Raw genomic sequence first — 130,662 nt, forward strand, 5'->3', positions numbered from 1 at the left:
ACGGGGACGGTCTTGCTTCTTGAATACATTTTGCCCCTGCCTGGGAGAGAACTCCTTTCGCTCCTTCTAGGATGGAGGCGTAGGGTCTCATGCAATGTGTGGGTGGAGATTACAGTTGGAAGCGTCTCCCTTCCCTGTGGCCATGATGAAGCAAGCACCTGCTGTGTGCCGTGCTGGGGGCCACCTGCTCAGCCCAGAGCCCCAGGACATCACTGCTCCTGACTTCAGGGGCTGTACAGTGTCCCCAGTACAGTGCATTCTGCCCGTAAATATTTATTGAGCACCTACTGTGTACCTTGTATCACTCACTCAGCAAACACCTGCTGTCTGTCTACTGTATCCTGGGAACCCCCCAGGCTCTGGGAACATGTCCGTGCTTTACTCCACTTGCCTGTTCTAACAGAGGGACCATAAGCCAACAAGAGTACAAGACAATTTCAGACAAGGACTCATGTGCCGAAGAGACCAAAGCCCAAGGGTCCCCAGGTGGGAGAGACAGCAGCGGGTCAGGTGGGGTTGAATCAGCTGGGGTGCAGAAGGCTAATCTGGAGACACTCCCCCCCCACCGAGGGCCCTATGCAGGCAACAGGAAGGGGGTGGATCTGATTCTAGGAGCAACAGGGAGTCCCCGGAGGTCATGATAGAGCTGAATGAATTTTTTTTTTTTAAAGATTTTATTTATTTATTTGACAGAGAGAAATCACAAGTAGGCAGAGAAGCAGGCAGAGAGAGAGGAGGAAGCAGGCTCCCTGCTGAGCAGAAAGCCCGATGTGGGGCTCGAACCCAGGACCTGGGATCATGACCTGAGCCGAAGGCAGCGGCTTAACCCACTGAGCCACCCAGGTGCCCCTGAATTTTTTTTTTTTAAGATTTTAAGTGATCTCTATGCCCAAAGTGGGCTCGAACTCACAACCCCGAGATCAAGAGTCTCATGCTCTACCAACTGAGCTGGCCAGACACCCCCCAGAACCAATGGTTTTAAAAAGGGCCTCCAAGGGGCACCTGGGTGGCTCAGTCAGTTAAAGCGTCTGCCTTTGGCTCAGGTCATGATCTCCAGGTCCTGGGAGCAAGCCCCGTGTCGGGCTCCCCACTCTGCAGGGAGTCTGCTTCTCCCTCTCCCTCTGACGCCCCAACCATACTCTCTCTTTCAAATAAATAAAACCTTAAAAATTAAAAAATAATTAAAAAGGGGCTCTGATAGCTGGCAGGGTTGGTAGAGGTGTCACCCAGGGCGGAGGTCACAGGCTCCTTGTAACCTAATCTCAGAAGTGACATCGCAGCACTTTTCCTGCATTCTTTTCTAGAAGTGAGTCACCAGGAGCAGCCCACACTCTAGGAGAGGGGATTCCGCAAGGCAGGAGGTGGCCATCACGGGGGCCCATGTGAGAGGCTGCCCAGCACACCTGAAGAGGAATTTGCTTTTTTCCCTAGGACCTAGAATTGCTCATTAGGATTTTTGCAAGTTTCCTTGGGGCTCAGCGTCCCTCCACCTTCCCTTCCCCGAATTGCTCTATAGTCAGCATGGGTCCCGAAGGCACAAGCACGAACAGGCTGGGGCCACGAGGCGGGACAGGAGGACACCTGCAGCCTGGCGTGTGGGGGGCGGGGTTATGACGGTGTATGTGTCCCTCTTCAGCCAGACCCTTCGCCGGTCTCTCTTCCAGGTATTTGCCTTCCTTCTGGCCATTCCAGGCTGTGGGGATGGCCTTTCCTCCTTTTTTTCTTTCTTTCTTTCTTTTTTTTTTCTTTTCAGATTTTATTTATTATTTTTTTTGAGACAGGCACAGAGAGCACGAGCAAGGGGGAGGAGCAGAGGGAGAGGAAGAAGCAGACTCCACGCTGACCCAGGAGCCCGATGTGGGACTCGATCCCAGCACCCTGGGATCATGCCCTGAGCGGAAGGCAGACGTCTAACTGACTGAGCCGCCCAAGCGCACCAGCCTTTGCTCCCTCTGATCGGAGAGGTGGAAAGCGCTGTCCAGCCACGCCACCTGAGAGGTCGCTAGAGGCCCAGGCCACACTCTCTTTTGAGGCTCCTTGTAAATTCAAACCCAGCAACCGGGGCGCCTGGGTGGCTCAGTGGGTTAAAGCCTCTGCCTTTGCCTCAGGGTCCGGGGATCAAGCCCCGCATCAGGCTCTCTGCTCAGCAGGGAGCCTGGGATCAAGCCTGCTTCCCCTTCTCTCTCTCTCTGCCTGCCTCTCTGCCTACTTGTGATCTCTGTCAAATAAATAAATAAATAAATAATCTTTAAAACCCAGCAACCTCTAGAACAGGCTTTGGAAGTTGTGGCCTATTGCAAAATCCCAATTTAACAAACCAGGAGCTTTGATATTCGGGAAGCAGGAGGGAGTGTGACTGGGCTTTTCACCAGGCCTGATGGAGTTTGCAAAGAACATTTGTGTGCAGGGGCCAGCAGGGGAGGCATGTGGTTCCAAGATTGCTTACTTATTTTCTCATGACTTACCTAGCCCTTACTATGTGTCAAGCACTGTCGTAAATGCTTTAAAAGAGGAACTTAATGGCTTTGCCCTTTCTCTGGCTTCGGTAAAGTGGAAGGACTGTCCAGCTGGGGCTTGTTGGAGGGTGAGAGAGATGGAGGTCACTTCCAGCTAATTTCAAAACAGAAGATGCCCCAACAGGCATCAACACGTCATCTGTGAAACAAGCCCAGAGGGAGGGAGGTGTTCTAAAGATTACTGGTTCACAGAGGTGGAAACTGAGGCACAGACAGGTGGGCATCCGTCCCAGGTCACACGGTGGGTACGTGCACTGGCTTCTGGGAGCCCATCCAGACAGGCCGTGGACCCCGTGTGTTCTGCAACGCTCTGGGGGGGGGTGGGGTCCTGGGGGGGTGGACAGGCTGGGCTGTGCCACCAACATTCTGTTCCCCTGTGGGTGGACACAGTTGCCAACCCCCGATGTGTGTCAGACAAACGTGCAGGACAAGCACGGTGCGCTCGCCCGGAATTGGGTCTGGGGGCTCCCAGAAGGGCATGGCCCGTACCTGTGGATGGGGAGAGGACCCCCTGGTCGCTGCTCACCTTGTCTGTCATCGTTTCTATGCCATCAGCGCGGGGCACCCCACACGCAGTGAGACCGTCTGTGATTCAGAGCGTGACATGAGAAGAACCTCGCAGCGGACATCCAGCTGCGAGAGATAGCAGAGACCCTGTATGTAGGGCCCTTGCCGCCTGTCTCCCTTGCCCAGGAGTTTTCTAGCACAAGCCCAGTCTCCAGACCCTCCTCAGCCCCAAGGCTCCACTCTGGGGACTCCCCAGCCTTTCAGAGACTGATCTGAGCTGCAGGCAGGCAGGTGTCCCCTGCTCCTGAAATTCAGTATTTGTCAAAATGTGGCCCTGTGGCCCTCTGCTCCTCAGCTGCGGGCGCGTGTAAATGCAGAGTCCTGGGCTGGCGCCCTCGCCCTGAAGAGCCTGGGCACTCAGGTAAGAGCCACTTGCCTCCCTTTGCAGGAAGGTCTCACCTGGGAGCCGCCAGGGATGGGGCCCTCGGCCTGCTTATGAATTTGCTGGATCTGCTGCTTCTGTCCCATCTCCTCCGCTCCAGCCCTCTCAGGGCCAAGCAAGTACCATGTACCCCAGCACCCCTCCGTCATCCCCATGCACTGCTCCCCAGGAATGAAGCTGCTTTTGGGACCCTGGAGCCTCCACACCAGGGCACAGACAGATCAGGTCAGCCAAGGGGATTTTGACATGGACCAGCCCAGGAGGAGGAGCATTTTATTTTATTTTATTTTTATTTTTTTAAAAGATGATTTTATTTATTTATTTGACCGACAGAGATCACAAGTAGGCAGAGAGGCAGGCAGAGAGAGAGGAGGAAGCACGTTCCCCGCTGAGTAGAGAGCCCGACGCGGCACTCGATCCCAGGACCCTGGGACCACGACCCGAGCCGAAGGCAGAGGCTTCAACCCACTGAGCTACCCAGGTGCCCCAGGAGGAGCATTTCAAATAAGGGTGCCCTTTCCTGACCTTTGGAGTAATGACAACATCCCCCCCAGGGCCCCACTTGAAGCCTCCCACCTTGCCCACCACCTCATCTCACCAGCGCTGGTGGCCCCCACGGGCACAGGACCAGGGGGCTGCATAGGAAACCCCCACCCCCACCCCAAGACGCCCCTGGCCTGGAGACACTCTGGCAGGGGCGCAGGCTGCCCCAGGGTAAAGGCCGGCCCAGCCCGGGAGGGACGGCTTCCTATGCTCAGCAGTCCTGGGCAGGCGCAGGGGAGGGAGACCCCAAGGCCTGCAGCTCCCCACTCCCTTGAGCAGGGTTCTGTTGGTGGGGTGGCCTTCCCGGGGGGAGGTTCCTCCTCACATCCACTGAAAGCCCTGCTTTGTGAACCGAAGCTGTTCCTTCTTGCTCTGCCTTCCAGAGGCTTGCTCCAGTGATCGATATGCTTTTAATTAAACTCTGACTGCTTCAAGAGGACTGCATGGTCCCCTGGGTCATTCCTTTTTCTTTCTGCAAACGAGCTTCTTCTGGTATCTCGTGCTGGGGTGCTGGGGATCACATGGGCTCTGGGGGAGCCATCGGCCCTCTGAACTTCCCAGGTCAAGGGCCTCTCTTGACGGGTGGGCCTTCTTTATTGGGCCCTACTCAGGATGCCGAGGGTCGGGGGGCTGGGGGTGGGGGATGGGCTCTTTTCAAAGGCAGTAACCCCAGCCAGACCCGCCCTGGCAGAGGCCTGGGTTGAAGGGGAGTTATTCGGTGTGTAACGTGCATGACATTCGGGGGCGATGCCCTGTTTTCTAAAGTCAAAATCCCTCAATGCCTGGCCCTCTTGCCCCCAGTGCCCAGCGCCCTGGCATACAGTAGGTGTTCAATAAATGCTCATTGCCTGAAAGTGAGTTTTCCTTCTGCTAGAAATCACCCCCTGGAGGGATGACCCAAAGAAGCTGGGTGAGTAACTCTCCATCCACAGCTCCTCCCTGTGTGGGATCACTTGTCTCCGGCGCAGGGATTGGAGGAGAAAGACTTTCTCAGAGGTCCCCTCGAGGTGACTAAGAGGAAGGGCTCCGCCGCCCAGGGGTCCGGCTGGGTATCTCCTGCTGAAGACAGGAGACTCCAGCCACTGAGGTCAAGCAAAGACCTTTTTATTCAGAGCACAAGGTGGGGGTTTGCGCCCAGCCTCCCCCGCTGTGGCCCTCGTTTTGACAACAGCTGCGATCCTGTCAGTTTGAAGCAAGCACAGTGTTAGGCTGTCGGCAGCCGCCGCACTTGGAGGGAAGGCCACTGTGTCAGTGGTGACAGGACAGTGAGGACAGGAAGCTCAGGGTTGGGCGGGTCACAGCTCCCACGTGGCCCCGTCTGGGCCCCCCGAACCGGGACTCCTGCCCACCGAGCTCAAGCTCGAGATGAGCTCGGTGGGCAGGGGGCCCGTCTGACCGTGGGTGACAGGCCTCCTGTAGCCACCGGGCACTCAGAGCTGGTTCCGGGGCCGCTGGAGCCTCAGCAGCCCTCTGACCACCGGCCTGAAGTCAGTGGAGACCGACGCTGCCCGCAGTGACCAGGGGACCCCCTTCCCTTATTGTAATGGCCACCTCCTTGAGGGCTCCAGGGTTGGCATTGCTTTCTCCACGGGGTAAAGTCTTTGGTATCCAGTCGGCTGTGTGCCCCCCCACCCCTCAACCCCAGGCTGCCTTCCAGGTTAGGACAACAAAGGACAGGCCTCCATGATGGGACAACGGCTCTCCCCGAGTGGCTAGTGGGCTTGGCCTTCCCAGATGGCAGGGGCACGGCCTTCGGAGCCGACCAGGGCTCTCGGCATCGTCATGAGTAAATAAAGCTAATGCAGACCAGGAAGACAGGCCTGTGGCCTGGGGGCTCTAGAGGTCTGCCATCACCCCTTGTAGGCTGTCTTCCGAGGGCCCTGCGCCGGGATCAGGACAGGTGACTGGCAACAGCGGCCCCTCTGAGTAGGTAACCCTGGGCTTCAACCAGGCTCATCCTGACAGAGTGGAGGGTGTGTGTGTGTGTGTGTGTGTGTGTGTGTGTGTGTGTGTGTCTTCCTGGTTCATCGGTCTGCAGTCCGTGGTCACCACCCATCCCCTCAGAGAGATGAAATGGACCCTATCTTGTGAGAAGTGGCTTAAAACCCAGGCCCGAGAGATTTCTGGTCAGTTCTGCCCATGTGGGTTGTGAAACTGTCCAGGCGGAGGTCAGTCCCCTCTCCACAGGTCCTCTCCCCAACCCCGACCGCTGGATGGCTCCCAGCTGTCCGCCTCCCTGATGAGTCTGATGTCTGTGGAGCAGAATGGGGGCTGAGTTTGGCACTGCGGTCAAGACACAGCTACTGTCCTTTCCCACGTGGGCGCGGCCTGCATGTATGTGTGTGACTAGCCCGGTGCAGGGTCCTCCTCAAACTGAGCAGGACCCGTGCAGCCGCACCTGTCTCCTAGTTTTCACAGGCTCGGGGGAGCCTCTCCGGGGAGCAGCTGGGATTCGGGACCCTTTCCGGGCTGGTCTGCTCTGATGTTGGTGTCCTGTCCCGGGTCCCCAAGGTCAGCCCTGCTCTGTCCTTCCATCCTAACATCATGGCCTTCGTTCTTAAAAGCCAGGAGCCAGGGCCCCAACCATCCCAAAAGAAGACAGACATCCCGAGAAAAGCCAAAGGCAAGTTCTTTTCTGCCCCTGAGCTGCTCCGTTCAGAGCTTTCATTGCTGGTGGGGCCGTGCCAGGTGCGGGGCGCGCCCCATCTCGGAAGGACACCCAGTACCGCTCTGGGCAGACTCTTCTTGGATGGCCTCCAGGAGTCTCTCCTCCTCCTGTTGCCCCAGTCCGTCCCCCACCAAGACCTGGCCCAACTTGGGGAGAGGAGGAGGGTGTACAGGGGATGGCAGTGGCCGCAAGCAGCCTGCGGGGATGGGTCGGGGGCAGGAGAGCAGGGCGGCGCGTCCCAGCCATGCCGGGGCCACGACGCCCGCGTCCAGGTTGCCAGCGGCTTTCCAGTTTCTGGCCCTCCCCCTACGGCAGCTTCACTCATCTGTCACCTCCACGGAGTCCTCGTCCTTCCTCTCCTCCGACTGCTCCTCTGCGGTCTCCGTGTTGTCCGTTTCGGACAGCGAGGCCGCCTGCCGCACCCAGTCCCTGTCACTCAGAGGCTCTGGGTTGCATGGTCCAGAGAAGGGGTTGAACCAGTTCAGGGAGAAGTCCCCACCAAAGGTCTCTTTCACCGACTTCCAGCTGCCCCTGTGCTCCCTGGGCTGGTGCTTTCGCTTGAGGCGCTCGATGCCCTGCGGGGACAACGGGATACAGAGGGTCAGCAGGGGTGAGGGGGGCGCGGTAGGGACACAGCCGGACCAAGCCAGGTCAGGGCTGTGGGGCCCTGAGGGCCGGTGGGGCACGGGCAGGGTTGGGGGGAGCGGTGGGGAGCGGCACAATAAGCGGGGGCCGGGGTCTGCCCAGCCTTGCCAAATCAGGCGCGGCTGCTGCGGGGCCCAGGGCCGAGGACTGACCGCCCCTGAGAACACTAAGCCGCGCCCTCCCTGGGCATTCTGGGCCACGCCCCCCAGCAGGTACAGCGGACTCAGCAGAAGAAGGGGTGCAGGCAGTCAGGGGAGAGTGCGGGGTACAAACACGGGGGCCGCGAAAGCAGACTGTGTGCCCAGCATGCGGCGGGCAGCCGACGGGGGCGCAGGGTCGCTGTGGGGGGGCCCTGCTCCGGTGGCAGATGCGCCCCTGCTCCCAAGCTGTGGTGCGCCCCTGCTCCCACTCACCTGTCTCTGGGCGTCTCAGCTGCCAGGCCACAGAAAGAGGGTGAGGGGAAAGGGGACAAGCCCGCAGGAGTGAAAGGCATAGTCAGGTCAGCTCTCCAACCACAGCCCCCTCCACAAAGGCTTCCAGCCCCACCGGAGCCTCTGCCTTCCTCCGCCTCCGCTGGAAGCCAGAAGCCAGAAGCCAAGGGTTTGCGAGGCACAGCCACTGCTCATTCACACGACCCATTCCACCTCAGAACAACCTCCGAGGACCTCGTTCTGGGTTCTCTCTTCTTTGCCACACAAGAGCCTCCCGTAACTGGTACGATCCCTTCTGTTATGCAGAAAGAGAAACTGAGGCACACCCACAGACTGAGGCCTGCCCCATCCTCCGGGCCAGTCCCTCTCCAACACTCTCTCTTCCCACTTCATCTCAGAGATTTAAGTTTCTTGGTTCTTGAAAAAACCTGTCGTTTGAAGAAGCTGATCTCAGGGTATCTCCTTGGAAGACACTAGTGGCAGAGGGCAGACCAGGGACAGAACCGGGCGGGTATCACCTGAGCCGAATCAGGGCAACATCACCTCCATGCTTTTCTCGCCCCGAACGCACACTCTTGATCTAATCATTAGAAAACATCAGCCAAACGCAAATTGGAGTTTACCGGATACCTGGCCTCTGATCTTCGAGAGGGTCAAAGTCTGACAAACATGCTTCGGAAGCAGACACAGGTGATGGCTGTATGGCAACTGCACGTGTTAAAGGGGTTGATTTTATGTTGTGTGAATTTCATCTTAATTAAAAAAAAGGGGGGGCGAAGTTCATGAAAGACAAAGATGGAGGATTCACAGATTGGAGCAGACAACACAGATGGGACAAGCGAGGCAACGGGACAGACAAGGGTCTCGGTGGGGCACGTGGAGAAGCCCGAACGAAGCCTGTAGGTCTGTTAAGGGTCTCGCATCCATAGTTTCCCAGGTTTTTGTATTTTATTGTGTTTATATGAAATGGTTCCATGTTGAAAGGCTGATGGAGGCAAACACAGGAGCTCTCTGTGCGATTCCTGCCACGTTTTTTTGTTAACAAGTTGGAAATTATGTCACAAGAACAGGTTAAAAAAAATAATCGGAGACACACAGATGTGAGCAAGAGTCTTGAACACTGAGCGACAACATGACAAGCCGGGAACAGTCGAGACCCCCACTCAGGATGGCTGAGTCTGCTGTTCTACAAAGTGTAACACAACTCAGCTCTGAAAAACGGTGTTGATACAGTTCTACGTCACCCTGGAAAATCCTGCCCACTGGCGACAAGGCAAGGAAGCCAGGGTAGTTGGACATGACATCACGGGACCTGCGGGTACCTTTGGGGATGGGGTCAGAGGTGATTTGTACTAATTTCTGTGGACTCCTTGCACGTCCCAAGCTTTCACCAATGAGCGGGTGTTACTGTTACTGATCAGAACAGAAGAGCTGTTTCAGAAAACAGACCTCGCTGGCAACTCCTGAGGGAGCCTCGCCTAGGTCAAGCGCACCCGATGCTGTTGGTGCCCATGGACCAGCCCCTCTCCAGGCCTCCCTGCTGAGCGGAAGCCACAGGGGCCACCGGAGACACTTGCTTTGGGGGATGCTGTGTTCCTCTCCCAGGCAATGCTTTGCAGCCTGTCCAGAGAGGCATCTGAAGCATGATTTCAGGGAAGCTGGGACATCCTCAGGAAGCAGGGCAGGCAACAGAGGGGACACCCAGACTGTGTGCAGGCTGGCTCATAGCCATGATTGTGGGGTCCTCACAACCGCCCTGAGTGGAGGTGGCTGTTGGTACCGACAATTTGGCAAGTGGGAAAACAGGGTCTGAGAGGCCACTATGGTGGCCAAAACTTGTTCTGCTGTTCGTTGGAACCCAGGTGAGAACCGGTCTCTGCCTTCTTTCTGCCCAGGGTGTTTTCAGTCCTCCTGTGAATTCTCACTCTACCCGTGCTGATCACCAAGGCAGAGGAAAAAGCCAGAGAGGGAGATGAAGCAGAAGAGCCCTCAGGACGATGGTGCTCTGTGGCGAGCACTCATGGCGACACTCAGCCTCTTCACCAAGCTCCTAAGAACATTCTAGATCAGAGCCTGGCCCGTCCACCAGATGAAGTTCCTGAGCAGGTTAAGTGGACAAACATCCAGGTCAACTCTGAGTCTGGAGGAAGACAATATTCCAAACGCATGTGCAGCCTAAGAGAGATGTGAGGGTCTGAGCCGGTGGGTTCAGGAGGAGCCAATGGGGTCTCTTTATCCTGGTACGACTCAATTCTGAGTCGAAGGCGTGCCAGAGGCAAAGTCCTTTGGCGGGAGGTTTGCAGGGACAACAGTAATACCTACGTCAGGCCCAAGCGAGCAAGAATGGTTGACTCCTGGGGAGGACGGCACGGCCGAGCCAACAGCTCTTGTAAGGGAGGGTGTGGCTGGGGGCTTCTGGCCCTCCCTCTGCCACAATGACACATGAGCTGTCATTTGCATGGGAACACACCAGAGTCCCCAGAATGAACGCACCAGGACGAGAGCTCCCGAGGGAGGCAGAGACCCTGAGCATAGGCTCTGTAAGGACTCCTCTGAGACCCACGGAGCAAGACCTCATTGTCCCCCCTGCCCCCTCGACTCCCCACATCATCGGATGGCGAAAATTGGAGATGCTGCTGCCCATGCCGCGTCCCTCCTCCTTGGACAGCCAGAGAACATTCTCTCTTCATCTGTTGTTTCACATCCTTTTACTCGACCCACAACAGGCAACACTTTTCTGTACAACTGTGCACCGCCGCCGACAAAGTCTCATGAAATGATAACTTACTCTACAACTGTCATGGATTTTTATTTATTTATTTATTTATTTATTTTAAATGTCACTTCTCACCAACGAGCTGGTCTCAGGGATCAGGAGCCGTTGTGACTGTGGTTTGAAGAGCAGAGGTCTGGCAGCGCTAACGTTCATGGAAGCCACGCCGGGTGCCAGACAGCTTTGTCACAGCGACGGTCACGACTCTCATTTGACCTTCGCTGCGACCTTGTGATTCAGACGGCCTCCCTGGTTTGACATGTGAGATCACGGAGGCTCAAGTCAGCGACTGCGCCAAGTCACACGCGAAGGAAGTCCTGAGCAGGGACTTGAACCCGAGTCTGAGGGGGGCCAGAGCCTTTGATGCCCAGTCGCCAGGCTGTGTAAGGTCAGTAGCAGAGAAGTTTGGGACGCCCCTATGTCCACGTGTCGGAGTATGGGGCAAACATTCCTTCCTTCTTAGCTCCTGTGTGTGCGCGGATGGACCCTGGAGTGACTTTGACTTGCTGGGGTGCTCACGGAGGTCGTGCCACAGAGAACTTGTTTTCCGAGGGAGAGGGCAGGGGAATGAAGCCTCCACCTGGGGACACAGCAGACTGGCCAGGGGCTGGTTTCCATGTCACAGTGGAAAGTGGCTTGTGACTTTCTTAGCAGCCGAGCCCAGAGGAGCAAAAGTCATTCCAGTTGTGTTACTTTGGTTCTTTGGAGACAAAGTATTCCCGAGAGGAAATGGTGTGACTAATAGGAGATGGGGGACCTGCATTGCTACCCAAACTCATTCTGGGGTCACGAAGTCACCAAGCCTGGGCACAGAGGCGGACATCTGCCCGGAGGGAGAGGCCTTTTGCACGTTTGGCCCCGTTGCTAGAAGCACCGCCTGAAATCGATGGCTGGGAAGGAGTCACCTAATCCGGCTTGCCATGTCGCCTTCCTTTCTCTTTCCCTGCCACGCTCCAGGGCCCACGCTCTGAAAGACCACGGCTGCCACGGGCTCATTGCCCAGGGGTGTACCCCCCCAACACCACCGGAGCCCCTGTGCCAAAGCCGAAAGCCTGGGCCACCCTTGTGCAGAGACACGTCCTCTCTCCTCAGCCGTCTGGGAAGACTGGGGACCCTCAGGGATGCCCGCTTCTTTCTGTGTGGATGGCAGGTCACCCCGCTGCCGACGACAGCCCCATCCCTGGTCCCTGAGCTCCCCCAAAATGTCTCCCGTTCCAGTGAGAGGGAGCGAGGAAAACCACAGGGAACCCGGGGTTTTCCTATCTTCTGAGGGCATTTCCCTCTGGCCGAACAGAGGGAGACCCACACAGGATGTCTAAAGCAGCCTTGTTGTCTGGGAAGGACAGGCCTAGGACGCCAGGTTTAAATGATGAATTTCCAGGTTTAAATGATGAATTTCTATGTTTAGGACTCAATAGTAATAAAAAAAAAATCAATACATTTTCAGCACCATCTACTGCCTTCCTCAGACATCCCATGGGGAAAAGAACTAACCGGGATCACTTAAAAAAAGAAAAATGCCTTGAGGATGGAGTGTTTGGAGGGTATCCGAATATATAAAATATTCCCCCCCACCCCGGCCAGGAGGACCCAAGGGACGGCTTCCTGAGGGGCGGGAGCAGGCCAGAGCCTTCGAAACTGCGCTAGTCACTGGACAGCCACACTTCACACACCTCAGCGAACTGCAAAAAGTGTGTGTGGGGGGAGCCTGTGGGAAACAAACACTATCAACTAGATTTAAATACAGCATTAAAAAAAAAACAAACACAAGCAAACGCTCCAGACCTCAGCCTTGACTTAGGGCGTCAAGAGCACAGGAGAGGCAAACCGGGGCTGACTGCCTTGGGGAGGGTCGTGGAGGTCTCTGGTGACATGGGAGGGATGACGACGAGCTCCTCATAGCGCTGGGACGGTCTGTGGAGGTTTCCAGTGCCTTCCTCCAGCTAGACACCGCTTTCTGCTGGGTGCGCAGAGGGAAACGGGTCCCTCTCTCCTGGGGCCCCGCGCTCCAGCAAACTCTGCGGACTGGAAGGCTTTTCTGTAACCGGGGATTCAGGCAGCAGAAGCCAGCGAGAGGCCGGGGGTGGGTGGGGTAGGCTCGGTCAAGGGCGGACGGCTAACGGGTTCTTTAAAGACAGCGCAGTGGACACCTTGGACACCTCGTTCAAGAGGAGGAGCAGAAACAAATAGCCTTTAGGAGCAACGGAACAGAGGCCCCACGGCAGCCAGCGCGGCTCGGCCTGAAGGCAGCGCTGTGAGAGAACACGGCTCAGTGACAACAGGTTTTGGAAAAATTTTATTGCATTTTGTTTCCATGTGGAAGCACGGACAGAAGTGAAAAGAGGCAGCATGTTCCACTGAACGGTTCATGGAAAACCACACGGCGGCTCGACGAGCTTCCTCCCTGTCCCGGACTGGGTTCGTAGACCTTACCCCCCGGCCCCACCACCCCCAGCACAAGCTCAAAAAGGAGGTTTGTGGTGATCACTTATAAAAAACCAAATCCACGTGTACGGAGTCACTGATGGTCAGTCCTCCAACTTCTGTGATTGCTGCACTGGCTGGGCCCTCCCTGTCCCCGGGCCCCCTCATCTCCCCACTCTCTTCAGGCTTTCCTCTTGGAAGTGGGATTTCATTCGGGAAGTGCCAAGGGGGACGGGGCAAGGCCACTCAGTCCCGCTGGTTCCGGGTCGGGGTGGGGGGCATCTGCCAGCTTTCAGAAATCTGGGGGCCGTGAGGTCGACCCCTCACATCCCCGTCAGCCCCAGAGGCAGGGACGACGGCCTCCCAGGTTCAAATACAAAGATGTGGCTACGTGCGCATTCAGGTGTCCAAGACATCAGAGGGAACCCACTTTAGGGATTTACAAAATGGGGCGGAGGGGGTTGAGGACAGGACGGCTGTGCGCTGGGGGCTGTGGGCGGTGGGCGGTGTCACTCAGCATCAGCGCAGCTCACCGGCCACCTGGGAGCGGGAGGGGGTAAGGGGAGGGAAGTGGTCCCAAGAGGAAGCAGACCTGACAAAGGAAACCTGAAACCACATCATCTGTTTTCTCCTTTTGACTGTGTAAGGCATTTTGAGCTGGAAAAACGTCTCTCCTTCATATTCTTCCAAATAATCCGTGGGAATATAATTGGTGATTCAGAATACAAATAAGACCCCTTTGATCCCACCCTCCCAAAAGTCACTCTGCACACCCCAAGCCCATGGAGTACAAGGAGGCAAACCGTGTCCACACTGGGGGATGAGGCCGCTGTGCCAACGGCCCTTCTTAGGGCTCCGGCCGATCCTGCCCGTCTCGGCCATAAGGGGTAAGCATCCGTCTTCGGTGAAAACGTTTTAAGTCCTGTGGGGGCGCCTGCCACCGCCTCCTGGGCAGCGGGAGGTGGGGGGGTCCCCCTGCCTCTCCTAAGTATCCCCCACCAGGCGTCGGGGCCGGTGGTCCGTCCGTGCCCCAGCCCACGGCTCCCTCAGTTAGTAGAGGCGGGCCACCCGGAGACAGCGCCCTCCACGTTAGTCAGGCCAGACAGACAGCAGAGAGGAAACCAGAGGCCAGAGAAGTGATTTAAAAAAAAAAGGAAAAAAAAAAAAAAAAAAAAAAGAAGAGGAGCAGCTTCGGTCACCAAAAAAATAGAAGGGATGATCTCTTAAAAATAAAAACATGGGGACATTTTTTTTTTCTCTGCAATGCTCAGCCATTTTACTTGAGACATTAAAAAAAAGTTTTAGAGTAGTTGTTCTGCTTTTTTTCGATTTAAACATTCATGAGAACGGAGGGGACGGTAGTGCTGTGATGCGGTTTGTGTCTGGGTGGCAATGCTGGTCGGGTCCTTCAGACCACATACTGGTACGGGTCTGCCTTCCCTTGATCTGGCGTGGCAAAGGGGCTGGCCCAGCCTAGAGAGAAGGGGTGGCCAAAAACGGCTTTCATGTTCATCCATTTTGTTTTTTTAGCCCATCTTCTCTCTTCCTTTTTCAATTGTTCTATTCCCTGAAAACAAGAACAATCATACTTTCAGTCAAGCTCTTTGTTGCTGTGGTTTTTGGGGAAGGGATGTCCATTAGCCTGAGGTAAATTGTGTCATTGCTCCCTCTGAAAGCCACAAACCTACCTACATCGTACATTTTCCTTCTCTTTCTCTCATAAAGTGTCAAAGGGAAAAAAATTGCATTTTTGGGGGGGTAGTGGGGGTGGGGGTATGTGGGCATATATTTGCAAAGCCCCTCCAGGGAGGGAGGGGGAAAATGAGCAAATCCAGAGGCCGCTGAGCCTGGATTCCCACAGGCGTGTCGGGCTGTTCTGCTAAGTTTGAAGGCGCGACATGTACGCACACTGGGCGGTACAGAGGGGCTCTGGGCCTGGCGCTGGGCCTGGCTATGGTCCGGGGATGCTGTGAGGGCTCTGGTGCCAGAAGCCTCAGAGCCGGCAGGGGCTTGTGACCGTGACAGCCAATGCTGGCCTTTAATTTGGGTAGCTTCAAGTTTGACACGACTGTGACCACTTTGCAGACAAAAAAAAAAAGAAACAAATGAAAGGACCTGCTCAGGCGCTGTTAGTCCCCCCAGCCTGGGAGGTCAGGAAGCACCCAGCTCAGCGGGGTGGGCAAGGCGGACCTGAGAAGGTCCAACAGGAGTCAGAGACTGTAGGGAAGGAGAGAAGCCACCACAGAGGAGGAAGGAAAGGGATTAGCATAGGTTAGAGGAGCTGCCTGGACAGCCAGCCAGCCCCGGGCATGGCAAAGGTCTTCCTAGTGCTTCTCTGGGAAAAAGCGGGCCCAGAGGCCACGCTCGTGGGTGCCCAGAGCCTGGGCTGCTCCCCACACCGAGTCTCACAGGAAAAGTAGGCTGGTGAGGAAGCCTGTTCCCTCCCTTTCCCCCTCTTCTGATGGAGCTGGACAGCGGGCAGGGCCCGAGGATGTGTCTTTGCTCGGAGAACAGGAGAGAAGTGGCCTGGCAGGCGCCTGGCCCGGGGGTCTGTCTGCCCTGGTCTCTGGGGAGGAGGAGGAACGGGAAGGAGTAGGAGGGCTCAGCCTAACTCAAATCTCTGTTCAGGCGAGGGAGCTGGGAGGGTCCAGGCGGAGGGGAAGACGCGCTTTCTCCAGATGCACCCTTCCTTCTTTTCTGCTTTCCTTTCCAGCACAACTCCCTTTAGGAAGGGGCCGGAAGGGGAAGAAGAGCCAGGGCCAAGGGTGTGAGCTGTCCTTCTGGCTCCCCCAGACTGCAGGCTGTGTGGGGCGCCGCAGACAACAGTGGCGGGGGGGCAGGGAGGGGGAATGACCGTCACCTCTGGGTTCCCTGTGGGTCTTAGGCGGAGAAGCTGGTCACACTTCCTGCTTGGACACATAGCCGGGTCTATACCATTGGCTGTTTTTAGAAAAACTCTTATGATGATGTTATTTCTTATAGAAGATAAAGTTGCTGAGAGCCCCCCGAAACATTCTAAACCACTGGGAATTCCCACAGATCCAAGAGATGGTGTCCCAACAGCAGTGGCAAGGAGTCTTGTCTCCCTACGAGCCTCCATCTGATGTGGACTGACCAGCAGGCCCCTTTGACGCTGCCATCTGTCACCAGAGGGGAGCTTGGGAAGCCAGGAGGAGTGCCGAGAAGGGCCTGGGACCTCATGCCTCTGCTCCTCACAGGGAGCTCAGTGCTGCCCCTTCCTCCTAGGGCCCCTCACCTGGAACCCAGAGCCAAAAAGGAAGAAAGGTCCATGTCACAGCAACAGACTGACCACCTGGAGGCTTTTGGACACTTAGGACAGACAGGTGGCCATAGCACCAGGGGAGTAGGCTCCAGTCCTGTCCCCGCCAGCAGCCTCGAAGTTCCCAGAGAAGGAGCTGTGGGTAGGATGGAGGTAGGGATGGGGTATGGAGGGGGAGGAAATGGACGAGAACCAGAGCCGGACCAAGCGGCGGTACCCAGTGGGCAGGTGGGCGCCAGGGGCCCAGAGCTCGGGGATGCTTGAGGCAGACTGTCTCCTGACTCTGCCCTTGGGACCTACTCACGGAGTCACCTCCTCCAGGAAGCGGACCCTGCCCACTCCAGCTGGATTCAGGCACCGTTTGTCCATCATCCCCTCCTTAGGACTGTAGTTCTCAGATGGGAAGCGTGGCCCTGTGCCCAGCAGAGCGCCTGACACAGCGGAGCATGTAACACGGAACCATCATGGGAGGACGGAAGGACTTTTGGCAAAGGGCACCCTTCACCGAGGCTGCTAGGCCCCATTCCTGGTGTGACTTGCTATGCCAGCCCCAAGAAAAGACTCGTGTGTGTGTGTGTGTGTGTGTGTGTGTGTAAGTCCAGAGTTACTGCAAATGGGGGGACGCAGCCGGCACACCTCCCTCCTGGGCCTGGCTGGCTGGGCTCCCAGGTCCAGCCTGCACGCAGCCCTCCCCGCAGCATCCGCCCTGGGACCCCCGCAAGCCACAGAGCGGAGGCGGGGGACAGGCCGCCCGCTTACCGTTTCGTCTGTGCAGATGGAGTGCACCTGCGTCCCGAACATCACGGAGGTGAAGATGAGGAAGAGCAGCCCTTCGAAACACAGCAGGATGAGGAGGATCACTGTGGTCGGCGGCGAGAAGGAGCTGCACTCTGCAAGAAGGGTCGTGTGGGACTTGGGGCTGCCTCGCCCTGCCCGCCACTCGACGTCCCCAGGGCCCCACTCAGCCTCCGGCCCCACAGGACCTGGTTCCTCCCACGTGTGCCACGTGTCCTTGGACCCGGGGCCCGGCAGGCGCCACCCAGCTGCGCCGGCACTCCCTCGGGGAGGCCCTTCTCCACAGGACAGGCCCTTGCCGGGGCTTCCCCTCCTGACACCCCTTCACCCCTGCTCTTTCCCCGGCCAGTGTCTGTGCCCTGCTGCCAAGCATGGTGCCTGCACATGGAAGGACCCAGAAAGGCTGCACCGCGTGAAGGTGTGAAGACAGGGAGAGCCCCCTCCCCTCAGAGAGCACAACACAGGCTGCACAGGTGGGGCGGCCTCAGGCTGGTTCCGGTTTGGCCACTAATTTTCTGGACATTCCTGCAGCTCTGTCTGCTTCTGGGGGACAGGAAGGGGCAGATCTGGAGGCTCACTCAGGGGTTTTGGGATTTGACGTGTACAAGGGGGCAGTCTGGCGGCCAGGCCTGGCCCCGAGCTAGGGGTGAAGCAAGCCCCCGGGGAAACGCGCCCCCGGCCCCCGAGTGGCTGCTTTTGCTCTCCCCACCTCTCTGAGCCCAGGCTGCCGGGGGTATGTGTGTGAGACCTCAGACCAGTCCTTGTCCCCGTCCAGGCCTCCACCCCCTCCTCACAGAGCAGCGAGGCTTGACCAGATATGTGGTTCTATTTTCAGCAACAGCAGAAGCCTATGTCTGGACCAAGTCTAAATTAGAAGAGCCCCCGACGGGAGAGGAAAACTGAGGTGCCGCAGGAGGGGGTGTGGGTGGGGGTGCCTGGGGGAATGGGGACGACACTGGGAGACGGGGGTCCCGGCCCGGCTTGTGGTGCAGGTTTCTCGTTGGCCCAGGGCCCAGGCCTGCTGCCCTGGCCGGAGGGGTCCGATCTGGGAGGGCAGGGCCGGGCTTTCCTGGGTTTTGGGAACTCAGGGAATCTGGGGCTTCCTTGCTGCTTCCCTCACGGGACCTTCAGAACCGGCCGGAGACACAGCGCTGTTACTGTCCGGGTGGTGGGGTGAGCAACAGATCATCCAAATGCCTTCATCTCCTCACGCTCCCCTCAGGGCTCAACATCGTCCACAGAGCTGTCCCCTCTGGCTTTCTTGGCTGGGATGGCCCCCTGGAGGCTCCGGGTGTGGCAGCCGCCTGCGCGGGGCCGGGTGGCGGGCAGGATGAGGGTTCCAGTCAGGCAGACACAGCAGGGTGAGGATCCTGAAGCCAACTCCCCACCACGAGCTCTTGCTAAGAAGCCACCACTAATATTCTGTGGCTCCCGCGTCTTTCCCGCGCCGCACCCCGTGGAGTCCCATTTGCTCCTGTCCTGGCTTGCTGTCTGCCTTGCCCACCACACCTCTAGCCCTGGGAGGCCGGGGCTTTGCTCCCTGCTGTACAAGCCATCTTGGAGCAGAGCCAGACAACACGGGAGTGTGGGCACATGGCCGGGGCTCTCTGAGCGTAGTTTTCCCTTTCGCTGGGAGGCGCGGTTGAGAAAGTGTGAGAATATCCGCACAGGCTGGCCGGGGCCCAGCATAAGCACGCAGGGGGTGCCCATGGGATGGAGGCGCCTTGCTCCTTCCTTCCCCACCTCGGCTGCCCTGGGGCTGGAGCGGGAGGCAGAGCCTGGCACCGGGGCCCACTCTCCGTCCTCACCCAGCCACTTGGATCCTTCCCGTCCTGGGCTGGCCCTGGGAGCTACGAATGGAGGTAGGGAGGCAGGAACCTGACCCAGGGAATGTAAACGACCTAACTCCACCCTTTGTTAAACCTCAACTCACAGTGCCCTCATTCTGGGGACATCCCTTCCCCTTCTTACACAAGCTGGATGCGAGGCCCCTCGTCCACGGCTGAGCAGTGATGGTGGTCACTGTCGCACTGGGCCAATCTCAGGCTTCCGTGTTGGGGACTGTCCTCCTAGCCTAGTGGCCACAGGCACTGCTGCCTCAAGCCTCTTCCCTCAGGAATCTTGACTGAAAACAACCAACAGTCCTCAGGGAGGACCCTAGGCCCTGGGGTCATTGAGGCAGGGCTGGAAGAGCCCACTCCAGACCGGGGCTTGAATCATGGCCCTCCTCTTAAACATGTGAGCTTGGGGACTGGCTGGACCCCTGTGCGCCCCAGCTGGCTCTCAGCGGGCAGTAAGGACACGGCCCCTGCCAGCTGTGCTCCAAAGACAGACACTTCTGCCTCACAGGGGGTCCAGGGCATTCTCGTCACTGCTTGAGTCTGTTAACCTGACAGTGGTGGGTGGAGGGAGCGACGGGCTTAGTAAACGTCCCGGTCAGACTGCGTTGCCAAGTTGCCAAGGCCCCATCTGGAGTTGGACTGGATCCCGGGGCCCTAGCAGGGTGTGTGCACTCGCAGAACTGTCACCAAGGAATGTGCTGGGGCCCCGTCCGGCTCTGCAGAATGGTCCGAATGCAGAAATCCACCTGCCCCCTCCTCTTCTCCCTACTCCCTGCCAGCTTGACCCTCCCCCTGGCTGGCTGCGCTCAGAACTGCAGGAGTCACGAAACCTGGGAGACACGGTGACACCGACTGAACTGTGTCACCTGCAAAATTCATATGTGGGAGCCCCACCCATCGTGTGATGTTATCTGGAGATGGGGCCTTTGGGTGGCGATGAGGGTTCTGTGAGGTCAGGAGCTGTGGGGGAGGGGATGGCCCGTGATGTGGTGAGTGCCACATGAGCACACGAGGAGAAGCTGGCCATCTGTGAGCCAGGCCGAGAGGCGGCCCCAGGGACCGAATTGGCTGGCACCGTGTTCCTGGATCTCCAGGCCTCCGGAACTGTGAGAGACCCACTTAGTCTGTGGCATTCCGACACGGCAGCGCAGGCTGACTGAGACTCGTGGGGTTCTCCTCCCTTGGTGGGCCAGGCCAGCCTCTCCACGCCCAGCCAGGGGCTAAAGACCCCAACCTTCCCACGGCCTCCCCAGTTCTGGGGAACAAGAACAGCAAGCTGGTGCCCGAGAAGACATGAGGCACGGGAAGAGTGAAGTTCTGGAAGATGGTGCGATGGAGAAGGGGGCCCATCTGATGCTTTGGCTCAAGACACTTGTCTCACGGAGTTTGTGTGCGAGATTCTCGTCTGACCCGTGGCCTCTCTTAATTCCTCCAGCATCTGTTAAAAGCTTTTTTTCTCCCTTCTTATTTTTATTTTTCTTTAAAATCATAAGACGGCATCGGTTTTCCCAGCATCTATTTTTCCCCCCAGGATTCGTGTGGCCTTCTGGCCGGAGTTCCTTCCTCAATGTTTGCGCACGAAAGGGACACCGCGGAAGCAGAAAGGGCTGCTCTGCGATCTTAACGTGGATTGGTAATGAAGCAGTTAAAAAACACCCACAGAAAAGGAAAGTTCAGAATGGATTTCTGTGAGATCGGAATGAAATGACTTTTGATTAAAGTGCCTCCTCCTGTTTTTTTTTTTTTTTTTTTTAAAGTAGGCTCCGTGCCCAGCATGGAACCCAACGTAGGGCTTGAACTCACCACCCTGAGATCAAGACCTGAGTTGAAATCAAGAGCCAGACACTCAACCGGCTGAGCCGCCCAGACGCCCCTAAAGTGCCTTTTCTTAAAGACCAGGAGACAAAGGTTCTCTCCCTGGCAAGGCTCCCGTGCCTGCAGGAGGAACGCACTCCCTGTGGGGGCCTGCCTTTCCCCTGGGCGCGCTCAGGCTAGAGAGCCTGTCCAACTCACTTCTTTACCTGTGGAACTGACTTTAGGGGGCTGCTTTTTTTCATGAAGAGAGATTTGGGCCTCTGCTGTCCCTTCCCTGGTCAGTCCGTAGGCTTGTAGCAGATCTAATAAAATGGGGTTGGCCTCTGGCACCATAACACTAACCAAGAGCCCAGCCCGCCTGGGTCGCACACCACCCCTGGAGCAGGAGGGGGGCCCTGGCACATACTCACTTGTCCAGTCTTCTTCAAAGCAGTGCAGAAAGTGGAATCCCACCATGATGAGGGCGTGCAGGGAAATGAGAGCTATGTACATCTGAAACAGGAAAGCAGTGCAGACACCATTGTTGTGAGAACCTTCTGACCCTGCTGGCTCCCAAGACAGGGGTGTCAGGAACCCCCGCCGGAACACTCACGCAGGCTGAGGGCTGACTGGGAGAGCCAGACAGGCCTCCGGTGAGGAGGACCGAGGTGAGAGTATGTGGCAGAAGACACAAGACAGAAACAAGTGCCCGTTGCCAGGTGCGACCTGGGCTCTGGGCTCTAGGTGGGCTGGGCGTGCTCTGGGCCGGTGGCTTCCCGGCACCTGAAAACTCAGGGGCGCTGATTGCCAAGGGCTCTTGCGGCTCTCTAACTAAATCTTCCTACTTACCCGCAGGTTGTGGGTAGGTAAGGGAGGTAGGTAAGGTTGAGGGAGGGCTTGTGGTCACCACCAAAACTGGCTTCTGGAGCTGCTTATACTGGACACTTGGGGTGGGAGCCCTGCACATGGCCCTAGCTTAGAGCCGATGGACTTGAGCCGGTTTTCTAGATGCTCAAGCGGAGGGCTTAGGAACAGGTGCTTGTTGAGCCCAGGGGTGCTCTGGCAGGAAGGCGGAGGTGTCCACGGCCAGGCAGGATTCCGAACCGCAGCACAAAACACTGAGTGCCAAGAATTTTCGAAGGACGGAAGCGCTTGGCTACTCCACGGAAGGTGGGACAGGACTGGGAAGAGGACTTACTGTAAACAGGACGAAGTACTTCTGGTTGTTCTCGCCGACACAGTTATTGACCCAGGGACAGTGGTGGTCCATCTTCCGAATACACCGCTTACAAACGCTGAAAGGCCCACAAGGCAGACCCTCAAGGGCTGTCCTCAGGGCAGCAGGGGCCCAGCCGAGCAGAGAACCCAGCCCCCCACTCTGCTCCACGCTTGGGGCCTCCTTGGGCACTGCCCCACAATGGCTAGGGGTGTGGCAAGGGGCTTGGAAGGCAGGGTCAGGACCCCCAGGGTCCCACTCATTCCCAATAGGGGACAGTCACTGGCCCACAAGGCCCCTTCTCTTGTTTGAAATACGGTGGCACTGAGGGGCTGAACAGGAGGCTGGTCTCTGGCGGGGACAGTAAGCCCCGAGCTGGTTTACTGTGGGGACAGAGCGCAGGGGCAGTTTACAGAGAACAGCTGCTCCCAGCTTCCTCCAAACACCCAGAACCCAAGCGTGGGTGCCAGGTGGAAGGGCGGGGCTGACCACGGAGGGTGCTGGGAGAGGTGGAGAGGGCTCAAGGGCAGGATGTCCCGGGGGCAAGACTTTTCAGCTGGAAGGTAACAACCACTTAGCTGCAAAAGCAGAATGTATTTAAGTGTTGATCAGAAATCCCATGAACTTGCAGATTGCTAACTTGTAATTGGGCTCCTTTTGGGACTGAGGCTGTTTCAAGTTTACCTGACAGCAAACATCCCTGTTCGAAAGAAATAATCTGTAACAGGAGTGCAGACTCCTGGGGGCTTGAAAGCACCTACTCCCAAAACTCGGGTTTAGAAACACCCCTTTGCCAACCGATGGGCTCCCTAGAAATGGGTCCTGTCTCCATTTGTTAACACAGGCTCCTTGACATGATCTTGGGGCGTCACTTGTTCAAAACAGTTCGAAATACTGTAAATAAAGGGTTTTCTGTTTTGAAAGCACCTTTGCTCACACCAGGTTTTCTTTCCACTAGTTTCCACAGCTAACTTTATCCCAGGTTCTGGGCCCCGGCGGGGGGACCCTGGCGGAAAGGGCGGTGTCGCGTTCCCGCATGGGGAGCTCACGCCTGCGGAGCTCTGGCAGGCTGCCTGTCTGGGCAGGGAAGGCGCAGGAGGAGCTCTTCTGGGAGTGGAGGCGAGCTGCTCCCCAGACCGCAGGCCAGGAAGCACAGACCACTGTGCAGGAGGGCCCCGCGGCGAGGCCACGGATGACTCAAAGTTGCGGGCTCATCTGTACCCCGAGGAGGACGTGCTGCCTTTTCTGAGCAGGGTGTGAGTTTGAGTGACAAGGTCGGCCTGGGCCCTGCTGAGCTATCTTGGTCAGACTGGCCAGACTCGGGGCCTCGGGTTCCCCGTCCATAGCAAGTAAGTGTTGTAAGGACAAGGTGAGAACTGATTGTGGGGGCCTGGCCAGTCTCCACCCTGGTTGTCCTCCACAACTCTGAAGGTCCTCACTAGCATAGGGGGGAATGGGCACATCTCAGAGAGAGGCTGGCCCCGCTCTAGGTTCTCCTGGGGAGCCAGGAGGGCAGGGGAGGAAAGAGGCATGAAAGGGACACAGAGGGCTATAAAGACAAAGTCGGGTACCCGTCTTGCTCTCTGTGTGCATGTGTTACTAATTAAAAACGTACATATGATTATGTAGAATAGAGATTTCAACTGATAACACTTGTTCCCAGGATATAATTTTCGGAGTACAGAGCAGAGAATGAAGACAGGGCCACTCCCTGCATCCTGGGCCTCAGCCCCCAGGCCCCATGTTCCCACGACAGAGCCACCTTGCACGGGCTACCTCAGCTCCGGTGTCTTTGCTCCCTTCCAACCAGGGGACCAAACTCCCAGGGGTAACACCCTCCCTGCCCCCGGTCCCTGAGCCCTTTCTCCTCCATCCGCGCCTCCTCCGCACGGGGTTCCTAGTGGGCGCCCTGAGGCAGTGTGCTCAGCAGCAGACAGCACCCAAGTGGCCTGACAGCCTCTGAAAGCCGCCCAAGTTTCAAGTTCTCAGACTAATCCATCCTTTGCTCTCCTCCCGGCCTCTAAAGAGCCCCGGCGTGCACCCCGGGAACAGAGTTTCATGACGGGCTACGTGCTGCTTGGCGGCCATATCAGGACACTCCTCCTCTTCCTCCAGGGAGCAGGGACAAGTGAGCACAGCCGCTGAGAGTGGCCGAAGTTGGCCCACTGTGCCCGGCTCTGAGCTTCCTGCCTGCAAAGACACGGAATGCCGAGGCCGACCCTCTCCCCCGGCACGCAGGATTGTTCAGAAGCGCCAGGGCCAGGCGGTGGTGCGTGTGGGTGTGGAGTCCACCCGGGAAGCGTGGCAAGAGGCCCTGATCTGAGATGTCTTGCCCACGACTCACAAAACCACCAGCCTGAAAGGTTCGGCATTTGGGGTTTGGAGAACGCCAAGGGCAAGGCCTGTCCATGTCCCGCCCAGTTGCTTTGCCTTGGGCCCTATCCATCCCCAGGAAGGAAAAATGTGGGCCTCCAACAACCCCGGATACCCCAGCGGGGGTTCTTGGTCATCTCAGAGGCAGCCCTCTTCCCATCGCCCATGGCTGGGGACACAGCAGGCAGAGGGAGGGCCCTTTTGCTCTCTCCTCTCTGGGGCTCCTTGCTGCTCTTTCCTTCCAGTGTGTGCCAGCCCTCTCCCGGGACTCCTCTCGGGCACCCCTTGCTGACCCTCGTGCGAGCCGCTGTGCGCAGGCGCACTCCTGGGGTGTAGGCACCCGCGGGCCTGGCAGCGTTTCCCAAGCCTGTGGGAATAGTCACTGCAAAGAACGAACGTCTTCCATGTAAGCATCTTTTGATGTCCCTGCCTTAGGGTTTCCTGAGCCCCTTCTGTGTTTTTAAATCAATGCTCGAGAGGAAGGCAATGCCCCTCTTCTCTATTCTTCCAGGTTCCCTGCCATTTTTCAGGCCCCAAAGCACTTCCTTCAAAAGCTTGGTAGAGCCCAAGAAGCTCCTCGGCTCACGTGCACTGAGGCTCCTGGTTCTCAGCCCCAAAGTCGCTGGCTGAGGCCCTTGCCCAAGCCTGGGCGATGGCCCACCGTGGAAATACAGCTGTGTCCCCAAGGGTCTGCATCTCCCCCTACAGAGGCACTTACCAAACTGTATCGGGTGGAAAGGTACATCTGCCCTGCCTCAGTGGGAGCCCCTAGGGTCAGGGTCAATGTCTAATCCACCGCTCCGGCCCAGGATCAGGCCCAAGACCCCCTTAGTAAGGTGGGGGCCAAGTGCAGGCCCTGAAGCTACAGATGGGGAAAGAGCAGGCCTGGGCTGTGGCTCCAGCGTATCAGACTGGGACGCCTGGCAGGGCACGAGCGGAGAACAAAGCAAGAGGACACTAGGTGGACCACGTCCAGGTTTTCACCCCACACCTCCTGCAAAAAAGGGTCTACCACATCCTGGTCCCAGCTCAGCAAGAATGTTGAGTAAGGAAGTCCGGTGTGGCAGAAAGAACACTGCTCTCGGATCCCCACACTGGGCCCTGGGCAAAGCAACTTAGCTTCTCCGAACTATCCTCTGCAGAACTGGTCCCCATTTCCCAATTAGAGATGATGTAGGTAAAATGCTTTAAAAACAGTATTAGCGCTACATAAATTTTATTGGTGGTCATGACCATGAAAGAGAAAACGTAAGAATCAAGCAGGGGCCCTAAGCAGTCTGTGATGGTCTCAGCCTCAGTGTGCATGTGTTTGTGGGGGCAGGCGGCAAGGGGAGGCGTGTGAGGCTTTGCCAGGAGCACAGGTCTCCACCTCCTTGTGCAAGAGGAACCTAAGTCTTAAGCCCAACACCTTGGCTGTCCACTTTAGCATGAATGGCTCCCTCTCTAGTGTTTCCACCGGCCTCCATGGTCCTCAACTGCCAGGACGAAAGCAGCCTGGGGTTCTGGAATGCCTCTCTGTGGGCAGAAGACCCACGACACACCCCTGGGCTGGAAGGAATACCCACGCGTCCAGGGTCAGGGAGCATCTGTGGTACCTATCAGAGCTCAGGGAGTGGGGATGGACTTAAATTCCATGGGGCTCCGTCAGGAGGACAGGATCCCAAGAGCCGGGGGCGTGCTCACGCACACAGACACGCGCCTTCACTCGAGCAGGGACACGGACACCGACTCTCTCGAGCCAGTCTGCTCAAGCAGTCGTCAACCCGGCTCTGTCTGCTGTGCTGGGAACTGTGCTTATCCCAAACTGTGGGTCCCCAGATGACCTGGGCGGCCGCGAGCCCTCACAGAGGAGCAGTTGTCAGCACACACTTCCTGACGCGGAAGCAGGCGACACACAGGCATCCTCACTCGACTTTGTCTGAATCAGCAGCTCTTGTTTTGCTCAAGCTGATTTGTTTACTAGCACTCAAGAATACCTCCCTCGGATCATCCCGGGGAAAAAAGGCGAGGAGGAGGCGGTGAATAAAATGCCAGGCAGTGGAGGCAGCCGAGGGCTCAGGGAGGGAAGAGAAAGAACCACTGTGGTCCCCCAAAAGTTCTTTCCTGCAAAACTCGCGCCTCCCTATTGCTGTTCCAGCCTCTAAACCTAATGTGCCCTGTCGCTCGCACACGCCTCCACTAACCAGTGGCTTCTGCTGGGGGACCAGCAACTCCCGTTGTTTAATGCTCACGGCAAGCCGCCGGGCAACAACCGCCTTTGCAGAGGACAGAGCTGAGCTCAGAGACGTGCTGCTGCCTGGTCCGAGGTCCCACAGTGTGGTGGGGTCCCTGCTGGCCTTCTAATGCCGAACTCTCCAAATTCAAGGCAGGAGCCCACTCAGCATACTGGGCTGCCCAGAGTCGGGGAATGGGGAACCACATAGGCAAATGGGGCCTCTTCACTTAGGCGATGAAAACAGGTGGCAGAAAAGGCTAGACAGGTGCCTCCACCCCAGGCATGAGCAGCAAGCCCTGCATTGGTCTGTAACCCAGATCTCAGAAGTGAACTGGCCCCATGCTGGGCTCAGCTTCTCCAAACTGCTGGAAACCCCACAGGAGACAGCAATTAGCACAGGCCCTGTCCAAGGCTCCTCAGGCCCTGTCCAAGTCTCCTCAGCTGTCACCCTCAAGAGAGGCCAACTAGTTGGGGAGGTGGCCATCTCTCTTTCTGACAGAAAGACATACATACAAGTCCATCAGGACACATAAGTCACCCCCAAACTGGAGTTCTAGTGGAGAGAGCCCTGGACTGGAGCCAAAAACACTGGGCCCCACGTCTGTCTGTGGCACTCACCAGCTGTGTAAGCTCGGTGTGCCCCTCCTGGCTGCCCTCCCCCAGCCCGAGTCTGAGAAAAGGACCAAGGGGCACCAAGGGTAATTTAGCATTTAAAGTCCCTTTTGGAGTGATAAAATGCAGTTTTTAGCTAGATGTCTTCTCGCTGAGAAGACTCAAAACAATGAAGAAATCTGAAAATCTGAAAATCTGAAAAATCACCGGAGATGAGAGGAGGAAAAGCCTTTTTTGGCCGAACCCACAATTGTCACAACCTCTAGAAGTTCTGTTTTAAAGAAACATCGCCTTCAGGCACAGCCCCTTCGTTTCCCTCTGAGTGTCAAGTGAGTAGGGCCCACCTCTTAAATGGATCAAGTGCCGGACACTCAGAATGATTTTCCAAAGGTCTGTCTCCTATGCCCTTAAAAGGTAATAAAGCTTTGAGGCAGAATGAGCAGGAACCCCTTAATTTTACAGACAGACGGAGAGAGTCCAGGGCCTGGCAGGGTCCTTCGTGAGAGGTGGCAGAGTCAAGTCTTAGGACAGGTGTCCTGAGCCCAAACCAAATGCCCTTTCCAATCTGGGGAGCTCATGGAGATCAGGAAGGAGTCACAGTGGTCAGGTGCCCAGAGCAGGGGACGTTCAGAAGTCCTATTGCTGAGGACGCCCACGTGGGGAGCAGGGGTGGGGCGCTGCTCCAGAGCATGTGAGAGGTGGGGGTTAGGGGGCGGAGGGGGGCGGACGTGGGTACCTGCAGTGGTGGGCTCGGTCGGGCTTGATGCTGCAGCATTTGGGACACTTGTACACCACCTGTCCGGGCTTCAGCTGTAAACTCTCGATGAATTCTTTAGTGGCATTTCCTTTGGGCACTGCTCCCTGTCAGAAAGAGGAAAGGCATTCAGGGCTAGCCTAGGGCTTCCGGGAGTTCTGATGCTCCACGGTGGGGATGGTCACTTGGAAGCAACAACTACACACACGGACAGGACATTTTCACCCCAACGACATGTGTGTTCAGAATTATGCCAATACTGAGGGACACTTATGGACCAAAAAATTTCCCTCAGGAAAATTAGTGTTTAAACTAGAATCAAGTTTTATTTATTTATTTATTTATTTTTAACCAATCCTATTGTGTGAATCATTGGTAATCTGTATTTGGTTCTTAAGAATCCAAAAGCAGCTGTGAGCCACTGCCCTCAGATTTCTGACTTGCTTTTTGACTAGAACTACCCTCTTATTCGCTATCCCATCCTTTTCGTACTTAAAAAAAAAAAAAAAAGATTTTATTTATTTATTTGACACAGAAAGACACAGCGAGAGAGGGAACACAGGCAGCGGCAGAGGGAGAGGGAGAAGCAGGATTCCCGCTGAGCAGGGAGCCGGATGCGGGGCTCGATCCCAGGACCCTGGGATCATGACCTGAGCCGAAGGCAGACGCTTAACTGACTGAGCCACCCAGGTGCCCCTCCTTTTCATATGGTTGTGGATACTGTGCGTTTTGTTCTAACTCTCAACACCTTTGTGTGGCAGACCCAAAATGCCATGAGACTCTACCGGGGCTGCGTGCCCATCTGAGCAGAAGGGAAACAGGCCATGTCTGGGCCTAAGCCAGGTCGCAATAACCCATCTTCACCAGGAACCTACTTGGTGCTCAGCCTGCGCTCCTGTGCTCACTGCTATGGATTCAGGAATCAAATAAGGTCTCTGTCCCAGGAGGCTCCCTGGTCTTTTGGGGGAGTACCAACAATTCTAGAAGAAAGCTGTGCTGCAGAAGCACAGAGGAGCAGCTACCAATCAGCCAACGCAACCACAGAAGTTTTAAGAGGTGAGCGCTTTTTTTCATTTGTTCCTTTTTTTAAGTAGGCTCCATGCCCAGTGTAGAGCCTGACGCGGGACTTGAACTCACAACCCTGAGATCAAGACCTGAGCTGAGATCAAGAGTTGGACACTTAACGACTGAGCCACCCAGACGCCCCTCAAGAGGAAGGTCCTGAGGCATGCACTGAGGTTTGAGAAGTGGATCTGAGGGAGAAAAGAAATTGTGGCCGGTGGAGGGGCGTAGGGAAAGACAAGAAGGTGAGAGCATGGCACCTCTGGGGGACGGTGAGAAAATCGGCACAGTGGAGCCCGGGTATGCAGTGGCAGCAGAGAAGCTGAGCTGATGGGCAAGGGCAGGCTTGAGTAGAACGAATTCCAGGCCTAAAGGAGGGGACAGGAGTCCTTTTCGTGGGCCACCTAGAGCCCTCAGGGAACTTCTTGAGGATGAGAACTCAGTTGCCTATGCTGCGTAGATCGGGTAAGAAGATGGAGAGAAGAAAATCCCACAGACTAGTTAGGAGGTTACTGCCAATGGCCCAGGAAGTGAACACCGAGTTGTGGGGGAAATTCAGATCTAAACAAAAGGGGCAGGGAACCAGATGAATCCTGCGGTGGTGGAGAGGGTGTGAGAAGAGAGATGGTGAATGCAAACAGGTCTCCAGTGAGGATGGCCGGTACACGGCAGTGCCTGCGAGGGTCTGACCAGACGCAGGTGCGGATAACCTGCAGAAAGGGCTCAGGTGATGCTCGCCACAGAAACTGCTCAGCACACGGCAGGGCAGTGGACTGAACATTTGTGTCTCCCCCAGATTCATAGGCTAAATACCCCAGTGTGTGGTATTAGGAGGTGGGGCCTCTGGGAGGTGATGCGGTCACAGGGTTCCATGAGGCAATTAGGTCACAGGCTTAGCACCTTATAACCAGTCCTCCGAGAGCTTCCTCCCGCTTTCTGCCCCCTGAGGACAGAAGAAGATGGTTGTTTATGACCCAGGAAGTGGGCCCACCCCAGACATGGACCTTGATCTCGGACCAGCCACATCCTTGATCTCGGACTTCCCAGCCTCCAGAGCTGCAGGAAATAAATTCCCTCTGGTGAGAATCCAGCCCGTCTCTGGCAGTCCCGAATAGAACAAGCCAGGTAGCCTGTATCCTTGGCCGTGCGCAGGAAACAATGTGCAGCTTTAACAAGCTGTGGGTGCCCAGACTCTGAGGCAGAGCTGCCATACAAGAACCGTCAGCCGTGGGGCCCAGACACCTGCATTTTTAAAAAAGCTCTTAGCAGGGCTGAGAACTACTATGACCAGAAGCTCCATGACTGGCTCTGCCTGGCTCAGCACCAGAGCCCCTGCCTGGAAAAAAGTCTATCGGGGGACACCTAGGTGGTGTCAGTGGAGTTAACCCACCTGGCTCAGTGGGTTAAAGCCTCTGCCTTCCGCTCAGGTCATGATCCCAGGGTCCTGGAATGAGCCCCACATTGGGTTCTCTGCTCAGCAGGGGGCCTGCTTCCCCCTCTCTCTCCCCGCCTGCCTCTCTGCCTACTTGTGATCTCTGTCAAATAAATAAATAAAAAATCTTAAAAAAAAAAAAAAAAGTCTATCGGTTTCCAGCATGGGGTGAAAGCAGCAAAACAAGGAAGAAGGGAGCCAAAGGTGCCAGCCGCGTGGCCCAGCTCCCTAGCGAGAACTGGGCCTAACTCTGGGTCAAGTCACAGTGTGGCGTGGGACTGTTCCACACCCCCCATCCAAGATTGAGGTGACACCAGGCTGCTCTCCTCAGTGGCAGCCATGAGCCACCACCGTCGGCGAAGTTGATGTAACAGCCGAACGACAGAACCGGGCCCACGCCCAGGTCCCAAAGGGGCCCCCAAAGTGTGGGTGGGGGGACAGTGTGGTCTACTAGAGTGGGGAAGGTGGCCATCTCAGGGCTGACGGAGCATCTCCGGCCTTCCCAGAGTGGGGCTGATGGACTAGAACATGCCAAGGGAGGAGTTCCCAGGGTAGAAGAGATGAAAACTGAGTGGCAGAACCTTTCCCGCAAAGGAGAAATTCTGGGATAGGAGGAGCCACTGAAGAAACATCGAGAACTTGAAATGCTAACAATACAAGGGAGCTGGAGTTTCATCTTTTGCTAAGAAAATGACTCACAGGGGACAAAGATTCTAGCTATGGAAACTGCAAAGACAAATCAATGAACAACTCTTGCTGAGAATCTACACCACACCGCGCGCTGTGCAAGTGCGAGGAAGCGACAGGGGCCTGGGTCACAAACAGTGAGCGGGCGGGCCGCCAGGCACCCCGACACAGCAAGGAGGCTGAGCACCTAGTGGAAGGCATGGCCGCCGGTGCAACAGGAGCTGGGGGAGGCAGGAGGGCTGTGGGGACCCGGCAAGGCCAGGAGGATCCCAGCGGCTGCAGGAGAGAGGCAGCTGGGAAGGGAGACAGTCCAAGCGGTGGCCAGAGGAGGCCTGTCCAGGGGGTGCCAGGTAGCACAGAAGAGCCGGAGCAAGAGGGCATGGGGGAGGGGGGTGTCTTCCTGTCAGGGGAAAAAAGATTCAGTATCCCAGTTCGATTATGGGAAGATTTTCAATTTGTCTCAAAGTGGCCCTGGGGTGCCTCTCTGGGGAGGCAAAGAGTGCTCCCCTTTTCTCCCCGTCACCCCATCCCTCCTGTGGCTCTCTGCTGGGCTCCCCAACTTTCCCCTGCTGACCCCTGTCACCAGCTCTTTATCTGTTATCACCTGTACTTTCCTGTCTCATCAAAGACCTGCTCATGCCTGAGATGGGCAGCACGTGGCTGATTTCACTAGGAACAGTGCTGCGCTTCTTCACTGGTCCACCTGTGGGCGACAGGGCAACAAACAGGACACGAGAAAATCCAAAGGACTGCTCGTCGTCCACAGGAATGCTCTTCTCATTGGTGGAGGCTCAGGATTTTGAGTGGGACAGAGATGCGGTCCTGAGAAGAAACTTCTAGAAACGTGGATCCTGGCACCTGGGCACTGTGGGCACCAAAGATGGTGAAAACTCACGTGATTCAGGGTAACCATCACCTCCGTGGTGGCGGGGAGGCTGGGAGGGATACAAAGAGGTTACACTGTCTTTATGATGTTTTACTTATGAGGTTGGAGGGGAGTGAAGACATCGTATCATCATATCATCGTGTTATCTTTTATACCCTTTAACCATCATTAACATTTTTTCTAAACATTCAAAAAAGTAGAAAAATAATCTGGTCTGCAAAATGCAGTCAGGTATCGGAAAAGCCTAAGATAAAAATGTTCTTTCTTTCTTTTTTTTTTTTTTTTAAGATTTTATTTATTTATTGGAGTGGGGAGAGCACAAGCAGGGGGCAGGGCAGAGGGAGAAGCAGGCTCCCCGCTGAGCAGGGAAGCCAACTCGGGGCTCCCAAGACCCTGGGATCATGACCTGAACTGAAGGCAGACGCTTAACCGACTGAGCTACCCAGGTGTCCCTAAGATAAAAAATTTTAAAAGCAAACAAACTTCGGTAGGCAAGGACTCTGTGGTATGTATAACGCCTTTCAGGATACATCTCCTGACATTAAACATGCTGCAAAAGTATACAGCTATTAACGCAGAGAACGTCTGTGACAGATTGTTGAAGGCAAATGTAGATTTCTAAACAGTATATGGCACGTAAGACATGCTGGTACAGAGTTGACACATAGACACTTGAACAATGGAGGGGTTAGGGGCCCTTGTAGACACACCCACATTTAGCTCTTGACTCCCCCCCCAAACTGAACTAATAGCCCACCGCTGACCAGAATATCAATATGTAAGTAGTCCATTCATACATATGTTGTATGTTATACATATGATATACTGTACGATAAAGTATTGACTTACAATAAAGTAAGCTAGAGGAAAGAAAATATTAAGAAAATCATAAGGAAAGCAAACTTGTAGTACTGGACTGCATTTATAAAAAAAAAAATTCGTGTATGCATGGACCTGTGCAACTCAAACTCACGTTGTTCAAGGGTCAACAGTGTGTATAAAACACAAAGACCCCTGCAAAATCATTAATAGTTATCTCACAGAGTAGGATCACAGGTAATATGTACTTTCTGAACCATATTTCTTAAAATGTCCTAATAAGAACACGTGGCATTTGCAATTAGAAACTCACTAAAAATACAAGCGAAAAAATACAACCCAGGAAGGAGCTACCCAAAGCAGGAATATGACCAGCTTTCCTGAATTTTCTAATTAAAAGGCTATGACCCTCTCATCTGGGGATATCTGGGGCCCTGCCCAGAGGTACCAGAGAAGGGCAGGGTCTAGAAGTCTTTCCAAAGGCAAGGCAGGGCCCTGACCACCCAGAGGAGCAGATTTTAAAGGGGGACTGGGAAGGGTACTGGCCCAGGCAGAGAAGGCCCCACAGAAGCCCAGAGGGCCACATTAATTCCTTTTAATGTAAAAAGTCACTGAGTTTGGACAATCGTGTGACCTTTTATGAATCCTGAGGCCATAAAACTGCAGCTGGACGTCACTCTTGTCTTATCTACAAAGGCAAAGCCCTGAGGAACATCACTGGCCCAAGGAGATAAAGCAAGGGGTCCGAGTTATCCTAAATGAAGGTCCACGTTGTCCCCCCTCCACATCCAATTTTTAAGGTCCCAGCCACCAGAACTTGCTGTAAACCTTGGGAGGCCGCACAGAAAGGGCTACAAGAGGGAATCCCAAACACTGCAAAGGGCCACTGGAGCCCTCATTTGGTACCCTCATTATTGCCTGCTGTTCCAGACCACGAGGGAAGACATCATACAACAGTGTACCCATCCGCCTCGTGAATCCGTCTCTCAGAGCCAGAGACCAGCTGGGCCAGTCCCTGAGACCGACCAGACTGTGACACGGGCCCTTCCCTGCCTCTGGTTCAAACGACTCTTGTCTCTTTCCTTCTTCCTCTTTCTAAAAAGCATATTCTCTTCTCTGCTTATCTCCAAAGATTTCAGAATTTCCTGTTATTAGTTCATGGTCAGGAATTTTGTTCGGTACAGTTCTGGACAGACGGCAGGGAGTCGGAAGCCCTGCTGAGATGTTCCTGCCAGTGCTGTCGCGCTGGCACCGCTGAGAACCACCGACCCCCCATTCTTACGCATCTTGCGGGGAGGCCTTGAAGCTTCCGTGTCCCTGTAGCCCGGCAGACCACAACCTCGCAATGCTTCTTTCCTCACTGCCACGGTAATCCTTGCTGGTGACTTACAAAAATATAGAGATGAGGAAATTGAAAAGGAAAACCCATCCTTTGACTTCACCACCCGTAGATCCATGTAATTAACATGCTGGAGGATATTCTTCCAGTCTTTTCTCTGCGCACAGCAAGCTGAAAACACTAAAGAATTTTTAAGTGCATAACGCTCCTATGTTTCTAAAATATGCATCTGGCCCCATAGGGGAATCTGTTTTAAATTTGGGGCAGTGAGGTGTGATACGGTTCTGGCAACCATTCCCCTCAGTGGCTAGCCCAAACTTCCAGTACCTTCCTTGACCCCTACCCAGTTCCTTTCCTATTTCAGAGAAACCAAGTCTGCTTGGGTAAACCACCAGCTGGGAAGGTGAGGGTCCCAGCCAATCCTGGTCTTCAGGGGCTGCAGACTTTTACCTCAAAGCTTCTCGCCTGTGTTGTGTGCACATCCGGGCTCTCCCTCCCCTCACACCTGAGATTCTCGAGGTCATGCGCACTTCTGTCTCTGCTACCTCTCCCTTATTATAGTTCTCTGCTCTCTAGCACTGGGCATCTCCACACCAGGGACACCTCTCGCCAGGTCACTGTGCAATTCCCGCGACCAACCCCAAAGGTCAGTTCTAAGCCTTCATCTCCCTCGGATCTCCTGTGACCATCCAGTCCCTTCCGTCATTCTTTCTTGAGGCTGCTCTGCTCCCTCTGGGTGTCCACCTGCCTCTGGGCCTGGGCCCCTTGCCTTCCCTTGGGATGCTGCCCACCTTGGACCCCAGTGCTCCTCAGGGATCCCTTCTGGCCTTCTCCCTGCTCATTCTGCACCTTCCCCACGCCCTGCCACCGAGACAGTCCTCCCTGTCACCCCCAATGGTGATGCTCAAGCCCGGGCTCTAACTCAGGCCTCTTTTCAAGCTGCAGACATCTCCACCTGGTTGTTCAAGAGGCTTTAAAGCAAAACAAAACAAAACAAAACAAAACAAAACAAAACAAAACAAAAAAAAAACACCAATCCTCCAAATTCACCATGTAAGAACTGAATCTGTTCCTTTCTCCCTGAACCCCTGCTTCTACTATCCCTTCCCTGGCCCATGGGACATCCGGTTACTGTGCATTCAGTGTAGAAATCCGGCAGCCATCCCCAGCTCTCTGAACCCTCTGCCCTACATACCGGCCCCAAACTGCCTCAAATCCCACATCCTCCCCTCCACGCTGCTGTCATGGTCTTCATTCTGACCCATCCTCACATGCCCCAGATGTTAGAGCGTCTCCTACCTCTGTCCATTCTCCTTTACTATTTCCCAGAGTAAACTTTCTAAAATGGAAATCCGGCCATGTTACTCTCCCTGCCTGGGCACCTCCCCAGGCTTCGCAGAGCCTCCAATGGGGCCCAGTGTCCGAGCTCCTGGGTGAGGCCTGTGCAGGGCTGCCTCAAGCCAGCCCTGGACCACTGATCTAGTGCCGCCCCCCCATCCCTGTGGACTACCTGCAGTTCCCCAAAGGCACTGTGCCCTCCAAGTCTTCCTCCTGGGCCCCCAGGGACCCCACATCAGCACCTCCCCCCAGCCTGCCAGGCACCTGTTTGCTTCTTGCGCTGGAACCAAAACTCACCCTGGGATCTTCCTCTGCTTTTTCCTCACGGCCCTGGGCCGCACCCAAGACAGAAGCCCTCACTTGGCCTTTGCTGCCTGGGCCTGTTTTTGTCTTGTAACACCTATCATTTAAGTACACACTAATTGTGCACGGCTGTAAATTCCTGGATGACAGAGACAATGTCTTTCTTTTCTTTTCTTTTTTTTAAGAATAATTTAAAGCATTTATTTTCATATATCCTTGAGAGACAATGTCTTTCAATATGCAGCCCAGCACATGGCCCAGGGCCTGGCAAGGAGTGTGTTTTCAATAAACCCAAGCTGAAGGATAACGACGATACAACAGACATCTCAGTGCTCCTATGCCGGGCATAGTTCCAAGTGCTTTATTGTATCCTCTTGGTTAATTTTGCCAATAAACCTATGAGGCAGAGACTGTGTTATTCCCCATTTTACAGATGAGGTAACTAAAGCAGAGAAATCGAGTGACTTCCCAAGATTATATGGCTAACAGGAGGCAGAACCAGGATTTGGACCCAGAAAATCCCAATCTAGAACCCTCGTCTCTATCAGAAGACAACTTAGGTATTTATGAGATGCTGGTTGAAGAGGTTTTTTATAGTTGCCTTGATGTGACAATATCATTCTCCTGCCAGCAACTATATCAGCACGCTAACATTAAGACTGAAACAGGGGGCGCCTGGGTGGCTCAGCCATTAAGCGTCTGCCTTTGGCTTTCGTCATGATCCCAGGGTCCTGGGATCAAGCCCCGCATCAGGCTCTCTGCTCCTGGGATTGAGGAATGAGCGCACCTGCTGTCTGGGCAGAAACCCTCCCTTAATCAGCTCTGCCAGGGACACAGTGACCAGCCCCAGGCCTGTGTCACAGGCCACCTGTCTCCTCTGCAGAAAGGTGGGAAGTAGATAATCCCCAAATGGGTTACTCTCCTCTCTCTGCAGCCAGAATGATTTTTCAGTTGGTGTTTCTAAGTTGCTCAGTGGCAGGTATGAGAAGCTGCCTGGCACGAGGGAGAATGACCCCCGAGGCAACTGACCTGACCTGGGGGAACAGGTTAGGACCTCTGGCTGCACCCAGAGCCTCTCGCCCGGCATGCTGCGGGAGGCCCCAGGGCCATCCCGCCTCTGTGTTCTGGGGGCCTGCCACCATGCCGCTGGCCCGAGTAAATACTTGCTAACTGACTGTGCACAGCGTGTAATCGATGAGGTCACGGCGGCTCCAGAAGGGAACGCCAGCTGCACGTGGATGAGTTTTGGCAGGAGAAACTGAGACGGAGGCCTGCAGTGGTCTGAGACTGTCGTGTGAAGTCCATGTAGGGCAAGGTGTTCACAAGATGGGATTCACAGGGAGGAAGGGGCAGTGGGGCAGGCAGACGGATGGATTTTCTTTTCCTTAACGATGTGGTTAAATTGATTTATACGCCTCCTTTTGTCAAATCTCCGATTTGGGATCATTTCCGGTCATGAGTTAGTAAGTGATTGGTCAGTAAGTGATCAGAAGGGTTTATATGATTATTACGAGTGCACAGCTTTGAGCTTCCTGGCAGCCAGGGCAAAACGGGATAAGCTAGGCCTCTCAGCTTTAAGCAGCTTCCGGGAGACAGACAGATGTCCCAGATCTAAATTTTAGATTTAAAATTTCAGATTTAAATTTTAAATTCCTGAGGAAGCTCACAGGATGAGGAATTAAAATGTGTCTGCAAAGGGAAAGGAAGAAGTGGTGACGATGGGGTGGGGGTGGGGAGGGAGATGGGTACCAAGATAAGAGTCTTCAAGCCTGGTTTGTTTTCAAGAGGCTGCCTCCTCTGGGCGGTCAGAGCCCCCTCCAGAGCTCTGAGGTGTTTCGGGAACACAGAGAACTCCCTGACATGACACACCCTCAGTGTAAGCAAGGTGAGTGCACCCGAGACCTGACCGTGGTCTGTCTTGGGGTCTGCCCACACCACGCCACCTCTAGGCCAGCCGCCCCTCCCCACCTCCCCCCACCCCCCCCTCCAAGTGAGGCCCTTTTGGCTCCCTTCCCTCTCCTTCTAGGCCCATCCCTTTGACCCTACTTCCCATGGGAGCTTCATCTCCATTTGTGAGCCATTTCCCTCTTCCCTTTCCTGCTCAAGCTCTGCACAGACCAGTTTCCTGCTGCAGTGGGGGAATGACTGCTAACTGGTCCAGAAAGCTGTGGGCGGTTATAGTTGTTCTGATGGTCCAACCGCGGTTAAGATTTCAAAGCTGGAAGGGGTCTAGCAACTGTGTGGGGGAGACTAGAAGAGATTCTTCTTCTTCTTCTTTTTTTTTTTTAAATATAACCTAGTAATACTAACAAACCCAAATGACAAACAATGCATACATTGTTATATGTTATTAATAACTCACGGAGATAGTTTGAGAAGAACTATAGGCAATTCCTGAGATACAAAACATTATAATCCTGCTAGGGAGCTCCTTAGGACCCTGCGTTGGCACCTTCCTAAAAACACACCCATCCTGCACTGTTAATAAGGAACCCCCAATCTGATCTGTTTTCAGTGTGAGTTCGAGGCTCCCCATGCTGCCCCAGGGCGTCCCACCTCTCTCTGGACGGGCTTGGTTTTGCATAGAACTGGGTTTTGCATAACACATCAGTGTGCTGGGAAAATGGAAAAACAGGTAGCTGGAGAGCCTGGGGCGGGGCACGCCTTTAGGACAGGTCTGGAGTTGCTCCCCTTAACTAGTAATGCTAGATATCTGACAGATGCTTCATTTGGGGGCCCAGTTTTCTTTGGGGCCACCAGCAAAACACACCGATGGGAAGCTGGCTGGTGTCTGGAGTACAGTCTATGGTTTACTCACTAGCGATGGGAAGCCGTGAGAATCATCCAAATGAGACCCCAGAGAGGCCACTCGAGTCAACATAGGGGAAAAGGACGCGTACTGTGAGGGCAGCTGGAATGCCAGGCCAGAGCCTTCCCACCATCGTCCTCCTGACATCCAGTTCCCTGACTCATGCGCCTTCTAGACGCCAATGACGCCGCAGAAAGCTGTCTGATCCTGACCCTCCACCAGCCCTAAACCTGGCTCTCTACTGCCCACCTGTCATCTCTGCTTACGTGTAATACAGACACAGTTGGCCAGAACAGAAGCCTTGATTTTCCTCCAAAATCCATTCTCCTGGACTCTCCCATTTAATAAATGGCACAAGCAATGCCCTAGCTGCTCAGGCCAAGATGCTGGAAGGCACACCCTCCAGTCCCTCTCCTTCTGTCAGCCCTTCCGAAGAGTGGTTCTCAGACCTCGCTGAACACAGAGGACGCCTGGAAGTTTAGAACTCCCCGATACCCAGGGCCCTGCCCCAAACCAATCAGAGCAGAATCTCTGGGGATGGGGCCCAGACATCCGTACTTCTTCAAAGCTCCCTAAGGGATTCTATGTGCAGCCAGGTTTGAGAATTAGAGGCTTAAAATACACTACAAATCCAACAGCTCTGTCCAGCTTCACTGCTCCCACTTTGGTCTTAGCCACAACCATGCCGTGTGCACACCACCGCCATCCCTCCAGTCCTCCTGGGTCTCTGCTCCACCTCAAACCCTCATTGCAAGCACAAGGCACTGTCTTTTTAAAAATCAGGTCATGGGGGCACCTGGGTGGCTCAGTGGGTTGAGCCTCTCTGCCTTCGGCTCAGGTCATGATCTCAGGGTCCTGGAATCGAGCCCCGCATCGGGCTCTGTGCTCAGCGGGAAGCCTGCTTCCCTTCCTCTCTGCCTGCCTCTCTGCCTACTTGTGATCTCTGTCAAATAAATAAATTTTAAAAAAAGAAAAAAATCAGGTCATGTCATGCCTCTTCGATGGCTTCCCCACTGTGTGAGAATGAAGAGCCAAGCTCTCATGAGGCCCTCGAGGCCCTGCACAATCCGGCTTCTGCAGTCCTAGCTACCTCTTCCAGCTCCTCTTGCTTCCGCTCACCATGTGGCAATCACCCTGGTTTTAGTCTTGTTCCCCAAATATGCCAGGTGCGTGCCCACCTCTGGGCCTTTGCACCTACTCTCTCCCCTTCCCGGAAGGCTGTGCCTTCAGGGCTTCATTGGCCTGACTCACAGCTCCATGTCATTTAGGCCTCAACTTCAAGGGCTCCGCTCATTGCCCTTCTCAGATCCCTAAGGTAGGCCCCCCCTGCGCCCCAGAAAAGTCACCACCACATCACCCAATCACACTCTTCAACTGTCCTTAAAATACTTATTGGTGTTTGAAATCACCTTGTTCATTGGCTCATGTCTTCGCTATCTGACCCTCTGTGCTAAGGCTCCAAGGAGGCAGGGATTCTGGTCTGTCTTGCTCACAGCTGTCGCCATTGTCCGGAAAGGCCCTCTCATGGCAAAGGCCCTCTCATGGCGAAGGCCATCAACGAGCACGCCATTCTCTTTGTCCCACCCATCAGGGCCCCCAGGGCTCTTCCTCAGGGCTGCCAGCATGATCCGCGTAAAATGACACTCTTTTACTCAAAATCCTTGGGGACTCTAGACTGCCTCTCCTCATCCAACTGCCACCCAAACCCATTCTCCTCCTTAGGTCTCACCATCCCATGAAGCTCCCGGGTGCCTCGAGGGGCCACACACCTGTGTGCCCGCTGCTCTTTCCGCCTGGCCCACCGTCAGTGTCTTCCTGGCCCACCACCTGCCACTTCCTCTGCCAACAGACGCTGCTCTCGCAACAACTGGCCGGCCGTGCCAGCCAGCAGCCGTCCTCGTCGTCTACACTGGTTCGTGCCCCCTCCCTTGTTTTGCCCTAGCAACCCGGGCTTGCCCCGCCACAGCCTCTGTCGCACCGGGCTGGCCTCACCTGTCTTCTCCAGACAGAGGGCACACTGGTTGGAACCATGTATGGGTCCCCCCCGTCCCTGACGTTCACGTTACATCACTTTGCTTTGACGAAAAACCCACTTCAGTATCTGTTTCAGCCAACAGAAAGACATCTGAAGAGGATGTTTGCTTTTACAAAATGTGAATTGCTTGTTTGCTTGTTGCCGTTTATGGCTTAGGAAAGGTTTCACAGGTACGCTCTCCTTTTCAGATAGTCAGGGGGGAGCCTGTACGCCTGGCCCTCCAGGGCCTGGCTGATCGAGGACCCCATTAATGGTGCCAGCACGTGCAGGAGAAGAGGTACTATCTGGTTGGCTGCTGAGGTGGACTCGAGCCAGAAAAGAGGCTCTCTCTCGGGATGGATTAACAGCTCACGGCCTGAACTGGCAGGAAATGGAGCCCGTTGAAGAGGGAATGAGCAGGACCCAGGGGCTCTGTTTTGCTCTCCCTGGGGCTCACAGAAACAAGGTCTGGGTGGCCAATGCCATGGCCAGTAGCGGGACTTTCCTTCTCTTAATTTAAACATACTTGTCCTACGCACTCAAACAAATAGAGCCACAGGAGGTCTTCATCAAATCACGCACTCTCACTTCTCCCGTGGGAGACAATGACCAGGAACGGAGAGCTTACTACTGGGGTGCATGACCTCCAATAGCCCCTGGCACAGCCTGCTATATTCAACTAAGGCATCAGGCAGAACACCACCGCTTTACCCACAGATATGCACCAAGAGGCACTTGCTACCGCCTGAAACAGGCTGGTCCAGCTTTTCAGGAAAAGATTAGCCTTGCCCAAAGTGAAGGCCGTTTCCGTGCAGGTTCCGGGAATTGGATATGGCTTTAATTTCCAGAGTACCTCGCTGCAGTCCTGGCTTCTCTGGGAAGCCCTGCCCTGACCCACTGCCCCCCCACCCCCACCATGCTTTCCACTCTGATAACCTGTCCCCAGTCTCCACGGTTATCCGACTGTGCCTTTCGAACGAACGAGAGGCAAGGCATCCCCGTGGGCCAAACCCCTCCTGTAGCAGGCTCCATGCATGCGTACACCAGTGTACATACAGGATCCTCCTACCAAGACGGAGAGGCTGTGGCACAGATGGTGTCCCCTCGGGGGGCCTGAGTTCACTCTCCCACCCCAGCCCTGGCCCTCCTGTTCTCCACACTCCCAAGGTCCGGGGGAACATGCAGGCTGTGGCCATGCCAGGGCCAGAGGAGGAGAGTGTGGGCTGGTTAAAACAGGCCCAGACATACTCACGGGGTCCGTCAGCATGGCCCGGCAGTGGGAAGCCAGGGCCAAGAAGGCCAGCAAGTTGAACACAATTCCGTTGATGATGCTGTACACGTAGTCTCGGGATGGAATCAGCATGACAAAGAGGACCACAAACTCCGCATAGAGGACCAGAAACCAGGTGACAATGGCACAGGCAATGCCACAGCCGTCGCGGATAAACCACATGGTTCCCACAGGACCGGGGTGGGGAGGTGGGACACACTTCTCCGGCTGGAGGTATTCTGGCTTCCGCTCAATGTCTCGGAAGTGGTGGGTGGGGAGAAGCATCATAAGCTATTCTGTCCATACTGGCATCTGGAAGAGAGAAGAAAGGACCCAGAAAATTGGTGGTGTCTTGTTATCAAGGAGACTTGATAAAATCACCTTTCTAAAGTAAGCCATGAGGGACACCTGGGTGGCTCAGTGGGTTAGGCGTCTGCCTTCGGCTCAGGTCAGGATCCCAGGGTCCTGGGATCGAGCCCCGCATCGGGCTCCCTGCTCAGTGGGGAGCCTTCTTCTTCCTCTCCCTTTGCCCCTTCCCCCCCAACTCAAGCTTGCTCTCTCTCAAATAAAGAAATAATAAAAAATAAAATGTGAGCTCTTGGGACACCTGGCTGGCTTAGTTGGAAGAACACGTGACTCTTGATCTTGGGGTCATGAGTTCGAGCCCCACATTGGGTGTAGAGTTTACTTAAAAAAAAAAAGAAAAGGAAAGAAAAGTAAGTTCTCTTCCTTACTTCCTTCCGAGAGTTAACTTAGCCTTTGCGAAATAGGGCCACCTTGCCCAAAGCCCTCACATGACAGATATGTAAAGGGAGCCTTCCAAGGGCAAATGCCTCCCCCAAGGTCAGCTGGAGCCGTAGCTGCACACACAAGACACCAACTCAGAAGTGGGGCTAGAACTCATGTCTCTCTGTTTACAAGGGATCGGATCTACTGGGAGGACGGTGTCAAAAAACATGTTCCAGTTATGACTTAAAAGACAAGACAGGGCACAGAGCACCAAAACCTCTGGGAAAACTCTCTTCAGCGTGAACACTGCTGCCTCTGTGACAAGGACAAACCCAGAGGCTGGTGTTGAAGGCTGTCTGGGGTTAACAGGGATGATGAGGAGGAAAGGACCTGGTGACCTAGGACCAGGGTTAAGCGGCAACCATGAAGACGCTCTCACTTACTACTGCATTAGCTAATGGCAAAGGCAAAACAATCACCAGGAGAGGGAAGGTTCTTGAAACCAACCAGGTTTTTCAGTCCTATGGCCCAAAGAGCTGATTTCCCAGCAACCAAGAGACCCCCTGAGTTCTCCCCTCCTCGCAAGTGATGGGGTCAAGTGCAGAACGTTGGACAATGAGTCCAAAGGTGTTCCTCCACCTGACTGTGAGGCGTCGTGAGCCTTCGTGTCCTCACCTGCGGAGACACCCCCTTGCAGCCCTAGCGCCCCCGCCCCCAGGGCTGGTGTGAGGCCCAAGGGAGCTGCAGGTGCTCCTGACAAACGCCACGGACCGTAAGGGCCCACACACCACGGGCCCCACACACATGGCACATTCTCTCTAGGAAAGACAGCCATTCCTTCCAAAACAAGGGCTGAGCAACGTGCCCCTTCTTCCCAACAGCTGCAGCCCGCGTCTCTGGAGACATTATTTAATGAAATAACTCAGGATGGATAATAAAGTTGATCTGTCCACAGCGTGTGCCGCAAAGCGCAGCTAGTACACATTTCCCCCTGATTCCTTATGGAATGTGTGGCGGCCCGTTGCATCACCAGGCCGGTTTCTCACTCAGAAACTGCACCGGTGGGAGGCTTGCCCCAGATGCCGGCGCCACAGAGAGGCCACCGGCGCGGTCTATGGCACCGCAAGTGACATCTTTGGGCCCCTGAGAACTCCAGGCACTTTGTAGCAGCAGAAACCATTCATAGGAGGCACTGGCTCTGTGTCTTTTTCTGGAGGCCGGGGCTCTACAGGGCACGAGCAAACCTTCAGTGGTTGTGCCGGGCTTTCCTCACCCTTTGGCCTTCTTCCTCCCCTGTCCTCAGCCCCAGCACGGAGCGAGCCTCTGGACTGAATATGCTGCAGTCACGACGAGGCAGGACGTGTCCAGAAAGCTGAGCGGGCAGAGCAGTCACCGCTCCTCAAAATGATGGACACTTAGGGTCCAAAGTTGCCGAGGCTAATAATGAAAGAACAAGGCTGGGGCCTCCCCTCTCCAGGATGGCGGAGAATTAATGGCTGAAAGGCAGTATGACTCCAGAAAGAGCGTGACTATCACACGCTGGGTACACCGTGCTGGGAGCCAAGGGATGGGGAGTCATGACGTATGGAATAACCACCCCAAGTAGAGTAAAAGCAGTGGTTTCCCACAGGCTGTCAACCAGAGTCTTCGAATAAAGCAATTTTGTGCTCGCCACAAGACAACGGCAATTGGTGCCGCTGGCAACAACCTAGAGGCCTGAAGGATACACGGATGCCCTTGTGAAGCACCGAATGGAAGGACAGCAGGGGCCTGCAGACAGGGGTGTCTGCGACTGGACCCGGGCCCAGCAGAGTCTAACATCCTAAGCTCCGTTCCATCAAAAGCCAACAAACGAAAAGCTGAAATCCCATGAAATCCTACAACGATTCCAGAGCTGATGAAAGCTCAGCATTTTGACGACTTCCACAGGCAAGCATTCTCGTAGGTTTTCCTGCTGCCATACAGGTCTGTGAGTACTAACCACATAGTTTCCCTGGACCACAGTCATGAGATTCAAAGACGTATGGGCTCTGTCTGCTCTTTTGCATTACAATGGCACAGCTGAGCCGTTCTGCTGAGGCCCTACGACCAGCAAGTATAAAAAGCCTGCTTAGTCTCTAGTGTTTTTTCCTTTAAGATTTATTTTTATTTAAGTCATCTCTACACCCAACGTGGGGCTCAAACTCATGACCCTGAGATCAGGAGTCGCCTGCTCCACTGACTGAGCCAGCCAGGCGCCCCCACTCTCTAGCTTTATACAGAAATTCGCTGACCCACAGTTCGAGGTGGCTGTTATCCACCAGATAAGTGAGATCTGTCTTGGCTCCAGCTTTCCCTCCAGAACAGCTCAGTGCGACAGAGATGGGTGGTTACAAATCACCCCGCCTCACCCATGTCTGTGGCAGCATAACCTCCTGTCATCTACAGCCCAATGGTCATCTCCCTGAAACCTGGGTACTCCATCAAAGGGTTCTGTGTGGTTTTCTGAAATGGATCATCACTGAAAATAAATTTCAGAGCACTGCTCCTGCATAGGTATTTCCAGTGATTTCATTCGGCTCGTAGTATATTCAGACCAGCTGACTGTATCCTCTCGTCAATTACTCATTCTTGATTGTACACATGGCAACAACTTGAGGAACAGACCCTTCCACCTAAGTAAATTTCCCAGTAACTGTGGCTTGTCTCTGAGCAGATACGCATTTTAACCATTAGGATGGTTAGGTGGAAATGAAAAATAAAACACCGAAGTAAAATAAAAACAGACCAAAGAAAAAGATACTATACCTGCTGCTGTCTTAAGTACAATAGCCATCCATTTCTTTGGAATGATTTAGTTATTACCGGAACACCACTTCCTGGAGTGGGTCAGGGAATGATGTCCTCAGGAGTCGTGGAGACTCACTGAGCTCTTGGCCTCACACCAGCTGGCCTGTTCAGACTACTAGAATTCCAATTCCAACATCTCCTTTGTCTGGTTCTTTGTCTTCCTCTTCCATTCCTGGCTACTATCATTTCTGTGTCTACAGTTACCAATCCCCCTGACAAACTCTCCATTTATGACCACTAATTGGCTGTGGGCTGGAAAACAAATAAAACTAAACCTGGTTTAGTTTTATTTGTTTGTAAAAGAAGGGTACTCGTTTTAGGTAATAGGCCTTTAGGGAACACCTGCTGTGCTCTCCCAGCATAAGGTTCCTGTGGGCTGGAAGCCCTGTCTGTTCGTTAGCCCAGGGCCTGGCACATAGCAGCTATTTACTGTGCGTTCGTTACACAAATGCTTGAGTACAATGCCAGAGCGTTGTGATTCCAGGCCCACCTCTGGAGGCCCTGTCTGCTTCCTTTCAGGGGTACGGACATATCCTAGATGGTGGAGGGAGCACCAAGTAGGACTGTGAAGTAAGTGGACTGTGACTCTTATTTAAGCAACCAGAATGTTCCATCTTCAAACAATGTGGGACCAAAGAGTGTATAGAGGAGCTCTGTTCTCCCCTCACTGGTGAGGGAGAACCTGTGATCCGGGCCAGCACTCAGACAAGGGCACCCTCGGCAGAGTCAGATACCAAGTACTGAACTCAAGTTCACATTCCAACCCACACTTCAGAGTTTCAAAATATCCTGCTCAAAACCAATCAAGGCACACTGCGATAAAGAGTTTGCTTAACCCCAAGGCCACTCGAGCGATAGAAGTAGCTTTCCAATAACGATCTGTTCCTTAAATTAGCTAACTGGAAATCTGACAAGTATGGGGAAAACCTCACCTTGAACAAACAGTGCACCTTCCCTTCACTTCCCTTCACTCTGCCCCTAATGACCACATTAGGAGAAGCAAATGTTGACCTTTTTTCCCTTTTCTATTTTGAATTAGGGAAACTCCAATCACTGGGGTTGAGGAGTGGCTCTTTACCTATGTCTGACTCCCCACGAGTCCCTTGCTTGAAGCGTTGGGCAGTACTGTTTGCTCAGGCCTCTGGGTTGTGCATACAAGGAGGCTGGTGGGTCTGGGGACCTTTAATTCTGCCCACCAGCTCACACCCTGAGAGGGGCAGCCTTCTCCAGTCCTCCCTGCGTCCCACACCTCTCACCCCATTCCCTTGCCCTGTTGGCCCTCTAAATTCTCCCGTGTTCAGTTCAGTTCGATTCAAAAACATACTTCCGGAGCAGCCACTAAGTGTAAGGAACTGTGTGGGGCGCTCACTCACAAGGGAATGCGTGTGTGCTGCCCAGTACAGGCCCTGTCGTTCCCCTCTGCCAGCTCCCAATCTGCTCAGACTAGTCTTACTTGCTTTGTTCTACTAACCGGCAAGTCCCATTTTGTTTGGCCTTGGAGCCTGGTATCTGGCAGGAGTATGTGCTCACATCTTTATTTCTTGAGTGAATGGATGCAGAAATCAGACCTATCCCACAATGACCCTAATATATAGGTTTCTAATGAACAGCACAATGGAGAGACAAACAGTAACGCCCCTACCCCCCCAAAAAACCCCCGAAGTCCAGAAGTGAGATCAATAGACTTCCTCATGGCCAGGGCATTTAAAGGGAGAGGATCTGAGCAGGGCACGGAGCGAGGTGAAGTGTTCCACTCAAAGGCAGGGAGAGTGGTGACACAGTTTGTGGGGCTGGATGTCCGGGGCTGTGTGCGTGAGCATGCGCATACACAGGTTGTGTTGGGAACAGGAGGTGCGGGGGCGCTAAGTGGAAATGAAGTTTAAGGTAGGGTTATGTTATGAAGGCTATGTTTAACAAGGCCTTGAGCTTCGAGGTGAGTTGGGACTTCACCCTGGAGGTACCAGGGAGGCACCCCAGGCTCTGAGGAAACTAGTTGGGCCATAGTCATGCTATGGTTGATTGCTCTGGCACTGATAGACAGGACAAGATGAGACACACGGGAGGTCTTGGAGTCCACCAGAGGCCAACAAGCTGGGGAGACACTGAGGCAACAGGCCAGAGTTCCAGCTGGGTGGAACTGGGTTTTCTGTTCCTCTTCCGTTTTGTTTCCAAAGATAGATCGAAAACTATGATCGCTTGGCAAATTTAATTATAGTTATCTATGTTGTACTGTTTTGGCCAACAGTTCTAGAGCATTAAGAAGAGTTGGCTTTGGGATGTCTGGGTGGCTCAGTCATTAAGTGTCTGCCTTCGGCTCAGGTCTTGATCCCAGGGTTCTGGGATGGAGTCCCACATCAGGCTCCCTGCTCAGCGGGAAGCCTGCTTCTCCGTCTCCCACTCCCCTTGCTTGTTTTCCCTGTCTATCTCTGTCAAATAAATAAATAAAATCTTAGGGAAAAAAAAAAAAAAAAGAGTTGGCTTTTTCATATGTGACTAATCCATGCCCAAAGTCATTATTCTTTTACCTGGCAGAGGAGCACACTGAGGCCCAGAAAGGCGAAGGGATTAAGCCCTGGGGATAAGCAAGTCATAGGAGGATTCTTGGTACAGGAGTAGTTCTGGAGCTCGTTCTGGAGCTCCCTGAGCCATCCAGATGATAAGAAGCGTGCAGCATGGTGTCAGAATGACCTTCTGAGCTCTGGGCTATCCCAGCATGTGGGAATTCTAAGGAAATCATCTAGTCCTCCCCTCTGGAGTTTCAGAAGCAAAAAACTGAGAAGTGACTGAAAGTGGTGATAATTTTCTAAAACAAAAACAAAAACAACCCCCCCCAGAGTTGCCTCCAGATCTATAACTCTCATGCTTCATCATACCTGACCACATGTGTGCTCTTCCAGTAACCCAGACAGGTGGACACAAATGTATCCAGTGAAATGAAGTCTGTGTCCTATAAACGCAGGATGTGGGGTACTGGGCTGGCTCTGTGGTATGCACTCGTGACTCAATTTCCACGCTGCCTATCCAATGCTGAACAATACAAAGGTGTCTGAAAGGGCGACGCTACCATCAAGCTCCCAGGTCCCATCCCACTGTGGCCCATCAGCAGGTCGGCTAGGCTGGATGCCCAGCCAAGTGCTGGCCATTGGTGATGGCAAGAGTCCAGATGCAGTACCTATAGTTACTCATCATTTGTTGAATGAGGGGCAAATTCTTATAAATCCATCACCTGCCCTAACAAAACTGACCCAAAGCCCAGGCTTTATGCACAAGGGTCAAAGTCATCCCATAAAACACACAAGTTCTGTATTCGATGTATTAGAACCCCCTCCCACCCTCCCCCACAGCTGTCCATCCAACAAGTGTCCCAGGAACCACAGATCTTCTCAGACTGCCAACTTCACTGACTTTCTTGAGATAAGATGTTATCCCGAAGTCCGGGATTAGTTCAGCTAGATCTAAAATCCGTAAAAGCTTCTCAATGTACTTTCTGAGGATTACTTTCCTGAGACACCACACCCACTCACATTCTCACATCCACACACGCATTCACACACAGCACAGAAGTAGGTTTTGGGGACTGTACAGATTAATGTAGCATGAACACACTCAACCTGTATGAAGTATCTGTTTACAGACGGGCTGAATAAAGTCAAAACAAGCATTATTTTCCCTTGACTTAGAGAGAAGGGTCATCCAAATACTCCAAAATATTTTTTTTTTTAAGGATTCAACTTTCTGGGTCCCTCCCTACTAGGAAGAATGTATTGTTCATCTATAGTTCAACTCAATTTCATCAACTCCTTAGCCGACGTCATGAACCTCAGCAAGGCAGTAGAAACCCTTAAATCGGAGGCTTTTAACATAGGTCACCATCTGTTTCAGGTGAGTAGTTAACACTGTAATAAATCTAGTATTGTGCTGAATTGCTGTTGGGGGCGGGGTGGTGGGGAGGGCATCTGGTATCTTCTTGAACTTGCCCTAAACATTGAATTCTCACCTAAACTAATTTTTACTACAGTTAAAGAACTCAGTCTACCCATATACAATCACTTAAAAGGTCCCCTGAAAGAAGGCAGCATCTTTTCTGGTACTTGCATCCTTTTTCTCAATTGAAATTCATCTTAACGAGTATATCAATAACCTTCTATGGTTTAACAGAGGAGACGGGGAGATGGAGAGGAGAAGTGAGTTGGGGGAAATTGGAGGGGGAGATGAACCCTGAGAGACTGTGGGCTCTGAGAAACAAACTGAGGGTTCTGGAAGGGAGGGGGATGGGGAGTAGGGTGAGCCCGGTGGTGGGTATTATGGAGGGCACATATTGCATTGAGCACTGGGTGTGGTGCATAAACAATGAATTCTGGAACACTGAAAAGAAATAAAGAATAAAAGAAAAAAATAACCATCTATGGTTTAAATCCTACTGTCTCAAAAATACAATGTTTGCCACTTTTAGAACTTCTCACACTGCAGAGCGATAGACTTAAAAGCATTCAAAAGGCAGCCCTACAACTTCAAAGATAAATGAATGGTCCATGTCCTAGAAGCTTTAGAAAGGTATCTGAAGTAGAAAACCAATTTATCTGAGTTACAATTCTCTTAATTTAATTTGTGTAAGGATCCAAAAGGATTGAAATTTTATATGCATTTTTAGAGGGTTCTCAGAGAAAGAAAGAATGAACCATGAATCACTATGTTTGAAATATTTCATTAAAAAAAAAAAAAAAAAGAATGAGTCACTGAACTTTCTCTTCTAAAAGGTAAGGGTGTGGTTCGAAGGAAAGGTGCCTTATCATCTGCATCACAACCTGCCAGCCAAGGAAGGTGTCCAGGCAGGCAGAATGCCCTGGCCTGTTCTAGAAGATCTTTACCGACAAGTCTACACCACTCTCTGCGGGAGGACCCTGTCCTGCTCTGCCTGTCTCTTGTCTTCTGACATACTCAACGTTCAATAAAACACTAAAAAAAGGGGCACCTGGGTGGCTCAGTGGGTTAAAGCCTCTCTGCCTTCGGCTCAGGTCATGATCCCAGGATCCTGGGATGGAGCCCTGCATCGGGCTCTCTGCTCAACAGAGAGCCTGCTTCCTCCTCTCTCTCTGCCTGCTTCTCTGCCTACTTGTGATCTCTGTCTGTCAAGTAAATAAATAAAATCTTACAACAAAAAAACACTAAAAAAAAAGTAAAAAAGTAAAACATCACACTCCCAAACCAAACCCTATAAACAATAAGGTTCACCGAGAAGACCAGATAGGGGTCGTAAGTTAAATTTTCTGGCCTCCTAACCTTTGTATAAAACAGACTCATGTGCGTGCTCAGACTTCTTAATACTAGGCCTGCACTTCAGAACGAAGTCTGGGATTTGGACAGCGAATGGATGCTAACAGTTCTCTTACTTATCACAATGGACTATTGTACTACAAGTGGCCAGATCACCAACTCCTGACTTTCTAAACCTACTTAAAAAAAAAAAATACACACCTGATGCGGGACACAAAGGTAGAACAGGAATTATTAATTCCTTACCGCCTACAGCCCACTGACAAGTCCTTGAAACAGGCAGAGTGACCTTCCTCCAGGGACCAAACTGCCTCAATATTGATACTCTGTGAAGCCCAAAAGGCATCTTGATCTTAGCCCAATCCCCAGCATTCTGTAAGTTTACTTTAACATAAAAATTCCCTCGGAAATTTCCTTTATCAGATACATGTTGGCAATCATCCCAAGCATATGACCCACCCATATACATCTGAAGGGTCTCCAAGAGTGAGTTTCTACTAAACAGCAATAAACGACCTCTCCTAACAATAGCTAGGCCCCCAGGAACCTGGAAACCTTGTTTCCAAAATACCCGGGAGGTTTACACTATCCCTAACCCCCTCCCACCTTGAAAGTATATGATGGGCCACTCCTCATGACCCCGGGGTGGCTCTTTCTGCCCACGGTCTGTCCCCTTGCTTTAAATAAAACCACCTGTTTGCACCAAAGACGTCTTAGAATTCTTTCTTGGCCCTCGGCTTGGAACCCTAACGTCTTTCCTACATCACATCCACATGGAGGATGCCATAATACAGGTCACAAACATTGGGGATCCGTAGAAACTACACTCGTTTGGGTAACACAGTCTATTTTCCCCTTTTATAGGTGTACTTTATGATACGTTGTAACAATGAGGAAAATTAATGAAACTTTAAAACAGGACCATGTGTACCATGAACTGGTTAAAAAAAAATCACCATCTGGGTCAGAATTTTAGAGCTGGAAGAAACCTTCAAGACCATCTATTAGATTTGAGCCAAACTCCTTCTGTTCCATAGATGAAGAAATCCAAATCTGTCTGAGACTCTTGTCTAAAAGTTTTAGACAAAACATGCAGTGCTGTCTCCAGGAATGGAGATGGGCACCAACATGAACCAAATGCCTATGATGACTGACTTAGATAATGCAGCTCATTGTAATTCTTACAAAAATCCAGCACCTCAACCTTCTTACACCTCAACCCAGTGAGATGCAGAAGTCTTGGGTAATATTCCCAAGGTCACACAGAGCAAGGGAGTGGTAAGGCCAGGACTCAAAACCAGCTCTGCCTGCCACCATAGACCACAGTCTGAGCACAGCATGTGGCTTTCTTTCTTTTCCCAGAGCGGGAGAGGAGGAATGACCAAGCAGGAAACACGAGTTCTGCTTCCTACTCCCTCACACAGTTCACGGACCCCAGGAAAAGTCACTTCAGCTTCGCTTTGATGGCTTCGTCTCTAAAGTGACTGGGAAGGACCAGATCTCTAAGATTCGTGACTTCTTTTGAAAAAACCCAAGAAATGGACCCTAAACAGACATTCCTTCCACTAGCTCCTGGAAGCCTACTGTACCTGTTCTTTAAAAAAAAAAAGTTTTTTTTTCTTTCTTCTCTGTGCTGTTTGACTGACATCTGGCAGCCGTCTCTTCAACGGATCTTGACACTGCCCCCCAGACTACCTTGCACACGCTGGGCCTGAAACACTCAGCCTTTGAGAAAGAGACTAGCAAGGTTTACCTGTCCTCATCCAAACTAGATGAGTAAAGAAATGAAGCTCTAGGAGTGAGCTGAAGGTCCATAAACCGGTTAGAGAGGTGACTACCCCCCACCCCTCAGTTTATCAGACCGTACTTGCCCCAGGCTTGTGCAGCCATCTCCCTGCATTCCAAAAGTCTGCAACCCAGCAACAAAATCTTTTCAAGGGCAACAATGTATCACCAACCCAGCTGCCTTCAACAACATTGCTTGTCCATGATTGTGTTACTCTCACAGTATGTGAGCCTCTCCTAATCAGGTCCACTGGCCTCTGGCAGGGTAGATTCCCAGCTGGGCCTTCTGCCTGGCTCCTGCCACAGTGAGGGGGGGGCATGCTGAATCTAAGAGTGGGGCCCCAATTCTTCCTAGGTGTCTACTACCCCGCAGGCACTGAGCTGAGCGCTAGACACGTCTTCTCTTTGCTCTTCCTTGTAAATATAAACCCTGGCTTTCCCATGCCCTTTTGCAGAAGGGAAACTGAGGCATGGAGAGATTTGCCTAAGCTCATACTCTAAAGAAGCAGTGGAGAGGGTACATTCCCCAGACTGCTCTCATTCCAGAGCCTGCTTTTTACTCCTCACTGCAACCACTAATTTTGCCCCTGTAACCAGAAAACAAAGGGAAAGGTGCGCCGGTGCCTCGGCCATGACCTTGGGTTACTTACTGTTTGGCTCTCTTGCCCACACCTGGTTATGTTGAGATGGTGCTAGTGGATGGGTCATGCGTGGCAGCGTTCACAGGCCACAGGCCTGAACTTAAGCATTCTGTCCTCTAAGGCCGGGCCCTGGCTGAACACCAGCCAACATTTGGAAGGACTGATCCTGCCTTAATCTAGGAAGCGGGAGGTATGTGAAACTTCAGCGGGGACAGTCACCCTCGGACTGAGTCCCTAAAATCTGCTTCTGTTGGAGAATGCTTCTTGGGGGGCTAAGTTCCAGCACGCTGCCTTTTTGGAGAGAGCGCCCACCCATGCTAGGCAGAGACCAACCAGCAAAGGGTCCCACCTGAGGTGCTGAAAATGGCACCTGCCCCCACATTGTGCCATGGGCAGACATGCAGCCACTGTGACATCACCCAGGCAATCACTTGGCTTTTTTAGGGACTAAAAGCAGAAGGCTCATGGAAGGATCTAAGATTGAGGGGAGAGCAAGAGAACCAGTTACTGCAATGGCACTGGGAGCAAGAAGGGAAGCCATACAGCTTTAGATCCCTGCTGATGCCTTTCATCCCCGGCACACGTAGGTGCCACACCAGAGCGGAGCCTTGGGGAAGACCTTGGGACCAAGGAACCGGCTGTCCACATCCACGGCCCGTGAACAGGCTCTGTCACATCTATCGAGGGCTTCGGAGACAGAAGGGAGGCCAGTGCTAAGTTAAAACAGAATGGCTTGGGGTCAGGAGGCCACAGTTCTACTCTCCTTCCTGCGGCCACTACCACCTGATTTCTGGCCAAAGAGTTGCCCTCCCTGGGCCTCGGTGGCCTCACCTCTAAAACGAGGGAAGACTGAGCTGCATGCGGAGATCCCCTGCAGGGTTGAGATTCTGAATCCTCTGTTCTCAGGAGCAAATTCAATATTTTGTTAATTTCTTGGATTTTTATATGTTTACCAAAAGCATCCCTTAACTTCCTTTCCCTGTTCTTTCTTCATATAAAAAATCCACCAATAACTGTTAGGCATTTTCCTGAGCATGCTCAGTTTTCCAAACAATTATCATTTCCTTTTGTTAATTCACTTCTTTTTTTTTTTTTTTTTTCCCAGAGTGGAAAAAGCACTACCAAAATGCATCAAATATTACTAAGTGGTAAGAGAGAGAAATCTTTAAAAGTGAAGCAGGACGTGTATCCGTGACTGGTTCTGAGTTTTACCATCTTGGTAAGATACACATTTTGGGGTAAGATGAGGCTTAGAACAGTTAAGAGATTTGCTCTTAGGGGCGCCTGGGTGGCTCAGTGGGTTAAAGCCTCTGCCTTCAGCTCAGGTCATGTTTCCAGGTTCTTGGGATCGAGCCCTGCATCGGGCTCTCTGCTCAGCCGGGAGCCTGCTTCCCCTCTCTGCCTGCCTCTCTGCCTACTTGTGATCTCTGTCAAATAAATAAATAAAATCTTAAAAAAAAAAAAAAAGAGATTTGCTCTTAAAAAAATCACAAAAAATGATCTGTGGCAAAGCCCAGATCACTGGAATAGACACCCAGTAGTCTTTGTGCCAAAAGATCTTGTCTTATCTTCCTAATCATCTTGCCTTTCTAGATTTTTTTGCTGCTATTTCTCAGTTTAGAAATGTACGCTTTGTCCACAGCCACGTTAGAAGTTGCTGCAACAGAACTGTGGCCAGAACTGCATCTGTCCCACTAGGCTTATTTTTCTAAGGTGAGATATTTATCCCACCTAAAGAAATTCTGTCCCCACAGACCCTGACCAGGAGAAATGCCTGTCTCAGGTAGCCCAGAAACATCCAGAGTTCAACTGCCAAGTTTCTACATACCAGGAAGCTTACAGTTTGGAGGAGACTATGAAAAGATGGAGTTTTCCTGGTATTTCCTGGCATTTCTTGGATGGATAACTGAATCAGGTGGGACAGGGAACTGAAGCCTTCTTACCTTCGCAGTTGCGAGGCAGGAATAACCTGGCCATTTGTCTCTGGAAATCTGCTTCCAAAGAGGAAAGCAAGTGATTAAAAACATACAAACACAAGAAGAAACTAGAGGCAGCGTGGCATTTGCTTCTCCCCTTCCCCCCAAGCAGGTCAATACCCCGACTTCACTCCTCCATTTCTATCCAGATTCGGGGGCTATTAGCATGGGTATGCGTGTTTAAGTATTTCCAGGCTTGCTAATCAGAATATGTGACCCCCCCCAACCCTTTGTTCACACATGCCCTAATGAAAGATGTGAGAAGCACCCTGCTACCTTCTCAAAAGGAAACAGACACGAAGACCATTCCTCTATATGAGAATAAGCTTTACTGATGGAGTCCTATCAGTTTTTCTGCCACTGTAATTAAGAGTTGTAATTTCTGGAAAAGCAGCACAGCCACAGACCTGCCTGCATGACTGACAGGTTATTTATATCGAGTGTTTCTTCAGACACGGCACAGGCAGGACAAATCAAAGTGTTTAAAGGAAACAGATCCATAGGGAAAATAAGTTACTCGCATTTGCTTTTCTGCAGTTTTGGGCTAATTGTGAAAATGCAAAGGTAAAGGCTTGGCACTTGGCTGCCTCTCTTTGAGCCTGGGAAGATGTTCCCCTGCTGGTCTTTCAAGAAATCCCTGCGACTTCAGCACCGCGGACTCTGCGTTGCCCCAAGCTCTTCTGTAACTGGCTTTTACTGCTTTAATTAACCAAGGTTAGGTGGGACAGATTTATTCCACCTCTGTAATGTCATTGTTTTCTGTTAGTGGCTAATAGCAGCTCTTTACCTCTCATCCTTGATGCCTGGCCTGCACAATTAGCACCTTATTACAGGTCGGCCTCACGTCTAATTACCACACTGGCTCAATTGGGCACTTTATTTCACTGTCTTGTTTATGTGCTAGTTTGAGTGCCTGGGCTCTCCAGCTATAGCAAATCCTTAACTCCTTTTAGGCAGGTGTGCTTTCAGCTTCCCATCTCTCTGAGTCCACAAGAACACTAGACACTCACAGGCATGCAAACAAATACTTCCTGTCTGAAGAGCTTCTAGATGTCTATTCTGGGAGTAAGGCACATGGTTGGCATCAGGGTCTCCATGCCTCGCTCCATCATCCGTCCCAGATCCAACAGCCTTCTCTGTTGTTGAGGGCTCTTCTCAGCTACTCTGAGTTAAGCTCCACTTGGCTTGTATGTAACCTTTTCCCTTATCCGAAAGGGGAGGCTGAAACACACATAGCGAGCGTCCCCTCCGCACCATGTTTGACATTCCTTTAGAAGAAGGAGTCAAGGGATGTGAATTTATGGTTGAACAGACTCCCTGCTTTTGGAATAAAAACTAACTACAGCCTACAGAGCAGTTAACAATTCCATAACTAAACAGGCCTCCTTCACCGAATACTCGGGCAAATCAAGTATAGTCTGGTGAGGAGACCGCATAAGGGGATGGTTAGAAGTGCAGGTATGGGAGTTATTGCCTGGTCTCAAACCCCAGCTCGGGCACTTTTTAGTCATGTGACCTGTGAACTTGATCAAGACAATCAACCTCTCTGCACCTCAGCTTCCCAATCTGTAAAATAGGGATAATGGTACTTGCCTCATAGGGCTCTCGTGAGGACTGAATCAGTTAATCATTGTAAAGTGTTTTAGAACAGTGCTTGGCACCTAATAAGCACTACGTAAGTTAATGTTAAATAAAATTTACATAGTAAGAGGTTCAGAATGGACAGACTTACGAAACATAGCCCCCCCCACCCTTGCCCCCAAGAATCTGACGATAGAAAAATATGTTGGTTTTATAGACTAAGGTGTTATTCTTGGCTTCTTGATTTTCTGGCTAACATGCCTTCTTTGACTTGCTTCAATAAACCAAAAAAGAACTCTGAATTTATGAGTTTTAAAAATGTGTAATGCATTATCACAACAAACATGATAAAAAATGTTCTGCCAGCATTGATACGTAACGGTTACTGAACATGTCATTGTTTTAGTAGAGAACTGAAAATAAACATTCCGCTGTTTACACCTCTCAGACCTACTTAGCCTAACATGTCAGACATCATTCATAAAATTATTTAGCAAATACTGCCAACTCTTCTCCAGCAAGGAACCTTTAGTCAGTTGTCAGGGGAATGGTTCAAGTTTGCGTTCTATATTTTCAAAGACATATTGAAAGATCTTTATATAAAGATGATTCCATGATATCCAACTCAGACTCTTTCTGTCTTTTCTGATCTGTCCATTTGCTGCCACTTTTAAAATCTACAATTCTTTTAGTTATCTAGCTACTAAAACTCCATGTTCAGAGTCTTTACTTTCTGAGCAATCTCTAGAACAGAATATCATTTCTAACATCAGCAGCGCCTTATTATCTCATCACAAACAAAGCTCCTCACATAGAAACCAGGTGTCCAACCACACAAAGATTCCTATGTGCCCCAACAGGTGGGGCACCTGTGCTTTCATTTGGAAGAAAAGCCTTCCGGCTTCACCTCTCCCAGTCTCCCTGGAGGGCCAAGTCCAACCCTGCAGGATGTCTTCCCTATAGGTATACTTATAAGAGAACAATGAAGACATAAGAAGCAACTCATGTCCAGTCTACTAAGTGATTATTTATTTTGGAACCCAGGAGTTTACAGCTTAAGAATATGGGCAGGTACTTCTTCCCTGTACCCTCCTCTGACCCACCTCCCTAATCCCACTGTATTCATGGGTGCCACCACTATAGTTCTTAACCATGTTCTGTGGTTATGTTGACCCTAGAGCCTTTCCCTCTGCCTGGGGAGCTACTCTGGGCAGAAATCGTGTTTTATTTGTCTTAGTGTTCCAAAGTTGGCCCAAAGCCCATCCCTAGTAAGCTCTCAATAGTCACCTATGAGACAGTATCGAAGCTACTAGCAAAGAAATACATTCTTCAGATGATCAAGCTGTCAAGGGTTACTGTATTTTCACTTTTCAGAACAGGGAGTCTCCTTAAAAGAGGGACATTTGGAAAAGTGATCAGACACCCTTGCTTCAGTCACTCTGTGTTAACTTTCCCCCATTTATCCACATGACCTCTTTAAAATCTGTACCATACCTTATCTTGCCTTGCCTTATTGGGTTCCTGCAGTGACCCTATATTCACCTTGTGGGTATCCCTTCTGGATATCCAAGGCGCATACTCCAACTTGGCCACGGCCAGGGCTGGGATTCCCGCCCCCCGCCCCCACGCAGCTGTCTACAGCTCCCAGCGACCACACCATCAAGCCGAGGCTTCCAGCCATCACTGGGAAGCACTGGGGACGCCTGGACACTGTGCCCCTGGCCAGCACCAGCTACCAAGACTCTGCCCCTTCCTCTCTTTGGGATAATGCTCCAGCGACCACCTGGGGCAAGGGGAAATCCTGCAACGTTCAGGGTCACGTCTGGTCAGCCCGAGAGAGTGGGCAGGGGTGGAATCCTTGGGGTGGAGTGAGGACGCCCTGGGACTACTGGGCACTCACTCCGGGCCCGGACCCTCCCCACCCAGAACGAAGTAAAGAGGGCTTCACCGCCTCTTCTTTTCACACATCCTAGGGACTAGGGAAATGCGGGACGGAGGGATGGGGGTGGGGGAAGAGGGGAGGAAAGCAAGGAGACAGCCCCTCAGGCCAATCATGACATCCGCCTCCCCTCGCTCAGGGTCGGTCGGTTTCCCTTTCAGGACCTTTCTCTTTCTCTCAGGTCTCTCCTCTCCTCTCTCTCTCTCTCTCTCTCTCTCTCACACACACACACACACACACACACACTCGCTCTGCTACTTCAACTCTGGCTTTGAGCAAACTGCGACGCGCGCCTCTCCCACTACAAGTCCTAAGCTCCGGCCCCGGCCCGCGCCTCTGGCCTCATCCCAGCCTTTTCACTCAACCCCAGTTCCCCCTCCCAACTGACCGTGAAGCCGGAGGCAGTTCCCCAGTCCCAGGCCCCCGGTGGGGCTCTCGCCGCCGCCGCCGTCGCCTCCCCTTGCAGCCCCCGACCCGGAACCCGGCTTCGGGCTGCAGCGATGGCTCCCCGGCACGAGGCGCCGCGGCTTCCTGGACTCGTCCAGACACCGGGCGGCGCGCAGGAGAAGCCCATCGAGCTGCCGGCGGTGGCGGCAGCGGCGGTGGCTGCAGGAGCGGCCGCCGCGCAGGTTGATGACGCAGGGCGCGTGGGGGGGGGGAGCTGTCCGCGCCGGGGCGACGCGAGCAGATGACGTGCGACGAGCGGAGCGGCTCGGCAGCATGGCGTCGGTGGCGCTGAGCGAGGCTGAGAAGGTGTATATCGTGCACGGCGTTCAGGTAGCTGAGCCGCGGCGTCAGCCATCGGGTTCCCCTGGCATTGCGGGTGGCGGCGCGCCCTCGGTTCCCTCGGGAGGAGGCTGCCAGGCGGCGTTCTGGGTTTACCTGGTCATTAGACAGCTCTGCGGCCGGCGTTTGCAGCCCGAAGCCTGCAACGGGAGTCTCTTTAGGATCCCACCGCGAGGGTGCACTTAGGGCTGTGTGCGTACTTGAAACCTGCCGCGTCTACAAGGTTCCCAACCTGGGTGGGAAGGCGGTCCCTGAGGCCTTTTCTTAGCGAGGGAGCACCGCCCCCAGGGCCGTCTTTTCAGCTTTAGGGAGTCGCATCCCTGGGCCGAGCCTCACTTTTCTCTGCTAGGAAACGGGGGTTGGCGGGAGGCTTCTGGCCCGCTGTTCCTTACCTCGTGGTTGGGAAGCACAGGGAGAGAAGGCAATGAGGGGAAAGCGCTTTGGAAATATAAATAAATATATTACATATATTCCCCCTTACAAATAAAGGGGGAAGAATGTTTAAAAAGCAGCTCTACAGCCAGTGGCACTTAGTTTTGCAGTGGATTATTAAGATCCTTAGAGGCAGCTGTAACTATATTCAGATCTTCTGTGGTCAGTTTTCTGCCCTTGAAGCCAAGACCACTCCTGAGTGAGATTGGAGAATGTTGGGTGTAATGAGCTACCAAGGAAAGCCAAGTGTGTCCTTCTTGTTTGTAACCTACCCAGGTTAGAGACATCCCCAGACGTCTTGGTGAAACCTGACCAGAATCCTGTTCTTGCCTCTAGAGGCCTAATCATTTTGTGTTTTACTTTTCACATACAGTGGAGTATGGTCAAATTCAGCTTCTGGCATCCCCTTTCCCTCAGCCATTGATTTCCTTATTATTTCAAAGATGAATAAAGTAAAGGCAATGGAATGTAACATATATGCTAAGGGAGTGGTATAGTTAGTGGAGGTCAAAGGAGCTATACAATATTGGGGACTGTGATGCTCTGAAGTCTTCCCTAAGGAGGTGGAATTGCTCCCTTAAATCCATGTCAAGTGTCCCTCTTTTGTGTTTTCAGGACTCCGTATTCGTTCATTTGACCTAGAACTAAGCTAGACTCAAGGGATGAGAAGGATCCTGCCCTTATATAGTTCCCATGCTAGAAGGAGGAGACAAATTGTAGATCTATTTGTGTGCTTGTATGTAAAATTGTACTGATGGCTGTGAACGAAGAAGAAGTCAGGGACCTGATCTAGTCCAGGAAGTCAGGGGAAGCGTCCCTAAGGAAATAACATTTGAAATGAGCTCTCAGCATGCTTAAGCATTAAATAGGCTTGAGCCTTTCTGGAGGAAGAGTTTCTGAATCTGCAGGCTCTCAGGTGGAGGAGGTGTGAAGCCACAGGGGTGGGCTGGGGGTGGTGGTGGTAGATCAGGTTGTTGAGGTGGCTAGATGCCTGATCCTAGAGGGTTTGGAGGTTTGGAGGCTCAGTCACTCCTTTCTCATGGATCTTCGAGGTAGTGATCTGTCATTTGGTCCTTTTAAAACCTAGTTATTGTCCAGCGATTAGTGGGTACTCTGTGAGATTGTTTGAGTAAGGCAGGTCTTAAAAGGGAGGTCAGTTGGGCACTCTTTTTATTTTTATTTATTTTATTTTTTTAAAGATTTTATTTATTTATTTGACAGACAGAGATCACAAGTAGGCAGAGAGGCAGGCAGAGAGAGAGGAGGAAGCAGGCGCCCTGCAGAGCAGAGAGTCGGATGCGGGGCTCGATCCCAGGACCCCGAGATCACGACCCGAGCCGAAGGCAGAGGCTGTAACCCACTGAGCTACCCAGGCACCCCTCTTTTTATTTTTAAAGTTAAATCTCTATCTAATCCGTACCACGAACCTAATATTAGGGCCACAGTTGTTGGTAAATGCTCTGCTCTGTGTATCATGGAGCCATGCAGAGTACCTGACTTTTTTTTTTTTTTTAAGATTTTATTTATTTATCTGACAGAGAAAGAGAGAGAGCACAAGCATAGGAGCAGCAGGCAGAGAGAGGAGAAGCAGGCTTCCCACCGAGCAGGGAGCCTGATGCGGGACTCTTTCCCAGGACCCTGGGATCATGGCATGAGCCCAAGGCAGACACTTAACCAACTGAGCTACCCAGGAAACCCCAGAGTAACTGACTTTAAAGAAATCTCTTTGTAAGGACTATTAGTGTTGGCTACAAATTTGCTATATTTATGGAGAAGGGAAATAGCATTGACACCATCTGAATAAAGGTCAGAAGGCAGGTGATTAAGCTTCCTATGGGGTTTCCACTGACTCAGTTCTAAAATCACCTCAACTTTTGTTTTGTTGGTCTTTGAGTGCTGGCAGTGCACCTTATACGGTACCTCCCTGGAATTCTGTTCTTTCTTGTGTCTGTAGACCTACTTGTGTTTTTGCTTGTTTGTTTTACTTTTCACCTTTGTGCAGTATGGTCAGTTTTAGCATCTGTCATCCCTTTCCTTTCAGCCTTTGGTTCCTTTACTATTTCAGGGATATTTCGTCTTGGTTTGGTGGTCATTAGAAGCAGTTGAAATTATTATTATTTTTTAAAGATTTTATTTATTTGCCAGGGAGAGAGCAAGAGAGAGAGTGTGCGTGCACAAGCAGGGGGAGTGGCAGGCAGAAGGAGAAGCAGGCTCTCTGCTGAGCACGGAGCCTGATGTGGGACTTGTAAGGCAGGTCTTAAAAGGGATCATGACCTGAGCCAAAGGCAGACGCTTAACCAATTGAACCACAGAGGTGACCCGGAAGCAGTTGAAATTAACCTCACAATGTATGTTGAGGAGTCAGTTGCCAGTAATGGTAACCAACAAACTCACTCAAGCACAAAAAATATGCTTTAGAAGGTTGTGAGTGTTATTCTAGGGATTCGGGGTCATCTTCAGGCTCTCCCTTGCTTATCTCTGCTGCTTTTTACGCCTCTGCTTTTTCTTACCTCTCTTCAGACTGGCCTGTGGTTTCTCAGGCCACATGGTAGGAGGAGTGTGGTTACCTCTCAGCTCCTGGGATTATGGTTCCTCTGTATATAAGAAGCCATCCCTTCTAGTTCAGTTCCAACATCATCAGGAGAAAAATGTCCTTGCTTCAGCTTGGGTCAGATGAAAGGACGGACAGAATCATTAGGCTCAAAAATGGCCACTGGGAGCATGGGGCACACTTGAGAGAAAGCATTTTGTCCGCAAGGAGGATGAATCATATTAGGTTCTGGCAGAATATGGAATCCCATTCAGATAATTCAGGAGACTTGTATGATGCCACTATTTATAGTGGTGTGGGTGGGTTTCAGGTAATTGACAAGAGATACTGAGGAGCCCAGAGATGAGCAATGGCTCATCTCAACAGGGAGGAGCTGTTACCCCTAGGCTGAAGGGTCGAGGGAGGCAGTTGTGTTACTAGATGCCAGTGATAGCTACAACTGTGGAGGAAGAGCTGCTCAACAGACACCGTAGGCTTGGCCAGATGAAAGCGCTGTCAGAAATGTGGCCCCGGTTTGGGGTGTTAGGGAGGGGGGACGGGAAGCATTGTCTCATCTCCTTTTGGACCTTTCATTGGCTAGACCCAACCACAAGACAGTGAAGGGAGTACAGGTGATGTAGTTGAGAAGGAGATAACCTGGTGCACAGATGAGGCCAGAGAAGGATGGAGAATGGATCCAAGGGAGCGGATCAAAGGGATCCGTGGACAGGATCAATGGAAAGGTTGATCCATCAGTATTCTTAGTATATGATTGGATTGGTTTCTGTTAGGTTCCCTGTCACCCTTTGAAGGCTGAGGTGTCCCACCCTGGTTAGGCACATACTATAATTTTTATGTCATCGAATCTTTGAAACTGGCTTGAAGGTGAGTATTATTATCTCTATATTACAGATGAAGAACTGAGCTCCGACAGGGTCCATGGTCACACAGAGAGTACGTGGTGGAGCGGGGACAGAAATCCAGATCTGTGTGATCACAAGAGCCCGTACCTGACTTTCATGGTGCTTTCCTACTGCAGTGAAAGCCTTGGTCGTCTGGTCCTTAAATAGGGTTCCCAAAGCAAGGGCCAGAGAGAATCCCTATTTCTACTTCTCTTTCTTTCTTTTTCCATCTGGAAGCATGTGAGCAACAAGAAGGAAGAGGGGACGTTCTGGACACTGCCCCCTCCCACACTCCATTTTTCTAGACTTTAAATAGTTCATGGTATATACTGTATTGTTATCTTTCCAAGTAGTATCTTTCCTGCTTTTTTTTTTTTTTTTTAAGATTCTATTTATTTATTTGACATACAGAGATCACAAGTAGACAGAGAGGCAGGCAGAGAGAGAGAGAGAGGAGGAAGCAGGCTCCTTGCCGAGCAGAGAGCCTGATGCGGGACTCGATCCCAGGACCCTGAGATCATGACCTGAGCCGAAGGCAGAGGCTTTAACCCCTGAGCCACCCAGACGCCCCATATCGTTCCCACTTTCGTTAATTCCTTTAGAACTGTATTTGCCTTTCTTTGTACAGCTTTTGTTTTACCGACTCGTATCTCAAACTGTTTTTTTCTCTATTTACAATACTCAGTGATTGTGGGGGGCAGATTTTAGAATTTGCAGAATCTAGGGTTTACCCTCTTTTGGGTTTGAGCAACTGGCTAGGTGTGCGTTTTCTTCTTGAGGAGACACAGCTGACCTCCATCTCAGCCTGGTGATTCTGAAGTCTTGAAGTACCTTTCATTCACCTGCAAAATGCAGATTCCCAGGCTTTGCCCAGACCTTCTGAATCTCTACCTTTGGTGTTGGAGCCTGGGAATGGACGTGTTCACAAAGTGTCAGGAGATTTTGATGCCGCCAGCAGACATTGGCCTACCGGTGGACCACTGGCCTGGTCCAGCTGAGAGTCTGCTGCTGAGTCCCTGCTCCTGCCAACCTGAGGTCGTGTGGTCTCCTACTGGGTTCGCAGGAGGACCTGGGAACCAGACAAAGCGGAGCCCTTTTCCCAGCCGCGCCATTCACAGTGAGAGCGATTTTACCTGAGTTTCTGAGCCAGCTCCCTCTGGTAAAATGAGACTGTATCCATCGTGGGGGGTGGGTGGGCAGAATGGGCTTGTGAGAAATGTTGAGATGGGGAAATACAGCGTGCCTGGCAGGTGGTCAACGCCGAAGAGATGTTGGGTTTTTTTCAAGTTTGTTTTTTCCGTCAGAAGTGTGGCTTTGTGCTGAACTGTGCACACTGTGTTCCCAGCCTTCACAGTGACCCCGCCAGCGGTTCAGCCTGTGGCAATTGAGGGCTAGAGATTATTAAATCATCTCCAGAAAAAGCAGATTTGTGGCAAGGGCTTGAAAGTCCCAAGGCAGCTCCACCATGGACCAAGTGGTCTGTGTGGCTCTCCGCTCGTCTTTATGTCGGTGTTGACACCTCCACTCCGCTCTCCTGGAGTGTATCTCTTCTCTGCAGCACTTGCTGTCCAGCTTCCCTTCATCTTGGCAAAAAAATCTGTCACCGCCTCCCCGTCCCCCACCCTGGCCTTTCTTTCACGTGGTCGCTCTGGCCACCCTCTGTACCTGACCTGTCAGTTCCTCTTGAACTCCCTTCTTAAGTATTTCCCGGGTCAGAGATCAGATTCCAAGGAGAGAGTCAGTTTCATGCCGGAGGAGCAGGCTGCTCTCCGGATTGTACGTGGGGTCAAACACCCCCACCACAGGCTCTGGCTGTTGGACGTGGACCGTGGCTCAGTCACGTGGCCTCAGTGGAGCCAGAGGCAGGGTAGGCTTCCCACAGGCCTGCTTCTTGGTGCTGTGGCCGTGACCTGGACATGACACTGGCCTTCAAGGCTTCAGACCAGGCCCTAGCGATGGATGAGCCCCACCAAGAGGCATTCCTCTCTGGACTTTGTCAAAGCCGTCTTACGGAATTTCTCCTGGCAGTTGAAGGGAGGTGTAGCTCAGCTGATGATTTCCATTTCTTTTCTGTGGCTCTAGTTTTCATTGTAAGCATCGTTGGCAGAACAGCACAAAAAAGGGGGAACAAGGCTGACACTGGGGTCCTTAGCTGTAAAGCGGAACAGTCAGTATTCAGCTGTTCAACCCGGCCATGCAAAGCTGGAGGCAACCCCCAGGACTCTTGATTCTGAGTCCTGTGCCCTTCCCATTTGCGGGCCCATGGCACGAAAAGCCTGCACCCAGGTGCTCTGTGAAGGGAACAGAATCACGTCCTCGAATTGCAGACTACTCAGTACACTCGGAAGGTGAACGAGGACTGACATCTGGTTTTGCCTGCTGTGACTTGGGCCATGGCCTGCAGAGCCGGATCTGATGTGGTCCTTCTCCTAAGTGGGGTTGCATTCTAGTAGGAGAAGTGTTCTAGTCTCCGTTCTGTAGCAGGTCCGAGGTGTTGGACAGGTCAGAAGAAGGTAATGGGGGGTTAACCTCACTGCCAAGGCCACAGTCTAAATTCTCCCAAGCATGTTAGGTTAGTAGAGCCGACTTGTCAGCTTCCTTTAACGAGTGATAGGACTGGGTTACTTGGGTCTGAGACAAGTGTTTCTGGGTGGAGTCCCTTGTCCTTCCACTCTGCCGTGGACAGCGAAATGGGTGCCTCAGTGACCTTCCTCATGCATAAGCTCCCTGCAGGCTTGTTTTCGAGGATTCAGTGAGCTGATAGCGGATAGGTGGGAAGCGGGAGAAGGGAACTGTGCAGGAGGCACTTGTGTGTGCTACAGTGTGTGCTACAGTGTGCTGAGGGTCCCCTAAATGATTCCTGGCTTTTGGATTCTCCTCTCACTCTGTAAACTTGGGGTGATTCCTGCTTTCCAGATGAAGAGACGGACTCCAAGCTGTTGAGGAGTTAACTTGCGCAAGGTCACAAAGCTGGTATGTGACAGGAGAGATTTAAATACAGGTTGAGGGGCGTGTGGGTGGCTCTGTTGGTTGAGGATCCAACACTTGGTTTTGGCTCAGGTCGTGATCTCAGGGTCATGGGAGGGAGCCCCACGTTGGGCTCCATGCTCAGTGGGGAGTCTGCTTGGGACTCTCTCTTTCTTTTCCTCTGTCCCTCTCCCCAGAATGCTCTTTTTCTCTCTCTGTCTCTCTCTGACTCAAATAAATACATAAATCTTTAAATATATATATATATATATATATATATATATAGTACATAAAATAGATATATAAATAATATATTAAATATATATATGTGTGTGTGTATATCTATACACACACATATATACATATGGGTTGGAAAGGACTTCACCACACCACACCACACCCAGTTGGCAGAGATGTTGTGACTGGGTAAGAAACAACTGGAAAGTCAACCGGGAGCTGTCCCAGCCCCCTCTGCAGAGAAGGGCAACCCTGTCCCATCACTCCATGGCGGTGTCCAGCATTTGTTGACATTTCTGTTGGGTTTTTGGATGGAGCTTTTGCTGTGGGGCAGCCCCTGTTTAAATGGTCACACATGGATTAATTCCCTTGCTTCCGGGTACTACTGGTGAATAAACATTTTGGTAGGGAGTCTGGCTCTGAGCCAGAACAAGCAGGTTTGGGTAATTTTTTTTTTTTAAGATTTTTTATTTATTTATTTGACAGACAGAGATCACAAGTAGGCAGAGAGGCAGTCAGAGAGAGAGAGAGAGAGAGAGAGAGGGAAGCAGGCTCTCCGCCGAGCAGAGAGCCCGATGCGGGGCTCGATCCCAGGACCCTGGGATCATGACCTGAGCCGAAGGCAGAGGCTTTAACCCACTGAGCCACCCAGGCGCCCCGGTTTGGGTAATTTTTAAGCCTTTTATGAGGAAAGCTGGATTTTAAGAAAAAAATAGTCCTGAGTGCAATGATTTGTGGACTAATTTGTTTGTTTGTTTGTTTGTTTTTGGTTTGTTTTTCTCCTATTCTCTTCGGTGCTTTTTTTCTATGAAAAAAAAATATATACTGCGTGCATCCTTGGGAAGGAAAATTTATAGCTTTTTGTTTATCTCTTACTTGTCACCTGAGCCTTTCCCAGTGAGCCTTCTTCAGGGAACAGAGAGTGATTTTTAAAAAAAAATTTTAATTTTTTTAAGAAACATATAATGTATTTTTAGCCCCAGGGGTACAGGTCTGTGAATCTCCAGGTTTACACACTTCACAGCACTCACCACAGCATCCCCCCCAACAATGTCCATAACCCCACCCCCCTCCCCCCAGCATCCCTCAGTTTGTTATTCGAGATTAAGAGTGCAGAGAGTGAGTTAAAGGCTGGAAAGGCAGTACCTGGTGAGGCCTGGTTTTCCATCCTGGAACAGGGGCATTGTCACTACAAAGGGTAATGACTAAATCTTTCCAGAAAAGTGATATTTTAAAGCCATAGTTGGAAGCCCTGTCACCTGTGGCCTCCCTGCGTTCAGAGTTGTTTTCTCCATTGTTGTGACCAACTGGTAGAGCCAGCAGTTCACCCTTCGAGGGAGGCTGTCTCCTGTTGCCCAGTGGAGAGACCCTCCGGAATGCAGAGGACCATGTGGAATTGTGGGTTAAGAGCTCTGGCTTGGAGTTCAAGTGCTTCTTACTGGCCATGTGACCTGGGGCCAGACATTTAGCATCTTTTATCCTCTTTCCTTATCTGTAAAAGGGATGAAAAAAGCTATCTTACAGGGTTATTGTGAGAGTTAAATGTGTCAGCTGTGTAGCATTCCTATCGCGTTATCCCAAATATAGTAAACGCCCATTAGAGAATAGCTCCTATTAGTTTTTGCAAGTAATTGTGGCTGTTTTAATTTATGGATCTGTAGAATTAGAGAAGTACCTTTGAGGCCTTCTGATTCAATGTCCATCTTTTAACAAAGGAGGTACTAGTTTCAAGCATCTTGTCCTAGATCAGGCAGCTAGTTATGCGAGACCAGGCCTGGAGCCCATGACCAAGAGAGTCCTCGTCACTGCTCACACTTGCACCTGACCTGCAGCTCAGGCAGGGGTAGCCTTCGTAAATCACGTTTCTGGGCCTGTTTTCACTTTCCTCACAGGGCACACCTGGGAGGATGGAGCATCAGAGATTAACCTAGGAAGCCTTTCCTGTTCTCTGGGTGGGGTCATCAAGAGGCAGTTATTATGTAGTTTTGGGATCCTCCAGGGAAGAGGAATCACTTTATGGAGTTCCGCCCCGGAGGTTCATTTCCTAGACTTGAACTTCTGTTGCTTTTCAAGTACTGGTCTTCCCCAGACTCACGATGGAGACTCCCTCCAGGAAGGGGATGGCCTGGAGAGCGGACGAGCCTCAGAGGAACTTCAGGCTGTCTAGTGATGTGTATTTTCTCTGCATTAACAGGAGGGGGATAGGGCAAGAGTAGAAACAGGGTGGAAGGGCAGAGCTGGGTGAGTACAATGCTTTGCTGGATTTCAGTGTCTCCAAATAAAAATGTCAGGCATATATGCGGTTAGCCAGGCAGTTTAAAGGTAAATTTGGTTCAGTTACATACTTTAGGACAGTGTTTTTAAACATTTTAAGGAGATGGGGCGCCTGGGTGGCTCAGTGGGTTAAGCCTCTGCCTTCGGCTCAGGTCATGATCTCAGGGTCCTGGGATAGAGTCCCACGTTGGGCTCTGCTCAGCAGGGAGCCTGCTCCCACCACCCCCCACCACTCTGCTGCCTCTATGCCTACTTGTGGTTTCTCTCTCTCTGTCAAATAAATAAATAAAATCTTAAAAAATAATAAACATTTTGAGGAGCATTAACCCCTTTGAGAATCTGACAAAGCTAATGAGTCCTTTTCTGAAAGAAGAGTGCTTTCAAGAAATGTTTACAAAGAATGAGGAAGATCTCCATGAGCTGATGTGTAGTGATTGCCTGCATATGTATTATTAAATGTTAAAAAAAAAAAAGCAAAGTATAAAAGCGTGTCTATAGCATGTTACTCTTCATATAAGGAAGAAAGGGATATAAATTCATGTATCTGCTCATTTGTGCAAAGGAGATACAGAACGATGAACCAGCAATTAAACAGACTGCCTGGGGTGAGTGGGAAAGAGCTAGAAAGAAGGGGGCATGAAAATAGGGCGAGGGGAGAGCGGCCTTTCCCTGAGTACACTTTTCCTGATAACTTTGAATCCTAGAGTCGCGGCAATAGCCCACATACCAGAAAAGTAAATGAGTAATTAAAAGTAGCCGGGATATGAGGGAGCCGCCCTGGAGCACAGTTACAGATGAAACTCACAGTGTGGGGGAGTAGTAGAGCCACACTGAAGGATGGGGAGGACCACTGGGAAGCAGGATTCCGGGTGGGCACTCTAAGGCTGGAGACGAAAAGAACGGTCCTCCGTGTAAATTTGGTTCTCAGGATTTAACAAATACATAAATACGTTGCAGATAATGAGAGCCAGGTTTCTCCCTTTCTGAGAAAGAAGTTACCAATAAGACAAGGAGGAAGGTTAGAACCAACTCTCCGCGTGCACACGTGGCCTTTCGACAGTTACGTGGACAGACTCAGAAATAAGCGCAGCTGTGGGTTAGCGTACGCAGATGTCATCTAGCTCGGTCTGCCGGGAAGTTCTGGAAGCAGTGGGTCCCTGGCGGCAGTGAACTTACTGAGCAGCCAGATCCTGGTTTCTGAAGCACGGTTCCTCAGTGAAAGGAACCAGGACTCCTTGGAGAAAGGGCTGATCCCAGGGCCGGGGCAGGGAGAATACCAGAGGCTTGGAACATCCTGTCTTGTCAGAGGTAAAGATGTGCTTGGAAACGATTTCAGGCATGTTGAAAGAATGCAGGAACCGACCCAGAGGAACCCCCAGTGGCCAAATGGGGAACACTTGGAGCAACGGCGTAAGTAAGGACAGTATTGGGTTACAGCCGCAGCCTAGAGCAGATGTCCGTGAGTTATGCTGATGGACGTAGATCACGGAAGAAGTCAATACTCGGAGATAAGGGGTAGGCAGTACGCAGACCACTCTGAAGGCCATCTTCCGTAGCAGGGGTTGGCACACTTTTCCTATAAAGGGCTGGATAGTGAAGATTTGGGGCTCGCAGGTTAGATGTGCATCACAACCGCTCAGCTCTGCCATCGTAGCGTGAAGCAGGCGTGGCTGTGTTCCAGTACAGTGTTTCACAGAAGCAGGTGGCCCTCGGGCCAAAGCGCGCTGTCCCTGTTCTCGACAATGCCTGCTTTAGAAGAGAAGCACTGGATGTCTTTGGCTGTCCACGGCGTAGATCTTGCTAAGTTTGGGGGGGCACAGCTGGGGCAGATGTAACTCTGACAGCATAGACTTCCTGATGCTGTTTGGGAATCGCCAGCTTATTTTGTCTCTCATTCTGATTTTGTCTGTTCCATGTGCCTGTTTGGGGTCGTGAGATGTAGTATGGACTTTGCCCCCGTTTGGGCCTGGATGGAAACCCAGCTTTGCTCTCACCAGTCGTGGGACCTCAGATACATGGCTTTACTTCTCTGAGTCTTCATTCTCTCATGTGGAAAATACTAATATTGTTCCTCACTACAAGGACAGAATTCTGGGTGATTTGCTAAGAGAGGGGCAATGCTGTGTTGCCTAGTTCTCCTGGGGGAGATGGCATGCATGATTTTAGATGTCTGTTGGTGGTTGGGTTTTGGTTGTATTAGGGTTGTGGTTATTGCCCTTAGGAGGACCTCCGTGTGGATGGCCGTGGCTGTGAGGACTACCGATGTGTCGAAGTAGAAACCGACGTGGTGTCTAACACCAGTGGGTCTGCCAGGGTCAAGCTGGTGAGTACCCTGTGGCCACAGGCCATGCCCTGGGGGAGGACAGGCAGGCCCTAGGGAGCCAGCTGCGGTCCCCTCTGGGCTTCGGGAGTGCATATTTTTCCAGGGAATCCAAGACCGAAGCCAGACTCCGGGAGGGCATCTGTACAGATCTGAAGGGCCCCTTACCTCTTCAAAGGGCCACTTCCCATTTTGCTTTGCAGTGCTCCTAAAAGAGTCCCCCAGGGGCCTAGTCTGGGAGAGGAGGTTGGCGGTTGGGTATCTGGCTACCTGCCCTGAGTGAGGACCCTTCTCCCCTTCTTGCATGTGTCTACAGGGTCACACAGACATCTTGGTGGGAGTGAAAGCAGAAATGGGGACACCGAAGCTAGAGAAACCAAATGAAGGTTACTTGGAGTTCTTCGTTGACTGGTCAGTACTTTGCATTTTTTAAAAAAAATTTATTTATTTGAGAGAGAGAGACAGAGCACAAACAGAGGGAGCTGCAGGCAGAGGGAGAAGCAGGCTCCCTGCTGAGCAAGGAACCTGACAAGGGACTTGATCCCAGGACCCTGGGATCCTGACCTGAACCAAAGGCAGACACTCAGCCAACCGAGCCACCCAGGCATCCCACATTTTTTTTTTTTTTTTTTTAAGTAGGCTTCATACTGGGTGTGGAGCTCAATGTGGGGCTTGAACTCACGACCCCAAGATCAAGACCTGGGTGAGTCCAAAAGTCAGACACCTAAGCCACCCAGGCATCCTTATGCATATGTTTGGAAAGAAAAATGATGTATATTTTTAAAAAGATACATTTATTTATTTGAGAGAGAGAGAGCACATTGTGTGCATGAGCTAGGCAGGAGGGGCAGAGGGAGAGGGAGAAAAAAAATCCTTGAGCAGACTCCCTGCTGAGCGTGGAGCCCGAATCAGGGCTTCATCCCACAACACCAAGAACGTGACCTGAGCTGAAATCAAGAGTCAGACACTTAGCCAACTGAGCCTCCCACGCTCTCTAAAGGAAAAAAAGATTTAAAAGAAAATTCAGAGGGGCGCCTGGGTGGCTCAGTGGGTTAAAGCCTCTGCCTTCGGCTCAGGTCATGATCCCAGGGTCCTGGGGTCGAGCCCCGCATCAGGCTCTCTGCTCGGCGGGGAGCCTGCTTCCTCCAATCTCTCTCTCTGCCTACTTGTGATTTCTGTCTGTCAAATAAATAAATAAAAATCTTTAAAAAAAAAAAAAAAGAAAATTCAGAGACGAAACCTCTGGTTTCCTGTTGAACCTACTTTTATTTTGTATTCAGTCATCATTCCTGCAGCCCGCAGGTATTTCCCGCATTCCTCCTGGGTGCCGGACACTGGGATATGTGGAAGAAGGCCTTGGCTTGAGTCCTGCCCTTGTCCTAGTCACCCGGTCTGTGCTGGGCCTCATTGTCCCCGTCCGAGAAAGGAGGGCATTGCCCGGCAGCCCGGCACATGGTGGTTCTGAGAGTCAAATGAAATGGTGGGTTTTGTGATGCTTTGAAAAATATCAAACATAGATGGTAAGGGTCATTTGGTCTCAGATGCCCTGTTTCTCTTCCTGCTCTAGTTTTGCAGAAAACATTTCATGACTTGCTTGGCAGAGAAAGGAGGAGGGCCGGCCAAACAGCCTGATGGAGGGAGTGGCAGCGAGGCAGGCAGTGTGCGCACTGGGAGGAGCCAGGACTCTGCACTTTCTGCAGCCAGCCAGACTCTTCTGGCCAGCTGTGTGACCTCAGGCTAGTTACTCAGTCTCTCTGTGCCTGAATTTCTTTATCTAAAAAATAGGAATAATGATATTATTGCAATGATGAAGAAAGGAAATTAGGAAGACAAAGTGGGCACCACCACAATGATTAGCTCCCAGCGGGCTTTCGGGAAGTGTTCCCAGCCCCCTCCTCCCCCATCTTTTGCCTCCCCTTTCTTGGGCTTGGGGCCCAGTCACATCTTCCGTCTGTAACTTCGATTCTAATTGGGTGGTGACAGCAGGTTTTCTTGAGTTGGTAAAGATCTCTGTTAGCTCATGCTAGGTGCCGGTATAAAGTAGCGATTCTGTATTAGAGTCCCCAAGACCACCCCCCTATTTGGAGATTAGTTGGAAGGGCCCACAGGACCCAGCATAGAGTTGAACTCGTGGCTGAGATTTATCATAGCAACGGAAACGCAGCAACATGTGTGTGATGATTCTGCCCAAGAAAGCCCATTAGAGACTCGGCACCCAAGATTTTTATTGGGGCTGGTCACATGGGCACCCTCTGCTTAACACGTACCAAAATTCCAGACTCCTAGAAGGAAAGCACATATTCACCTTATCACATTATTTGCACAAATAGTCCAGGCACAGCAGACCACAGTTCACTGTTGACTGGGAAAGGTCTTCTTGTCAAGTTCCCAGATGGCAAATGAGGGCCCATCTTGCAAGCAGGTGCTTCTAAAGATGGCAGCCCTGGGCCTGCTGCGTGCACCTTTTCGGCATAGATGCTGACCCCCCCATTTATATAATGAGTTCGAGTCTTCTGGTCTTCTTTCACACTCAAAGGTTGGTCCTTGGGTGGCTGAGTTGGTTGAGTGTCTACTCTTGATTTCAGCTCAAGTCATGATCTCAGGATCGTGGGATCAAGTGTGGAATTGGGCTCCACACTGGGCGTGGAACCTGCTTAAGATTCTCTCCCTCTCCCCCCACAAATAAATAAATAAAATAAAATAAAATAAAAAGAAGTTGGTCCTCACAACATTGCTTTGAGAGAGACGATCAGTTTGAGAGAGGGTCAGGAATTCCCCCGGGTCGTACAGCTGGTCGTGCCAGCTCAGGCTTCTCCCAGTCTGGGCCTTGGCTTGCACTACTCCTTGCAGCCCGCAGAAGCCAACTTTCTAGGGATGTGGTGCTCAGAGTTCTGAGAACATATCTGCAGTCAGCTTTCTGGCCAGTTTTCTTTCCAGTCCATTCCTGCACCCTACCCTGAGCGACCCCCCAACCCCCACAGCCTGAGGCAGTCTCCTCCCCTTGGTTGGACCCGGCATCTCTCACCAGCCTGAGTCATCCAGTGGGACTGGCCCATCCTTTAAGTCGCAGTGACCTCGTTCAGGTCTCCAACTTACCCCTTTGCTCTTGGTGGAAGAAAATGCCTCTCCTGGCCTTGATCTGCCTGATTCAGTGCAGCAAACAGTCACTGAGGAGTAGGCACCATGTGCGAAGGACTGTAATTTGCTTTTCTTTTTCACCTCTTTATTATCTTGTACCTCCTTCATCTTCAGCCGACCGCAGACGGTCAGCCCAACCACACCAAAGGGAAGGTGTTGCCCTCGGATGCTTGGCATAGGGGACATATTTCACTGTGGCTCTGTGTCTGAACAGGACTCCAGGTTAGCCTGCTGCTCTTGTCCCTTTCTTGTCCTAGCTGTACAGGGAGGGTGACTCCAGGGTGGGAGGATGCTTGGACCCACCTCTTCCCAAGATCCGGATTCTAGGAGGAGCCTCTCCCTCCTGGCCAAGCAGGGCTGCCTGCTCCTCTCCTTTCTCCCTTTGCAAGGCTCAGGAGACCCTCCGCAGGCCCAGAAGCTCCAGTTCCCAGGGAGTTCTCTGGACTCTATCAAGGTGGATAATCGCAAGGTGGCACACTGTAGTGTCTTCATGTGGCTGGGTTAGTGATCATTTTAGCAGGTGGAGTCACCGTGAGACATTTGCAAAACCTTGTGTTCCTCCAGTGAAGGGAGACGCTGATTTACCAAGCTCCGTCGGTTCGGAACCTCACCTGGGTCTTCAAAGACAACTCGTAATTGCATATACGACCCCCTTTATTCCCATCCAGCGAATAGGAATGGTTCCTGGACGTCTGTGGCTGTGCCCAGCACCAAGGGTGCCCCCACCGAGCCATCTGCTGAGAGCCCCAGGCTCTCATCCAGTCTGCTTCAGACCGAAGCAGAGGTGTTGTTCCGGAGCTTGGGGTCGGGCGTGCTGTCAGTCTGAGCCCAGCTTGACTTGACTGATCAGCAACTTCCAGGGTTTCATTATTTAAATTTCCAGTGGTTTGAGAAGTCTCAGAAAACTACTTTTCTGCTACCTCATTCTACTTCAGTTTTGTCTACTTGGAAGAATACGTGGCACCTGAGGCAGACTTTGCCTCCCACCCCATAATTTCCCCTGTGTCTTGGGAATGCTGCCCTTTGGGGAGGGTACCCGGCTGCACTGACTCTGACCCCATCCCCACAGAGTAGCAAAGACTTGGGGTTCCTGAGCACTGTGCCGGAGACGCCTGGCATCACTGAAACTGGGAGCACACTCGGACCTCCTGACTCCTCTCTCGTGTCTTTGGTGTGTTAGCTGTAACTTGAGAACAGCCTGTTTTAAATCAGAACTTGGAAACTTTGGGAGAGGATGGTTTCCCTCTATCTGAAACCCAGAGGAGGGTAAGAATTTAGGGAGCTGGGCACCTGGGTGGCTCAGTGGGTTAAGCCTCTGCTTTCAGCTCAGGTCATGATCTCAGGGTCCTGGGATCGAGTCCCACATCAGGCTCTCTGCTCAGCGGGGAGCCTGCTTCCCTCTCTCTCTCTCTCTGCCTGCCTCTCTGTCCACTTGTGATCTCTCTCTGTCAAATAAATAAAAAAAATCTTTAAAAAAAAAAAAAAAAAGAATTTCGGGAGCTGGTATGTGACTCTGGGCTACCACTAGGTGGCGGTTCATCTAGTCTCTTCGTGGCTCTGACACCATGTTGATAGGGGGTATCCGGAAGCCTGGTTTAGCCTCTCAGAGAGGCTTCGGTTCTTCACTGGGGGAAGTTGAGGAGGACACTTTTCATTCATCGACATTTCAGTGTGCCTAACACCTGCTACTACCCTGTGAGATCGTAACTACTTTTCATTGTGATCACTCGTATTCATCACTAATGTTGAGCCGGAAGCTTCAGCCCTGAATTGGTGGATGGAGCCACTTGATCTCAGCTCCTCACTGCTTAGTGCTGCTCGAAGGAGGTCACTGTTAGTGCCTGATTGGGGTAGGGGGAGGAGGACAAAGCAGACAGGCAACCTGCAAAGAAAGTAAGTCGAAGCAAGCTGTATTCTGGAAGTCTCCAGAGCTGATAACTCTCCCAGAAACCTCAGTCAGGGGCTTACCATGAAAAGCTCCGAATGTGCTCCTGTCCCTGTTCCCACTCACGGTGGGGGGAAGCTTCTGCAGGTTCAGGAATGAGCACCTGTGCACACAGGGGAATGGGAGGAATTGGGGCCTGCTGCAGGGCTGGACGGGTAAGGGCCAGAGTTGGCCCTGCCCCACGGACCCACTAAATCGCTTTCTTCTGCCTGGCTGTAAGATTCCATTGATTTGCAGCCAGATTGATCACCAGGGAAACAATGGGCCTAATGTCTGAAGTCCTGTCTCAGGTAGACATGGCCCTGATCTCACCCTACCCCAGTTAAACCAGAGATGGCCCAAGCAGGGGGAGCAGAGTAGAGGTGATGAGTCAGGAGGGGTGGAGAACTGGGAGCGGCAGCGTTCCCAGGAATTTTATTAGTTTATTGGCTTGGTAAGCAGTTTCCCCACAGCGCGGGAAGAGGGGCTAGGTCACGCTCTATGAAGGATCTGAGTTGGTTTTGGCAGTTGTAGACGCAGAAAGCACTTGGTTTTATGTCCCAAGCCCCAAGTGTATACTCGGCTACTGAAAGAACATACTGTGATACCTCCGAGCAGGGCACCCCCTGGGGTTAACAGCCTTTGCACTCTCTCTCCCTTTTAACTTTGCACTTAATAGGGAAGCTTTTTATCTAGGACTCCTTTCGCCTGCATTCCTTGATTCCAGTATTTGTGGTCTAGTAATAAGTCCCAAGACCAGAGCATCCATTCATTACCTTGACTCACGTTAGGCTACACGCCAGGCGCGGCAGATGACACATTGAGCGGGAGTCCGGTACCGCCTAGCAGGTAAGGGCCAGGCTGCCTGGGTTGAAATCTTAGCTCCCCAGTCACGAGTTGTGTGAGCTTGGACAAATTATGTAACCTTTCTGGGACTCAGTTCCATTTTCTCTAAAATGGGGTCAGAAATAGTGCCTAGCTCGTCCGCCGGGTTGTGAGAATGCAGTGAGCTGGGACGTCTGACGTACTCACAGGGTTTCCAGTGGTTCCAAAAGAACATTCAAGTTTTCCTCGTGGTGAAATGAGAGAGTCAGCCCATCAGAGGTCTTGCCGGGCCCACCTGTGAGATTTTGGTTTCGCTACCGGAGTTTGTTTTCAAAGCTGAGTTAAAATGCCTTTAGATGGGCTGGAAGGTTTGTCAGGTCTCCATCACTGCCTGCAGGTCACCAGTAGCTCTTTGTTCACGGGGTTACCTGGCCAGTCCCTGTGGGCACCCTTGTCCTCTGACAGGGTCTCTGAGGATCCTTTTCTGGGTCTGTATCACTGTCCACCTCTACCAAGAAGTGTCCTGGTGCTAGGAGCACCCCTAGTGATGAGAGGGGACCCTCCGTTCTCTACCCCAACCCTACTCTTCATCCTTTGTTAGAATATGGGTTCTCTGGCTTTTCTCAAGTCACCTGAAGTATTATTGTGTCCCCACTCCTGCCCCGACAATTTCCTTCCGTTTTTCTAGCCTCTTCCCCCGAGTCCCTCCAGGGCCCAGGCACCAGCCAGACGCAGGAGCTTTCTGTGGCCTCATAAGCTTCTAAACCTTCTTCTCTGCCTGGCTACCAGCTGTGCTGAAAGAATAATGTGTTTAAAGAAAAGGGGGGGGGGCGCCTGGGTGGCTCAGTGGGTTAAAGCCTCTGCCTTCGGCTCAGGTCATGATCCCGGGGTCCTGGGATCGAGCCCCGCGTCGGGCTCTCTGCTCAGCGGGGAGCCTGCTTCCCCCCCATCTCTACCTGCCTCTGCCTACTTGCGATCTTTCTCTCTGTCAAATAAATAAATAAAATCTTTAAAAAAAAAAATAAGTAAAAATTTAAAAAATAAAAAAAATAAAAAATTTTCCCCACTTTAAAAAAAAAAAAAGAAAAGGTGGGGGGAGTCTTTTAGAATAGGAAAAGTTCCCACTTTAAATTAGTTCAGTGTCGAAAAAACCCCCAGTGGGGCGTGGTTTTGTGGGTGGGTTAGTTCAGCCAGTTGGACCTGGGAAGATTTGTAAGCCATCCCTTAGGGTCAGAAAAGAACAGATGCATCAAAACCTGAGTAATTAATCCCCCCCAGGGTGTGGCCCACTGTAGTCAGGAAAGTGTACATTTTAAGCATAAGTGCCTCTGGCTGGATTTGTCTGCTCAGATCTGTATGGATGTGTTTTTAAACACTTACAAGATGGATTTTAATATTAATTGCTTAGTGTGTAAATTAGAAACAGCTTTTGTTTTGCTGGCTGTACAAAATTATTCAGTTGGTCCCTGGGAACTTGATTATTTCACTGTAAATGAGCTGCTTTTCATGGCTCGGTGCCTATGTCCAGCAGAAGCAGTGAGGGAACAGCGAGGCTGATGGAAGTTTCTCTTGGAGACTTTCAGCTGGGGGCTCTGTTGGCTCGTGGTGGTAGGGGAAGGCTGTAGAGTCCGAGAAGCACAGTTACTATATGGTGATACACTCTCATTGTTTCAGGGGTCATTCTTCCGCGTATATTCGAATGGACTAGACAACAGGGATATTTAAATGTATCAGGTGAGATTTCTTTTTTTTTTTTTTTAAGATTTTATTTATTTATTTGGCAGACAGAGATCACAAGTAGGCAGAGAGGCAGGCAGAGAGAGAGGAGGAAGCAGGTTCCTCCTCTGAGCAGAAAGCCAGATGCGGGGCTCGATCCCAGGACTCTGGGATCATGACCTGAGCTGAAGGCAGAGGCTTTAACCCACTGAGCCACCCAGGTGCCCCAGGTGAGATTTCTTTTAGCATTGCACGTATGGGGTGGGCACGGCCTTGAGCCTTCACATGGGTGTCGCTTTGCCCGGAATGCCCTCCCCGCCTGTCTGCAGCCTGACTGACTTCTGCCCACGTTCTGGTGTGAGGTCGCCTGTGACCCCCAGCACTGGTCAACATCCTCCCCGGCCCCACTCCTGCTGTTTGCTTCCTATCATGAAGTTCCCCCTGACTTTGTGAGATTGCCGCCCTGGGGCCTTCATCCGCCTTGCTCAGGCTCTCCCTCCAGTGCCCAGCGGGGAGCTGGTACTTTCTAGATGGATCAGTGCATGGACTAGAAAGCTTCAGTATGTGATTTTGTAGAGACCATTGTGAAGCAGCTGGGTCTTACTTTTCTGCACCCTGTTCGATACAGTAAAATGATTCCTGGAGTGTTTACTTACTGTACTGATTTTTTTTTTTTAAGATTTTCTTTATTTATTGAGAGAGAGAGAGTGGGAGAGAACACAAGAGGAGAGAAGGTCAGAGGGAGAAGCAGACTCCCCATGGAGCTGGGAGCCCGAGGCAGGACTCGATCCCAGGACTCCTGGATCATGACCTGAGCCGAAGGCAGTCGTCCAACCAGCTGAGCCACCCAGGCGCCCTGATGTTTTGAGGGTTTGTTTTTATTAAGTCAAAACCCTCAGAAATTGCCCATTTAACACTTCTCAGTGATGCTTGGGCAGCAAATGTTGATGCCTGTTCCTTCTTCATTGAGGTCATTGGGCATAAGGTTCAGGAGGCCTAAGTGGAAAAGTTTTTCTTCATGAAAAAATAGCAGATCAAGTAAAAGGGACAATCTAATATTGAATCAGCCTCCAGTCTTTCTCTCTCCCTTTCCTGCTGTTCAGTACAGTGATAAGCGATGTAGTGTGACCTGCTGTCATACAGACCTGAGTCATCCCAGGAAGGTCCCTCACTGTACTTACATTGTGGTTTCTGCTGTGAGAGTTTCATGGTGCATTCCAGGCCATGGAAACTCGGGATGGTGTCTGTGAAATGACCCCTCTGTGACCAGACTGCTTGAGTCCCCAGGCCTCCTGGCTTCCTGGGCCTGCCTGAGGGCCGTACTCCACTCTTCAGAGTTAATTATGACTGGCCAAGGTTCACTTTACTATTGTTCTCTTGTTTCTCTTTAGATAAAGATGGCTTCTGTTGGGGGTGGGGGGATGCCTGTCATGCCCCCTGACAGACAGCATGGTACCCATCTGGCTCCCTGCATACACGTCTGGAGGCCAGAGGCAGGTGCCATCCTTTCTTACTGTGGCGACTTTCCTGATAGCGCTCGTCCTTCCAGCATTCCGCAGAGCAACTGGAACAAAGCCCCATGCCTTTGCTCGTTGTTTCTGAAAAGACTCACTAAGCTTTTCTGTTACCTCTCTTTGTAGTTCAGCCAATGCTACCCCTGAATTTGAAGGTCGAGGAGGTGATGACCTTGGCACAGAGATCGCTAACACCCTCTACCGGATATTTAACAACAAGAGCAGCGTCGACCTGAAGTCCCTCTGCATCAGCCCCCGGGAGCACTGCTGGATCCTCTACGTGGACGTGCTGGTACGTGTCATGTGGTGTACTGGCCGCACTGTCTGCGTCTGCTGGAGACCAGTCGGCCTGCTTTCCTGCCGGTGCTGTTTCCCTCTTTAAGTGGCTGCTTCAACTTCCAGGGTGAGACTAGATGGAAAAAGCATGATGTCCTGTAATAAGTTTTTTACGTTAAATACAACGCATGTGTCATAGCGTGCAGAGAGTACCGTCCTACAGGAAAAGTCACACAACAGTCCTATCATGGTAGCACCTAAAATTAACCACTGGCCTGTTGGGGAAGTAGACACAAAACCAGAGATGCTCTGGAGGTGGCATCCCATGGAGGTGATGGGCAGAAGTTGGACAAGTTGGCGCATCTGCGTGGGATGAGGATGAGCTTGCTTTTTAAAAAAAAAAAAAGATTTATTGATATATTTGAGAGAGAGCGAGCACACAGGGAGATGGAGGGGCAGAGGGAGAGAGAAACTCAAGCATGCCCCTTGCTTAGCCTGGGGCCCAGTGCGGGGCCCGATCTCACGATCCTGAGATCATGACCTGAGCCGAAACCAGGAGTTGGGTGCCACCCAGGCACTGGAGGATGAGCTCTTTATATACATTTCCTTGTAGGCCCTATGGCTCCGGCAAGCAGACACTGCTGTCTTCCCCGTTTACAGGTGAAGTAAGGCTTGGAGAGGTTCAGCAGCCAGCCCCAGCGCCGGCTTGTGAGGAGTGGCGTTGGGCCTCGACATTGCCTCTCTTTAATGCTGGCACCTGCTCTTGACCTCACTAAGCCATTGGGTGTCCGTATCACACCCGCTGTCCCCTGCCTCCTGGGCGTCCCACTGTGTGTCGCAGAAAGATTCTTACTAAGCTGCACCTGCTTGGCCACAAGAGAGGAGGCTAGGGTCTTTGAGCCCCTTTTACATGTCAGGAATGGTAAGGGTGCGATCTTGTGTCATCCTACAGAGAAGCAGGGCTTTGCTGTACCGAGGGGGATCCTGGCGCTCAGAGGACAAGGCCAGCAAGCGGCAGAGGAGAGCGTCAGACCCGCACTGCCTGACCTGGGTTACCCCATGGTGTGGCGCACAGAGAGGAGCCTGAGCAGGCGGCCCTGAGGTCTGGAGTGGGCTTATCCTCTGCACCCCAGGGAGGAGGGCAGGCAGGCTGGTACCTGCCCTTTGGGGGGACCCCCGGGCCGATCAGGTTTAGCATTCTGCCCTCCTGATTTCCTCTCTTGCTGATGAGCCAGAGTTTGTGGCAGGCCACTGTGACACGAGCGGGAGGGCTTCTATGTCCCCAGCTGCCAAGGAGGCGGGGGGGGAGGTGATGTGCTCCCTAGGGTCCCTTCCAGCAGGGAGACCCCACAGCCACTAGAGTGGATGTCAACATTTCCCTAGCACCTTCTTGGCATGAGGCGGGCACAGGGATATTGGAGTGGGAGACGGTGGTCTTTAGCCCTGGCTGCTCGCCAGGACCGCCTGGGGTCTGGAGTGGAACGCACACGCCAGCGTGTCACCCTGCACTTCGCTGAGCTCCCCAGGTGCTTGTGACGCACAGCCAGGCTCAGAGCGCGCAGCTGTCGGCAGTGCAGACGGACCTGCAGCACACATGCTCGGTCTGCGAGGCTGGCCTCGGGGAGACCAAGGCGCGGAGCAGTGTTCTCTAGAAGCACTTAGCTCATGCTTACTGTGTGCTGGACACGCTTCTGAGGGCTCTCCAAACATGAGCTCATTGAGCCTGTGGAAGAGCTCTGTGGGACCTTTGGGACTTTCACCCTCCTCGAGGCCCGGAGATGTGAAGTGGCCCCCGGCTGAGTGGCAGAGACAGGAGTCCTAGCCGATGGTCTGACTCAGGAGTCCCTCTGGAGCTCTTCACTGGGCGGCAGTCTGTGTCTGAGCCACGAGGGGGAAGGGCTAGTCCTCTGCTGGGCACAGAGCCGGGTGCTGACAACGGTGGGGTGGAGGGGCTTCAGGAAGTAGTAATCCTGCCGTGCTGGGGACAGGCCGGTGTCCACCCTGGAGGTGGAGGTCCGATGAGTAGGTACAGACTCGCCTCCCCTTCCTTTCTTGGGGCCTCAGGCCAAGGCGTCACTGAAATGAGGACAGAAGGATGTGTTGCCTTCCACTGAATACTGTGCTCTGACCTTCGCGGCGGAGTGAGCACACGTAAGCGTGGTTGATGCTCTTGGGCAGGAACTTAGTAATTGTGGCACCGAATGTGCAGCGCGGTGTGTTTGTCCTGTGTTCGGGCAGCAGCTGTACGGTGGTGATTACATACAGGAGGCTACCACGCTGCTGTGAACCTGGTGGTGGCTGCTGCATCAGCGGCCACCATAATTCACCTGTTTGGAGGCCGGGTTTATGTGGGCACAGAGGTGAGTCACACTCGGGAGCCACTGGGGACAAAACAAAGGTGATCATTTCCTCCTTGAGTGCAGACCCAGCTGGCTGGGGGGCCAGTTAGAGGAGACCCGCCACAAGCTGGGCCCGAGTGGTGGCCCCACAGTCGGGGCCAGCAGTGACCTCACCTGCGGGGTGCAGGCCGGCATGGTCGCCAAGGATCCTCTGGCAATGAGGGTGAATGTGCCTGGCGTCCGCCAGGAGAGCGTCCACATGTTCTTCTCTTTATCTTGTGAACAGGGAGCGCTTTGTGGGAACCAGTGTCCTTTAACTGGTATGGTACTTAGAGCAAGAAATGATGTTTGCTTTTCCTCCCCACCCTGCTCCTTGCCTCCCTTAGCTGCTGGAATGTGACGGGAATCTGTTCGACACCATTTGCATTGCTGTGAAGGCTGCTCTCTTCAACACAAGGTGAGTCTTTCTGGAAACAGCCCCAGGGGCTGCGCAGAGCCCGAGCAGACACTGGCGATGGGCCACTCGGGACGTTTCTACCAAAGCTGACAGGGGAAGGTGACCAAGGGCCTTTAGCATTAAACATGGTGGCACTTCATGACAAGCCCCAGATTTCACAAGGTAAAACTCAATATATATGTATATTTCCGTATTTGTTCTTTATGCTGTTATTTTCATAAGTAAGCATGTCCCATGTAGAAAAATACTAGAAAACCACAAAGAAGCGAAAAGAGTGGAAAACAACCATAGGTCAATTGTCCAAACACCGTAACTGGATAAAGCTGCTCAGGAGCCTGGGTTTGGCCTGTCATGTGCTCTGCTCTGTCCCCAGCACCACGAGCAATGCCGGCCACATAGTGGGCGCACACAGATTCCTTGACTGGACCCAGGAATGTTCTAAAAGTAGGGCGGCAGCCTGCCCTGGGGTTCAAGAGCAAGAAGTGGTTCTGCCATCGTGGATCAGCTTCCCAGCCAGCTGTGCAGCAAGGGACACAGCACCAAGCCCTTCTGGAGCTGCCACTTCCTCTGAATGATCACACAGCTTTCTCCCCCGCCGTTGCCAGGTTCTTGCAGGAAGGTTTGTGATTTGAAAACAAACACGTGGGTAGGGATGTTCATGCCGTGAGAACTTCCATTAAGGGATTGGGGGATCCTGGGGCAGAGAACATGAGGGTTAGAGACTTCTAGGGATATAGGCTAAGGAATTACCTGGATAAATGAGCAAGGGTGTTATTCTAGGATGTTCATCGCAGCTTCTTAGTAATGGTGAGACGCCAAGAACAACCTGAGTGTCCCAGTGCAGGGGGTGGCCGTCGGCTCAGCGGCCTGTGGAGAGGTTTGTTAACACAGAATATCAGGCACTCAACACAGTTCTCTCATCTCGCTTGTTTTGTTGTATTTTACTTTTGGTAACTCTTACATTGTGACTATGTCTGGAGAGAGAGAGAGGTGTATATCCTAAAATGGGCATTGTGATGATCTTCCAATGCTCCTCTTATCAGCAACCTAACATTTGTCTGTGTTTTAGAGGTTTTCTATGGTGAATTTAGACTCCCTGTGTAATTCAGAAGAAAACAGAAGGCTACATAAATTTCAGTTAGCCATTGCAGGATGGAATATTTGCTGACATCGAAAGCTGTAGAGTGTTCCAGCCCGAGCTGTGCCACTACTCTCCTGGCTGCGATCAGGCAAGAGGTCAAGAGGACCCTGGCCCTCGTGGCCACAGAGGGGTCCGAGGACCACTGCCATTGTAGCAGCCTGTGCTGGGGCTCTCTTGGAGAAGAAAGAAAGTCGCCATCTGTTGTACCTTGAGCTTCAGAAATAACTACCCATCTGCCAGCTGGTTTCCATGGGCACCAGGGCAAAAAGAGAGAGTAGAACCAGACGAGGCTGTTCGGCTGTGGGGGAAGTGTTGGGCAAACTGTACATCAGGATGGTGAAACCCAGCTGCTCAGATTGGCGAGGACACCTGTCGTGGCCATAGCCCTAAGTCTCGTCCCCTAGAACAGAGAACAGCCCAGTGGGTAGCAAGGAATGTGGACTGTGTCAGGCATCAGGTCCCCGGTACATGGAAAAACCTTTTGTAGAGTCCACGTCCTTTAGAAAGAGAGAGGCCATTTTCTAGCCCTTCAGCTCACCCAGCTTGTGGCCTAAGTGTAGGGAAGATACGTTTGCGTGCGCGCATGATGTGTGTTTGTACAGGCTCATTTAACATACCAATCAGGCTTCAAACTGGTTACCTGACTTGCTCAAATAAGATGTTACTTAATACATCTTGGGGAAAAAAAAATACATCTTGGGTGCCCTGACATGGAGGCTTTGAGCAGACCCCAGCAGGACCCCTTGGTTCCTGCCGACATTTTCCTCGCTGCAGCTCATCTGCTGTGGGTGTGTGGCCTTGTGTCAGGATGGCCCGCTGGGATGGAATCATAGAGGGCTTTTGTTACAGCGGGGCAGAGCACCAACGTGGTTTCCGTCATGTAGCTGAATGGACCACCTCTTCCTTCCTGGCTCCTCCGCCCCAGATGGGAATGGATGGACCCTATGGGTTAAATGTGTTTCCCCGCACCCAGCTCAAGAAACAATGTTGCTGGCCGCCCCCAGAAACCCTCTTCATTCTCCACCCCCGTGCGATCCCTACAGCCACTGAGGATAACCATTGTCCTGCAACAGTAGACCGGTTTTGTACTTGATGTAAATGAAATCACACAGTATTGTTTTCTTGTGTGTCTGTTTCATTCGCTGAGCATTGTGTCTTGAGACATCTGGATTGTGGCCTGTAGTCGTCGTCCGCTCGCTGCTGCGTGGTCGCCCCCGTGCGGCTGTGTCCGGGTTATTTAGGCATTCCACTGGTGATGAGCATCTGGGTAGTTTCCAGGTTTGGGCTATCCCAAACATGAACGTTTTTGTCTTTTTCTTGCACATATTTACCCACTTCTGTTGGGTATGGGTGAAAATTTTGGGTCATAAGGCACGGCTATGTTTGGTTTTAGTAAATACTGCAACACCGTTTTCCAAAGAGCTTTTACTAGATGATACTCCCACCAGCATGGTGTAAGGCGTTTCTGGGTTGCTTCGCATCGTTGCCAATTCGTTGCTGTTGTCTTTTTAATATCTGCCATTATGGCGTGTGTTTTGGTGTCATATTGTAGTTTTAATTTGCGTTTCCTTAATGGATATTTAAGTTGAATACCTCTTTGTGTGTGATTATTGGCTATTTGAATAGCCTCTCTCTCTCTCTCTTTTTTTTTTAAAGATTTTATTTATTTGACAGAGAGAGCCACAGCAAGAGAGGGAACATAAGCAGCAGGAGTGGGAGAGGGAGAAGCCCCCCGCTGAGCAGGGATTCTGATGCAGGGCTTGACCCCAGGACCCAGGGATCATGACCCAAGCCGAAGGCAGATGCTTAATGACAACCACCCAGGCGCCCCTTGAATAGCCTCTTTTATGAAGTCTGTTCAAGTCTTTTGCCGATTTTTCTATTGGGTTGTCAGTCTTCTATGTTTGGTGGGGATTCTTTTTTTTTTTTAAGCTGCGGTAGGAATTCTTTATGTAATATGTCAGCTCATATGTACACACACGTGCGCACACACACATATTTACAAATATTTTCTGCGTTCCGGAATATCTTTAGCTTTTTTTCTTTTTTTTTTTGAGATTTTTTATTTGTTTATTTGAGAGGGAGCAAGAGCATGAGTCGGGGGAGGGTCAGAGGAAGAGGGAGAAGCATTCTCCCCACTGAGCAGGGAGCCTCATATGGAGCTGCATCCCAGGAGTCCGAGGTCATGACCTGGGCTGAATGCAGAAACTTAACCGACTGAGCCACCCAGGCATCCCATCTTTTAGACTTCTCTTTTTTTTTTTTTTTTTTAAGATTTTACTTATTTATTTGACAGAGATCACAAGTAGGTGGAGAGGCAGGCAGAGAGAGAGAGGAGGAAGCAGGCTCCCTGCTGAGCAGAGAGCCCAAAGTGGGGCTCGATCGCAGGACCCTGGGATCATGACCTGAGCCGAAGGCAGAGGGTTTAACCCACTGAGCTACCCAGGCGCCCCTAGACATCTAAATGATGTTTTTTGACAAACAAAAGTTCATATTTTTTTTTAAAATTTTGAAACATTTGGGGCACCTGGGTGGCTCAGTCATTAAGCTTCTGCCTTTGGCTCAGGTCATGACCCAGGGTCCTGGGATCAAGCCCCATATCAGGCTCCCTGCTCAATGGGGGGGCCTGCTTCTCCCTCTCCCACTCCCCCTACTTATCCCTCTCCCACTCCCCCTGCTTGTGTTCCCTTTCTTGCTGTCTCTCTCTCTCTGTCAAATAAATAAAATCTTAAAAACGATTTTTTTTGAAACATTGTACAGAGGGCCATTGAGAAAACGTTTTATTCTGCCTAATGATGATTATGCTCTTCTGAAAGTATAGAACATCTGCCTGACATGGGAAGATCATTCCATTTCTAAAATCCATTTAATCAAGATGAAAAACAGTAAGTGTAGCTTGTGTATTGAGGCCCCGGCCAGTGAAATTACACGAGTCAGATTTATCCCTTTAGACCACGCTGGAGAACTTGCCGCTCTGGGAGCTCCTTGACTAGCATAAGCAGCTCTTTACAGAATAAAGAAACATTAGCTCTTCATGTTCTCTTCGCCCTGAGGCCTTCTCATCAGCCTTCAGCAGCACTTTCTAATACCTTTCAGAACATGTTCTTCACTTATGTGGGTCTTAATGCCTTAATTTTGACAAATGTGTGTGTAAATATGGAGCAGATGGACACCTTGGCAGTATTCATGGGCTGGGACTTCTCAGCACTCGCCTTCTTTGGCTTCCCATACTTTATCTTCATCATCTGTTTACCTGCCAACATGTCGAAAGTGGAAAGGTTGGTGGGTTTGGAAGAAGATACACACACACACGTCCATTCTTCTCTGGTTTTCTGGCTTCTCTGCCCTCCTATAGGCAGGTGCCGTTGGGCTAGCAGGTGGTGCGAAGCAAACACTGCTGCGGGGGCCAGAGGGCCTGTGTCCCGTCATTGCCCCAATAGTCGTTAGTGTCGTGACCTTGAACAAGTAATTAAATCTCGTTCAACAAATGAGTCCCTCCTTGTATCAGATAGTGTGTTAGACTCGAACGATGGGGACATGAGTACAACATTGACCGTAGTTTCATTTGTCTTTTCTGTCTTTTGGGGAACATAACTGAGTAACAGGCAATTAAAATGTACAACTCTATTTCATTGCTTTTTTTCCCCAGTGAAATAATAAACGGGAAAGTATCCCAGTAAACACTAGAGGGTTATCCAACTGTATGGTAGTATTTTACGATAGTGGATTCCACAGGCATGCTTAATTTTCCAAAATCAGAGTATCTTGGATACAAAGGCTTCAGATGTCAAAGAAAAGTTTCTGATGAACAAATGAGTTTCTGCATGAAAGTAACAAAGACCAAAAAGAATCTCATGTAATAACTCATCGTATTCACTAAGAAGTCTCTCATCGCCTGTGTAATTTTAGCATGAAGGGATTCACTTTTAGGTTAAGATTCATTGCTTTATTCATGAATGGCACCGTATAAAAATTTGTGCAGTAGATTTCATAATTCTTTGTAATCCTCAATGCAGTTGAATCTATTGTTTTTTTCTCCCTTTATGGCAAAACTTTTTTGGGGTCTGTTCAAGAAATCTTTGTTCACACCAAGGTCAGGAAGATGTTTTTAGTTTTTTGGTTATTTTTTTAGTATTTATTTATTCGAGAGAGGGAGATCATGCACAAGAAGCAAGGAAGGGCAGTGGGAAAGGAACAAGCAGACTCCCCACTGAGCAGGGAGCCCAACATAGGGCTTGATCCCAGGACCTTGGGATCATGACCTGAACTGAAGGCAGACGCTTAACCGACTGAGCCACCCAGGCACCCCTTAGTTTTTCTTCTAAAAGCTTTATTGTTGGGGCGCCTGGGTGGCTCAGTTGGCTAAGTGTCTGCCTTTGGCTCGGGTCATGATCCCAGGGTCCTGGGATTGAGCCCCGAGTTGGGTTCCCTGCTCAGTGGGGAGTCTGCTTCTCCTTCTGCCCCTCACCCTGCTCCTGCTCGTTCTCTGTCTCTCTCTCAAGTAAATAAATAAAATCTTTATTAAAAAAACAAAAGCTTTATTGTTTTATCTTTCCCCTCTATCTCTGTAGTCCATTTGGTATGGACTTTTTTTTTTTTTTTTTAAGATTTTATTTATTTATTTGAGAGAGAGTGAAAGTGAGAGAGATCACGGAGCTCTGGAGAGGGAGAAGCAGACTCCCTGCTGAGCAGAGAGTCTGATGTGGGGCTCAATCGTAGGACCCCGAGATCATGACCTGAGCCAGAGGCTGCCACTTAACTGACTGAGCCACCCAGGCGCCCTTGGTATGAACTTTTGTATATGGTGTGAGGTAGAGATCAAGATTTTTTTTTTTTTTCATATGCATATCTGATTGACCAAGCATCATTTTTGAAAAGACCCCCTTTCTTCAGTGCTCTGCAGTTTGCCTGGGCACTTCTGACAGAGACGATAGGGACGAGGATGATAAAGTACAGGTGGAGTGTGACTTTACTTGTGACGCGCTGGAACTCCAACTGCTGTTCTCAGTTTCGGGAGAAAGAAGTTCTCTTTTTTCCTCACAGTAAGTGGGAATTTTAATTGTGCTTCCGTTTCTAGGATACCGAGAGTTCGTGTTCTAGAGGATGAAGAGGGGTCCAAGGACATTGAACTCTCAGATGACCCTTACGACTGCATCCGGCTAAGTGTGGAGAATGTCCCCTGCATTGTCACCCTGTGCAAGGTACGTGGTTGTATCTGTTTTTTTGTTTTTTTTTTTAAGATTTTATTTATTTGACACAGAGAGAGAGATCACAAGCAGGCAGGGTGGGTGGGGAGGCAGGCTGCCCACCAAGCAGAGAGCCCAATTCGGGGCTCGATCCCAGGACCCTGAGATCATGACCTGAGCCAAAGGCAGAGGCTTAACCCACTGAGCCACACAGGCACCCCGTATCTGATGGTTTTTGAATTCCCTGTGGGTCTTCTTCAACCCCAACCCATTAAGGTTACTTAATAGGTTGAGAAATTAACAGTTTCACAAACCATGTAGAAGTAGCTTTAATCCAAATCCAGTCATTTGGTTATATTAGAAACTACTCTATGAGCAGCTCTGTTTGTTTGTTTGTTTGTTTGTTTGTTTGTTTAGAAGACATGATGGGGTCTCAGGAATACACATGTGGGTTCATGGTACTAGCAGCCGAGTTTGTTAAGCTCCTCCCTACCAGGCGTTTCACTCAAACACCGTGTGCGCACATTTCCCTTAAGTCCCTCAATTCTGTGGGTCTAGGGAGGTTGGAGGTGAACACTATCCTCTCTGTGGGCCCCAGTGTCCCCATCTATGCAATGAGGGTTTGGAGCAGCATCTGGGGATCTATTACATCACGTGTGGTTTTTTGCCTTTTTTTTTTTTAAAGATTTTATTTATTTATTTTGACAGAGATCACAAGGAGGCAGAGAGGCAGGCAGAGAAAGAGGAAGGGAAGCAGGCTCCTCGCTGAGCACAGAGCCTGATGCAGGGCTCGATCCCAGTGGGATCATGACCTGAGCTGAAGGCAGAGGGTTAATCCACTGAGCCCCCCAGGCATCCTGTCACGTGTGGTCTTTACATGTGCACAGAGGCCTGTGGAACCTACAGTCCGGTCATGCTGTCACATACCCGGCACACCCAAGACTGCACCAAAGCCTGGATTGGCTGAACTGTCCCTAATTCCACACGGGATCCATAAAAATAGGACCGAGTGGGCCAGGTTTAATTTCCCTGAAATCACTTCCTAAGGCTGGGGTATGGTGAAGCACTCGGACCAGCCGAGGCCACCGGCACTTGACTCATTCTTGAGCGTGTCTCTCGGCTTGCTCTGTCTTGATTCAGCTTTGTCATCAGTGGAACATCCATCCGGCTTCATGTGTCACTTTCTCCCTGCGCCCCTCTGTTGGAGGCTCTTGGTGGCCTGTGACTTGGATGGTCTCTGATTTGTAGCTCTAACCCCACCCCTGTCTCCCGTATTTCCTTCTCATGCTTTTGTATTCTGCTTCCATAGTGGCCTGTGGTAGAATCATTGAACATGGCTTTAGGTGTTTTCCATGTGAGCAGAATCTAAAGTAAGACCTTGGATGGGCAGTGCGGGTTCTTCACTGGTACAGCTACTCCTTCCACGAGGCTGTCAGGGGTGGGGCTCGGGAATGCATGTTACCCACCCGTGTGCTCTGCTGTCCTGATTTTGCAGATTGGCTATCGGCATGTCGTGGATGCTACTCTTCAAGAGGAGGCCTGCTCCTTGGCCAGCTTGCTGGTGTCCGTGACCAGCGCGGGAGTCGTGACGTGCATGAGAAAAGTGGGGAAGGGCAGCCTGGACCCAGAGAGCATCTTCGAGATGATGGAGGTGAGGCTCTGCCTCTGAGGCAGGTGCAGGCACCTGACGGGGAAGGCTTGCTGCCTCTTGCCCCCTCGGTCCCACCGTGGGAATTCTCCCTTTGTACCCTTGACCCCAGACTTAGAACTTGGAGGATAGCCGGTGGGAGCTGGTTGTCTGAAGACCTAGCCAAGGGTGGAGGCCATGGGGGCTGCGAATTGGGAGGTAAGGAACCGGTCAGTCATTGTCCCTCATCCTTGCCCTCTCTGATCCAGTGTCTCTGGATGAAAGTGTTGGGACTGATAACGTGGAGTTGCTTGTGACTCCAAATCCCAGGCTTTTGTGATCTGATGAGGGTACTGGGTTCCTGCCTGACCACTTCCTGTCCTTTGAAGGGAGTGAGGAAAGGTGGAGGCAGGGGCTGAAGGTTGGCCGCCTCCCCATATTTTCATGGGCCTAGAAGTATTCAAATAGAGGCGACTGGGAAATCCTTCCAGCCGCCGGGGGGTGGATCGCTCCCCACTGGTCTCAGGTCGTCTGGCAGCCCTACCCAGTAGGGCGCGCTCCAGCTCAGTGCTGACTGATCAAGGTGTGTATGTCCCATACTGGCCTGAAAGCCCCCCTGTGGCAGGGACCACGTGTGTCTTCCCAGACTCACCTTTGCCAGTGTCCCCTCAACTTTCCAGAAGTCTTGGAGGACTCTGACTCAGACCATCTGAATCGCCAGGAGCCGAGTGAGCCAGACCTGGGTGTTTGGCCTTGGGTAACTAGCTCAGGCCCAGGGGTCACGCTTCATCACAGGCCAGGTTGCCATGCATGCTTTTCCTTCATTCCTAGAAACAGTGACTTTTCACTGAAGACACGAAGTGTTCAATGTCCATTTTCTCTTCTATAGTCTTATTTTTTTTTTTAAGATTTTATTTATTTATTTGACAGAGAGAGATCACAAGTAGACGGAGAGGCAGGCAGAGAGAGAGAGAGAGAGAGAGGGAGAGGGAGAGGGAAGCAGGCTCCCTGCTGAGCAGAGAGCCCGATGCGGGACTCGATCCCAGGACCCTGAGATCATGACCTGAGCCAAAGGCAGCGGCTTAACCCACTGAGCCACCCAGGCGCCGCTGTAGTCTTATTTGAAAGGAAAGCTGGGCAGTGTATATGGTGTCGAGAACTCAGTCCCCACTGTGAGCCCTGGCTGTGGGCCACAGCTCGCACATCTCAGGGGGAGGATGGCAGCAGCAGTGCGCCTGTGTCTCGAGGAGCCAGTGAGGATGTGGAGGCAGGAGCGGATGGCACAGGGTCCTACCCCAGGAGATGGCAGCCCTTCTCTGCATGCTTGCTTGGGCTCCCGGAGCTCAGTTGTCTAGCCCCGCATGGCAGTGGGTATCCTTTGTGGCCCATTGGTTAGTTGGCTAGTTTTTTGTTTTTTGTTTTTAAAGATTTTATTTATTTATTTGACAGAGATCACAAGTAGGCAGAGAGGCAGGCATAGAGAGAGAGAGGAGGAAGCAGGCTCCCTGCCGAGCAGAGAGCCTGATACAGGGCTCGATCCCAGGACCCAAGCCAAAGACAGAGGCTTTAACCCACTGAGCCACTCAGGCGCCCCTTTTTTCTTTTTTTTTTAAACAAAAACACTTTAAAAACTTTTTAAGTTCTGCCAGAAGTCTCTCTAGACAACTGTGGCTTGTCTTAGAGGGAGCTCTTCCCCACCCCCTGGAGACTTTTATGAGAATTCGGGTATGTAAAATGACGAAAGTAGTAAGTAATAGTGAAAATTTATTGTGCACTTACCGTATGTCCAGCCCCTTGGTTTTTAGTGCTTTTAATGTATTGTGTCAGTTAGTCCTCAGCCATCCTGTGAGACATCTACTGTGGTCATCTTTCATTTTCCAGACGTGGGAATTGAGACGTGTAGCAGATAAAGTCACTCGCCTACAGGGTTCCCAGCTCATAAATGCTGGCGCTAAGATTCAGACCCAGAAGGCGCGCTTCCAGAGCCGTCCCTGCCCCTGCAGCCCCACTGAGCCATTTTCACCTTAGACACAGGTCTGCCACGGCTGCCGGAGCTCCAGCTCATGGTGCTGCATCCTCCTCTGGGGCATGGTGAATGCGGTCTGCAGACCCTCCTGGGGGGATCGTGGCCCCGTGGCCCCGTCTCACTGCTTGGGTCTCACCAACGGTGTGGCCACAGGGAAGTGCCGCTGTGACACGCAGCATGTCGGGCCGCTGCTGCCAGTCTCTGTCGTTCACATTCCAACCTCCCAAGTTCCGGTGTCCTGCCTATCTCTTCCCACCTGTCCTCGGTTCTGCCTTCATTTATATGGACAGTTAGCACCCCTGTCTGATTGACTGACATCTTTTCTTTCTCATGTTGTGGTAAAAATCTTTCCACAGTCACTTTGGACCTTAGCCCTGACTTTGCGTTTCATACAGTTGATCACTTCCCGCTTTTAGACTGAGATCTACCCGTGTAAGTTTCCAGTAATCCCTGGACTCTCACCCTGTGTTACGGTGAGGGGCCGGGTTAGAAGGTCCCTGGAACCGGGAGGGTTGGCGGGGGTCTGGGCCCCAGCGGCTTTCTCCCTGACATTGCCGAGAGTGGAGCTCAGCACAGCAGAGTGGAAAAGGCTGGGGAACACGGCAGGCTCGACAAGGTGGGGGACTGCTGGTTGGTTCCTCAGAGTCTTAAAATGATCCGTGAGTCTTTCTTTATGAAAGACTTTTGTATATGAGTGGTTTTCTGAGGGGTCCCCGTGTGGCTTCTGCGTAGGGGCTCATTAGGAACTCGGTGGGTTGTCTGACCTCTTGACGTGTCCTGTTCCAGCCGTTCCGTGTCTTTAGCATCTCTGCATGGCACCCGAGGCTGACGCCAGGCTCAGCTCCGGCCCATCCGAGCCGCTCTGCATGGAGATTTGGTGGCGGGTGAATGAGAAACTGCTTGTTCAGACATGTCCCCAGAACCATCTGTTCCTTCATTAGCCACACTCTTGATTCCCTGTGGCCTCCCTCTGCCTCCTCGCCACGCCTCAGTGGGACGTGGCAGTCACGGGGACAGATCTGGTTGACAGTTTTGCGTGTTGTCACAGCAGCGGCAGTGCTCAGCTCGATTAGGCCGAGGCCGCCTGGACTGCTTCCTGCTGACCACCTGGGGGTTGGTTGGTTTGGTTTTTTCTTTGTTTTTGTTTTCAGTACGGAGATCTTTCTAGAGTGTAACTGCTCTGTTGTTGTAGTTGGGGGTTTGCTTTCCTATTGATTTGTTTCACTAAGTAAAAAGCCCTGGAAGGCAGATGGAATGGGTACAGTTTGGACCGGCCAACAGGCAGAGAGGGGGGCTTCCCTGGTGCGGGCGCGCGCCTCACCGGCGGGTGTGTGCCGTCTTCCGTCCCGCAGACCGGCAAGCGAGTGGGCAAGGTGCTGCACGCCTCCCTGCAGAGCGTCCTACACAAGGAGGAGAGCCTGGGGCCCAAGAGACAGAAAGTCGGCTTCCTGGGATGATTTGGACATCAGTGCAAATGCGGGGTGTTTGGGGGTTTTTTTGCTTTTCCTTTTAAGCCACAGTTTGTATATATTTTTCTTATCTGTTATAAATTTGAGGCAACATTTGTACATGTAAAATAAAGTATATTTTCTAGTCTGGTTTGGTACGGCTGGAGTTCTTCGGCAGCAATCCAAGATGCCATTTGGTGAAGCCCCCGGAAGTCTGGCCCTGGTCCAATGAGTGGCGACCAGATCCAGAGATCTGTTCCCAGGGAGAATTCTCTGGTCGTGCCTCTCCAGGGAGACTGAATTACCTCCTACTGCAGGAGTTCAAAACAGTAACAAAAACACTAGAATAAGGACCTACCAGAAGTGTGGTTTAAAGGAAACGCTTATATGTATTTCGTGAAAAAATTTTCACTTGCGCAGCTTTCAAAGTAAGAAACACATACACATGCAGTTCTTTCTCCTTGTGGATTTGGTGCTTCTCAGGAATGAGGAAGGAGGCACATGCCCCAGGTGCACATCATGGCTTCTACCTGGCTTGTGAACCTTCCTGAGTCCTGGGGAAGCCCACTTTCTTGCTTCCTGCCCTCCACGAAATCCACGCCAAGCTCCCTAGGGTCCGGGGCTTAGCAGCCATTTTGGTCCTTAGCCAAGCATTCTTATCACTCTGGTTTTGAAATTGCTCTGCATTTTTATAACCACTCCCTGATGTTTCGTAAGATTTCCTTTTTTCATCAACACGAAGAAGGCTGCTTTAGAGATGTTGTCATTTGATTACTCAGCCTGCCTTCATACTCCGGGGACAAAGGGAAGGCCGTTCTCGATGGCCCCAGAAGGGTCCTCATAAGCCTGTATTCTACTCCGAGTGCAGTGTGTTGGAATTAAGTGTCTTCACAGGTTGAGCAATCTTTAGTTTTTTCCAAACGGAAACTCCCCAGTCAATCTTCAAGAGCCCCAGGGAAGGAGCTGATTCATGAAGGGTGAGTATCTCAGCCCCGGCATTAGCTCTCTGCATTTCAGCTAGACGGATAGAGTGAGTTCAGAACGCATTGCCTAATGGAAGGAACATAATGTGAGTTGAAGCTTCGTTCCACAGGTCCTGGCACCGGTACCTTCTGCTGGCATGGCCAGGTCCAGCCCTGTGGAGGCAAACAGCTACCTCGACTTAGACTTGGAGCTGCTGCCCTCCTGAGAGCACAACCTGGGTTTTCGTTTTTAAAAAATGTTTTCCCAGCAATGGTTCCTCCAGGCCCCGTGACAGTGCTCCCAGCAAGGCCCCAGTGAGCCTGATCCCCCATCCGTCAACTCCTGGCTGACTGCCCGTGATGGGACATTGACAGTGGTCAAGATACAGCTGGAGTTTGAGTCAAGTTTAGAAGCTTCAGCCCTGGGGTGCCTGGGTGGCTCAGTCATTAACATCTGCCTTCGGCTCAGGTCATGATCCCAGGGTCCTGGGATGGAGCCCTAAAGCAGGCTCCCTACTTGGCAGGAAGCCTGCTTCTCTCTTTCCCCTCTGCCTGCTGCTCCCCCTGCTTGTACTCTCTCTCTCTATCTCTCTCTGTGTCAAATAAATAAATGAAATCTTTAAAAAAAGAAGCGTCAGTCCTGATGCTTAAAGACATCAGACAGATGTGTCTTTGCCAGGCTGAGTGCCTGACCGCTACCTGACGGGGCTGACCGGTGGAGCAGTTACAGTGAGAATGGAGGGGAGAAATCAGTTAGCATCTGTCTCTGCCACCACCTTTCCCAGGCCACCCGTACCGGTCAGGAGTGAACATCACACGTGAAAGGGAACCCCCCATGAGCAGGCTCTGTCCGGGAGAGGCATTTATGGGCAATGTGTGACGATTGCAGCTCTCAGAATAAGGGAAGAGAAAACTGATGATGGAGACTTAGGAAAATACTGTCCTGGAGAGACCCACGCTTCATCCAGCAGAAGCAGCGCTGTCCGTAGTGGCCAGTAAAACATCAGGGAATGCAATGTACAGAATATTCAAGTTGGTTCTGTTGTTTCTGTGAGTTCTTGGTCTCCTAAGTCATGTCTATCCAAGCCTGGGAATACATCAGTTTAGGATATTAGTTCACTCAGCCTGGGATTGTGCGCAGCCCCTAAGTGCTGGGGACTTGACGCCTCCTGAGGCAACCAGTGGGGGGCAAAGGCTGCTCCATCTGATCCGTGGGTGGACAGTTCCCGGAGGTGTTTGGTGCATTCAACTCACCACGCCGCTGGTGCCCATGACCCTGGTCAATCCTTTCCTTCCTGGTTTACCCTCCCCAGTCCTTCCTTCCTGTTCCTTGTGGGACCATTTCCCAGATAAACTACCAAAACGTGAGTCCTTGTCTCAGGCTTTGATTTGGTACTAGACTAAGCATTTGGTACTAGAAGTGGCCTTAAAAAGCAGGACCTTCAAATGGGTCTTGAAAATGGGAGCAGTCATTTACCGATGGCTGCGAAGTCCCTGTTGGTGGTGGCAGGTGGGTCGGCCACAAACTAGGCCATCCTATAGCGTCATCATTACCAAGACTTGCCTGCGGGGTGGTTGGGATGAGGTCCAGGAGAGGAGGTGTTGGGTCATGTGAAAGCTCTACCACACGGACGCATGGAGCCCGCAGTACTTGTAAGAGTTGTTTAGTTAACTGGCTTCTAGTAATGATGAAAGGTCTTTGAAAAAAAAAAAATGAAACCACCAACTTGTGATGTGCTGTAAAAACCAGAGGGCCTTCACGGAACAGTTTAAAGAGACGGACCTGCAGTTACTGGTGGAATGTGCTGACATTTGTCCCTTGGGTTTGCTTGTGCCAGAGTGGCAAAGCCCCAGAGGAGATAAGCTGCCTCCTGGGCTGGTCTCCCCTGCCAAAGTCAGGGCTATTGTCAGGAAAGAAAAGGACTCGGACCTGGGATAAAGATGGAATCTTTATCCCCAATATTTGCCTGAATGCTTTAAGCAGGCAGAAGCCCCAGTCCCCTCACTGAAGGAGAATAGCCATTTCCTGAGAGAAGCACCAGACCGCTTCCGTGCAGAGACTGTACATGAGGCAGAGATGATATATGCCAACCTTTGCCCCACTTTCCCTCGTTTTCAGACCAATGACTAGAGTCCTATTACGGCCCAGCCTGAGCTGGGAATTGCAGTCTCTGGTGTGGGAAGGAATAGATTCCTTATAGAAATAATTGCAAGACCTGACTTGGCATGGATCAGGGAAATAGGAGTGGGAGGGGACCTTGGGGCCACGGACATATTATGACTGAAAATGACCTTAAATGTCTTGGTAAGGAGATCCGAGTTTTCCTAACTCACTGCTGGGATAGCCCCTTGAAGTTGGGACCTGGCAATCACCTGAAGTAAAAGGAGGAGATACCAGAACTGAACACACACAGAAAAAGTAACAACTCTCGGGGTGCCTATGGGGCTCAAGTGGGTTAAGTGTCTGCCTTCAGCTCAGGTCATGATCCCAGGGTCCTGGAATCGAGCCTGCTTGGAGGGGAACCTGCTTCTTCTTCTGCCTCTGCTGCTCCCCCTGGTTGCACTCGCTCTCTCTCAAATAAATAAATAATCTTAAAAAAAAAAGGCAACAACTCTTCTTAGTGATCCATAAGAGAAGTGAGGTCACAGAGCCAACCACTACTCCCCAAATTGGAGAGACCAACAAACAAATACAGAGCGCCACAAGCTACTGGGAACCCAACTGGGGAAGGAAAACCTGAACTCTAACTGGCAAATTGCTAGAGGGTCAATGTGGACGACTCTGAGAGTTAACACCTCCAGGGAGACCCAGCCATCAAGGGCCCCCCACACTGCTGTGAGTTTTCTCTCTAGGAGCTCAACCTGCTTCTCAGTGAATTTCAGAGAGAAATCCTCTCATGGCTCTAGCAGGTGGCAGGAGGAGGAGGGGAAGGGCCATTCTGAAATACGCAGAGCACCCCATTCTTCACAAGGCCTGCCCTTGGGAGAAAGAGCCTACCTGACCTGGAGGAAGGGAGATACCCACCTCAAGCCCATTCTAGCCATCCTGTCCAGCCTAGGGGTGTGTGTGAGGTGGAGGGTGTGGTGGTGGGAGTCAGATTCAGGGAGCTGAGATGCAATGTGAGGTTCTGGGGCACAGGTGCACTGAAAGACTTGGCCCTGCCGCAGATCACTTCCCCTCCCCCACACCTCATCAGCACCTTACTAAAGGCCTATGTACAGCAGTTCCTTTTACCCAGTACATTGTGTTTGGCCACAAAGTGTAACAAGTTATGAGACACACTAAAAAGTGAAAAACACACTTTGGAGAAAAAGAGCAAGCACCAGAAACCAGACCTGGCAGGGATACTGGAATTAACAGACTGGGAATTTAAAACTCAAATTAAACTCTGGTTAATATGTAAGGGCTCTAATGGATAAATTAGACAGCATGCAAGAACAGATGGGCAATGTGTAAGAATAGAGATGGAAATCCTACAAAAGAACCAAAAAGAATTGCTAGGGAGAAAAACACTGTAACAGAAATGAAGAATGCCTACGGGTTGACCAGTGGATTGCACGTGGTAGAGGAAATCTCTGAGCTTGAGGATCTATCAATAGAAACCACCCCAAATGAAAAGCAAAGGGAACCAAGACTGAGAAGCAGAACAGAATATGCAAGGATTGTGGGACAATGATAAAATGTGTACCGTATGTATTATGGAAATTCCAGAAAAGGTGAAAAAGGAACAGTAGAAATATTTGAGATGATAATGACTGAAAATTTCTCCCAAATTAATGTCAGACACTAAATCATAAATCCATCAGTCGATTGGCTACAATGGACATCTATAGACTACTTCATCAACAGCTGGATACAAACTTTTCTCAAGCTCACATGGAACATTCACCAACATAGACCACATTCTGGGCCATAAAACACACCTTAACCAATTTAAAAGAGCAGAAATCACACAACAGTTTGCTCTCAGATCACAACAGAATTAAACTAGAAGTCAGTTACAGAAGGATAGATGGGAGATCCCCCAAATACTTAGAGATTAAACAACACACTTCTAAGTAACATCTAAGCCAAAGCAGATGTCTCAAGTGAAATTAGAAAACATTTTGAACTAAATGCGGGTCACCTGGGTGGCTCAGTGGGTTGAAGCCTCTGTCTTCAGCTCAGGTCATGATCCCAGGGTCCTGGGATCGAGCCCCGAATCGAGCTCTCTGCTTGGTAGGGAGCCTGCTTCTCTTCCTCTCTCTGCCTGCCTCTCTGCCTACCTGTGATCTCTGTCTGTCAAATAAATAAATAAAATCTTAAAAAAATTTTTGAACTAAATGAAGATGAGAACACAACTTATCAAAATTTGTGGGATGCAGCTGAAGCAGTGCCTAGAGGGAAAGTTATAGCAATGGGATGTGTATATTAGAAAAGAAGAAAGATCTGAAATCAGTCTGTGAAGCTTCCACCCTAGGAAACTAGAAAAGGAAAAACAAGTTAAACCCAAAATAAACAGAAGAAGAGAGATATCAAGAATGAGAGCAGAAAGCAATGGGATTGAAAACAGGAAATCAATAGAGAAAATCAATGAAACCAAAAGCTTGTTCTTTGAACGAATCCCACAGAAGGGAGAGATCTTCAGAAGCCAGAAGGCTGTCACCAGCCATTTTCTTCCTTGGGGCCATTTGCCAATTCTTGTCATAGGCTGAGGATCAGATTTGGTGCTCCTAGAAGGATCTCATGGGGGCAAAAGAGAAACCAGCAAAATGTCTGGCAAGATGGCACAGGGTAGGGGGATGATTTGGAAACTTCAGGATCCCTAAAGGCATGGCTGGGTTTATAGTTGTTGAGTTCTTGGGCTGTCTGGGGGAGACAGGGAGTTCTAGTAAGGTAGATCGAAATGTGTAGTATCCTATAAAGCTAATGGGGTTTTCTGTTTCTTGTGTGAGTTGTTAGAGTTGAAGACACCAGGTAAGTGCAGAACTGGGCTGAGCATGCCTAGTTTATCCGTCACAAATGTACAGATCAGGTCATGTCTTGGCCCTGGAGTGGAGAGGATAGAGGGGCTGAAGGAGGCCATTGAGCTATGAAGTCTGTGTGGCTTCTCAGAGCAGTCTTCCCCCTCCTCCCACACTTTTGCATGTTGCCCAGCTGCCTCATACATAGGATCTCCATGTCTTCCTTGCAAGGATCCCATTGTGTAGGCAGGGTCGAGATTATTACTCCTCTTCATGGATGGGGAATCTGGGTCTTGAATAACTTGCTCGAAAGGATGCAAATGCCAGGTGTCTGAGCTGGATTGGAAATCCAGGACTCCAGTTCTCTCTCCATGGGGACACTGCTCACCTTTAGGGACAGAACAAACAAGGAATGGGAACCCCAATGAGAGTCAAGAGTGGTATCTTGCCTCTCCCGCCATCCTGTGCCCCAGAGCCTGGCATGCAAGGACAGAAGCAATTCTTTTTTTTTTTTCTTAAAGATTTTATTTATTTATTTGACAGAGAGATCACAAGCAGGCAGAGAGGCAGGCAGAGAGAGAGGAGGAAGCAGGCTCCCCGCTGAGCAGAGAGCCCGATGCGGGGCTCGATCCCAGGACCCTGAGATCATGACCTGAGCCGAAGGCAGCGGCTTAACCCACTGAGCCACCCAGGCGCCCGGACAGAAGCAATTCTTGTTGAATGAATGACAGCCCCAGACCAACAAGCTTTGCAAAGGAACAAAGGACTTTCCTAATGAGGGTCACCGAGGCCAAGGTTGTGTGCCATTTGGCTTTGGATTTGATTAAGGGCTGAGACTGCCTTTGCCATATTTTTAGGAGATGTGTACCCAGGACACTCTTACCCTTGAGGAGAGTGTGGAAAGTTCTCTGCCTCCATATGTGGGCCACATTCCTGTTGACACTGGGCTAGCAGGACTAAAAGGAAACAGCTGTGCAGGGCGAGGGGACGGGGTGGGGTATGGCTGCATGTTGGGCCAGAAGTTTGCATGTCATTTGGGCTGACATGGGTGGGGTGGCCAGAGATTGTTTTATATAACTTGGACTTCCAACAGCTTTGGAGAGAGAAAAAAAACAGAACGTGCTTAGATACTGAAATATGCCTGTCAGAGCTCTCTTCTGATTTTTCTGCCTCTGGGCTTTGTCATTAAGACCATCTCCGTGCAGGAAAATTGGCACAAAAAGACTGACCCCTGGAACCCTCCTACTCTGTTGGTGGGAATGCGAGCTGGGGCAGTGATTCTGGAAAACAGTATGGAGTTTCCTCAAAAAGTTGAAAATAGAGCTACCCTATGATCCAGCAATTGCACTACTGGGTATTTACCCCAAAGATACAAATGTAGTGATCCGAAGGGGCATGTGCACCCGAATGTTTATAGCAGCAATGTCCATAACAGCCAAACTATGGAAAGAACCTAGATGTTCATCCACAGATGAATGGATAAAGAGGATGTGGTATATACATACAATGGAATATTATACAGCCATCAAAACCATGAAATCCTGCCGTTTGCAACGATGTGGATGGAATTAGAGGGTATCATGCTAAGCGAAATAAGTCAATCAGAGAAAAATAATTATCATATGATCTCTCTGATATGAGGAATCTGAGAAACAAGACAGAGGATCATAGAGGAAGGGAGGGAAAAATGAAACGAGACGAAACCAGAGAAGGAGACAAACCATAAGAGACTCTTAATCTCAGGAAAGAAACTGAGGGTTGCTGGAGCAGAGGGGGTGGGAGGGATGGGGTGGCTGGGTGATGGACACTGGGGAGGATATGTGCTGTGGTGAGTGCTGTGAATTGTGTAAGACTGATGAATCACAGACCTGTACCCCTGAAACAAATAATATGTTAATTAAGAAAAAAAAAGACTGGCCCCTGAGGGTGATATATTCATGCACAGACATGTCCGGGGTGGAGGGGGGCAGTCACTAGTGAATGTTAGCACCCCACTCCTGGCTGAAACCACCCCCTTCTTGCTGCTCTTCTGGCTGGCCGAGGCCTCACGCACAGGGCCAGCAGAGGGGAGCTTTCATTCTGGGAGGAGGAAATCCATGGATGCCACCAGGGCTGTGAGCAAGTGCATTGCAAGTGTCCCCAGTGGTGGTCACCGCCCGGCCAGGGGCAGTGGGCAGTGGAGAATGGGGAGCTGGACATTTAATGGCTGGGAGCTCAGCATTGATGTGGTGGCTACAAAAAGACCAGGAATCTCCATCTTTTTGAATGGTGAACTTCCGACGACCGGCAGACCCCTTGAGAACGTGTCTCGTTCTGGGAGCTGTACCACCATGAGGTCCATCACGAGTGGACTCCTAGCTAAAGGTGATTTTCCAGAAGGTTAAAAACGGTCCTGGAACCATGTTGTAGAGGAACGCAGGAGAAAGAGGAGAAAGGAACACAGAAGGGGATCACAATGGCCAATTTCAGATGTCTGCCCACCTCGTCCTGGGTTGCTCCCCGTCTCTCTGCTGGGGGACTTGGCAATAGGCTGAGAGCCTCACACTGGAGCCAGGCTGCTTTGCAGAGTGATGAGCTGCTCATCCAGGAGGGGTTTAAGCAAGCACAGGGGGACGGCGGAGAGGGTCAAAGGAAAGGAGCTTCCCACGCTGAGGGGTGGTCATACCCGACTGCATCTTCCAACCTACTTTTTATAAAACTCGGATGCCGACAGATGGTGGGCCACACGCATTCTTCGAGGCCTCCCAAAGCCACTAAAAAATGAGATGCCACAATTGGGTCATAAAAATAGTGATATATTTTAGAGACTTAAAGATTTATTTATTTCTTTCAGAGAGGGAGAGAGAGGCAGAGGGAGAACATGAGCGGGGGAGAGGGGCGGCGGACGGAGAGAGAGAGAGAGAGAGAGAATTCCCCGCTGGGCACAGAGCCCAACTCAACAGAGGCCTCGATCTCTGGACCCTGAGATCATGACCTGAGCCCAAACCAAGAGTCAGATGCCCAAAGGGCAACGATATTCACAGGACTGGACTCCCTTTTAAAAAGTCAGCCTGAGGATGCTGGTGATGGGTGCAGATTCGAAGTGTGTGATGAGCTTGTCCTCTCCCAGGGCTGTCGGTGTATCTCAGAGGCTGCAGAGACCCTCCTTGGGAGACGTACCAAGCTTAAACCTGAGGAGGCCCCGAGCCAAAAGACAACCCCCACCGTGATTTTTACATAAGTCATTTTTATTTATTTATTTATTATTATTATTTTTTATATTTTATATTTGACAGAGATCACAAGTAAGCAGAGAGGCCGGCAGAGAGAGAGGAGGAAGCAGGCTCCCCGCGGAGCAGAGAGCCCGATGTGGGGCTCAATCCCAGGACCCTGGGATCATGACCTGAGCTGAAGACAGAGGCTTTAACCCACTGAGCCACCCAGGTGCCCCAACATAAGTCATTTTTAAAATAAGATTTTATTTATTTATTTGACAGTGAGAGAGAGAGAGAGCACAAGCAGAGGGAGTGGGAGAGGGAGAAGCAGGCTTCCTGTAGACCAGGGAGCCCAATGCAGGGCTCGATCCCAGGACCCTGGGATCATGACCTGGGCTGAAGGCAGACGCTTAACCAACTGAGCCACCCAGGGACCCCTGCATAAGTCATTTTAACAGCATGAGTGACTCCCGGTTGCTTATAGAGGAGCTCTGTGTAGTGCGTGCGTACACACACACAGATGCACACACGCACACACACAGTCACACATGTACACACATGTACACAGGCACACACATGTGCACACACCTGGGAAAAGCTGCAGGGTAAAAAATCCAGACGCTGCTCCCTACCTTCTAAAAAGCTCTCTACAAAAGCCCCCTTCCTGGACAACAGGTTACTTGCCAGGTTGAGCAGGAAAGAGTCCCGCTCCCCCAGTGAAGCTGTGATCCCACCTTGCTTGGGGGCTCATGCGGGACAGGTGCTTCATGGGTCCCTGATACCTCCCCAGGACCCCTCAGTCCAGCCCCACTCAGCTGTCAAAACACTCTCTCCACAGGGGGCTCTGATCACAGCCCTCCCTGCTTGGTTCTTTTCTGGCCTTGATTCCCTCTGGTCTGTGTCCAGAGTGTGTTAAGGTGGCTGGAGCATCCCTTTGCGATCGGCCCCGTCTGCCTCTCCAGCTTTCTTTCTTTCCCATCTCCAGCCCCATTCGTGTTTAGGATCGAGAATGTGGGGTGCCCATAGTTGGCTGTCCCATAGTTGAAACAAACTCCTTCCATTTCCTTGGCGCCCCAAGAGCCAAGGTGAGAAAACCAGGAAACCAAAGGAGTTAGTGAAAGAAAAATACAGCACGTTTTCTCTTGCCGTGCGCTGCCCTCCTCCGCCTGCTCCCCCGCTCCCGGCACTAAAGGGCTGGGGGTGCTTGTTCTTGACCCAGATCCCTCCCCAAATCCAAGGGTGGGCTCAACAGAGGGCTCCTCGGCAGGCTTCTTGGAAGAAAAGGCCAAGTTACAGAGTACTGTATTTTCTTTGCAAACAATCCTGTGCTCACGGAAAATTGACAATTCCCATGTCGAGAGCATTGGTCCCCCGAAACATTTGTGAGTAAGGCCTCAGCGGCTCAGTCGTCTGTGTGATGTTTCTTTGGCAAGAATCTCATGGACGGATGGACGGACATGGTGGTGCGTTCCCATCAGGAGCTCGGGGGCTACAGGCTTCCCACCTGCCCCACGAGCTGGGAGGCTTACTGGGGTCAATGGATGAAGTAGTGTCTGCCAGTCTTCCTTCCTTAGTCTTTTTCTCTTTTTAAAGGAAAAGCGTTTTGTGGACAAGTTATCTGGATCTCTGAAAATACCCCTTTCCTCATCGGATAAGCAGCGTGTCCACTTACACCTGGGCGTGCTGTGGTTTTCTCCTTCATTGTTGCCACCGCAGTTGCTGACCATCGGGCCCTGGGAGCTCCCCCAAGCTGGCTCCGAGTGCTCCCGGCATGTCTCCGTCATCCCTTGAGCACTCACTTGCCTGCTTTCTGGAAAAACAACTTGTTCATTTTTGACTTTCCCTGCCCAGGCCCTGGAATCAGTCCTCTCGCCCAGGTGCTCTGGTTCCTTTTCGCGGGAAGCTGGGTTGAGAAGCCAGTGCTTGGAGGCTAGGGGTGCTGGGGGCCTTGGAGGGGCTGCTGCTCCACGGCCCTCCTAGTGACAGCTAGGGACCCAATGTGCACATTTCCATCTAAACGCATGGGCTCATCTTTATGTGTTGAAGTCCACAGTCGCACAGCGATGGCTCTAATGGTTATCCGTCACCATGGGATATCCTCCACCATTCTAGTTACCTGCCTCTCTGAATTGGCCCCTCCCGTCTCAGATGATGAGAAAACCAGCTCCCTTGGTCTATAACAGATTTGCTGATTTGATGGATGGAGCCCTGTATGTAATAAGGATAAGTCCCGTCCATGCCCCCGCACCCGACCTCCCATGCAGGATCATCTCCTCCTGTCCTCGCTTGGACCCCAGCTCTCCATACAGGGTCCCTGTCCTTGCATCACCCCCCCCCGCCCCCCGATGCCCTTCTCCACCCTGTTGGGCCAGAACGGTCTTTTCTTCCTGTTCCACCCTGTCCCGTGTCTTCCCCCTCTCCCCGTGTGGTCACCTCTGCTTCAGGATAGGATGGTGGAGAGACAGAAACATGAAGCGAGGAGAGGATTCCCTGGTATTTTTACCCAAAGATGCACCGAATGTATAAAGACAGAACCACAAAATTATCTATGCAGTCAGGCGCCGAGCCCCAGGTCACGGAGTGTACCTGTTTCGAGCTAATGCTGGGGAAGGGCGCACCTCTACTCCTGCCCATTGAAACTGCTCAAGAGATGTGCACTCGGACAACGACCGAATTCTAGAAAACAGGGTGCCTGGGTGGCTCAGTGGGTTAAAGCCTCTGCCTTCGGCTCAGGTCATGATCCCAGGGTCCTAGGATCGAGCCCCTCGTGGGGCTCTCTGCTTGCTGAGGAGCCTGCTTCCTCCTCTCTCTCTGCCTGCCTCTCTGCCTACTTGTGATCTCTGTCTGTCAAATAAATAAATAAATAGAATCTTTAAAAAAAAAAAAAAAAGAATTCTAGAAAACAGTGAGTCTGCTTTAGAAGGCAGGGCCAGATCCCTGGGTGGGTGTTCCCTGGGCAGCCAGGCTCTCTCAGGCCTGCCTCTTTTGCAGGCTTTTCTTTCTTTCTTTCTTTCTTCTTCTTCTTTTTTTTTTTTTGGCAAGCCACACAGCCCCGTCTGGGAGGGTTTCCTGGACAGAGGTCCCCGTGGCTGCTGCCTTAAGACGTGCGGGCTGGGCGGTGGCCGCCACTCCTCTCCAGACCCAGGCCAAAGCAGGCAGAGCTGCAGCCCCAGCCGGAGCAACAGCATGGAGCTTTGGGGGGCCTACCTGCTCCTCTGCCTCTTCTCGCTCCTGACCCAGGTCACCGCTGAGCAGCCAACCCCCAAGGTCAAGAAGGCTGCAAATGTCAAGAAAGGTAAGGAGGGGGACAGGGCTCCTGTCCCTCTTTGTTCACCCTTTTTGTCCTGTCCCTCTTTGATCACCCTCTTTGTCATAGCTTCTTATGTTCCTTTCCTTCATTTTCCTTCTTGGTAAGTCCAGGGAACTTTTGTGAGCTACCCCTGGACCCTAGGCAAATTCTTCAGTATCAGGGGCTGTTGTCAGACTTGGAAGGATCCCTGACTCTTAGAATGAGACAGAACCTTCCAGATCTTCTAAACTGACACCCACTCCCCCCATCTCCACCCTCCTATATGTTAAAGAAATCAAACCTGGGGTATGGCAATGCCAATGGGCTCTGCTTTGTAATCTCCAAACCTGGGGTTACTCCACTATAAAATGGGGATGGTGGCATTGGCCAAAAGAAAGCCGTCTGGTTAGGATTTAATGCTATAAAGCCTAGTACTTGGCCCCTATGATCTACTTCATGCACAGGGAAAGAAAGGACCCAGTTAATTCTCCATGGGATAGCGTATCACGCAGTCTTGAGTAAACAAAAATGTGGGAACCCAAACTAGGATGCCGGGAGCAGGTTTGCGTGCCTTCCGTTGCCTCCGGGTTTGGGGTGTCCTTGGGTTGCCTTTGGCTGTTGCAGGGCCTGCCCTTGGAGGCCTGCGTGACTGTGGTGAGGTCACCCCAGGCTGTGTTGAGACAACATTAGCGAAACGCCATGGCAATGAACCGGCCTGTCACCCCCACAGGGCTCTGACGCTCTGAGGCTCCGAGAGAGAGTTCCAGGGGATGAGAATGTGGATTTAGGCAGAGAAAGGGGCAGCCAGAGCCAAGAGCCTAGAAGAGGCAAGGCGAGGGGCTGTGGGCCGTCCTCAGGCCGCTCTCTGAGCCTCCTCTGTAGATGGACAGCTGCCCGTTGGCTGTGGACTAGTGGAATGTGGAAAGGGCCTTCGGGACAGTGGAGACGCCCCCCACCCACCCACCCAGGGCTGTGACAGAGAACGGAACAGATGTGTGGATGCCAGATAATGACCTCCAAGGTTCAGTTTATAAAGTTAAGAACAGAAAGTTCAAAACAGAATGGATACCATGCCGACATTTATTTTGAAATGTGGGTTTATATACAAATACACATTTCCTTTTATTTATTTAATTTTTTTAAAGGTTTTATTTGTTTATTTGAAAGAGAGAGAGACAGCGAGAGAGGGAACACAAGCAGGGGGAGTGGGAGAGGGAGAAGCAGGCTTCCCGCGGCGTAGGGAGCCTGATGCAAGGCTCGATTCCAGGATTCGGGGATCACGACCGAAGCCGAAGGTAGACGCTTAACGACTGAGCCACCCAGGCACCCCCACATTTCCTTTTATGAGTCAGATTTTTTCTGGAAGGATCCACAAGAGTTAGTGACAGTGATTACCTCTGGGAAGAAAAACTGGGGAGCTGAAGGCAATGTCACTCAGAAAGGAGACTGTAATGTTTTGAACTGTTTGGGTTTCTGAAAAGGTATATGCAGGTATTACCTCCTGCAAAATTTTCATGAAAAAGCAGAGTCAATATCACACACGACTGTGTCCATGAGCATTAGCTAAAATTACCACCCAGGGATGGTCTTCTAAAGGAGGCACAGTTCCAAAGTCAGATAATAGAATTTTTAAATGTGGAAAATAGTTGCTAACGTCTCAACTCCCAGAGATGTAGTATTTAGTTATTTCATCATGCAAATCATGTATCTCATGAAAAAGGAGAAGGCCAAACCAGAAAACGACTTGGTCCTTTCTGGCACCGTCACATGCAAACCTGGCCCTAGGGGGTCTCCACAGAGGAGGCGCCCTGGGGGCCTGCGGGACCGCTGACGACACTGGTGGAATGTTCTGTCCAGCACTGGCCTCTTCAGGAACCCGCTCCGGTGTGCTCTGACTCACCTGGTTTGCTTCCTTCCACAAGCAAATGCTTCCAGAGCGCTTTTCCACAAAGGCGCCGATATATGGGCCGAGCACCGTAGGGAAGGGTCACCACCCTGCTTGTTAAGGTGCAAATTGGCCCAGGAACTTTGGTGGCTCTCACTTGGGTGCCAGCACCATCTCGGAATCTGTTACAATCCAGGAGCCTGGGCGCCCCAACCCTGGAGATGCTGGATCCGGGGGTCGGGGGATGGGGCAGCATCTGCCTTTTCCACAAATCTCCAGTGATTCCAAGGAGCCACCAGGATTGAGAATCCCAGAAACAAACTAGCTGTAGGTGCCGTGTGCACAAGTGGGGAAGGGAGTCCAGAGGAGGAAGCAACATGGTGCCTGGGATGGGGTTGGGGGGGGATGAACACATAGGGGAGGCTGGCAAAGGGAAGAGGGGATGGCTGTGTGGCAAGCTTCCCCCTTCCCCGGCCTCCAGGGTCAGGGGAGAGCTCTGGGTGCTTACGGGAGCTCATCTGCTCCTAGGCGGGAGGTGTCTCCCTTGCCGGCTGTATGAGGTCAGCTGGGGGAAATGCATGCTGGGAAGGCTCAGGTGGCTGGAGCTCTAGTGGCTGTGTGGCCACACCTGGCAGGGAGGCTCAGGTGGGCAGGATGGCTGCAGGGAGCTCACAGGCACTCAGAACAGGGACTGGGGAACCTGGAGGGTGTCCATTTCAATCACAGGCATCAGGAACCTGAGGCTCAAAAACGGAGAGGGGTAGCACTGGGCCTCCTGATTCCTCGCCCAGAGCTGCAGACATTCCCTACTCCTACACCTTCCTCGGGTGGAGCACTGTTGGTGCCTTCCTCCTTGACCAGTTCCTGGAGGACCCCTTGCACACATGGGCACCTGGGTGCAAATTACAAAGGTACCCCTCTGAGCTGCCAAACTGTAGAAAGGCACCCCTTTCTCTGATCTGATCCAGCATAGCCAGGGCAAGGCTAGGGACTAGACATGAGCCCTCACTAGTCCCCTCAGCCGAGTGCCTTTGTGCAGTATCCAACTTGCACCACCTCACTTGGCACCCTGTGCTGATACATTATATGACTGGTACAGAGCTGCCATGAACTTGCCAAGACAGAGGCCCAGCACGAGGCACACATAACCCTGCCAGACTAGTTTGCCAGCCCTAAATCCTCCCCCCCCACTTTTTTTCCCCTTGCTCATCTGGGTGCTATTTTCCTCATATTTGGTAAATTACATCACTAGTTTCTGTATATACAAGTATGTTTCTTGCTTGCATTTGTTTCCTGAGATTCTTGAGGTGCAAAAGCATCTTATGGGTGGACAAAAGCTCTGACTTCATCGCTCATGACCTTGGACTTCATGCAGGCACAGCTAAATGGACCATGGAAGCAATTCCCCGCCTTCCACCCCAAGCCACACAGCCTTTTCTGAAGCCCCTGGGATTTCAGTAAGACAGGGGTCCACCCACAGAGCCCTCCACATACACACACACACAGAGACGCTTCCCACCTTCCCCTGCTGGCTCCCGCACAACCAGCTCCCAACAGGTCTTTGTGCTCAGGATGGCTCACGTTAGGACTCTGGTCCTGGGCTGTCACAAGGGGGTGTGGGGGATCAAGCCCAGAACCATATGCGCCCTGGGTTCAGCCAGCCCTGCCCCCTGCTGGCTCTGCGCTCTTCCATCTCCATCTGGCTCTGGTTTCCTGTTTGTGAAGCGGGACTCTCGAAGAGATGCTTACATGGGTCACAGGGTCTGTTGTGAGCTAAGTGCTGCTCACGTGCTTTCTCACTCTTAGTCTCTATTTTCTTCAGAGTCCCCTAAAGTGGGGCCATTATCATCCCCTTTCACAGATGAGCAACTTGCCCCAGGTTACTCACATCCTCGAGACCTCAGTGTCCTTGCACATGCGCACCTGTTCCTCCACGCCACGCCCCGGGCTGGAGCGCGTGCTCTGCTGGTCAGTGTCCCGTTGCTCCAGCCTTGGGAGGTGAACTTGGCAGGTCTCAAGGGCATCTGGTTCTGCTTCCTATGCTTTGCTCTCCTCTGGAGCTGGGACGGTGGTTGGGGATGCCCCCCTCCCCGGCCCCTGCCCATCCCAACTCCAAACGACCCCCCAGCTACACTCCTCAACAAACCACAGGTCTCTCTTGAATCAGAGCAGGTGAAATGTGGGTCTCCGGGCAGGTGGAGAATGACAAGCGATTCCTCAGACTACCATCAGCGGGGACCGGGAGAAAGCAGTGCAAAGTATCAAGGTCTAGGGCCCTCCTTTCCCTTGTCCCCCTTGTGGTCGATAGAGCGAGGGCTTCTCCCAGCCCGTCCTTGCCCCGCCCCCATTTCTCACTGCCTTCTTCACCGCTTTGTGATTGTGTCCATCCTAGATGCTGTGACCCCGAAGATGTTTGAGGAGCTCAAAAACCAGCTGGACAACCTGGCCCAGGAGGTGGCGCTGTTGAAGGAGCAGCAGGCCCTGCAGACAGGTGAACATAGACGCGCCGGGCGGGTGGGGAGGGGAGCGCAGCCGAGAAGGGCTCAGGCAAGGGCAGCCAGGCACGCGCCTGGAAGTCTCCAGCGAGGACCGGGGCCCCAGCTGTCAGGATCCAGGGAGCCCCCTCCTCCACCTGCTCCTCTGGGGCCAATCCCCCGACACGTGTGCCTATGGGAATGCTCTCGAAGGACAAAAAGCCTCCCCATTTCCGCCCATCGGAAGCATGGCCCCAGGAGCGCTGTGTGGAGCAGGGACAGCAGCCTTCCTCATGAGCCCCCAGAGGACCCTCCACTCAGCCCATCCCCCACAGCCCTAAGGGGCACATTAGCGTCACTCCCCTGTGCCTCACTGCGTTTGCTGGTGCTGACGCTCTTCATCATCCTAATTATGTCAAGTCGGGGTTTATCCTACCAATTGAAATGGCGGAAACCGAGGCACAGAGAGGCCATGTTCCTCCCCCACGCTCACCTGGTTGGTTAGTAGGCGAGGATCTGGATGGGAGCAGCTTGCCCAGTGCGCCCTGGGTGTGAGGAAAGGTGGGTTTGGGGCTTCCTGGCTCTGCACTCACCGGACAAGCAAGTGTGGACACAGGCACACACCGGACAAGGGTGGACACAGGCACACAGCTGCAGAGCCTGGGGGCAAGGTCGGGCCCCCTCCCCGGCCAGCTCATCTTTCTCTCTCCGCCCCCCACCCCCCATCATGTTCCTTTCATAGCTTCTCTATCCCACCTTCTCCTTTGTAAGTGTGCCCTGGGGAGCACAGAGAATACAAACAGTAGTAGGTAACACTCACACGTGAGCATCCTGCGGGCCTGGCACTGCTCCAAGTGCTCTACTTACAGAAAACCCCTGCTGGGGCTTATTACTATAACCCGCCTCCATTTCCCACTAAGACATGGAGTGTCTTGCTAACAGCTGGAAGGAACAGTCTTGCTCTTAGCTCTGCTATGCTGCCTTTCCAGTTATCACCTGGATTGCCCCTTCTTGGGCAATCTACAAATCTCCCTGTGGTCACAGCTACCCTCTCACCTGATGCTTCTCTGAAAGCATGTCCCGAACCTTGGGTCCTCTGCTCCCCTCGTGCCTCCTCAGAGACCTCCAGATCCTTCTCACTGGGCAGTTTGCACCCACTTCCTCCCACCCAGGTCTCTTCTTTCAGCATGCACAGTGACCAGCTTTCTGTCCCTCTAAAGTGCCACAATTTGTCCTTCCCACCACGGGGCCTTTGTACCTGCTGTTCCGGCAGCCTGAATTGCTCCCCCCGAGATCCACCTACTATATGGCATCCCTGTCTGAGAACTCTGTAATCCCTCGTCTCAGTCAGGCTCCTCAGTTATAACTCTCACAAAATGATGTTCCTTCCTTCATCATATTTATTGCAGTTTGTAATGATCTATTCATTTGCTTATTTAAGTCTGCCTCCCCCACTAGATGGTAAGCCCCCAGAAACAAAGGGGCCATATTTGATTGCCTTGTCTCTTCCACCACATTGCCCACCATAGTGCCTGCCACATATCAACACTCAGGAAATTGTTGTTGAAGGGTGGACAAACACGTGATTTTGTACAACCTGCTTAACATAGCAGGTAGGGTGAAGGGGCTCTAAAAGGGAAGAGTCTACCATGCTTTGACTTCCAGTAAACAGAACACCTAACAGTAGCTTAAACAAAAATTGAGTCTGAGAGTGGGTAGCTGTAAGTTTTTGTTCAGAAACTTTGCCTCATGGTGCCAAAATGGCTGCCCCAGCTTCAGGCATCCTGCCGGTATTCAAGGCAAGATGTAGGAGAAAAGGTGGCCCAGCTATTTCTCAGGAGAGTGAAGGTCTTCCATTCCCACCTTATTGATCAGAGCTCTATCATATGACCACCTGTAGCTTTGATGCAAGAAGGAAGCTTTCCCAGCCTCTGTAGTGGAGGCAGACAAGGGAGAAGGGGATGGAGAATGGATGTTGGTTGGGTTGACCAACAGTATCTGCCCCAGAGGGAAAGTTTAGAAGCACGGTGCCATTCTGGGTGACAGTCTCCTCATCTGTAGAGTGGAAGGTGTAGGGGGAGATTACTGGGGGAGCTCTAACATCTCTCTCATGTCTAACCTTTGTGCTTGGCCAAAGTCCATATAACCTAGCCAGCACTAGCCCCCTGAGGTGAGGTGATGAGGTGGGGACTTCCTGGCACGAAGTTCATGGCAAAAGGCAGTTCTTCCCTCCCACCCCCTCCCCCATGTCTGCGGATTCCCTGGAGATTCACAGCCTCCCACACTGACAGGGCTCCTCAGAATTCCACCGCCTTGACCAGAGCTGAGCCTGTCTCTACACTGGCACTGTGTGTGGTGCCCAGGAAAGGGCGGTGACCTTGAGCTAGGGGCTGTCCTCTGGCACGGGGATCCCGGCTCTGCCTCAGTGTCCATCACAGCACTAGCCTGGGGTGGGGGTGGGCTGTCCAGGGCCCACAACGTGGTTGCAGAGGCGGGGACTGCAGGAGGGTGGACCGGGCCCTGGGGGTTGGCCTGGGGCTGGGGACCCTGGACACCTTTGGCTGATTGTCGTCTCTTCCCCCCTTTCCCCCTCGCAGTCTGCCTGAAGGGTACCAAGGTGCACAGGAAATGCTTTCTGGCCTTCACCCAGGCCAAGACCTTCCACGAGGCGAGCGAGGACTGCATCTCGCGCGGGGGCACGCTGGGCACCCCGCAGACGGGCTCCGAGAACGACGCCCTGTACGAGTACTTGCGCCAGAGCGTGGGCGCGGAGGCCGAGATCTGGCTGGGCCTCAACGACATGGCGTCCGAGGGTGTCTGGGTGGACATGACCGGCGGCCACATCGCCTACAAGAACTGGGAGACGGAGATCACCGCGCAGCCCGACGGCGGCAAGGCCGAGAACTGCGCCGCCCTGGCCGGCGCGGCCAACGGCAAGTGGTTCGACAAGCGCTGCCGCGACAAGCTGCCCTACATCTGCCAGTTCGCCATCGTGTAGCCGCCCAGCCGGCGGGGGAGGGGGAGGGGCGGGGGGCGCGCAGCCCCGATCCCCGCTCCGCCCGCACCCCGCCCGCTCTCGCGCAAATAAAGCTGGTGCCGCTGGGCCGCGAGTGGCTGCGCCTGTGCTGGGCCGGCGGGGCCCAGAGCTCTGGGGAGGAGGAAGGGAGGAGGGGAGGAGGGGGCTAGGGAAAGAGGGGGAAGGAGAGAGTGGAGGAGGGGATGGAAGGAGAAGGGGGAGGGGGAGGAGGGGCGGAAGAGGTGGAGGGGAGCATAAGGAGGGGGAAATGAAAGAGGTGGAGAAGAGAGGAGGAGGGGGGAAGGGAGGAGGAGGAGGAGAGAGAGGAGAGGGAAAGCGAGCTGGACACACACACTTCACACCACCAACGGATTCTCAGCAGGAGGACAGAAAAGAATAAGGGGAAACAGAACCCCTGACAGCTGCTGTCTTTTTCCTTTGCATAACTTCTTAACATCGCAGAATTTCCAACTTACAGAAAAGTTGCAAGAATTCCTGGATACCCTTCATCCAGATCTTCCAAATATGAACATTTCCCCATATTTGTTTTATCCTTTTATCCCCCCCCAAGCCATTTGACAGTAAATTGCAGACATGATTCCCCCTTTATCCTGAAATGCTTCAGTGTATTTACTTAGAGAGCAAGGGCATTTTCTTCCATAGGCACTATTATCAAAGTGGGGAAATTGACATCGACACAGTAATTGTCAAAGTCACAGCCCTGATTCCCATGTTCAGGTTTCCTTTTGTAAACTCCACTTCCACGTGCTGGAATCCAGTATTCCCTCCCCAACTCCAGGGAAGGGGTGACACCATCCCCTCCTGTTGTGTGGATCCATTTCTGGGATGCACTGATATCTGAGTCCTGCTGGGGGCTGAGGGGTGGGGGTAGGAAGAGAGGCGATCTGTGGGAGAATTTGCATCCCCATCCTTCCCCAGCACACCCTGGGGGCTGGTCTAGGAGCCCCATAGGACCATTGCCAACACTGCCTGACTGGTGAGTCCCCTCCTTCCCAATCCTTACGGAGAGCTCCGTGCTAGCAATAACGGCTACCTCTTGTTGAGCTCGCCAGAGTGCAGGAACTTCCAGTATGTTGTTTTATTAAAATCTTATCCACCCAGGACAAGATGTGTTATTATCCCCATTTTGTAGAAAAGGAAGCTGAGACTCAGGGAGGTTAAGCGACTTCCCTCGAGGTCACACAGCTAGTAAGTGGCAGAGCCGCGATTTTACCCCAGGGCTGATTCCAAGGGCCTTGGGCTTTCTGCCACCACTGTGATGCTTGCCTCATGCACTGGAGCTTTCCTGAAATAAAACATTGGAAAAGTGGCCTGGTGACCCCAGGAGGCTCCTGGCCATCTTGTGGCATGCCCTGGCTAGTGACACCTTCTACGGGAAGTCTTCCTTGTCCCATCAGCCGTGGTATCACTCCACCATCTGCGCCTTTTTCTCCCTGGTCTTTTTTTAGTGTGTCTTGCGTTCAGTAATAAATTGATGACAGTTTGATTCGATCCACGGCCGTGAGGTGGGCTCGGGGAGGTTACTTACTGTGAAATGTGTCAGGCAGTCTGCTGGGCTTTGTCCCAGAAAGCCTCTCATGTAATCCAGTAATTATGGGAAAAAGTAGAAAGATCCAGGTGAGTTGCAGAAACAGGCTCAGAGGGAGCCTGGGTGGCTCAGTTGGCTGAGCAACAGCCTTTGGCTCAGGTCATGATCCTGGAGTCCTGGGATGGACTCCTGCATCAAGCTCCCAGCCCCCTGGGGAGTCTGCCTTTCCCTTTCCCCCTCTCTTGCTCTCTAAGTAAATAAATAAAATCTTAAAGAAAGAAAGCAGCTCAGAAGGCTGATGCAACTTGTTTAAGACAACTCAGAGGCAAAGCTGAGACAAATCTAGGTCTTGCCACCCTCAGTTTGGGTACTCCCCCACCCCGGAAGGTATAATCTAGCTGGATGCAGGTGACCACGGACTTTTGAAAGTTCCTGAAGTGGGCGGCTTCCCGCAAGAGGGCACCATGTCTCTGCGGGAGAGCAAAGGTCCGGGTGGAGAAGTGCCCCGGCGGCGGCCCGCGGGCAGGCAGCGAGCACTTCCCGCTTCCAGCAGCAGGGGGCAGTATGGGCCAGAGAATCGTTAGGCATCGCTAAACGGCCGCAGACGCTCTGGCTCTTCCGTTTGGAACAGAAATCAGTGGCCGGCAAACTTGGGGTACCCCTGACCTGGGATCTTGTTTTTATTTTAGCCTTTGACACACTGTTCCTAATTGATTTACTTACTTGCACTCATTTTTATTTTTAAACATCTCACGTTCAATTATTATTTATCACGATTACTGAGATTGTTTTCATTTTTGTATTTTTAATTTTTTTTTATGCTTCCTTAAATTTTGTAGCCCAGGCAAGTGCTTCTTCACACAGTGCTTCACTCATCTCACTGGTCCTGGCTCTGGCTCCGAGGTACAAACTTACCAATGTAAGCAATGATAGGAAGCGGGATTCTAGAGGTTCAACTTCTCCTGGAAAGATGGTCTCTTCATACTCTCCTGGAACTAATGTGGAGGCCTCTTTCATAATCATTACCCTTTTTTCTCTTTCCCATGGTGTGTTGCCTGGTGTGTCAAAAGCTTTGGGGATGCCAATCCAAGGGAAAAATTGAAATATCGGTGTAGGAGTTGAGGTTAGGTCTGTAATTCTCAACTTTGGGCAGACATTAGAATCACCCGAGGTACTTGAAAAGCCCAATGCCCAGGCTGCACACTAGACCAATTAAATTGAATCTCCGGGGAGAGGGACTGGGCACTGAGAGGGTTTGAAGCTCTCTAGGTGATTCCAAGCAATAGTGGCTGAGAACCACTGGGCTACGGGGTTAGGATTTTTGAAGAAACCTATCAGCCCCAGAATATCTTCCTCATTGGTCTGCCTCAGTCTGAATTTCCTACTATTCTAAGCCTTGAGCAGTGATACCATGCCCACTAATCAGGATTGGCCAAAATAAGTTTGGTTACTGTTTTATATTGATTTTGACAAGAAGTAGAGGCTCAACTTGAAGCACTTGTTGTAAGTTAATTTCAGTAGGAGACAGGCATGTTTATCCAGTTAGAATTAGCTTTGGTTGCATATAATGAAAAATCCCAAATAACAGGGCCTTAAGATAGAAATCTGAAGGTAGATAGTCCAATGCTGGTATGGCATCTTTATGGTCGTAGGGGGTTCAAGTTCCTTTAACTTTCCCATTCTACCATTCTAGTGTGTGTTTCCTGTCTTTGAGGTCACCTCATGGCCCATGATGGCTGCTGGAGCACCAGCCATTATAATTCGCTTTCCAGGCATGAAGTAAAAGAAAATGGGAGAATGGGCAAGAAAGTTCCAGTCAGCTTCCTTTAAGGAGCCTTCTCTTTTCTTTATATTTCATAGGCCAGAACTTTGTCAAATGCCTATATGCATGGAAGGTTTTGGTAGGTAGCTTTGCTCCCCAAATAAAAATCAAACCTCTTTAAAGAAGAAGCGGGAGGGGTGCCTGGGTGGCTCAGTGGATTAAAGCCTCTGCCTTCAGCTCAGGTCATGATCCCAGGGTCCTGGGATTGAGCCCCGCATCGGGTTCTCTGCTCAGCTCGGAGCCTACTTCCCCCCTCTCTCTGTCTCTGCTGCCTCTCTGCCCACTTGTGATCTCTGTCTGTCAAATAAATAAAATCTTAAAAAGAAGAAGAAGAAGAAGGGGCAAATGGTAGGTAACTAGCAGTTTGTAGTTGTAGCACGGAGCTACTACAAACCCAAAGCTTGACTGTGGGAGGGAACAAAGGCTTGGAAGCAGAATTAAGTCATATTGAAGAAGAAATGATTTGTTCATCTGGTTCCCAAAAACTTGCTCCTGTGGGTCTTTAATGGGAGAAGCATGTTTTCAATTGAGCAGCTGGGTCACGCCCTATTTCTTGTTTCAATAAATTCCTGGTTCCTAAGCACAGCAGTCTCAGCCTTACTTTTGGGTCAGTTGTCTCCCAGGGCAGCCCTCTTCTTCAAGCGCCCAGATCTAGAAGGTTGTGACACCCCAGGTGCTTTCTGCCTGCCCTCGTCTGGATGGTAGAAGAAGTCATTGCTAGGCTGGAGGCAGAAGACAGAGGGCGTATCTTGGTGGACCCTGGCTGCATTCTGTGAAGCTTCCTTTTTCACTCCCTTGGAGAGTTAGTCACACACTGTATCAGTTATGATCTTAGCAGGAAGCGGACTCCAACTCGGTTCAAAGGGCTCTGAGGACTATAGGCAGCCCTCATTTTGCACGGTTCTCATATAGATGAATTTCAATTATTGTTAATTTCAGTGATTTTAAATGATGTCAGACCCCCAACAAGATGGTTACAATTTCAGTGACACTGGTATATTAACTGCAAGAAAGTGTGTACAGCCTCAATTGCAAAGGTACAATTGGATGGCTAGCTCTTCCGTCCAGAAATCACTAGGTAAACAGCAGACATGCAATGTGATTGGTGGCCAGCCATGTCACCTCTTTCCAAGACGGTGGGTGACTGGCCTCTGCACACGGGTTACTCCATTCATGCACAGACAGCAAAGCCAGCAGTTGTGGTACCTCCTGGTCTCCCACCGATGAACTCAGGGGACGTTTTACAAAGAAGGGTAACAAACAGGAAACTGGCCAATAACGATGAAAATGCGGCAAATCAATGAAACGTGAAATTTGAATATAGGTGGGGAGTTAGGAACAGGCAAGGCGCTGTTCCAACTCCTCCTGGCTAGACTTTTCCAAAGAAATACTTTCTCAATGTCTGCAATGTTTCAAATTAGTGTATTTAGTATTGGTACTACTTTTCCTCTTATCAGCAGTAAGAGGGTTTTAATGTTTTCACAAACCTTTTGAAAGGCCAGTCGTAATTTTCCCCATGGATCATTAAGGTTATTTTGCATAGTTGCAGCTTGCTTGGTCCTTTTTACAGTCCCTCAAACCATGGTGAGGACCCCTATATTTAGAGAGATATGCGGGCGCCTGTGTGGCTCAGTTGGTTAAGTGTGTACCTTCGGCTCAGGTCGTGATCCCGGTGGTCCTGGGATCGAGCACCTGTATGGGCTCCTTGCTCCGTGGGGAGCCAGCTTCTTTCTCCCCCTCTGCCTCTCTCCCTGCTTGGACTCTCTGTTCTCTCTCAAATAGATAAAATCTTTTTTTAACAATAAAAGCTATGGGCGTTCTCAGCAAGTGAGCAAGGGATAGCGGGCATTCAGAAGCTCCCCACAGCAGGGAGCACTCTGTAGGGCAGGACTGTCAGTGGGGTGGGGGGCGCGAATGGTGCCAGGGGAGTCTCACAGCAGAAACACATGCGGAGAGAGCTCTGTGCAGAGGTACACAGCCACAGACAGAAAATGCAGCCCAGCGCACAAAGGGGGACTGGGAGAAATACCCAGACACCTGCCTCTTTGCCCCCCTCCCCCAGCTTGGCAGGTGCTTCCTTCCCAGTGGGTGAACCCAGCTGAAAGGCAGCTAGCGGTGGGTATGGGTCTGGGCCATGCAGTCTGGTCAGACTCCCGCTGCAACTGACAGGGCAGAGGTGGGCAGAACCCGGATGGGGGCTGAAGTACACTAACACATGTTGACATTTTTATGTCCATGCCCTGCAGTCGGAGGGCAAAGTCACCTGGATCTCTGGGGCTAAGTGCTAGCACATTCCCTTAATAAAGACTAAGTGAACACACATGGGAATGTGGGGTTCCATTCTCCCAATGGCAAGGTTCCTAAGAACTGCTGACCCCAGAGTTTCCCTGGTGCTGCTTGTCCTATTGGCTGGGACAAAAAACACAAACACTTGGGGTCAACCGGAAGGAGAAAAAGCGAACTCCATGTTTTCCAGCTAGTGTTTACAGGAAAAATTTCTAGTGAGAGTCCCCCAGACTCGGTTGATTTTCAGCAAGATGGGCTGGGCAAGTTTCAAATTCCATTCTAAATGCAACGGACAGAATGTCAGGGTGGGCGTGGGTAGGTCTCAGATGCTACAGCATATAAAACATATTGCTTGGGATCAAGGGCTCAAGCATTTTACTTTCTGCCATGAGTTTCTGTAACTTATATAAGGCGTCTCACATGCTTTAGTTATACCTTTGGAAATCTTTTAAGGGTCTGGGAACTTCATTAAACGAAACTTATTGAAATAGAAAGCAAGCGCTGGTTGGCCTTCTGCAGGTTGCTCTCGCTCTGTTGCGCAGTCTCCTGGTAGGTCTCTGGCTGTCTGCAGCTTTATTGTCTGAGCCTGATTCCGGGGGGGCGGGACACCTCCATCCAGGAGGTCCTGGACCCTAGGGTCTCCCCAAGAAGCCCATGTTGCTGGCTTCCTTGCAAGAGGGTGAAGAGGACTGGCAGGACAGTTTCTCAGCCTTAGCACTACTGACATCTGGGGCCGGATAACCCTTTGCTGTGGGGGCCGTTCTGTGCATTGCCGGACTTTAGCATCCCTGACACCCACCCACTAGATGCCCGCAGGGCTGGTTCCAGCTGTGACAGCCCAGATGGCCACAGACGTTGCTGCGTGTCCTTTGCGGGGGCAAAAATCACCCTCCCCCCACCATGGAGAGGCGAGGAAGCAGTGAGAGAAGAGGGTCCTGGCGAAGCCCTCACAGAAAACAACCATGCAAAAGATAGTTGAGCTGTATCCTGTTTGTCTGATGCTCCAAATTCAGGGTCTTAAAAACCATATTTCCCAAGCCCATATTCAGCACACATGACTTCATGGAGGGTTTTAAAGGAAACACTCTTCTGTGAGTTTGTTTCTTCACCTTCTTCACCAGTAGTGCACAGGTTGTGTCACATTTGCTTAGGTTCCCCCCCCCCCCCCCCTTGCCCTCTTTTATCCTCACAGCATCTCCCTCAATAAAGCTGTTGCATGTCTAATCCCATCTTGGCCCCTGCTTCTAGGAGGATTTAAACTGGGTTCCATTTTGACTTGGGGGTGCTGCCAACTGAAGCCTCGTGTGCCCCCCAGGGTGTGGCTCCGATGGCGACAAGAGAGCGAGTGGCGAGAAGCGGAGCAGACTGACAGCCTCAACTGCCACCCCCCCCCTCAAGGGACAGGCGGCCAGGCACCCCCTGGCCGCCTCTGGGCAATGACTGAGCACGGCAGGGGCACGGCAGGGGCACGGCAGGGGTCCCTGTGCCACACGGTTCCCACCCAATGACGACTTGGGGACTCTTCTAATGGGGAAGTTCAGCCTTGGGAGACCCCAGCAGCCTGGCCAAGATTTTCTCAGAACTGCACTGCAGCCTGTGGCCTGTGGTTCTTACCCCTCCGTCCTCCTTTCCCTCCCTGCTTCAGCAGGAGGGCTGGGCTTATATGTCTGAAGGCTCCCCCTGCCTGTTCCTGCTCCCTCAAATCCTTGTTCCCTCACAGGTGTTTCCCCAAATAACCCTCTTGCATGTCTAATCCCATTTTGCGGTCTGTTCCTCAGAGGATCAGACAAGTAATGGATTCCCTTCACTACAAAAATTGATTTGTATAAACCCAGATCGTTTGTAGCAAAACTATATCCCAGGTAATCGAATAGTTATAATAAAGGTATTATAACTGGATGTACCAGAAAATTGGGTTGTATGATCACGCTACCTCGGTTTCCTAAGGGAGTGGATTGTATTTCTAAGTGAGGATTATCTGTGCTAAGAATGACCACTTCTTATTGCCTTCCCCACCCCTTTACTGGGACCTTCTTTCAGTAATTCAGAAATCACCTGCTCAGCAATCATATCCTAATCCCTCCTACCCTGCTTCCTGCCCCACCCCTGCCAACATGGCTTTGGAATCCCATTCTATCCAGAGAGAGGAAGGGAACCCTGGATCTGTACAGGTGACAGAGATATGGATATTTTAAGCTAAGATGCTATTCCCTCCCCAGTCTACCTCCCACAAATCTCTCTCCTTATTCTCATCCATCCGTTCTTCCTCTTCCAGTGGGATGATCGTTATCCCACCATGAACATATGAGACTAGGAAAGAAGGTTGCAAGTTGAGGGTCAAGGCTTTGCCTTTGCAGCGAGAAAGAGAAAACAGTCCATGGCAGCAGGCTCGGACCAGCCAGGGGCTCACAGCTAGACTGTGAAGTTCTGCTGCGGAACAGAGCCAGTCTAACAGATCCCAAAGTCTGACAATACAAGACCATTCCAGGGTCATGTCTGAGGGCGGACAAAATCATGGCCACTGTGTAAACCATAAAAACCAACGTTCCCCACCCCAAGCTAACACAAGTGAAGGCTGTCTCTTTACCAACCACAGCTTTAGCTCTGCTGCTTTTGTTTCCCGTTCTATATAAAAATTGAGATACCCAATCATAGAATTGATCCTGCTTCCTTGATACTGCCCCCACAGTACCTAACACAAGTTCTATTGTAAGTCCTTTGTAACGCCTTTGGACTGAGATGTCCCTGGACTCATAGAGACAGGTACGCAGTCCCCCTCATTGCAACAAATCAGTAAATCCAACTTTGTTCCTGGTGGTCTATGGCTATGGACAGAGACAGATGGTCCACAGGTGGCCAGGTCCTGGCCTGTCCTGGGACTTCAGCTCCCGGGCCTGTTTCCAAGGTGCTGGATCCATCCTATGAAAGAAAGAGAGAAGAAACTGAAGTCAAGACAATGACCAAAAAAAAAAAAAGAAAGAAAGAAAGAAAGAAAAAAAGAGGTTTCATACACATAGCTGAGGTATAGATGAATTTCCTGACTCCAGTTCCAATTCTAACTAGTGGCTCTGTGGCCTTGAACAATTCATACAAAACTGGAGCTCCATGTGTCCCTCACAGACCTGCAAAGTAAGTCTTAAACAAGTCAAGAACGAGAACAAGCTGAGCCCAATGGCCGACATATGAAAAGCGCTTGCTTGTGGCTGGGAGAAACTGGCAGGGTGAGGGAAAGGTGGAAGGTACAGAGAACATGATGGGGAAAGTCGGATCATCTCAGGGAGAGAGAAGAGTTAAGAACATCAGAGGGAAACAAAGCTGCACATGGAACCTTGGAGGCAGGCCAAGTTCTTCCCTGCTGGGAATCCTCTGCCCTTGAAGTATCACTCAGCCAAGGGAAAATAGATGTGGGGAGGAAATGGTGTAGGGCTGGCAAGATTGGGCAGAGAAGCACCCAGGGAGGTGTCAGGGAGAAGGGAAGAGGGACAACTGCCCCTGGGAATGGAGTTCAAAGTCCACCTCTGAGTGCCAGCTGAAGCGGGAGCCCCAGATGGGCAAGCGTTCCCCTTACCTTTATGTGTCAGAAGGAAGCTAGACTCCAGAGCAGATGCCTGCGGCCCAGCCTCAACAGCAGCCTTTATCATATTCTCCCCAAGAGTCCACCTTGGGTTCTTCAAGCAGCCACCAATTTAGAAAATGCACAGGCCTTTCAAGAGAAACAACAGATCAGTAATGAGGGTGGCCTTCCAGAGACTCAAGAGGCCAACATTAACAGCCCGACTACCAACGAGTGAGGGGAAGCCTTTAGGAAAACATGCTTTTAAGGAGGAAGGAGACGAAAGGGGCCATGAGCTCGAGGAACAGACAGGTGCCTGAAGGGTTTCCGCACTTCCCACCTGGGCCCCCCTGGGAGGAGCGGCAGGTGCCCCGGCAGGAGGGCCCTAAGCCTCGCCATCCTTGCACACTGCCATCCTTCCGAGATGCGGACTTTAACTGTGGCAGGATGTCCGGTCCCAACGGGGGAGATGCATGCTCACCCCGCCCCCCCCAAAGGCGGGCCCAAACCCTGGATGAGGTGTCTGCTAGAGCAAACCTCTTCTGTCCTCGGCGGTGAAAACGTTCACCAGAAACTCACCCGGCCAGCCCGTGGCAGTTTCATGGATAAACGGGCTTGTTCTCCATCCGCCCACGTCCTCGACTGGGGGTCCTGGCAGTTTCCTCCCTCGCACGCCGCCGTGGCCTCAGTCCTGCCTTCGACGGGCTTCTGCGCTCCGATCGGTGCCCTCTCCCTGGAAACCCACATGCAAGGCCCCTTTGCGGGCCGGGCCGGGCCGGAGCCCACCGCCTTTGCGGTGCTATCCCACCCTCACCGGAGGGCCGTTCTCTGCAGTATGCGGAGGGGGCCAACGTGCCGAGGAAAGAGAACCGACTCGACTTCGCGAGACCAACGGCACCAACCGCCTGCAGAGACCCAGCCAATGGCCGCCCGGCCCCGCCCCCTGCGCCCCCTCATGGCTCCGCCCCCGCATGGCTCCGCCCCCGCATGGCTCCGCCCCACCCCGCCCCCCGTCAGGCTCCGCCCCAACCCGGCTCCGTCTGGCCCCGCCCTGCCAGGCCCAGCCCCCGCCCCATCTGGCTCCTCTCTGCTCCCTCCCCTCCCCTCTCCAGCAGGTGCCCGCCTACACCACGCCCCTGCCTCATCCGTTTCCCAACCCTCACGGCCCAGCCCCACCCACCCCCGCCACGCCCTCGCTCCGCCTTGGCCTCCCGCTCCCTCCACTTCCTTAAGCATCGCCCACGGGGTCTCCTCCTCCAAACCTCAGGGTCTCCCTCACTCTCTGGGCCTGTGCGGCTCAGGCCCCAGGCGCCTTTTGCGCCAACTGTCCTCATCCTGGTCCATTTCAAACATAGTTTAAAATCACGACTTGGAAGTGGGAGGCAGGATGGAGAGCAGACACAGCTGGTTTGGATATACGTCTCAAGACCTGCCTTATTCTTCCCTGGGAGGTGAGAAGGAAGAAAGGATCTGCGTTGTCTGGCCTCAGGGCTCTTGCCTCACAGCCCCAAGATGAGAGCTTTACTTCAGGACGTAGGGAGATCTGGAAAGATTAGGATCTTTGCATGGGGATTTTTGTTGTTGTTGGCATTTTGGGTGCAGCTCTTGGAGATGTCTGGGAGGAATATGTCCCCTGAACACCAGCAGTCCTATGTGTTGTGGTCCTTTTGTGGCAAGAGCTCTTTCATTGGGATTTGCTGGAAGAATTTGACCAGCCAAGGGGATGAAGCTCGTGATTCCCTTCCGCTTTCCACACGTCATCGCTTGTGCAGCATCTTGGGGCATCTGTTCAGAGAAGGGTCAAGGATGGAGTCTGTTCTGTAGAAGCTCATCCCTAGTGTGGCCATTATCTTCAAAACCTTCTTCCTGATTGTTTGGGTCCCTTAAAGAACCAGGGAAAGAGAACTTGAGAAATGTCAACTCGGAAACTTGAGAAGGGACTAAAACATTGTAGAAGTGTCCACACTCTCCAGAGTGCCACCCTCTCCAGGGAGCCGTTTGGTTATTTTTATATTTTACTTTTTTCTGGATGGCCTGAATATGGGTTTTCTCTCCCCTTCAGGTGAGAACAATATTAGCTTGCTATTAAAGAAACAGTAGTTCTCTCTGCAAAGGTTTGGAATTAAGATTAAAGCTTGAGGTGAGCCTGTTTCTTACAGGTGCAGAATCTACCACCTTCTAGCTGCTCTGGTCGTCAGCATAGCTGAGGGCCATGATAGAGTGCATGATTTCTTTTTATAGCATCCAAAATGTAAGTTATTAGTAAAAGGATATTGCTAGGAAATCATTGCAATATGCTTTAATTGGTTTTTAGATTAATGTAGCTTGTTTGCTAATGTAAGTAACTTGCAATGCATTTTCTGTTACCTTGGGAGGAATGCTAGAAAGCTCCAAATTGGGAAAACTGAATGAAAATGGGCAGAGTCCTCATCACATTTTCTTACTGCCCCTCCAGCTTCAGCCTAACGTTCCTCTTCTAGTTTAGAATTGTCTTAGTAGCTCAAGAGAGCATGCCCCACTCCTTGAATGAATGGATGCATGCAATCACCTAAAGTTTGTAATCTCCTCCCCCACCCCCCTTCCACATCCCATCTGCCACGAGTGGGAACCTTTCCTTCTAGCACTTCACGTGGCAGCTGCTTTTCCACCCACGCTAAGCCTTCGCACCATGTCTTCCATGTCATATGTATTCGATAGGAGTGAATCGAAATAACTGAATTGAGTTGGATACGCAGCAGAACAGATAACACACAGTTTAGTGCCACCTGTGCTAAAATTCTTCATGCAGACCAAAGCAGATGTGATTCCATGTTCAATTACTGCTCAACTCTTGGCAAGGATCTGAAGACAAGATAGAAACATCTTGATCTCTGTGTGCAAGAAGTTGGCTTGCAGCATCTGTAGCAAGTGTAAATTTTTATCTCAAAAATCGATGTCTCTGGCCTGGAGAAAATAAGTTAGATTGATTTTTTTTTTTTTTTTAACACCAAAGACAGAGACTTCATTATCTCGAAAGGGGTTTGTTATCCATGTTATTTAAGGAAAACATAATTGAAGATACAACTTCATCCTGGGTATCCTGGACTGATTTGGCACTAGACATTTCTTTAAAAGGTATAGGGCACTTTTGTCTTCATTACTGGAAGTGTCTCTGTAGCCAGTGTCTCTCAAAGAGACTATCTGCCAAAATATCACTGGGTTGCCATTCAAGAGGAATTGAGAAAGATTTCTGGAAAGAGCTAACACTTGACTGGAAGGATCTCCTCTGAAGAACGTATTTTCCCCATTGTCCTTCCTTCAGCTGGGCCTCAGTTTCTGCATCTGTAAAATTAATGGGCTGGTCGCCGGGTAATCTTGACCATTCATTCTAATTACAACTTTCACAATTCTTTGTGTGTTTGTTTGTTTGTTTTTATTTTTGTCAGCAGAAATGAAGGGCAATTATTCAGCTAATACCAAATGATAAATGTTAGGTGTCTTTTGTTGTTGTTGTTCTTTTTTTTTTTTAAGATTTTATTTATTTATCTGACACAGAGAGAAATCACAAGTAGACAGAGGCAGGCAGAGAGAGAGGGGGAAGCAGGCTCCCCACTGAGTGGGGAGCCCGATGTGGGGCTCGATCCCAGGACCCCGAGATCATGACCTAACCTGAAGGCAGAGGCCCAACCCACTGAGCGCCCCTTTTGCTGTTGTTCCTAAAAGTGATTCTGTGGGCGGCTGGGTGGCTCAGTTGGTTAAGCCTCTGCCTTCAGCTTGGGTCATGATCCCAGGGTCCTGGGGTTGAGTCCCACATCAGCTCAGTGCTTGGCGGGGAGCCTGCTTCTCCCTCTTCCTCTGCCTGCTGGTCCCCCTGCTTGTGCAGACTCTCTCTCCATCAAATAAATAAATAAATAAAATCTTTAAAAAAAAAAGTGATTCCGTAAGGAGAGACTTCTGCTGTCACTAGGTCTCCCAAAGTATTTGTGTCCATAGGTAAGTCTTTGCATTTCAAATAGAAACTCTGAAAATAGCAAGAGAATAAAGTCTGGCCTCTGTAGACCAGGCATTGCTTAGCATGAGTCACAGACTGTCTTAAAAATACTGGAAATCTTAATTAGTGTTTTTTCTTCCTAAATCAATTTTATTGAGATGTAATTGACCTACCTTTAAATGTACACAGTTGAAGTGTACTGCTGATCAGTTTTGACAAACAATTGCTCCCAGAGAAACCACCACCCCTATCACCCCTAAATGTTCCCTCATGTCCTTTCGTTGCCAGTCCTCATCAGACTGGATCTTCAGTGTACATACATCATCCCTTCACATCTCCCCCCTCCCTTTTTTTTAAGAGATTTTATTTATTTCTTTGACAGAGATACATCGAGAGGGAACACAAGCAGGAGGAGTGGAAGAGGGAGAAGCAGGCTTCCTGTCGAGCAGGGAGCTTTATGCAGGACTCGATCCCAGGACCCTGGGATCATGACCTGGGCTGAAGGCAGACGCTTAATGACTGAGCCACCCAGGTACCCCGTCGCATCCCATTTTTTGACTTTCCTAGGGACACAGAGGTGAACAAAGACCATATACCTGCACTCAGGAGGCTTACACTCTAGCACTGTAGGGTAAGCCCAAGCCCCAGCTTAACCAATTCAGTCTCTCTTACTGGGTAAGGAGACAAGACTCTGTTTAGACCTTTGGAGGATGCCCCATGAGGGGGATCCCCTTACACTTGAAATAAATCGCTTTTTCCCTTGGGGGTGCCCGGGTGGCTCAGTGTGTAAAGCATCTGTCTTTGGCTCACGTCATGATTCCACGGTCCTGGGATTAAGCACCATGTTGGGTCCCTGCTGTGTGGGGAGTCTGCTTCTTCCTCTCCCTGTGTGTGCTCTCTCTCTCTCAAATAAATAAATAAAATCTTAAACATACCAAAACAAAACAAAAGGTGACTGGGTGGCTCAGTTATTTAAGCATTTGCCTTTGGCTTGGGTCATTGTCCCTGGGTCCTGAAATCGATCCCTGGATCTGATTGGGCTCCCTGCTCAGTGGGAAGTCTGGTTCTCCCTCTCCCTTTACCACTCCCAACCGCTCCCAAAGTTTCTTTCACTTTCAAATAAATACATAAAATCTTTAAACAAACAAACAATCAAACAAAAAAGAAAATTGCTGGGGCATCTGGGTGGCTCAGTGGATTAAGCCTCTGCCTTCAGCTCAGGTCATGATCCTGGGGTCCTGGGATCGAGCCCTGCATCGGGCTCTCTGCTCAGCAGGGAGCCTGCTTCCCTTCCTCTCTCTCTTCCTCTCTCTCTGCCTGCCTCTCGGCCTACTTGTGACCTCTCTCTGTCAAATAAATAATAAATAAATAAATAAATAAATAAATCTTAAAAAAAAAAAAAAGAAAGAAAATTGCTCCCCCCCGCAGGATGAGGAAGTTCTTACTGTGTCTTTTACAGCTGAACACCAATGGAGTCTTCTCTTCTGTGCCCCCCCCAACTCTGGCTTCCAGAGCTCTGAGTGGGTAATAGAGGGGAGCAGAATTGCTGGATTCTTCAGATGCACTTTGTTCTCCTTCTCTTGAAGGTGGTAGCTTATTTTAGAAAAACACTCAGCCCACAAGAATTATTTATTTTTCTGAAGAATCATGATGTAATAGCAAATGGGACAAACAATGTAGAATAAGATGGCAAAGTTAGATACAGGGCTGGTTAATATCCTACAGGGGCATGAAATCATAACTTCTGAGGTTTTCTTTTCTGCTGGACAGAGTTCATTTACATCTCTGCCTGACAAAAATCATTCCTGACTTACCAATTTTCTGCAAATGAACATACACTCTTAACAGAGTCTAGGTCCCAATCAATAGTAAGTCAACCACAAATTTCATTTCCTTATAGCACTGGATGATCTTTAGCTGAACTTGTTAGACAATCCTCTGGGAGACCCGGGAAGGACGTTCAGTCCATCCTTTTGCATAATTTTCAAGTTTTGGATAATCTATCTTTACACGATTGACAATACTCCTGCAAAATAATAGCCAAGCCTCATTAGACCAAAGGGACAAGTGCCTCTTCCATGACCTGTTGAGATGTTGCAGCTTTATATCAGATGTCTTTCTCCCCAGATCTCTCCTCTATCACCCGGGGGAGTTGTTAGTGTCTCAGTACAATCTGATAAATGAGTTGCTTCTTGTAGCTTCATGTTTGGTGTCTTCCTGTAATGGGAAAGACCATTGCCTAAGAGTGTTTGGCTTTCTTGAGAAAAAGTGGGGCTCTGAGTAAAAGATTGATTCATTCTTCTTTGGCAACTTTATTATTTTATTTATTTATAAAGATTTTATTCACTTATTTGAGAGAGAATGAGAGAGAGTATGAGCAAGAGAAGGGGCAGGGGGAGAAGCTGACTCCTCACTGAGCACGGAGCTGGATGTGGGGCTCGATCCCAGGACTCTGGGATCATGACCTGAGCAGAAGACAGACGCTTAACCGACTGAGCACCCAGGCACCACTTCTTCAGCAATTTTAAAACTGAGCTTTTTGTGACTTTATTTATAGAAAGACATCTAAGAAAAAGAAGGGAAATAGGCTGATCCTGAGTCATCGTAATCCCTATGCCAAAAGTCCCTGAGAAGCCCTGCCCTAAAGCCCCACAGGTCTATGTCATTTGGAGCATCAAAATACTGAGTGAAGACATCAACAGCCACTAAAAACTTTTACAAATATATTTTAAAAAATTGAATTATGGTTGACCTGCAATATTAATATTGTATGAGTTTCAGACACTCACCGTGGGAAGTGCAGTCACTGCACAAAGTTATTACAGTATTATTTGATGTGGTTTGAAGTGGTGGGGTTTGGAGTCCATGGCCAAGAAAGAATTCTTGAGACCTCTTTGGTACACAAAGGGGTTTTTTTGTTTTGTTTTTAAGATTTTATTTATTGGAGAGAGACAGAGATAGCAAGAGAGAGCACAAGCAGGGGAGGAGAGGGAGAAGGAGACTCCCTGCTGAGCAGGGACCCCCCCCCCACCACCACAGGGCTCAATCCCAGGGTCCTGGGAGCATGATCTGAGTTGAAGGAAGATGCTTAATCGACTTGAACCATCCAGG

The 130,662-nt window shown here is 51.5% G+C and overlaps 3 protein-coding genes across 7 annotated transcripts; 2 read left to right on the forward strand and 1 right to left on the reverse strand.

Annotated features, from left to right (window-relative positions):
- Positions 1-6,619: 6,619 nt before the first annotated feature.
- On the reverse strand, positions 6,620-59,129 carry LOC111144065 (zinc finger DHHC-type containing 3). 3 transcript variants are annotated; one of them, XM_022498156.1, is made up of 8 exons: positions 58,931-59,129; positions 41,771-42,100; positions 27,812-27,936; positions 21,858-21,954; positions 21,091-21,172; positions 20,887-20,970; positions 16,989-17,119; positions 6,620-7,251 (listed from the first exon to the last, which is right to left on the reverse strand). In XM_022498156.1, the coding sequence occupies exons 2-8, from the start codon at positions 42,074-42,076 to the stop codon at positions 6,994-6,996; spliced, it is 1,083 nt and encodes a 360-aa protein (XP_022353864.1). In that variant the 5' UTR covers positions 42,077-42,100; positions 58,931-59,129; the 3' UTR covers positions 6,620-6,993. The 3 variants fall into 3 exon arrangements, with proteins under 3 accessions (XP_022353864.1, XP_022353865.1, XP_022353866.1); XM_022498157.1 differs by lacking the exon at positions 20,887-20,970; XM_022498158.1 differs by lacking the exons at positions 6,620-7,251; positions 20,887-20,970 and adding an exon at positions 12,559-14,516.
- A 46-nt stretch (positions 59,130-59,175) lies between these two features.
- Positions 59,176-94,757, forward strand: LOC111144192 (exosome component 7). 2 transcript variants are annotated; one of them, XM_022498397.1, is made up of 8 exons: positions 59,176-59,319; positions 70,892-70,993; positions 71,307-71,401; positions 80,234-80,399; positions 83,109-83,179; positions 89,398-89,521; positions 91,002-91,157; positions 94,512-94,757. In XM_022498397.1, exons 1-8 carry the CDS (start codon positions 59,176-59,178, stop codon positions 94,614-94,616), a joined length of 963 nt encoding a protein of 320 aa, XP_022354105.1. In that variant the 3' UTR covers positions 94,617-94,757. The 2 variants fall into 2 exon arrangements, with proteins under 2 accessions (XP_022354105.1, XP_022354106.1); XM_022498398.1 differs by having other exon boundaries at positions 59,248-59,319; positions 70,895-70,993.
- An 11,992-nt stretch (positions 94,758-106,749) lies between these two features.
- Positions 106,750-114,460, forward strand: LOC111144144 (C-type lectin domain family 3 member B). 2 transcript variants are annotated; one of them, XM_022498304.1, is made up of 4 exons: positions 106,750-107,002; positions 111,274-111,372; positions 113,953-114,364; positions 114,397-114,460. In XM_022498304.1, the coding sequence occupies exons 1-3, from the start codon at positions 106,894-106,896 to the stop codon at positions 114,351-114,353; spliced, it is 609 nt and encodes a 202-aa protein (XP_022354012.1). In that variant the 5' UTR covers positions 106,750-106,893; the 3' UTR covers positions 114,354-114,364; positions 114,397-114,460. The 2 variants fall into 2 exon arrangements, with proteins under 2 accessions (XP_022354012.1, XP_022354013.1); XM_022498305.1 differs by lacking the exons at positions 111,274-111,372; positions 114,397-114,460 and having other exon boundaries at positions 106,756-107,002; positions 113,953-114,378.
- Positions 114,461-130,662: the final 16,202 nt, after the last annotated feature.

The sequence above is a fragment of the Enhydra lutris genome, unplaced genomic scaffold, assembly GCF_002288905.1.
Source record: "Enhydra lutris kenyoni isolate GAN:26980312 unplaced genomic scaffold, ASM228890v2 scaffoldscaffold10, whole genome shotgun sequence".
NCBI lineage: Eukaryota > Metazoa > Chordata > Mammalia > Carnivora > Mustelidae > Enhydra > Enhydra lutris.

Bases quoted from the DNA above. Each gene is read 5' to 3' on its own strand.
- LOC111144065 (XM_022498156.1), bottom strand. From the start codon at position 42,076: ATGATGCTTCTCCCCACCCACCACTTCCGAGACATTGAGCGGAAGCCA. The intron at 20,971-21,090 runs GTGAGTATGTGC...ATCTGCTACAAG, and splicing joins CTTTGAAGAAGACTGGACAA to CCTACGGACTGACCAGGGAA. The intron at 17,120-20,886 runs GTAAAGAAGTGA...CCCTTCTTGCAG, and splicing joins CCCTAAAGTCAGTTCCACAG to AGTGCAGCTCCTTCTCGCCG.
- LOC111144192 (XM_022498397.1), top strand. From the start codon at position 59,176: ATGACGCAGGGCGCGTGGGGGGGGGGAGCTGTCCGCGCCGGGGCGACG. The intron at 70,994-71,306 runs GTGAGTACCCTG...ATGTGTCTACAG, and splicing joins GGTCTGCCAGGGTCAAGCTG to GGTCACACAGACATCTTGGT. The intron at 80,400-83,108 runs GTACGTGTCATG...TGCCTCCCTTAG, and splicing joins TCCTCTACGTGGACGTGCTG to CTGCTGGAATGTGACGGGAA.
- LOC111144144 (XM_022498304.1), top strand. From the start codon at position 106,894: ATGGAGCTTTGGGGGGCCTACCTGCTCCTCTGCCTCTTCTCGCTCCTG. The intron at 107,003-111,273 runs GTAAGGAGGGGG...TGTCCATCCTAG, and splicing joins GGCTGCAAATGTCAAGAAAG to ATGCTGTGACCCCGAAGATG. The intron at 111,373-113,952 runs GTGAACATAGAC...TCCCCCTCGCAG, and splicing joins GCAGCAGGCCCTGCAGACAG to TCTGCCTGAAGGGTACCAAG.